Raw genomic sequence first — 144,179 nt, 5'->3', positions numbered from 1 at the left:
AGAGCTGCTCTATCTCGGATCTCCCCAAGTTTTGAAGAGATTGCCTATCTGATGTGGGAAACTTGGCATCAGCGAAACGATGCCATCTTCTGACAGAAGACCCTTGATCCTACTCGCGTCGTGGAAAATGCTCTCATCAACAGCCGCATATTCAAGTCCCTGCAACCCTGTCAAACTCGAGGAAAAGATGATAGAGTCAGTGTGGAACGTCAATGGAAACCTCCGACTCAGGGCACTATCAAATGTAATGTTGATGGATCTTTCATTCCTGGCGAACAGCACGACACGATCGCCTGTATTTACAGAAATCATGAAGGACATCTTACCAATATGTTTACGGCCACAGTCCCAGCCCTTTCGGCTTTTTAGGCGGAAATATTTGCCCTTATTCGAGCTCTCCAACATTTGATCAATCAGGGCTTTCATTGTCAGCGAGTTCAGATTGAATCGGACTGCCTCCAACTGGTGGAGATCCTTCGGAATCGTCAACCGCAACCCTGGAACAAGAGGCACCTCTTCCATGCCCTTCACGATCTTCTTTCGAGTTGCCCTAATTTTTCAATTCGATTCGCTTGTAGAGATGCCAACCTAGCTGCTGACTGGGCCGCTAAAGCTCACAGATCTATTGGCCCATCTAGACACTGGCTTATATTTCCCCCTCCCCCTTTTGTCGATATCATTCTCTCGGATGCTATATTAGCAGGATGTAAATCGTTTCCCATCTAATATATATTTCAGTTTCCGACCAAAAAAAAAAAAATTATGTTCAGTCAAAAATTATGAAATATAATGGGTCCCACGTAGGTTCTTTTTATGCATTAACCAATTACTAAACATAATATTTCATATACATTAGTTTCATCGAGCAATTGCCAGAATAAATCATCATGATGAATGTCATACCATTGAGAAGATCACATTTGCTCGTGCATCAAGTAATTTCTCGTCAGGAGCCCACATTGATTATTATTTCTTTTTTTTTAACTGATAAATTCCTGACTTACTTTTTGTAGTCTTCACTCGTGAGTCATGGACTCTCCTCGTGTTACTCATGGTGGGCCAGAATATTTACATAAATCATACTTTTATGATGGAGGAACTTTGGTGAAAATTTAGGTTGGATGCCTTAATCGGAGCACGGATCCCCTCTACCTTTACAATTCATCGAAAAAAGGTCGTAACTCATAATCAAACGAGTTTTACTGTAATGTTTATATATAACCGTAACCCATAAAGATGTGAAAAATATACGATTATCCAATGACAATCTCACATTTTTCTTATAAAATATTGGATGCAAAAGCAGAGACAATGATACTACATTAAAGAGAGGCTTCAAACGATAATAAATATATGATTAAAATTCTTCTTCCATGTACCATCAAATATAGGTTTTCATAGATGAAGACATTTAGTGAAGTCTCAAGTGTCAACACATCAAGCAATAAATTTCAGAATTGACCTATTTCGTATGAATTGGTCTGGATGATTACGGTTAATGACTTTCTTCTTTATCAATCTCTGTGGCCAATATATATATATATATATATATATATATATATATATATATATAGATATATATATATATATATATTATGTTGCTTGGAAAAAACTTCAAAAGATAGAAAAGATGATTGATGGCTTTCTTCTTGACCAATTTTTATTATTGTATTATTTACTGGAAAGCTGTGCATCCCTTCACCATTAGCTTGAAAAATGAAAATCGCGAAGTTCCTTATTAAGACCAGAAGAAACTTAAATCTATAATGTTGCAATGTGCCCATGTGCAAGAAAAATAGAAGACGTAATTTTCTTCATCCAATTTTGATCTTTTTACACAGTTCTCATTTCAAGAAATAGGAGAGTGATTGCTTCCTGGAAATACCTGAAGAATGTGTCAAATGAAAACCCACTACTCCGTGATTCGACTCCAGCTGAAACTGTCGCTGCTTCGTGAATTGGAAACCAAGGCTCCTTCAAGTTCCAAGCTTTCCATTGCGAAAGACGAATAAGAGGAGCATGCAAGAGAGGAACGAATCCCTGAAGCTACCCAAAAAAGAAAAAGAAAAAAAGCCAACGTGCATTCATCTCCACGGATGCTAGAAAACACGCGTGATTGCCAATGATTTATTTCTGCATCATCCATTATAAAATTTATGCAAACATAATGTCTAGAAGAATTTTTTTTTTTTTTTCCAAATTTGACTCCGGAAAGACCGACCATAGAAGCAGCGGCAACAGCGACAACAGCTGAGCCAGTTGAGTAAGATTGGGCATATGAATCATCTTTTGCGCCATTGCACTCAATTCTGTATCAAGTCAAAGAGCAATAAGACCACAAAATTTGACTCAAAGCCAAACCAACCAATACCATTGCTGGAGCTGGAAAAAGGATGAGATGATAAGTCTAAAACACTCATAACTTCCAAAATGTCACTTGTCAGATGTACAAGAATTCGTCAATTATTTTCATTCGAGCATTCTCACTTTATTTCTCCTCCAAAAAAAAGAAAAAAAAAGCATCCTCACCTTATATTGGAGGTGAAAATTCAATTTCAATCTAAAGGAAAAAAGAAATTATGCAAATTATATTTGGTGTTGGGAATATCAAACCTAGGTGCACAGTGCCAAAACACAAAGTCATAACTACAAATGGAGATCCCGATGTATGCTCATCATTAATGATGATGTGTGATTTGGTGATCAACTACCGATTCTTTTACTTAGATACAATCACAAATCTATTCTTGAAGGACAAGCATATGTTCACCTTTGGTAACCATTCTCTAACAATATACCTTAATTTCTAGATTATTTCTAGATTTTGGTTTGTTTTGCAACTCTGCGGGCTTGCTTTGTTAAGATGATTTCTGAGATTTCTTATGAATCTTTTTAGGTATCATTTTAGCAATAAATGTAAGTTTCCTATTGGGGGAAAAAACGGATGTTACTTAGACACTCGTGATAACCAATGGCTTATCGTTTCTCCATCATCCAGTGTCAATTCTTTCCTGTTACAGCATACAGGAATCATGTCTTCTGTCAACAATCCCATAGGAGGTTCCTGGGAACAAAAAGGTCGTATATGAATGGACCCCATACGAAGCATGACTTGTACCCAGCTATTCGACCCCCTTCCCGTTTGATGTTTTTGGACCTCTGAGCGTAGTCACCCGTCAAACATTCACAGCAAAAGAAAGACTAAAACTCATACACTGACACATTATTGAGCGGATATTATCAAAAAAAGGTTCTAAATCTATTACATCTATATCAATTTAATTTAAAATCTTTTAATATGGTTAATTTAATGTAAAAATCTTTTAATTTGGTCAATTTAATTTTAAATCTTTTTAATGAGATACCAATTTAATCATTCCAACTAATTTTGACTGAAAATTACTGAAGTGGACATCAACCGTTTACGTGACATGACCGGTGCCATTGTGGATAATTTTTACAATTTTTTTTTTCTATGGCAATCTCATATTATCCCTTTTCAGATAGTCTTCACCAAGCACAAATTTCAAGTGCAGATTAGATTAGCAGCCTTTTCAGGTCCTGCACATATATGTGCGGAACATAATGTCGAGAAGACAAATTGGATTATAATCTTTTCCAAATTTGACTCCAAAAAGATCAATCATAGGAACAGTAGCAGCAGCGACAATAACTAAGCCGGCTATGTAAGATTGGGCAAATGAGAATAATTTTTTACGCCATTGCACTCTATAAGTCAGAGCAATAAAACTACATAATTTAGAGCATAGCTACAGGTGACTCAAAGCCAAACCAACCAATCCCACTTCAGATGCACAACAAATGCCCAGTTCTTTGCAAATGCGGCCTTATTGAGAGATCAAATCTTTTCCTTTTTTAATCAGTTTGATTGGGAAATTTGGAGATTTAATTCAGACCATTTAGGAGGAAATTAGGGAAGCGTGGGACTCCCCGATTTCGCCTTATAGTGCAGAAAAGTCATGATTGAGACATAATAGAACTTTGATGTCAGTTTCTTCTCTATTATTGCAGCGACTCTGATTATCTTCACGGACAGAATAAATGAGTAGATAGTATTTCGTAAGCATTCAGATCTCCGAAAGTAACTCAGCACCAACGGAATCACTTAACCAACACCTTGAAGTTAAATACACGTGCAATTGTAATGTCCATACGAGTATCACGTAGTTTAATTAAAACCACATAAATAGACATTGACTTTTCATTCTTTACTTCATCTACATTTTGCGATGGACATACTTTTTTCTTTTTCTTAACCCAAAAAGTTGGAAATTTTCTCAATATACAAATAATGATATGCGAATTCACGTGCAATGTTTTCATAATTTTCAGTATATGGTTAATGGCACTCTTCTTCCGGTTCCTTCAAGCTCAAGTAGATGCTCCTTGCAAGTCTCACGTCTTCTGACTCAATGGAGCTTCCTCTTCCCACATAATTCCTTTTTTCTTTTCTGTGAAATTTTTAGTTTGAAATCATTTTAAAAGGGATCACATTTTGAAAGGAGTGCAACTCATCTTGTGTGGGTCTTCCTCTGTTTTTGCTCACCAAGTCTTCACCCCTAAAACACTCATGAAGGCATAAACATATGAAATCCTCGTAGAGAACAAAATCATTATCAGCTTTATCTTTGATTTGCCCTAGTTTTCTTTTTTCCAATTAATGTCTTAATCATGTGGAGGGTGTTGATTATGAAATCCTCTTCACATTTTCACATTTAGAACTCATCTTGTGTGGGTCTTCCTCTACTTTTGCTCACCAAGTCTTCAACCCCTAAAACACTCATGAAGGTATGAACACATGAAATCCTCATAAAGAACAAAATCAACCTTAGCTTTATCTTTGATTTGCCCCAATTTTCTTTTTTCCAATCAATTTGTCTTAATCATTGTGGAGGGCATTGATCATGAAGTCCTCATTTGGTTCAGTTTTCCCAAGGGGCTTTGGGTCTCCAAAGCCCATTCGAAAATATTTTGTGTTTGCAAACATTTTTGAAAGCTCATTGGCCAAATATTAGCATTCTCAATGCCGAAAGCCAAAAGCAGTCCGCACCGGTTTTGAGTATTGGGCATTTTGGAAATGCAAGTTCACTATTCATCACCATTATCGTTCATCTTCTTCCTCGTTCATCTTCGTCTTCACCGCCTAAGAGTTGGGCTTCTCTAGAACCCGCCCATCGCCGCCCGGGAGGTCGCGCGTCCCTGGTGACCATCGCCTAGGGTGGTGTGACTCGCGACCCAGGCGGCGTAGCCTGGGTCGCGCGAGCCAGGCGACACTGCCTGGGTTCGCGTGACCTCAGGCCGTCAGATCTGGCGGTCTGGAGGCTAGATTTGGTAGTCCGGCAATTAGCCGGCTGCTGGATTTCATTTTTAGACATTAAAAGAAATAGCAAAAGTAAATTACAGATGTGAGTTTTGCCAAATGATGTTTATGCTAAAGTTATTTTTCAATGCTATTTGAGATTGCAATTTATCAAATGGTGTAGCATTTCGAAAAACCCCTTTACCTCAAATATATTTGCGTTTTCTCAAAGTCATTTCCGCAAAGTTAAACCAAATGGACCCGAAGTCCTCTTAACTTTTTCACATTTTGAAAGGAGTGCGTCTCATTTTGTGTGGGGCTTCCTCTGCTTTTGCTCACCAAGTCTTCAACCCCTAAAACACTCAAGAAGGTATGAATTCATGAAATCCTCGTAAAGAACAAAATCAACGTCAACTTTACCTTTGATTTGCCCCAATTTTCTTTTTTCCAATCAATTTGTCTTAATCATGCGGAGGGCATTGATCATGAAATCCTCTTAACTTTTTCACCTACTTTTGAATCCCCCTCCTTTCTCGTTAAATGATCTAATTATATTATTGTTAGTCCAAAGCTATGGAAATTTTATAATTTGATTGGACTCAGTAATTAGAGTAATGACGATCGAGGATCCAATCGAAAGGAGTTACCATGCTATCATGTCCTTTTTTCTCTACTTTCGACCTATAGGTTTTTGACTTGCTTTTATGGTCTTCATGGGCTAGCTCTTCTCTGTGAGTCATGGTTTCTCACCATGTTACATGTGACTGGCCCCAAATAAAGTCCGGCCCCACTCGAAAAAACTCATACAAATCATTTAATGATGAAAGAACTTTCTTATCATGTTACACGTGATGGGTCGAATTAATATGCAGATCCTTCAACATTAGATTGAATGGTAAAAATCACAATCACATTTATTGAATGACTAAGATTTATTGCATTCGAATTCGATGGTGAAGGATTTATCTTTATTTTCTTTTGCCCCCATTTTCTTTATTCCAATGAATTTGTCTTAATCATGTGGAGGGCCTTGACCGTGAAGACCTTCACTTTTTCGTCTTCTTTTCAATTCTACCCTTCAAATGGTCTGATTATGTTATTGTTAGTGCAAAGCGATTCAATTTCGCAATCTTGGATCCAATTGAAAGGAATCGTCGTGCTTTAACGTCCTCCATTTTTAAGCAATCGTTTACTTTCCTCCCTTTTCTTTTTCAACCGGTAAGTTGTTTCTTTTTAGTCTTTATGGACTTAATTCCTCGGGTCATGGACTGTCTCCGTGCTACACGTGATGGACCAGAATAAAATCATGTCCCATTGGAAAATTTAAAATAGGTATGCTTTTATGATGAGGGACTTCAGTCAAAATTTAGGCCTAAAATCCAATTTGAGTTTACATCGCCTTTACTGCTATAATCCATTGAAAAAAAATTCTTAGCTCATAACCATACGTGTTTTATTGTAATGTCTATATAAAATACTGTAATCCATAAAGATTTAAAATTTTCAAGGTAATCCGGTCACTATCTCACACTTTTTCTCTTAAAATATTCCATGAAAAAACAGAGATTAGGATTTCGATAGACATGAATTGGTAATAAAAAATTATAAATATACAAATAATGATATGCGAATTCACTTGCAATGTTTTCATAATTTTCAGTATATGGTTAATGGCACTCTTCTTCCGGTTCTTTCAAGCTCAAGTAGATGCTCCTTGTAAGTCTCACGTCTTCTGGCTCAATGAAGCTTCCTCTTCCCACATAATTCCTTTCTCTTTTTCTGTGAAATTATTAGATTGAAATCATTTTAAAAGAGATCACATTTTGAAAGGAGTGCAACTCATCTTGTGTGGGTCTTCCTCTATTTTTTCTCACCAAGTCTTCACTCCTAAAACACTCGTGAAGGTATAAACACATGAAATCCTCGTAGAGAACAAAATCAACATCAGCTTTATCTTTGATTTGCCCCAGTTTTCTTTCTTCCAATTAATTTGTCTTAATCATGTGGAGGGCATTGATTATGAAGTCCTCTTCACATTTTCACATTTAGAAAGGAGTGCGACTCATCTTGTGTGGGTCTTCCTCTGCTTATGCTCACCAAGTCTTTAACCCCTAAAACACTCATGAAGGTATGAACACATGAAATCCTCAAAAAGAACAAAATCAACCTTAGCTTTATCTTTGATTTGCCCCAGTTTTCCTTTTTCCAATCAATTTGTCGTAATCATGTGAAGGGCATTGATCATGAAGTCCTCTTAACTTTTTCACATTTTGAAAGGAGTGCGTTTCATTTTGTGTGGGGCTTCCTCTGCTTTTTCTCACCAAGTCTTCAACCCCTTCAATCCTCGTGAAGGTATGAATGCATGAAATCCTTGTAAAGAACAAAATCAACGTCAACTTTACCTTTGATTTGCCCCAATTTTCTTTTTTCCAATCAATTTGTTTGAATCATGCGGAGGGCATTGATCATGAAATCCTCTTAGCTTTTTCACCTGCTTTTGAATCCCCCCCCCCCTCCTCTCTCCTTAAATGGTCTAATTATATTATTGTTAGTCCAAAGCTATGAAAATTTTATAATTTGATTGGACTCAATAATTAGAGTAATGACGATCAAGGATCCAATCGAAAGGAGTTACCATGCTATCATGTCCTTTTTTCTCTACTTTGGACCTATAGGTTCTTGACTTGCTTTTATGGTCTTCATGGGCTTGCTCTTCTCTATGAGTCATGGTTTCTCATCATGTTACATGTGACCGGCCCCAAATAAAGTCCGGCCCCACTCGAAAAATCACATACAAATCATTTAATGATGAAAGAACTTTCTTATCATGTTACACGTGATGGGTTGAATTAATATGCAGATCCTTCAACATTAGATCGAATGGTAAAAATCGCAGTCACATTTATTGAATGACTAAGATTTATTGAATTCGAATTCGATGGTGAAGGATTTATCTTTCTTTTCTTTTGCCCCAATTTTCTTTATTCCAATTAATTTGTCTTAATCATGTGGAGGGCCTTGACCGTGAAGACCTTCACTTTTTCGTCTTCTTTTCAATTCTTCCCTTCAAATGGTCTAATTATGTTATTGTTAGTGCAGAGTGATTCAATTTCGCAATCTTGGATCTAATTGAATGGAATCGTCGTGCTCTAACGTCCTCCATTTTTGAAGCAATCGTTTCCTTGTTTTCCCTTCTTTTTTTTTTCAACCGGTAAGTTGTTTCTTTTTTAGTCTTTATGGACTTAATTCCTCGAGTCATGGACTGTCTCCGTGCTACACGTGATGGACCACAATAAAATCCTGTCCCATTGGAAAATTTAAAATAGGTATGTTTTTATTATGAGGGACTTCTCAAAATTTAGGCCTAAAATCCAATTTAAGTCTACATCGCCTTTACTGCTATAATCCATTGAAAAAAATTCTTAGCTCATAATCATTCGTGTTTTATTGTAATGTCTATATAAAATACTGTAATCCATAAAGATTTAAAATTTTCAAGGTAATCCGGTCACTATTTCACACTTTTTCTCTTAAAATATTCCATGCAAAAGCAGAGATTATGATTTCGAGAGACATGAATTGGTAATAATGCGAAATCTATTCGAGCAAATTGTGGTTTGCTGTTTTGTAGTTCTCTCTCGCTTTGGAGAGTCGCTCTCTACCTCTTGGTAGTTTCCTGTTGCTCATAAGCCTTTCTTCAACCTAATCCCAGATTTCTGAAATCCCATTTTAAGCTTTCTATCTCGCATGGTGTTTGTCAACGGCATTTCCCATGTCTTTCTTTCCGAATTTCGTCTCAAGGGTCGCAATCCCCTATTTACAAGTACCGATTCCTTGTTTTTCTGGAGTCTCATCCATTTTCCTCTTAATTCTGTTCCCATCTGTTCCAGCGCTCTTCTTCATCCTGTTTTCGGTTGAATTTGGTCTTCCCTTCTCTAATTTCGCTCCTGGGTCGACCGATTCATCTGCATGTCTCATCCACAACCCAATTTCTACCGGTCTGGCATTCTGCATGTGATATTGTCATCTGTATAAACTCTGTTTCCGTCCTTTGCTGTTTCTACTCGTGATGGAGAATAGTAGTAAAGAAGAGGAAGCTCGACTTACTGCTTTATGCACTCGCCTTGGTCGACTGTGGTCTCCTCAACAAATTGAGGTCTGGGATGAAGCCCCTCCTGCAGAGAAGATTGAGGAATGTCAGTTAACACTGGTCGGCAAAATTATTGCAAATTCTCCTATAAATTTCCCAGCTTTTCAGAGTACGATGAAGAAGGTATGGCGTGTGGATAATGTGGATATTTCACAAAGAGAAGCAGGTCTTTATGTTTTTAAGTTTCCCTCTGAAGGGGCAAAGCAACGCATTTTAGACAGTGGCCCCTGGTCTTTTTCCAATAATCTGATTATTCTAAAGCCGTGGATACCGAATACTCCCTTGCATTGTTATGATTTCAATACATGTGCATTCTGGGTCCAAATTGTTGGCTTACCTTTAGAACGATGCACAGAACAGTTGATAAGTAGAGCAGTTTCTGATCTTGGCCCTGTTCTGGAAGTTAAACCTGAAGCAAAAGATGGCTCCAATCTTAATATAGGAAGAGCTCGAGTGGACCTACATATTCAAAAGCCTCTCAAATCGGGAAAGCTTATTCGACTGGAAGGCAAATCATTCTGGTTAGACTTTCGATATGAAAGATTACCGACCTTCTGTTTTTCTTGTGGTATCATCGGTCATTATGCTTCCTATTGCACAGATATCCCTTATGTGGAGGCAAACTTTGATGAGCGTGACAGGATGTATTATGGCCAATGGCTTAAGGCCGAAGCAAGGAACCCTAGCCCTTTCTGGCAGGCTTTCTATGAAACAAAACCTTTTATGGAAGATGGAGAGGAAACGGTACCTGAAACTCCTTCACAAGGCTTGTTCTTGCCACCACCGGGACCATCCGATTCCTGTTCTAAGCAAGTAGAAAGAGAATCCTTCAAGGCTCATCCCATTTCAGTCACTGGTAAGACAGCTCTCGATTCCACTTCGTTTTCCCCGGAGCGTCCAGGTTTACAAGGTTCCAATGCTGTCACAGAAGTTAAACAGTCAGTTACCAACTCCAAAAAAGTTAAAAAAACCTCTGTTGCTGACTACGACCTCTCCGGTCAAGAAAGCTAAGCGGTATTCTCCATATGGATCGCGTTCTGTTCTTCCAGAAGTTTCTGAAGATTGTCAACTGCTGGATACTCCCATCATAATGGCTGAAGATGTCAGAGATTGGGCTGAGGTGGCTTGCCCCAATAAGCCACCCAAGGATAAATGAAGATCATGAGTTGGAACTGTCAAGGATTGGGCAATTCCTTGACAGTTCAAGCACTTAGGGCCTTAGTGGCCCGAGAAAAGCCCGATGTCCTATTTTTGATGGAAACTCGTAATCAAGAATCTCTTATCCAGCGTGTCCAAGGTAAAATCAAGTTATCAAACTGTTTTGTTGTAAATCCTACAGGTTTGGCTGGAGGTATGGTTATTTTTTGGACGAATCAGATCTCTCTTCATATTAATAGCTCTACAGCGCACTATATAGATACTATTTGCTCAGAAATTGGTAAGGGCTCACCTATGGGTCTTACCTGTTTACATGCGCCATCGGTCTTTCAATATCGACAACAATTTTGGGCAGATTTACGGAGGCTCAGTAACTTGCATACCTTGCCTTGGGTGTGTATAGGGGACTTTAATGACATATTGCATCCATGGGAGAAGGTAGGTAAGAGACCAGCTCCTTCTTACCGTATGCATGCTTTTCGGGAAGTTCTCCATGATTGTGCTTTGCTGGATCTTGACACAAAGGGTTGTGCCTACACCTGGAGTAATAATAGAGAGGGTGAGGACATTGTTAAGGAAAGGCTCGATCGTGCATTATGTACATTTGAGTGGCGTTTAAAATATGCAGAGGCAGAGGTTCTTGCCCTTCCCGCCATAGGCTCTGACCATAGCCCGCTTTTGTTAACTACTAATGTAAGACCAGTGAAGAGAAGGAAAGGTTTTACCTTCGAAGCCTTTTGGCTTCAAGATACAGAATGTAGGGAGGTGATCTCCACATCTTGGTCTCATCATTCCACTGATAAGCTCCACATTTCGCGGCGGATTCAGAACACCACTACGGCTTTGACTAGGTGGAGCAGACATAAGTTTCAGGAAGCTCAGCAACAAATCTCATTTTTGCAACAGCAACTTCAACACTGTCTCAATGAGCCTACATGTAATTATGATAAAGATCTGGTCAATTCCTTGAGATCTCAAATCCAACAAAAATGGGCACAAGAAGAACAATATTGGGCCATGCGCTCTCGCATTAATTGGATGTGTTGGGGTGATCGGAATACGAAATTTTTCCATGCTACCACAATCCAAAGGCGTCAAAGGAATAAAATCAGCATTTTACAGAATGATAATGGGGACTGGATTCGTGATCCTGATCAGGTGAAGCATGAGACTCTCAACTTTTTTCAGCAATTGTACACTTCTGCAGGACAAAGAGACTATAACCCTATTCTCATGCAATGCTGTCCAATAGTCACAGCAGAAATGAATATTCATCTAACAGCAGATGTTACAAGAGAGGAAGTCAAGCAAGCCACTTTTCAATTAGGAGCAACTAAAGCGCCCGGACCGGATGGGTTAAATGGTTTATTCTACCGTCATTACTGGGACATTATACAGGAAGAAGTTTTCTCTACGGTTCAACAGTTCTTTGCAACAGCCCATATGCCATCGGAAATCAACCAAACTTCTTTAGTCCTTATTCCGAAAATCCAGCATCCCGAGAGGTTAGACCAATTCCGCCCCATCAGTTTATGTAACTTTATCTATAAAATCATATCAAAAGTTTTGGCGAACCGTCTCAAAACCTGGCTGCCAGTGCTAATTTCTAAAGAACAAAGTGCATTTGTCTCTGGTAGACAAATCCAGGACAATATTCTAATCGTTCAAGAGGTTCTACACCAGCTGAAATCTAGAAACAGAAAGGAAAAATTTCAGGGAATTCTCAAGCTAGACATGAAGAAAGCCTATGATAGGGTGGAGTGGGATTTCTTAAAAGATTACCTTCACAGACTTGGATTTCATGCTCAATGGGTGAAATGGATGTCGCAAAGGTGTTTCAACCACTTCTTTTAGTGTTAAACTGAATGGGGAATCTCTCCATTATTTTCGCCCATCCCGAGGTTTAAGACAAGGTGACCCTCTATCCCCCTATTTATTCATTCTTGTGGCACAGTTACTATCTACTCTTATCCAGAATGCTATTAGCATGGGTCATTTAAGAGGCATTAAACTCAACAGATGGTGTCCTACTCTATCACATTTATTCTTTGCCGATGATGCCATTCTGTTCATTGACGGTCGAATTCAAGAGAGCCAAAACTTATCAAATATCCTCAATCAGTATTGCCTAGCAACTGGACAAGAGATAAACAGAAACAAATCTGGTTTGTTTATGAGTAAAAACTGCCCTTATTCCCTTAAACTTAATCTGGCTTATGACTTTAGAGTTCCAATTTTGGACAAAACAGGGAAATATTTAGGCATTCCGTCTGATTGGGGATCCTCTAAACGTGATATGTTCGCATGGATTTTAAGTAGAGTTACTACTAAGCTGGAGGGGTGGAAGGAAAACCTGATATCTAAGGGAGGGAAGGAGGTTTTGTTGAAATCGGTGGTTCAGGCACTACCCCAGTATGCTATGACTGTTTTTAAGCTCCCTGTCTCCATATGTAAGGCGGTGGAACAACAAATAGCAAGGTTTTGGTGGAAAAATAGTAGTAACAAAGCGGGCGTCCATTGGAAAAACTGGGAAACTCTCAAAAAGAGCAAAGATCAAGGAGGTTTAGGTTTTCGCGACTTAATTTCCTTAAACAAAGCTCTTTTGGGCAAGCAAGCATGGAGACTTTTTACTAATCCTTCCTCTTTGTGGAGCACTGTTTTCAAAGCTTTATACTTCCCTCATTCTAGTTTCTGGTCTGCAAAGAAAGGGACGAGGTCTTCTTGGGGCTGGCAAAGTCTTGTTCTCGGTAGGGATTCTATTCTTGACAAACTCCAATGGTCAGTAGGGAATGGCACCCAGATTAGAGTTAGAGAAGATAAATGGCTGAAATTGGGAATTCTAGGTGGACCTTATAACAGGACAGAGCCGAAGAAAGTACAGGAACTTATTCTGGATAATCAGCATGTGTGGAATGAGGAACTGCTACGTCAACTATTTCAAGACCACATAGTTACCGAAATTTTATCTATTCCTCTAACATCAGCCTCCTCTGAGGACAAACTTGTGTGGACAGATACTGCAGATGGTTCTTATTCTGTTAAGAGTGGTTATCATTTCATTAAACAAATGGCATCTCTAAAGCTTCAATCTCAACCTTCATCTTCCTATCAGCCACCTACTACCTTATGGAGACGGATTTGGAAAGCTCAGATAGCTCCCAAGGTTCGAGTATTTCTTTGGGCTGTGTGTCAGAATGCTCTCCCTACAGCAGCCAATTTATATCGAAGGAAGATCACCCCAAACCCTTGTTGTCAACTCTGCTCATCCGACATACCCGAAACCCCAGAACACCTATTCCTACTATGTCCATGGACAAAGTACATCTGGAATCACCCCAGCGTGCAAATTAAAGTTACACCCCACAGCATACAACGTATCGAAACATGGCTTCATACACATATACACCAGAAGAAGGATCAACCGAGAGGTGTACCTGGTTTCGAGCAGATTGCGGCTCTGCTTTGGCATATTTGGAAAGCCCGTAACCTCTTTGTCTTTCGGCATCAGCGAACACACCCGGATCACCTGGTTCAAGCATCAGTTAATATGGTCCAGGCAGGCAGTCGAACCCCACAAATTGACATACCGACCCGCAAGACATGGTTGAACCCTAATTGGATTTGGGAACCTCCGCCACAGGGGATACTAAAGATCAATCTCGACGGGGCTTTTCCCAGTGGACACCATGAAGGCGTGATCGCTAGCATCGCTCGGGACTCTTCTGGTAGATTGATTGGGGGATTCGTCCGTACTGTGAGAGCGCGATCGGCCATAGAAACAGAAATCCAAGCTCTGTTACACACTTTTCGGGAGCTTTTACAGAAAGAACGGACGGAAGAACACCTCATCATAGAATCGGATAATCTCACCTTGGTTGAATCCATCAATGGAAGCTGCGAACCACCCTGGGAATGTCGAAATCTGATCGCTGAGTGTGTGTTCTTGAAGATGCTGTTCTCCAATCTGATCGTCTCGCACTGTCGAAGGGAAGCAAATGCCCTAGCCGACTGGGCCGCGAAGGCCCATGCCAGAGGCAACCTTCCACTCAATTGGGCTTTTTCTCCTCCTCAGCTTATGTTGGACTTACTCTGTATTGATGCCCTGTTTAAGGGTTGTATCTTTGCTCACAAGTGAATGAAAAGCCTTTATCTTTCGACTAAAAAAAAAAAAAAAAAAAAAAAAAAAAAAAAAAAGAATTGGTAATAAAAAAAATTATAAATAGATAGATGAAAATTTTCTTTCTTTGATCAAGTGCATTGAAGGGGACCACCACATTCGGGGATTAGGTTTAATTTGGCAATTTTGAAAATTGAATTTAGACCATTTCGAACAAAAATTAAGAAAGCGCGAGACTTTGATTTTGCCTCATGGGGAACAAATGCCATGATTAATAAAAAATGGAACTTTGATATGAATTTCTTTCTCTATTATATTCACAAGAAATTACACAAATAATTCTTGAACTTTGGTCAAATATGGAATGTCTTCTCTCATTTTTAATTTATTCAAGATTGTCCATAAATTTTAGCCCAATATGTAATGTGGAGTTTTAATCTAGTCCCCGAACTTTACAAAGATATCCAATGTTATCATTCCATTAACTTAAGTTCATGGATAATATTGAACATTCTCATATAGTTCAAGGACTAGATTATGTATTTACCAAAATTTCAAGGATTACATTAAATGTGTTAAAAGTTAAAAGTTCAGGATGTTGTTGTACATTAGACTAAAATTCAAGGACTATATTGAATAAATTAAAAGCTAAGAGATGATATTATATATTGGGCCAAACTTCATAAATTATTTGTGTCATTTTCCCTTATCATAAAACATTTACAACTCGTTGATTATCTTTATAAAACTAAATTAATGAATAGATAATGTTTCATTAGCACTTGCATATCCAAAATTTACTCAGCACCAACACAATCACTTAACCATCCCCTTGGATGTCAATCTACGTACAATTGTAATGCCCATACGAGGATCATGTAGTTTAATTAAAACCATGAATAGATATTTACTTTTTGTTCTTTACTTCCTCTAAATATTTTGATAGACGTACTTTTACCTTTTCTTAACCCGAAACATTCAAAATTTTTCACAATATACAAATACTGAATACATAAATTCACAAACAAACTTATCATATATTTTATTTTGAAATTTAAATGATTTTTAAAAATTTAACCGAAAAGCAAGAAATTGCTTTTTTTCACTTTTAAAAAGCTTAACTAAACAGCCTCTTAACTTAGATGCTTAAAAGATGCCATAAAACATTGTTTGAAGCTTTCTAATATCTAGTATAACATTCATTTTTCCATCCGACCTTCATACAACCAAAATGCTTTAAGCACTTTAGACACGTCACAAACAAATAAACAAGATCTTTCCCGACTTTACATTTGTCAATGTGAGGAATAGAGAAATAATTTGGTTCTCAAATTTATAGTATTTTCAGCATGTGAGCTCGAGCTTCGATTGAATTTGCTTTCTTATTGAGTTCAGTCGACATTGCTTTTGGACAAACGGGTCCAATTGAACTCAAAAATTAAAAGGAATGACAATCGTGAATCCAATGGTAATGGGTCTTTATACTGCAAATAATGTCCTCAAATCTAAGTGCTATCGTTTCCTATTTTCTTTTTGACCGACAAGTGCTTGGCTTACTCCTTTTGTTAGGCCTCGCAACAACACATTGCGCTGGGAACTTGAGTGCAATTAGAAGAAGATAGCACGGAAGGGATTACCTTGGGAGCAGCCATATATTAATCTGGAGTGATAACTGATAAGTGTGAGCACCGGGAGGCTTGGTCACTGAGGTATTGCTTGCCTCAGAACCCTTGACAACATGTTTCTGATTTATTTTGACAAGTAAATGAGTTCCATTACGATAAACTAGTATAAATTAGCTTCCTGGAACACCTAGCTCAACTGAGGGACCAAAACCTCCCCAACGCTGTTACGTGTTGTGTACACACCTTATCGTCCAGTGGTTCTCCATCAAAAACCAAGAAAAAGAAGGAGAGAGAGAGAGAGAAAAAGGAAGGAGGGGAGCGTGAGGCAGTATTGTGTGGCCACCATTCCCGGAGATGGCGTGGGAGGTTGGCGAATTCGTGGGGGATTAGTTAGGGTTTTTAAGTGCGCCGCGATGCTCAACAAAGAAACTGGGTATTTGACCAACCCACCCCCTCACCATGGCTAAGTCGTAATGGCTTTTATCTGACATTTGATTTGGTGATTTAAGAAGGATGGTTTGGGAATGCTGGGACGGGGATGAGGATGGCACGTCATGTCCCTCTCCCATCCAGATTTTGCTCCATTGCAATGTATTTTTTTTTTTTATACCATCATCATTTGTCTCGTAAATTTACTTGGAATATGTCATTATATATTATGACTTATTTTACGCATTTTACTTTGGGTAATGAGACCAATGATGCTCTTGTGAATATATTTTCCAAATCTAAAATTAGTTCATATAGGTCAACTTAAGCCTTCCCTAATGACCTACCATCTCATATTTTGGATGGGGAGGTACGGAGTTTGATTCCTATCTCTTCGGCTTGAAGAGTGGGATCCACCAGCAAAAGTTAGCATTGGCAAAATAAATAAATAAAATAGGTAATGTCACAATTGGTTTTTCTATTGGTTTTTCTATGTTTACTCGAAAATTACAGTCCTCATCTCAACATTTTTATAAAAAGCGTTCCTCTAACTTTTAAATGTAAAGCATTCTTTAGGTTATAATTTTTCTTTCAATGGTCAATTTTTGCTAATATTAGTTTGTTCGATTAATGACACAAACACAATTATATGCATGTTGTGCTATAACTCGCTCATTTTACACGAACACACTAAACTGGAGCCACATCAAGCAACATAAAATAAAATAAAATAACAGAGAGAGAGAAAGAGAGAGATGGGGTCCATTAGGATGGCCATAGAAGTTAAGCACTAAGTTTACGGCCACCAGAGACATTTAAGCTCAAGTTTTTTGATGCCATGGCTACTCAAGCTCATGACTGTGGTCGCTCCATGTGAGCCTGCGGCAGCCATGGCAAATTGACTTTCAGCTTAATGTCATGGCTGCAAGATCTCTTCGAGTCATGAAGTTTGAGGCCATGCCTCCTCGAGCTTCGAGCTCACCCTGGGTCAATTGATGGCGCTTCTTCTAAAGTAAGGCATGATTTTGTAGCAAAAAAGGTGGACTGACGATTTTGTTTTCGGGCAGAAGTACTCCCGTTATAGATCCACACGATTTGAATAATTTATCAAAGACTGCAACTAAACCACGAGCATTAAACCATCCACCTTCTCTGTGCCTTAGCCATAGCAAACGAAATCGTACGGACAACTACCACAAGATCGCCGTGGTCGCCGAAGTGACAGACGACCAACGAAGGAGCTCATGATACCGAAAACTATCAATTCAACCCTCTCTAAACCTGAACCCCAACAAGTTCGACCCGGTTCTTGAACTTCAACCAAATTCAACGGTTGCGGTTCCTGTTGGAGCACCTCATCAACATGGGACGGCCAATGTGAAGACGAAAATGAAGATGAAGAAGAAGAGGATGGTGACAATAACGAAGCAAGGAACTACGATCGGGAGATGGGCTTCCTCCTCTTCGCAGATCCAAAGTGGACGTGCACGGTCGGCACGAGCCTCGGCCTCGACGCGTTCCACAGCGTGGGGGCTCTGGCACGAGCGGCAGAGGAGATTTCCCCGAGTGCTTGGTCACAGGGATGTTCACGCCGTGGACTCTGGAACTGCAGTCCTAGCGCAGGCTCGCTTGGTCCGACTCTGCAGTACATGGTCGCGGGGCTGTTGCAGAGCTCGCATGGCTTCTTCTCCTTCGTATGTCTCTACGTGGCTCGCTCGCTCGTTTCGGTTTCAGTGAAGAAGAAGAAGATAGCCACGAGTTGCAACAGGGAGCCGAAGGAGTTAAGTCGATTGTGAACCCATTTGGCCTTTTCGTTTTGTAAACACGTCACGACTAGCCCACGAAATTTGATGGGGTCCATTTACAACCCATTTTAATAATTTTGAGTTACTAAATAGGTTTTGCACCCATTTGATGGGTGCACGGCTTGACCAAAACAATGAGCTATGAAACCTCTCTTCAACATATCTATGTAATTCTGAAACCCCCCCAAAAAAACATATAAATAAAATAGAGTCCAAGTCTCCCACCATGATAATTAGGATAGAAACTTTTTAGTTTTATTTTTTATCAAATTAATTTACGATATATGTATCATCTGTTGGTCGCATCAATGTGCTGTAGCCGAAGGTGAGTGCCATTCATCGGTTTGGACATGGTAAGTTGCTGCTTAACCTTGGTCCTCAAAATAGTTGACTTCGGAAGCTCTTTTGACTATGCTCCTTCTTTATAACTGAAAATCAATTACCAAGAGTTTTCTTTCCGTGCCTTCTTTCTTTATAGGCCTCTTGCTGCGCCTGGTCCATCCACATATTGGGTCTTCCAGGCAATGTACTTTAAGATCGTAACTTGCTCTATATTTTCATTTTAATGGTGAGATCATTTTTTTTTTCCTTTTGTAATTTGGATCATCTCTTATTTTAATCGTGTCTTGTATCTTAGTGTATTTGTATATAGCACCTTAGTATATAAATAACGTTTGAAATTTCTCTTGTCAATTTCATTTCAACTCATATGTTTTATGTGCCGTTCAATATGAAGGAGTGTTTTGACAAAAATATATATATATATATATATATATATATATATATGAAGGAGTGATTCTGGTCAACTTACCTTAACATTTTATGTTACTTTATAATTTTTGCACACAAAAACCTAAGATAATCAAGAGAGCCGAAGGATTGACTCGCACGTTAATAAAATCTAGCAATAAATGCGCTTTGACTTTTGTTAAATCCGAATTCCTAAAAATATTCACAATTTAACAATTATTGAATTTTAGAGTTAGAATCACATATAATTTTCTTATATTTTTAGAGTTAGAATAATAATTTAACCGTTGACGTGTTCTTTATTCTGGCTACTGAATTTTAAACAGATAAGCCTTTTATTAAGTAACTAAGGACGCGCATAAAAAAAAGCTATTTCTCTATTTCTTTATTTTCTGTTTTCGAAACATGTTTGGAATAGAAATTCATTTGGTAACGTAATTTTTTTTTTTTTTAAATAGATTTCTATTACAGAAATGGATTTGAAGCAGAAATCAGAAATTAAAATTTTTAACTTTTTTATTTTTGAAACAAAAATGAGAAATGAAAACTATTCTCATTGTTCACTCTTATCATCACTCGCCACCCACCGCCACTCGAGAGACGCTAGACACCCGCCGCCAACCGCCGAATGAATGTCGCCCGCCACCAATCACCACTCGTCGGCCACCGACCGCTCATCGCTGGACACCAGACACCCGCTGTCCACCACTAGACTAGACGCCCGTCGTTCACCGCTCACCACTGGACACCAAATGCTTGTTTTCGATCGCTAGACGCCGGTCACCGCCCCCCTAAAAATAGAAATTGTATTCTATTGTAATCAAATTTTTGTTCCAAAAATAGAAATTTTAAGTCGTTATTAAACGCATTTCTTTGCTCAAAACTCATCCAATAATAGAAATTGATTTATATTCCACTAAATTTTGTCATGCGCACCCTAGATGTAAAAATACTATAATATTTAAGAGAGCGACTAATCTTTCATAATGTGCATCGCGAGTATATTAGTAATTGAAAAAATTACTGATTAAAAATGCATAATAAAACGAAAAAGAACCGATTTTTTTAGATCGAAAACGGTGACGGAGGATAAGGAAGATGAGCGGTGCTGGGCCAATTGGAAGAGCAAGTGACCCTGAAAGCCGAAAACCACCACACGAGCCAACAAATCACGGCAGGAATGCGCTGGATCCCTTCTTTTTCCATGTTGGAATTGATTTATTCATCATTTATTTTCCGATGGAATACATATTCTTTTGCGCAAATATACAGGATCTCGTGAATTTATTAGGAATATGTGAAAATAGTTAGCTACTTTATATATTTTACTTGTCCAATGAAGTCGATGATACTTTGAATAAAAGAACTTCGATCTAAGATAAGCTCATATCAATCCATTCAGATTCGCCTGGTTGATTACCAGTTTGGTTAAAACGGTCCCCTGCCTCTTCTGTTTGATTTTGTTGGGGGGGGGGGGGCGGCTGGCGATGACCAAAAAGAAGAGGATGTTGTTATCGCTGGTTCTTTTACTTTTACTCGAAAATTAAAATTGTCCGTTTGCAGTTCTTTTCTTTTCAAAAGTTGAAAGAGGATCTTTTTTTAGGGCAAAAGTAGAGGAAGAACAGTGATTCACACATTTAGTTGGCACCTTTTCAGTCCGTTCTAATGCATGTAAACTAAACTTACCAGAAATGTACACAATTTAAAAGTAAAAAGAGGGGAATTGAAATTATGTAATTCAAAGTGTTGTCAAGTAGCTCACCTTGATGATCAAACGAAAAAAAAAAAATAGAAATGGTGTACCTTGCCTATGTGGGCCATGCAAAGCCCTTAGACCTTTAATTTGTCTAATTGGGTCGTTAAATTTATATAGCTTTCCTAATTAAATCTTTTCTGCTCTAAGTTTGATTAACTGGAGCTCATGTGTTCAATATGGGCAAGAGCCCAACACGAAAAAGAATTTTTGCCGTCGTAAACCATCAATTGATCAAAGACCGCTACTAGACCATGAGCAACGAAATGTTTTACTATGATCGTCATGCCCAAGCTCTCCACGTCAGACTCTTCCCCTCTTCAATGGACATATCGGCCCTGGTGATATTAATACTTGTAAGAACTTAAGTGTATTTCCCCTATCAAAGTTAACAGCATCACGTAGAAGGATGATTTCTTGGTCTAAAAGCTTAATTATACAATCCCCGTCATGGATAAAGCTAAGAGAGCTCTCCCATCCAAGCTTCTTCCCATTTTATCATTAAAAAAATTAAAACAAAACAAATAAAAGATGTACTTCGATAACAAGATAATAGCCCAATTGGCATACATTCCCCATCTGCGGAATACCCCCCATTAGCTTAATATCCTTTGAGTCTATCCATTGAATCGGCACCTTTTCCATCACATGTGAGGAAAATATGCTGAATTTTGTGTTTACACAATCAAAACGTAAATGTTCAATTTCGTTCCCCAACACCTCCTAAGATCTTGTCACATTAAAAATAATTTATAGTGATCCGAGCACCTACCATAACAAGCATAACAATCATGTAAGTAACTAATCATGCAAAGAAGTGAAAAGATTTTGACAAGTTTAAGAGTTATTAATTTTATCATAAAGCTTACTAGCGTTGTCATAAGAAATTCCTAATTGTTGATTGCTCACTAAGTCTCTTTACTGGCAAATGAAATTTGACTTGCAAAATGGAGCACCAGGTAAGTACTTCGTGCGAGGCATTGACAAAGAGTATTCTTTTTAGATCATTTACAAATACAGATGGAAAATGCAATTAAAGAATTTTAAGGACAGTCAAATTCGCCAATTGTCAAATAGAGTGGTTAGCGCGACAAGATGTTTCAAGAAGATTATTCCATTGAAATTTGTGCGGCACTCAAATGGAAGAAATAGCGAAGGTGAAGCACTAGAATACATAGCTTAAAGACCAACAATTTTTCCAAAAATGATTGTTTATATCCTTTGAAATAATCAATTAATAATATTAACAACAATTCATGTCTAAAAATTTTCGCAAACAATGAAAATATTTTTCATTCATTTATTCTTGTAAACGACATAAGCAATCATTTGTAAGAAAATATTTGTTATAAAACAAGTGAGTCTAAAGATTTTCTACACCTAAGTGATCCTATCGTGGAAATGATGTGTCCGATAATGTCATTTTAAGAGGACTTTGACTTGGACCTTCTATAGAAGACCCATGTTGATCACTACAGAATACAGAAGGGCTTTATGAGGGGAAGCAAGCCCTCCACCATCAACGAACCCACTCGCACGCCAAATTGCAAAATGGGGGTGGCATCAGATTCTCCGCCTCCTATGTTTTCGCTTTTTCTTCTACATTCCTCTCTTCCCTTCGCCGCACTGCCCTCCTCACTAAAGCAATGCCTTGCTCCAGTTTATTAGTAATTAAAAAATGATTGATTATAAATGCTTAATAAAACGAAAACGAACCGAGTTTTTTTAGATAGGAGACAATGATGGAGGGTGGATACGGAGGGGAAGGGTGGTGCTGGGCCAATCGAAGGGACAGGCCCCCAAAGCAAAGCCGCCAATCGAGGTGATAAATCACAGCAGAAATGCACTGGATCCTTTCTCTTCCCCACATTAGAACTGATTTATTTATCTTTTATTTTCCGATGAAACCCATTTCCTTTTGCGCCATTGTACTTGATCTTGCGAATTAATTTTGAATATGTGAACATGGTTAGCTTACTCTATATATTTCACCTGTCCAATGGAATTCTGGTGCTTTTATGAAATGGATTTCAATATTAAATAAGTTCATGTCAAGTCAATTAAGTTTGAACTTATCGATTACCCATTCGATTTGGATGGGGGAGGTAAGGAGTTCCATGCCTACCTCGGAGGTTTGAGGGTGAGGCCACTCTACATGGCAAAAAGAAACAAGAAAAGAAAAGGAGAATGTCACCATTGGTGCTTTTACTCGAAAACAGATATCTTCTCTCTACTTTTTTAAGGTTCAAGAGTAGATGGAGGGTTTGTTTTCCGGACAAAACTAGAGGGACTAATGGTATTTTACACATTTTAATGGCACTTTTTAGCCCGTTCTGATGCATGTAAATTAAGCCCGTCAGAAATTTACACAATTTGAAAAGTGAAAAGAGTCGATCAAGATTATATTCGATGTGTTATCAAATAACGCACATCGATGATCCAAAAAAAGAAATAGTGTGCTTTGCCTATAAGGACCATGCAAAGCCCTTGGACCTTTATTTTGTCTAATCAGGATATAAATTTATATGGCTTTTCTAATTATATCTTTCCAACTCTAAATTTGGTTAATTGGAGCTCGTGCATTCAATGAAGTGGGTAAGAGAATATTAAAATATTATAATACTCCCCATCATGCTTAATCCAGTTTTTTTGTCTAGTACCGAATGTGAAGATATTTCATTGGAGAAGCAAAAAATAGACGCCTGAAAAGAGTTGAACTTAAGAGTTCTTGCTCTGATATCATGTTAGGTTTCATGGAATTATTGCCAACTATTATAAAAACTTAAACTACCGGACAAATACATAGTTTAATATTTAAATATTGTAACAATAACTAATCCTATAAAAAATTAATATTTAAATATTGTAACAATAAGTGATCCTATTAGAAAACTTACTACCTTTGTCAAAAAAAAAAAAATTCCTAATTGTTGATAGCTCACTAAGTCTCTTCACTGGCAAATGAGATTTTATTGGCAACATGGAGCACTATCATCAAGTAAATGCTTTGTCGTGAGGCATCGGCAAAGCGTAATCTTTTTAGCTCATTTACAAATACCGACAAAAATGCAATTAAAGAATATACAACTATCATATTCGTCAATTGTAAAATAGAGTTGTGAGTGCCGTGATAAAGGAGTGTTGTGCACGTGATTAGGGATAGCACGCACGATACGTTTCAAAAAAAAAAAAAACTTTTTCCATGGAAACTTTTATGACACTAAGAATTTCCACACCTAAGTGACCCCACCACAATAATTTCATATTCCACTAATGTCATTTAAGATGACTTTGACTTTGACCTTCTATAGAAGACTCGTGTTGACCACTTCATAATACGGATGTGCTTTGTAAGTCGAAGCACCCTCCCCTGCCAGGACACTCACCCATATTCTAGAGGGACCATAGTATTTTACACGTTCTAATAGCACTTTTTTACCCCGTTTTAATGCGTATAAAGTAAATCCATTGGATCCAAAAATAAAAATAAAATGTGGGAGTTTGGTCCGTACCTCTTATGTTTGAGGGTGGGGCCAGCACCACCGGGGGAAAAACGAAAAGGAGAATGTCACCTATTGTTATTTTTAGGGCGCGTTTGGTAACATTTGTTTAAAAATTGTTAGGTGAATGTAAATAGAAAAAAGTGTTTTGCTCCTAGGGAAACAATTTTTGAATAAAAAAAATGCATTTAGTAAACTTGTTCCGGGAATAAAAAATGAACGAAACACGTTTGGTAAATTTGTGTTCTTTTTTGTTTCTTTTAATTTTTAATATTTTTATTTTCTTTTTCTTTTTCTTTCTTTTTTTCTTTTTCTTTTTTTTTCTTCTTTTGGCTAGTCGTTGGCCTCGGCCATGGCCGGCGACCGGTCGACAAGGGTCGGCGGCCTCGCCCGGCCACGCGAGGCTCGCGGCCCCGACGAGGCCGAGCCTCGCGTGGTTGGGCGAGGCTCGGCCTCGCCAGCCACCGCCAGGCCGGCAAGCCTCGCCGGTGGCCGGGCTAGCTCGGGCTCACCAGATCGGGAGGCCGCCGGCCTCCCGGTGGCTAGGCGAGCTCGGGCTCGCCTGGCTAAGGCGACGCCGAGCCTCGCCAGGGGCGACGCTCGGCCTCGCCGGGGGCCGGCGACACTCCAGCAAGGTCGCCGACCCTTGACAGCGTCTCTAACCCTCGATGGCCAGTCGCCGGCCATGGCCGAGGCCGACGACCGGCCAAAGAAAAAAGAAAAAGAAAAGAAGAAAAAAAAGAGAAGAAAAATAGAAGAGAGAGAAAATTTGTTCTTAAAAATTGTTCAGAGTAAACAAGAAACACATTTTTCTTGTTTCTTGTTTCTGTTCCAAATGTGTTCCTAGAAACAAAAAAAAAAAAGATTTGGAACAAAAACACAAACAAACGCGTTTCGGTCTTTTTTTGTTCCCCTGGAACAAAAAAACAAAAATTTTGTTCATAAACAGAAACAAAGAACATTAACAAACAGGCCCTTACTCGAAATTCAATAAATTCTCTCTACTTTTTTTAAGGTTCGAAAGTAGATGGAGGGTTTTGTTTTTCGGGCAAACCTAGAGAGACTAATGGTGCTTTACATGTCATAATGGCACTTTTTCAGTCCGTTTTGATGCATGTAAAGTAAATCCATTAAAAAAATTGTTGGTCGATACCCATTAAAAATTTACACAGTTTGAAAAGTGAAAAGAGTAGAATTGAGAGTTTGCAATTCGATGTGTTGTCAATATCGCACCTTAATGACCCAAGAATAAAAAAATAGAAATAGTATGCCTTGCCTACAAGTGCCATGCAACGCCCTTGGACCTTCAATTCTTCTAATCAGGTCATTAATTTATATGCCTTTTCTAATTAAATCTTTTGGACTCTAAATTTGGTTATTTGGAGCTCCTGGGTTCAACGAAGTGGGCAAGAATCCGACATGAAAAAGATCTTTTGCCATCGTGCCTCTCACTTAATCAAAGACCTCATGCCTCTCACTTAATCAAAGACCGCAATTAGACCAAGCAACAAAATTTTTCAATCAATCGTTACGCCTAAGCCTTCCACGTCACTCTTGCTTACTTCAATGGACAAATCAGCTCCGGTGAAATTAATACTTGTGAGAACTTCTCACACAGACGATCGTTACTACGTTGTCTTCTTTTAGCGTGAAATTAGAGCATTGAGTATTTTTCCCCTATTAAAGTCAACAACATCACGTAAAATGATTATTTCTTGGTCTAAAAGCATCGTCAGAGCAAAATGATCGAGCACAGAACTTACTTATAGAGTCCCGGTCATGGAGAAAGCTAAACGATAATTATATTTGTAGTCAAAGTCTCTTAAATGATATTTTGGATAGAACCGTCTTTAATTTTATGTTTCATTAAAATAACTTACGACGTATTCACATCAATGTGTGAAGTTATATTTGTAGTCGAAGGTGAGTACAATTCACAGTTGTCGAAAGAACTTCCACAACATACAAATTATTGACATGTGGGTTTATATATAATCTATTAATATTTTTTAAAGTTAGAATAATATTTTTACTTTTGACATTTTGATTTTTGCCATTGAATTTTAAATGGACTAACCTTTTATTAAGTAACTAGATGTGGAAATACTCTCTGTCGCGACCTAATTTTCGGGTGTGGACCACGCTAATGGATTGTTAAGCATAAACCTAACTCGGGCTCTCCAAGCCCCATACCAATTCGCGACTTAGGTTTAAATTCTTAACATGCAGATAGATTTTATCTAGGAGTTGCCACTAATCTATTTTTTGGTGGGTCGATTAGAAACCCAAGTAAAGTAATGGGAGATTTACTTTACTCCTATGAACCAGAGATTGTGAGTTCGGGGACTTGGTTACGCTAGATTTCTCTAACGCCCTTTCGGTACCTTTCCTTTTTATTTTGAAAAAATATCTTGCAGGCAGCTTGAATTGATTTTAATTTATCTTTCTAACATGCAAGGTTATCATGCGGGTGCGCAATCCACCAATTTAACACCCAGATAAACAATAAATAAATTGCAAAAACTTACCTCAAAGCAACGAAAGCATCTGCAATGTTAAGTTAAAATCCACATCAACAACCTTAGATATGGTTTCTAATTAATACGCAATTTCTTTTTCTTTTTTTTTATTTTCACTTAATTAATGAAAATCATGCAATATGCAATGCAATATTAACTAAATGACCTAATTCTAATGACATGTAATTTCTAATTAAATGAGCCTAGCAAAAATACTAAATAACATGCATTTCAATGAATCTAACCCTAATGACATGCATATGACATTTTTCTTCTTCCTAAAAGAATGCATTTTAAAACTAATTTAGCCTATGACATTTTTTGTATTTTTCATGAAATTCGAAATTTGATGAAATCTGAAAATTACCTAATTAGATTAAGATCCTATTTAATTTATATTAGAATTAGGTTGAGCCAAATCCTAATTTAAGCTAAAATATTATCTTAACCTAAATAATCCTAAAATGCAATATATCTAAAAAAATACTTAAGATTATAATAAATTAAGAAAGAATATTATCTAAAATTAAACTAAGTGTAATTTAACCCTAATATGCAATGACGTACAAAAATATGCCCTAATTCTACATGACATATGCATGATGATTTTTTGTTGTGTTTTTTTTTTTATTAATTTCGAAAAGACAAAGATTTAAGCTAATGAAACAAAAATCTAACATCCTAAATTCATTTTTTTATTTTTATTTTCAAAAATTGATGATAAATAAAATGTCTAGTCTAAATATGCAAATGGCCCTAAAGCACGCAATATTCTAACTCAAACATATTTCAAGATAATTAAAACAATTAAGATAAAACAGATCATCTAAAATCATCGAAAATATCACACATCATTCAGATCATAAGGTAATATTCCGCTAAATACACTTGGGATAAAACATGTTCCTCTGTAGGTCAGTCTTATGCTATTTGTTTTATCACAACCGCAATTTTTCGATACAGCATCCGGTACACTATACAAATTGGTAGAATCACATTATTTAATTGGACTTGTACCAAAGTTGATGCATTCTCTACATGGTAATCTACATCCGGTGTTCCAGAAGGAATCAACCACCTAATTTACTAGTTCAGTAACTGACAAAAAAAACTTGGAGCTATATAACTCTCTTGCTTTCCCCTCATCACACAAATCCACACCCACACACACATAATTACACCCACAACAATGAACATTTTAATCACTCTTCTTCTCTTTCTTCTACCAGTTCTCTTTCTATTAGGCTGGAGAAGAAGAGGAGCCATGAGGACAAACTCGAGAGAAGAATGGACTCCGAGAAAGAGTGAGGAAGTATGGACCAATCTCAAAGCTCACTCTCTTTGGCAAACCAACGGTGTTCATTCATGGACCAGCAGCAAACAAGTTTATATTCTATGGAGACAGCAACATGCTTGCCAACAAATAGCCATCATCCATTTGCATGATTCTGGGAGACCGCAGTCTGTTCGAACTCAGTGGTCAAGATAACAGACGTGTGAGAGAGTCTCTCATGTCGCTTGAGACCAGAATCACTAAAGCAGTACATGGGAAAAATAGTTGAATAAGTCTGGAAGCATATTATTCGCTTGATTAATTACTTCATCTAAAGCTTTATAGATGAAATAAAAATCCAGGCGCGGTTTCGAATCAGATGATATGTTGGAATTTCCAATCATATATTAAAGACTAATTATACTATAAAAAACTAAAATAAAATAAAATAAAATAAAAAGAAAAAAACTACCTAATGTGTTTTCTTTTTTTTCTTTTTTTCTTTTTTTCCAAGCAAAGATGATGGTTGCTCCGGTAAAGGATTCGCCGGCAACGAACTCCGGCGAGAGCAGCAAGGGTAGCTGCCGGTGAGGGACTCCGGCGAAGCAGGGTGACGGCGAGGGGCGTCGCAGGCGAGGCTGCGGCGTCGGAGCAGAGAAGGGTCGCGGGCAACGAGCGCTGGTGCAGACGCGGGTGAGGTTTGTAGCGGCGGCGTGAGCGCAAGGCTGGCTGTCGGGCGCCGGGCGAAGGCGAGCAACGGCGGTGCAGGCTCCGGTGGCGTCGGGTCGCGGCAGGGACAGCAGCGCGGCAACGACTGAGCGTTGGGCGGAGGCGAGCAGAGGGGCTTCGTCGCGGCGTCTGGGCTCCGGTGCAGATGCGGATGAGGCGAGCAGCAGAGGCGTGGGCGCGAGGCTGGTTGTCGGGCATCGGGCGGAGGCGAACCGCGACAGTGCGGGCTCCAGTGGCGTTGGGTCGCGGGCAGCACAGTGAGATCGGCGGGCGGCGATGCGGGCTCCGGTGGTGTTAGGTTGCAGGCAACACAGCGAGATCGGCAGGCGGCGGTGCGGGCTCCGGTGGTGTTGGGTCGCGGGTAGCATAGCGAGATTGGCAGGCGGCGTCGCGGGAGGAACAGGGGGCAACGGCTCGACACAGGCTCGCGGGTGGAGGCTCGGAGCGGCAGTCTGGTGTCGAGCTTTCAGCACGAGCTGAGGTGCGACCGTGGAGGTGGGCTGAGCGGTGGCCGGCGCAGAGGACAGCAGGCGGTTGCTGCGGGCGTCGAGCGGCAGTGGACACCGGCTGAGGAGTCTTCACAAAGGAGATGAACAGTGCTTCATCTTTTTCCTTTTTCTTTTTCTTTCTTTCTTTTTTTTCTTTTTACTGCTGCAGCACGTCCCCTCACACGAGCTCTCTCTGCTACTATCCCCTTTCTGCAGATGTAGCTTTTCACCTAAAAAAGAAAAGAATTTTCCCTTCACTTCTTTTGTATTTTTTTAGAACTCTCTCACGCACGAATTTTTTTCTCAACGAATTCGCTCTCCATTTTTTCGAAAAATCCCCCTATAGTTACAAAAAATGAAGCTCTCTTTTATATTAATTCCGAGCGGCTGCTTTGTTATGGCATTTTTCGAGTTTCCATCTTCTCACATTAAATCGAAAGCTCGCAAATCGAAGCATGATTTCGCAATTAGCTCGATTTTGATCCGATTTATTCCGTTTTGTGAAAATTTTTGCCCCTTATTCACTTGATTTTAAATTGCTTCTGCATTTAACAAAATCTGAATATCCATCAGAATTCCAATTTTCCATGCATAATCAATCAAATCAATTTTCCCCATTTTTTCATTTTTTCCTTTTATTTGTTCCAATGCAATTTTATTTTCTTTATTTTCCTAGATTTGCTAAAATTAGGTGTCAATAACTGCCTTTCTTTGAAGGTGAGCTCAGAGGTTGCCTTCAAAGACGAGTTGAGACCTAAATGTTAATCATGCACATGTACTTGAGTGACTTTTTTTTTTTTTTTTGGAAAATGAATCCCATTTGAAAATGAAATTTAAATGATGCATGGAAATGTTAATGCAAATAATAAAGGAACTTACCTGGAATTACTTACCTTCGAGGATGGTAGAGTAACTCAAGATAGATTGGTGTTACATGCCCGAGACTCGTACCATTCTACGGTTGCCCAAAATAGTAACATAACTTCGCAAAGTGATTGCTTTCCCAAGACCCGTACCATTCTACGGTCGCCTAAATGAAAATAAAAAAAGATTTTCCAAGACCCGCACCATTCTACGGTTGCCTCGAGTGTTGTCTAGGACTCGTACCATTCTATGGTAGCCTAAATAGGAATCTGTTTTCCAGACCCGTACCATTCTACGGTCGCCCGAACTAAGGTTGTCTAGGACCCGTACCATTCTGATCACCTAAACTGGGATTCATTTCTAGGACCCGTACCATTCTACAGTTGCCTGAATAACTGTCGTCTAGGACCCGTACCATTCTACGGTCACCTTGATGAAAAAATGATTTTTCAGGACCCGTACCATTCTACGGTCGCCTAAGTAAGTGTCGTCTAGGACCCGTACCATTCTACGGTCGCCTAAGTAAGTGTCGTCTAGGACCCGTACCATTTTACGGTCGCCAAACTGGGATTCATTTCCGGGACTGTACCATTCTACAGTCGCCTGAATAGGTGTCGTCTAGGACCCGTACCATTATACGGTCGCTCGAATAGGTGTCGTCTAGGACCCGTACCATTCTACGGTCGCCTGGCGGGATTCATTTCTAGGACCCGTACCATTTTACGTTGCCTAAACTGGGATTCATTTTTATGACCCGTACCATTCTATGGTCGCCTAAATTGGGATTCATTTTCAGGACCCGTACCATTCTACGGTCGCCTGATGAATCTGGGAAAAATCTTTGGGGGGTGACTCCATCGAGCGCCAGTGCTTGAAAAGGAATACCTATACAATGACAAGTATTTAAGGTATGGATAGAGATAGACTTACCTGGTGACAACTTTGTTCCTCGGGGATACGTTTCCTGCAAAACACAATTATAGGAAAAGCAATATGCATTCATAGACATGCATTAATTCAAATGAGGCTCATGCGTGATGATTTCTATCAATCTTGCATCGCCTAATTTTCATTGGGAAATATCTCAAAAGAATATTCCAATCTAAACACATGAGTGTCATGGATGTGTCAAATGAGGGATCTTTTGGTCTGAAAGGACTTTTCTCTCATCCTTATCAAAATGGTTGTTTCATCCTGACCTTTGACGCAGGATTTTGGCAATCACTCTTATCTCACTGTCGTCATGTCAAACAAGGTTTTGTGCAATCTCGCAAGTGATACGACCTTACCAATCTGAGAGGTCTTGAACAAGGACCGTAATGTGGGCCTGGTCAACGGCTTAACAAACGGGACTCTTTGAGTCAAGGCTTTTGAAAGAAATAGTGATATTCTATAATCATCTCTGGGTTTACAAGTCAAGAACCCTGCAAAATGAGAAAGAACTAATCTTGCTCACACTTTTTTGAGCGATGCTTAAAACATGTGAACCCCTAGGTTAATTCAAGTGCCCTAATCTGAAGAGACTTTTGCAAGGGACGTAACGTAGGCTTGGCTCATGGGTTGATAAATGAAATGATTATTAGGCTCAAAAAAGTGTTTGGGGGGTTAAAGTTGGTGATCATCCTGACATTTTCACCACTTTCCTTCTCCATTATCGAAGATTTTTTTATCACAACTCCATTCATTGCAACAGCTTTTAAGAGTTTTTTTTTTTTTTTTTTGGGGTACGATCTTGTTAGGGATACGACACCAGTGTTTGATTTTTCTTTTTGGGCATTGGTCTTGCTTTTACCAGGCACACTACTTTTTCATGCCTCTATTTTGCACTTCTCTTTGGACTTACACAGTTTTCTTTTATGAGCATTTTAGACCATGCTACTTGAATGATTGTCTTTCATCTTGCCCCAGTGTGGGGGATGATCACCAACTGGGTTTAACATGAAATGAATTTATAGGCTCAAGTGGGCTATGCAATAGTCAAAAGTGTGTAGGATAAAGAAAGAACTGCTCTTCGTCATCCTAAGGCACTTGAATTACCGCGTAAGTTGCACTGCAAAAGCGATGCTCGAAGATTGATGCAAGTGTGAGCAAAAAGATTCCTACCATTTACTTTAAATTTGCCCCAGTATGGGATGATCCTTGATAGGGGTAATTTTAAAAGAATCTCCATAAGTGTATGGGGCTCAAAGGGGTTGAGCAATGGATCACCTGTAGTGTTTGGGATAGAGAAAAGAATGCCTCTCATCACCTTGGTTGACGTACCCTTTGCGAGATAGCCCTCTTCCTTGCGGGCATGGAATTTTTCACACGACTCACTTGGGGTTAGTGTATAAAACAATGTATGGAACAAGGCTTGCCTTTTGTCATCCCAAAGTATCCCACTTGATACATTCAATTTATCTCACGCAATTCATCAGGGAAAGCATGCAAGAATTGCAACCAATTTGAACAATTCAACTCATTGAGGCAATTTATTCATCATAGAAATGCTTGCAGTTTGAAACATGACATGGCAAATTCTATCATGGATAATACTTCTTGATAGCATTAGAGTTAATAGGATTAGAAAACTCACGACCATCCATTTCTGCCATAATCAAAACACCTCCAGGGAGCACTTTCTTCACCACATATGGGTCACTGTAATTTGGTGCGAACTTGCGCCCAGGATCTTTGGGGAGATTTGCCCCAATTTCAACTTGCCCCCAAGATCGTTGGGGAGATTTGCCCCAATTTTCATTTCCTTGGCTTCTTTAGTGTCACTTAAATTAATAGTGACAATCTGCTCGGATGTAAAAGCCTTGGCTTTTTATATTGTTCCCAGCTATACTACACTTCAATGGAGTCTTTGATCGAGTCTTCGGGACCATCATTATCAGCACTTGTTGCATTGGATTGGACCATTTCCACACCTTTGCTTGTTACAAGATTGTCTCTGAAAACATGAAGTAGATGAATCAAAAGACAAACGTGGTAAACTGTATATTTTTTTTTTTTTTGAAAGGCTTTTTTTTTTAAATCTTTGAAAAGTCTTTGCAAAAGCATTTTTAAACATTTGGACATAAAAAAAAACATGATGAAGCCCAAGCCTCAGAGTTCTCCTTGGATTTTCCTTTTGTTTTATCGGCTGGATATCATTACCGGGCTGGTTTGATATACCTCATCATGCCCTCAAAATAAAATTTGTAATTTCAATGAAATTCATCAATCAATTACATTTATTGAATGGAAAAAAAAAAATGCAACACTCAATTACTAAAAGAAAGAAGAAACTGAAAACATCATTCAGAAAATAATAAAAATTCCCACGCTGGGAAATGTGCAAAAGCAAGATAAAAGAGTTATTCTTGTGGGCCAAGGTCCATCTCTTCAGGGGTCCTTCATCAATGACTTCTATGATGAGGTCGTCAAATAAGCTTGCAACTCCTTCCAGCTCATCATCAGGGTTCTCAGTCTCCGGAGGTGTCGGATCATCCATGCCACCCCATCCATTAGGGACTATCTTGCAAGGATAAATAAAAAAGCTTGAGGGGCCGAATATTTCAACAAGTAATCGAATTTCCCACTAGGCTGCCCCAAAGTGTCTATCACTTCCGCTTCATCCTGTATTATTCTTAAAGGACCGAGGAATGTCTCGTGAATGTTTGGGGGTAGTGGATTTTGCCTTCCTCGCCCTTGGTCAGGTGACAAGTTCCGCCTTTCCTATCTTTGTCCTCTAGAATTTTCTTCACCTCTTCCATGATGTCTTGATCCAGCAGAATGGGACCTCTGAGGGGCTTCAGTGGGATTTCGAATGCCTTGACCCATTCTTCCGAGACCATACGACATCATCTTAAACCTCAAAAGTGAACAGTACGCCGGTTTTCCCTAAGGAATAAAACAAGACTAATGCGAAACCTTGTCAGGGACCGACGAAAATTGCGATGAAGTAAGCAAAATTGTGAAGTGAAAATTCGGACAACTTACTTTTACCGAGAAGGGATGACAATCACATAGACACACGCATGAAGTGTGAGGCTCGATTTCTATATAGACAGCTTAGCAAAATGGAGTTAAAAGGGTGGGATGACTTAGTTGCAGCCTCGCAGGCTAAGTCAAGTCCTCCTAACTCCAGCTCAGTCAAGAATGATACCCCAATACGACGCAGCCTCGCGAGCAGAGGTAAACATTCTTGACACCAAGAAAAACTTTCGGGATTGAGTTGGGCAACCTCTACTATGCGGCCTCGCGGTCGAAGTCGTATCCAACTCAATACCATCCTAAGTGTCCTAGTGCGGCCCAGGTCCGGTGGTAGGTTGTGTGCAAAAGTGTAGTTTAAATGCAAGACATGCACAACAGTTTAAATCAAGCAACACTTCAATAACTTGAATTTAAAACATTCATCCCTAACTCCAACCTACAAGACAAGGGTTAGTAAAGACTACTCCCCTTATATCTCCCCATCTGCAAAAACATTTAACACCTTAAATCTCAGGGACGTACCCGGAATCTTTGCTGCCAAACAAAAACATTTTCATAAAGAAGAAATTGGCCTAAGCCCATTAAGTGTTTTAACACAAGTCCCCAGCGGAGTCGCCAAGCTGTCGCGACCAAATTTTCGGGTGTGGACCACCTAGGGTTTGACAAATAGATTGTTAAGCCTAGACCTAACTCGAGCTCTCCCAAGCCCATACCAATTCGCAACAGGTTTAAATTCTTAACATGCAGATAGATTTTATCTAGAAGTCGCCACTAATCTATATTTTGGTGGGTCGATTAGAGACCCAAGTAAAGTAATAGGAGATTTACTTTAATCCTACGAACTAGAGATTGTGAGTTCGGGGACTTGGTTACGCTAGATTTTTCTAACGCCTTTTGGTACCTTTCCTTTTTATTTTGAAAAAATATCTTGCAGACAGCTTGAATTAATTTTAATTTATCTTCCTAACATGCGAGGTTATCATGCAGGTGCACAATCCACCAATTTAACACCCAGATAAACAATAATTAAATTGCAAAAACTTACCTCAAAGTAACGAAAGCATCTGCAATGTTAAGTTAAAATCCACATCAACAACCCTAGATATGGTTTCTAATTAATACGCAATTTCTTTTTCTTTTTTTTATTTTCACTTAATTAATGAAAATTATGCAATATGCAATGCAATATTAACTAAATGACCTAATTCTAATGACATATAATTTCTAATTAAATGAGCCTAGCAAAAATACTAAATGACATGCATTTCAATGAATCTAACCCTAATGACATGCATATGACATTTTTTTTTTCTTCTTCCTAAAAGAATGCATTTTAAAACTAATTTAGCCTATGACATTTTTTGTATTTTTCATGAAATTCGAAATTTGATGAAATCTGAAAATTACCTAATTAGATTAAGATCCTATCTAATTTATATTAGGAATTAGGTTGAGCCAAATCCTAATTTAAACTAAAATATTATCTTAACCTAAATAATCCTAAAATGCAATATATCTAAAAAAAATACTTAAAATTATAATAAATTAAGAAAGAATATTATCTAAAATTAAACTAAGTGCAATTTAACCTAATATGCAATGACGTACAAAATATGTCCTAATTCTACATGACATATGCATGATGAGTTTTTTTTGTGTTTTTGTTTTATTAATTTCGAAAAAAAAAAGTCAAATAATTAAACATGCAATTTAAGCTAATGAAACAAAAATCTAACATCCTAAATTCATTTTTTTTTATTTTCAAAAATTGATGATAAATAAAATGTCTAGTCTAAATATGCAAATGATCCTAAAGCACGCAATATTCTAACTCAAACATATTTCAAGATAATTAAAACAATTAGGATAAAACAGATCATCTAAAATCATCAAAAATATCACACATCATTCCGCTAGTAAAATCGATAAATTGATCTTAAGCCTTAAAGATTAAAATATCAATTTTATTCCCGCTTGATTAATTACTTCATCTAAAGCCTTATAGATGAAATAAAAAACACCCAGGCGCGGTTGCGAATCGGGTGATATGTTAGAATTTCCAATCATATATTAAAGACTAATTATACTAAAAAAAGATAAAGTAAAATAAAATAAAATAAACTAAAAGAAAAAAACTACTTAATGTGTTTTCTTTTTTTTTTTTTCTTTTTTTCCAAGCAAAGATGATGGTTGCTCCGGTAAGGGGATTCGCCGGCAACGGACTCCGGCGAGAGCAGCAAGGGTAGCTGCCGGCGAGGGACTCCGGCGAAGCAGGGCGACGGCGAGGGGCGTCACGGGGGAGGCTGCGGCGTCGGAGCAGAGGAGGGTCGCGGGCGACAGGCGCTGGTGCAGACGCGGGTGAGGTTTGCAGCGGCGGCGTGGGCGCGAGGCTGGCTGTCGGGCGCCGAGCGAAGGCGAGCAGCGGCGGTGCAGGCTCCGGTGGCGTCGGGTCATGGCAGGGACAGCAGCGCGGCGACGGCTGAGCGTTGGGCGGAGGCGAGCAGAGGGGCTTCGTCGCAGCGTCTGGGCTCCGGTGCATATGCGGATGAGGCGAGCAGCAGCGGCGTGGGCGCGGGGCTGGTTGTCAGGCACTGAGCGGAGGCGAACGGCGACGGTGCGGGCTCTAGTGGCGTTGCGTCGCGGGCAGCACAGCGAGATCGACGGGCGGCGGTGCGGGCTCCAGTGGTGTTGGGTCGCGGGCAGCACAGCGAGATCGGCGGGCGGCGGTGCGGGCTCCGGTGGTGTTGGGTCGCGGGTAGCACAGCGAGATCGGCGGGCGGCGGTGCGGGCTCCGGTGGTGTTGGGTCGCGGGTAGCACAGCGAGATCGGCGGGCGGCGTCGCGGGCGGAACAGGGGGCGACGACTCGACACGGGCTCGCGGGTGGAGGCTCGAAGCGGCAGTCTGGTGTCGAGTTTTTGGCACGAGCTGAGGTGCGACCGTGGAGGTGGGATGAGCGGTGGCCGGCGCAGAGGACAGCAGGCGGTTGCTATGGGCGTCGAGCGGCAGTGGACACCGGCTGAGGAGTCTTCACGAATGAGATGAACAGTGCTTCATCTTTTTCCTTTTCTTTTTCTTTCTTTCTTTTTTTTTTTTTTTACTGCTGCAGCACGTCCCCTCACACGAGCTCTCTCTGCTGCTATTCCCTTTCTGCAGATGTAGCTTTTCACCTAAAAAGAAAAGAATTTTCCCTTCCTTTCTTTTGTAATTTTTTAGAACTCTCTTACGCACGAATTTTTTTCTGCTCAACGGATTCGCTCTCCATTTTCGAAAAATCCCCTCTAGTTACAAAAATGAAGCTCTCTTTTATACTAATTCGAACGGCTGCTTTGTTATGGCATTTTTCGAGTTTCCATCTTCTGTCGCATTAAATCAAAGCTGCAAATCAAAGCATGATTTCACAATTAACTCGATTTTACTCCGATTTATTCCGTTTTGTGAAAATTCTTGCCTCTTATTCACTTAATTTTAAATTGCTTCTGCATTTAACAAAATCTGAATATCCATCAGAATTCCAATTTTCCATGCATAATCAATCAAATCAATTTTCCCCATTTTTTCATTTTTTTTCCTTTTATTTGTTCCAATGCAATTTTTATTTTCTTTATTTTCCTAGATTTGCTAAAATTAGGTGTCTACACTCTCATATTTAAGAGAGAGACTAATTTTTCATAATGTGCATCGTGAGTTTATTAGTATTTTAAACATTATTGATTAAAAATGCCTAAAAAACGAAAATGAACCAACTTTTTTAGATCGGAGACTATGATGGAGGGAGGATAAGGAAGGCGAGGGCGCTGCTGTGCCCATTGGAGGAGGACGCTGCCGTGCCAATGGGAGGAACAGCTGGCCCTCAAAACTAAAACTACCACTCGATGAGACAAATCACGGTAGAACATCCCTTCCTTTTCCCATATTGGAATTGATTTATTTGTCATTTATTTTTTGATCGAATACATTTTTGTTTATGCAATTGTACTTGATCTCATGAATTTGTTTGGAATTTGCAAAGGTAGTTAGCTTACTTTACACATTTCATTCGTCGAACAAGATCAATGGTGCTTTTACGAAATGAATTTCAATCTAAGATAAGTTCATATTAGGTTGATTTACCCATTCGATCTGGACAGAGAAAGTATGGAGCTTGGTCCGTACCTTGAAGGATTGAGGATGGGGCCGGCTCGCATGGGGAAAAAATAAAAGAAAATTGTTGCCGTTGGAGCTTTTATTCAAAAATTATTATCTTCCTCTACGTTTTTAAGGTTCAAAAGTAGATGGAGGGTTTTGTTGTTGGGGCAAATCTGAAGGGATTGTTGGTATTTTACACGTTCTAATGGCACATTTTCAACCTGTTTTGATACATGCAAAATAAACACATTGGAAATTTACACGTTTTGAAAAGTGAATAGAGTGGAATTGAGATAATGTAATTCAATATATTGTCAAGTAGTGCACCTCAATCATCCAAAATAAAAATAAATAAATAAAATAGAAGTAGTGTGCCTTGCCTATAAGGGCCAGGCAAAGCCCCTAGGACCTTTAAATTGTCTAATCAAGTCATTAAATTTATAGAGCTTTTTTAACAAATGTTTTCAACTCTAAATTTGAGTAACCGGCGCTCATATATTCAACGAAGTGGGCAAGAGTCCGATGTGAAAAACATCTTTTGCCATCATGAGCTATACGAACATACTTAGCAGGCAATCATCGTGCCTTTAGCCTTTAAAATGAGTAAGGATCACGCCTATTTCCAAGTCAATGAGGGTCGGAGAATATCGCCAAATTCCTCATTCATGATTGACAACAAAATCGGCATCAAACAACTTCCCTGCAAATTTTTATTGAAGAGAGCTCTTGGATCAAAGCTTCTTCCCATTTTATCATTTTTAAAAGAAAGCAAAATAAATGAAAGATGTACTTCAATAACGAGATAGACCAATTTACATAAATTCCTTATCTACTAAATATGCCCCATTCGTTTAATTGTCCTTTGAGTTGATCCATTGTTTTGGGACCTTTTCCATCACATACGAGGAAAATATGCCGAATTTTGCGTTTACATAATCAAAACGTAAATGTTCAGTTGGGTGCCCAAACACCCTCTAAGATCTTATTATATACATATTTACACAATTTACAAGAATTCAAACACCTAGTATAATTGGCATATTAGGTTATGTAAGTAACTAATAATGTGAAGACGTGAAAAGATTTTGACTGGTTTTGAAAATTATAATTTCCTTATAATGAAGATTTTTTCTTAGTAATCCTATAAAAAGCTTACTAGCTTTGTCATAAGAAGGAATTACTAATTATTGACTACAAACCTTCCTAAGTCTTTTTTGCTGACAAATGAGAATTCAACTTATAAAATGGAGCATTGTCATCAGATGATACTTTCTCCACAAAGCGTATTATTTTTAATTCATTTACAAATATAGACAAAAAATGCAATTAAAGAATTTAAAACGATCAAATTTGTCAATTGTGAAGTAGAATTGTGAGTGCCGAGAAATTGGGTGTCATACACATGTGAAGACATTGCGTGCATGAGACGCTTCAAGAAGATTTTTCCATGGAAAGTCTCCATGGCACTAAAATTTTCCATGCAAGAGACCATCATCATGGAAATTATGTGTCCCAATAATGCCATTTTAAGAAGACTTTGACTTTGACCTCATAGAGGAGACTCGTGTTGATTACTTCACGATACAAAAGAGGCTTTATCATAAGTGTAAATACTGAATTGCAAAATGGAAAGGCATTAGTTCCTCCACCACCTTTATTTCCACTTGTTTTTTCATTCCTCCTCTCGCTTTCCTTCGCCCCTTCTTCCTGACCAAACGCCACGTCTTGCTCCATTTTAAAAAATTCCATCATGCTTGTTAGCATGGCGTCAAACTCTTGTTATCAGAGTGGCCATGTCATGTTTTATCCATTGTTTCGGGACGTTTTCCATCACATATGAGGAAAATATGCCGAATTTTGTGTTAACATAATCCATACATAAATGTTCAATTAGGTGCCCCAACACCCTCTAAAATCTTATTATATACATGTTTAAACAATTTATAGGAATTCGAACGCCTAGTATAATTGTCACATTAGATCATGTAAGTAACTAATCATGCGAAGACGTGAAAAGATTTCTGACGGGTTTAGAAAGTTATAATTTTATTGTAATGAAGATTTCCTTTGCAATCCTATAAAAAGGTTACTGGCTTTATCAACATAAGGAATTACTAATTATTAATTAGAAACCTTCCTAAGTCTCTTTACTGGCAAATAAGATTCGACTTGCAAAATGGAGCACTGTCATCAGGAAAAATACTTTCTTGACAAACCGTATTATTTTTAGTTCATTTACAAATACCGACAAAAACCGCAATTAAAGAATTTAAAATAGTCAAATTCGTCAATTGTCAAGTAGAGTTGTGAGTGTCATGACATTGGGTGATGTACATGTGTCAAGATATCACGCGCACAAGACGCTTCAAGAAGATTTTTCCATGGAAAATCTCCATTGCACTAAAATTTTCCACACGCAAGGGACCACCACCATGGAAATTCTATGTCCCAATAATGCCATTTTAAGAAGACTTTGACTTTGACCTCATAGAGAAGACCTGTGTCGATTACTTCACAATACAAAAGGGGCTTTATCATAAGTGGAAATGCTAAATTGCAATATGGAAGGGCATTAGTTCCTCCGCCTCCTTTGTTTCCACTCGTTCTTTCATTCATGCCTTCGCTTTCCTTCGCCCCTTTGCCCTCGTGACCAACGCGATGTCTTGCTCCATCTTAATAATTTCTTCATGCTTGATAGCATGGCATCATGGCATCGGACTCTTGTGATTAGAATGACCATGTCGTGTCATATCCAAAGACAAGCATCTTTTTCATCACTTACGGGGAAAATGTGCCAAATCTTATGTTTACATAACCAAAAAGCAAATGTTGAATATAGTGCCTTGACATTCTTGAGACCTTTTATTACACGTTAAAAACAATTTACAATAATCCAACCACCTAGTATAACAAGCATATTAAGCGTGGGCTTGGTTGGACTTGAAAAATAGGTTTTGGGTGCAACGCAAATACTGAAAGCCAATGTTCCTAAGAAAAGGCAGTCGCACGACCTCGGGTAGCCATCTCGTGGATCACACAACCTTGCCGGCTGCCCTGGCTAAGAAAATGGTCAATAACAATGAGGGGCAAATTGGAAAACTAAAGAATTGATGAGGATAACTTTGGGAAAAAGATTATTTAACCAAAATTTCAGCATTCCGCAAATGTTACTTCGAAAGGGTTGCCAAACACCCCAGCATTTCCTCAAAAGGCTTTGAAAGCTGAAAACCCCTTGAAAAAGCTTAACCAAATGCACCATAAATCATGTAGGAAACTAGTCATGTGAAGAAGTGAAAATATTTCGACGGGATTGAAACTTATTATTTTGTCATAATGAAAGTTTCCTAATAATTCTATGAAAAGCTCAAGAGCTTTGTCATAGAGTTATTAATTTTTTATAGCCAAGTTACGAATTTTTATCTATGTTTTTCAATGGTCAAATTGTTACAATTACCCTAATTCTCTCTACTAGCAAATGAAATATAAAGACTATGTTTCCTAGTTCTTTAGCTTATTTACAAATACCAACAAAAATTACAATCAACGAATATAGGAAACTCAAATTCATAACTTGTCCAATCGAGTTGTTAGTGCTATGACATGGAATTCGTACATGTGGCATGACATCGCGGCACAAGAGGACCTTTCAAGAAGACATTTTCTTGGAAATTTTATGGCACAAAAAGTTTTTTCACGCACAGCTAACCTGGCCAAGACACTAAAAAGAGAAAAGGAAAAAGAATTCCATATATGTAACCCCAATAATGTCGTTTCATGAAGACTTTGATTTCTACCAAACCACGTCTTTTCTTCCCCTTTTCAATTGTTGTAGTAAAATACTTGACAATCATTTCTTTTAAATTAATAATCGCCAAGTAATGGAGAGATCAATTTCCAAGAAGAGTTTTCCATTAAAATTTCTACGGCACTAATAATTTTCCACACCCAACTAATCCCATCAAGGCTCTTTCCCATGGAGATTTGATGATTCCAATTATTTTATTTTAAGAAGACTTTGACTTTGACCTTTAAGAGAAGGCCCGCGTGATCACTTCACACTACAGAGGGGCTATATAAGTGGAAGCACTCTCCTCCACCACCAATAAACTCACTCACATGCTAAATTGTAGAATGGGGCGGCATCAAATCCTCTGCCCCTTTGCCCTCCTGACCAACGTGATGCCTTGCTCCATTTTAAGAATTCATTCATGCTTGATAGTAAGGCATCAAACCCTTGTTATTGGTATTCCACTAGCTCCTATTATCAAAAGATATACCTTGTCGAGTCTTATCCAAAAACAAATTCATGGTACAAGGGCATGGATTGTTGCTCATGGGACGGTGCCACTAGTAACGTCATCGGTCTCGATCTCACTTGCAGTTGGCTTTGTGGCACTCTCCATTCCAATAGCTCCCTCTTTCTCCTTCGCCATCTTCGAAACCTCAACCTTTCTCGTAATGACTAGTCTGGCTCTCAAATTTCGTTTAATCTGAGTGCATTTGCAACATTGACTCATCTAAATCTCTCTGGTTCATCCTTTTTCGGGTTCTATTCCCAATGAAATCTCTTGCCTCTCCAAGTTGGTGTCGCTTGATCTCTCTAACAAACATTTTTTCGATGGACTCTCCTTGGAAAATTCAATTTTCACAATGCTTGTTCAAAATCTAACAACATTGAGAAAGCTTGTTCTTGAAGAAGTAGACATGTCCATGGTTTCACCAAAGTCCTTTGCAAATTTGTCTTCTTCTTTGACATATCTAAGCGTCGGTTCTTGTTCCTTAGGGGGATATTTCCAGATGCCGTTTTTCGATTACCGAGCCTCACCACTCTCTATTTATTTTACAATCATAACCTATCTGGGATTCTTCCCAAATCCAATTGGACTAGTCCTCTTGAGTCTTTGTCTCTCTGGAGTACGAGCTTTTCAGGAGAAATTCCCGATTCAATTGGTAACATGAAGAATTTAACTATTTTAGATCTTGAGATTTGCAAATTCACCGGACATATCCCTCCGTCAATGTGGAATCTCAACCAACTCCAAGTTTTGTGGATTGACAGGAATAGCTTTTGTGGGGTTGTAGAGTTTGAGTTATTTACAAAGCTTAAAAATCTCCAAATTCTTTCTGTTTCTCAAGAACTAAATCTAATCTACGATAAACTCGAGTATACATTCCCAAAGCTTGAAAGGTTGAGGTTGCGTTCTTGCAACTTGACCAAGCTTCCCTATTTCTTGAATTCATTGAAAAGATTAACATGCTTAGACCTCTCTTCAAATAGGATTGGTGGGGAGATCCCGATGTGGTTTTGGGGAGTAAGCCATGATACATTGGAATGGTTGGATCTTTCTAGTAACCTTTTTGAGGGAGGTATACAACTATTGAATGATTTCACCAATGAGATCCCCTCCTCGATTTGCCAGTTTAGCTCACTACAAGATTTAAAATTGTCTTAAAATAATTTCTCTGGGAATATGCCATTATGTTTAGGTAATATAACTAATCTCATGTTTATGAACTTGAGTAATAATAGATTTCAAGGACCATTACCACGCTCCCTCGTCAAATGCGTGAACTTATCACAACTAGTTCTCAGTCATAACGAGTTTAGTGATATCTTCCCACATTGGCTAGAAGCATCACAACTACAGACCCTTGATTTGCAATCAAACAAATTTCATGGTAGGATCAACCTCACTACCTTTGGACTCTCCTTCCCTACTCTTGAAAATTTATTTATTTCCAACAACAATTTCATTGGACAGTGGCCCACAAAGTTCTTCTCAAGCACCTCACTAGATATTATAGATTTGTCTGACAACAAGTTTGAAGGGCCAATTCCGCTTCCATCTCCTTTCACTTATTATTATTCTATTGCAAGTAATAACATGACTGGAAAGATCCCCTCTTTGATGTGCAATGCCACCCAGCTTGGGATCATTGACTTGTCCAACAATAGCTTAATGGGTAGCTTGCCTCGGTGCTTAACAAATTTTAGCACCAATCTGTTAGTTTTGAACTTGCGAATGAATCACCTCGAGGGCATAATTCCTCAATATTTTTCTTCAAGAAGTGGCTTGATGACTCTTGACTTGAGTCGAAATCAGTTTGAAGGCACATTGTTCCACTTGCTTGTCAAATGTAGATATCTGGAAGTTTTGGATCTTAGTCACAATCAGATAGAGGACACATTTCCAAGATGGTTGGGAACACTCCCAGAACTAAAAGTTCTTGTTTTGAGGTCCAACAATTTGAAGGATCTTTTGGATATTCCCAGGGGAGCTCACCTCTTTCCCAAGTTACACATTTTGGACCTCTCCAACAACAGCTTTAGCGGTTCTTTGCCAGCCAACTTGATAATGAACCTTAAAGGCATGATGAATGGCCAAAACATGTAAGACACATCATTGTATATGACACGATCTATTCAATCGTGGACATACGAAAATTCGATGGCCATGATGATGAAAGGGCTAGAGGTTGAGCTAGTGAGGATCTTGACCTTCCTCACAATTATTGACTTGTCGTGCAACTCTTTCCAAGGGAACATCCCCAAAGTTATTGGACATCTTCACTTTCTTGTAGGGCTCAACCTTTCTCATAACCATCTTACGGGTTCCATCCCATTGACTCTAGGGAACTTGACTAATCTTGAATGGCTTGATCTTTCTTCAAACAAGTTTAGTGGGTTGATTCCTCGAAAATTGGGAGATTTGGCATCTCTTGGGTACTTAAACCTCTCGAAGAACCAACTCACCGGTTGAATTCCACAAGACAAGCAATTGAGCACATTTTCAAGCAACTTGTTTAGTGGGAATTCAGGTTTATGTGGAACTCCATTGCCAAAAGCATGCCCTGGCGATGCTCAACCTCCTCCACCATCGTCCTTATTAACTTTCGACCGTGAAGGGCATGAGAGGTGGTTGAAACAGAAAATAGTGTGGATTGGCTATGCATCGGGAATCGTAATTGGGATTTCAATAGCATACATAGCATTTGAAACAAGAAGGCCTAAATGGCTCATGCAAGGTGTGGGGATGCTGGAGAGTAGAGCAGTCAAGTGGATAGAGAAGTCAAAGCGAAAGGCCATCAAATTTCATGGACAATGAAATTGTTTGAGGAATCTATCTTTGTATACTAGCAATGTAAATTTAGTTCATAGAGATGTCACCTAGACAGCTTGAAATGTCATTTCCCTTATGAAGGCTTATTTCTAATATCCTTTCTCCTTATCTCTTGGTGCAATTTTATATCGTTGAATTGAGAAGATGAATAATATGACATGTCAAGCACGCGGTTTTAGATAAAGAAGAAGTAAAATACAAAAGAAGAAAATAAAGGCATTAATTTAAAGATATGTTTTCCATCTTCATTTAACTTTATATGTCCATGAAGAATTAGAAGTGAAGACTCCTTTTCACTCTTTCAGTCAAAATCAGTTAATTAATTAGTATGCCGAAGAATTATGTCTTGAAAGATCCACCTCGAAATCTATGTATAGGATCAACTATTTTATCTATCCAAAGAGTAAATCTTTGGGCGAAACGTTCTTAATGTCTTGTTTGATTAACTCAACTTGAGACAGTTGTACGAGTTGTGGGTCTCGTCAACATACAAAGTTATATGAATAGTTGAAGGTTAGCAGAATTCATCGATTTCCATGGCATGGGTTTATGCTAAACCGTGGTCTTCAAAACAATAAACTTTTATAAACATCTTCGGCCATGCTCTTTATGAGTGAAAACCAATTACCATGAATTTTATTTCTTCTCATGCCTTCTTTGAACATAGGACTATTGCTAAGCCCGGTCCATCCCAAGTCGGGCCTTCCACCCAGTTCGCTCTGCAGCATTACTTCGCTCTCGGGGTTTTTTCTTTATTTTACCGTGCGACCAAATTTTTTCCTTTTTTAATATGGGAAGTCTCTTATTTTACTCACATCTTTTATCTTAATATATAGTATCTTAGTATATAAGTAGTGTTGGAATTTCTCTTGCAAATTTCATTTCGGGCCACTAGTTTTGATGTACGTGTTCGATCCAATGGAGTGAGCTGTGGTCAGTTTAGTTTTATATTTTGAGGCTGAATGTTCACATCACGATTTTTTGAAAACTTAGGATAATCAAGACAACCGAAATTATAATTTACAGCAACTACTCCCACACAAGAACTTTCGATGCAATCTCCGATTCGAAAATACTTTAGCATTTAATGGAGAGATTAATTTTTACGATGCGTAGCGCAAGTGTATTAGTAATTAAAAATTTTGTTTATTAAATTTGCTCAAATAAATATAAATGAATACGAACCGTTTTTTGTAGTGATGGGAGACAAATACAATGATGGAGGGGAACGGATAAGGTGAGGAAGGGGAGGGTGGTGGTGTTGGCAGATAGATAGGGGGAGGAACAGCTGCCCCCACTAAAAGTGAAAAACACACCACCACTCGATGCGACAAATCATGGCTGAATTGAACTAGTGGATCCTCTTCATTTTTCCCATATTGGAAATCGTTTCTCTTCATCTTTTTAATTTCTGGAAAAAAAAAATAGAAAAGGATTAAAGAATTAAAAGATCCGACCGACCCCAACCTCCCCAACGCTGTTATGTGCTGTGTACGCTCCTTATCGTCCCGCGGTTCTCCATCAAAAGCCAAGAAAAGGAAAGAAAAAGAGGGAGAGAAAGGAAGGGTGGGCCGGTATTGTGTGGCTACGATTCCCGGAGATGGCGTGGGAGGTTGGCGAATTCGTGGGGGACTTGTTAGGGTTTTTAAGTGCGCCGCAATGCTCAATAAACAAAGTGGGTATTCGACCAACCCACCCCCTCGCCATGGCTTAAGTCGTAATGGCTTTTATCTGACTTTCGGATTTGATGAATTAGTAAGGATGGTTTGGGAATGCTGGGATGGGATGAGGATGGCACGTCATGTCCCTCTCTCATACAGATTCTGCTCCATTACAATGTATTTTTTTTATACCATCATTGTTTGTCTCGTAAATTTACTTGGAATATATCATGATATATTATAGCTTATTTTACGCATTTTACCAATGATGCTCTTGTGAAAAAAATTTCCCTAATCTAAAATTAGTTCATATTGGTCAATTTAAGCCTTGCCTAATGACCTACCATCTCATATTTTGGATTGGAGAGGTACGGAGTTCAATTCCTACCTCTTCGGCTTGAAGAGTGGGATCCACCAGCAAAAGCTAGCAATAGCAAAATAAATAAATAAAATAGATAATGTCACGATTGGTTTTTCTATGTTTGCCCGAAAATTACAATCATCATCCCAACATTTTTTTAAAAAGCGTTACTTTTTAAATGTAAAGCATTCTTTAGGTTATAATTTTTCTTTCAATGGTCAATTTTTGCTAACATAAGTTTGTTCGATTAATGACACAAACACAATTATATGCATGTTGTGCTATAACTCGCTCAATTTACACGAACACACTAAATTGGAGCCACGTCAAGCAACATAAGATAAAATAAAATAAAAACAGAGAGAGAGAGAGAGAGAGAGAGAGAGAGAGAGAGAGAGATGGGGTCAAATAGGATGGCCATAGAAGTTAAGCACTAAGTTTACGGCCACCAAAGACATTTAAGCTCAAGCTTTTTGATGCCATGGCTACTCAAGCTCATGACTTCGGTCGCTCCATGTGAGCCTGCGGCAGCCATGGCAAATTGACTTTCAGCTTAATGTCATGGCCGCAAGATCTCTTCGAGTCATGAAGTTTTGAGGCCATGCCTACTTGAGCTTCGAGCTCACCCTAGGTCAATTGATGGCACTTTTCAAAAGTAAGGCATGATTTTGTAGCAAAAAATGGGAGTGCCAAACACCTAAAGTGCCAAAACTTGACACGAAGGGATACTTAAATGCCAAAAGTTAGAAAAATGACACTTAAGTGCCAAAATCAGAGCAAAATGTATCACTTAAGTATCAATCCGGCAAATATCCGGCAAAATGTTGACATTGCAATTTTCCGGCGAAATAAATGCAAAACGGCGTTTTTTGATGCTAACGTGATAAAAAATTAATATAAAAATTAATTAAATTAAATTTAAAACTAAATTTATTTAAAACATTTAAAAATAAAAATAAATAAATAATTAAAATAAATAAATAAGGAAAGGGGTGGCGAGGGCTGAGCCCTCCCCCTCCTCGCCGGCCCTTTCCGCGATGGCGGCGAGGGCTCGGAAGCCTTCTTCCTTTTTTTAATATTTATATTTTTTTAAAATGTTTTAAATAAATTTAGTTTTTAATATAATTTAATTAATTTTTATATTATTTATTACCATGTCAACACTAAAAGGGTCGTTTTTGTATTGTCTAGCCACGCGGTGTACGTAACGGTCGTTTTGCACTTATTTGCCAAAAAAATTAGCATTTTGCCGGATGGCATTTAAGGGCGCAAATGATAACTTTTGCTAGAAATTGAAAATTTCTAGATCCAAAAATAACTATTTAATAACAATATAAAATTTCTACCTAAAAATAGAAATTCGTTTGATAACGACACAAAATTTCTTCCTTTGCCGGCGGCGGCGGCATTCGGCGGCAACGGATAAAGAACCGGTTGATGAATGATGAGAAAAATTTATTTCTCATTTCTGTTCAGAAAAAGAGAAGTAGAAAATTTTTACTTATTTTATTCCGATTTCTAGAAAAAAAATCTATTTCATAAATAGAAAAATAGAATAAGTTTATCAAACGGATTTCTATTTCAAAAACAAGTCTGAAATAGAAAAACTTTTGGAACAAAAACAGGTGATTGTTATGCACCCCTAAGTGATCCATTTTGCTCCAATTTTGGTACTTAAGTGTTATTTTCCTAACTTTTGGCACTTAAGTGTCCTTCCATGCCAAGTTTTGATGCTTTTACTCGAAAAAGATATCTTCTCTCTACTTTTTTTAGGTTCAAGAGTAGATGGAGGGTTTTGTTTTCCGAACAAAACTAGAGGGACTAATGGTGTTTTACACATTTTAATGGCACTTTTTAGCCTGTTCTGATGCATGTAAATTAAGCCCATTAGAAATTTACACAATTTGAAAAGTGAAAAGAGTCGATTTAGATTATATTCGACGTGTTATCAAACAATGTACCTCGATGATCCAAAAAAAGAAATAGTGTGTTTTGCCTATAAGGACCATGCAAAGCCCTTGGACTTTCATTTTGTCTAATTAGGACATAAATTTATATGGCTTTTCTAATTATATCTTTCTGACTCTAAATTTGGTTAATTGGAGCTTGTGCGTTCAATGAAGTGGGTAAGAGAATATTAAAATATTATAATACTCCCCATCATGCTTAATCCAATTTTTTTGTCTAGTACCGAATGTAAAGATATTTCATTAGAGAAGCAAAAAATAGATGCCTGAAAAGAGTTGAACTCAAGAGTTATTACTCTAATATCATGTTAAGTTTCATGGGATTACTGCCAACTATTGTTAAAACTTAAACTACTAGACAAATACTTAGTTTAATATTTAAAATTATAACAATAAGTAATCCTATAAAAAAAAAATTAATATTTAAAATAAGTAATTCTATAAGAAAACTTACTAGCTTTGTCCAAAAAAAAAATCCTAATTGTTGATAGCTCACTAAGTCTCTTTACTGGCAAAATGGAGCACTATCATTAGGTAAACACTTTGTCGTGAGGCATCAGCAAAGTGTAATCTTTTTAGCTCATTTATAAATACTGACAAAAATGCAATTAAAGAATATACAACCATCATATTTGTCAATTGTAAAATAGAGTTGTGAGTGCTATGACAAAGGAGTGTTGTGCACGTGATTAGGCATAGCACGCAGGATACGTTTCAAGAAAAATTTTCCATGGAAACTTTTATGGCACTAAGAATTTCCAAACCTAAGTGACCCCACCACAATAATTCCGTATTCCACTAATGTCATTTAAGATGACTTTGACTTTGACCTTCTATAGAAGACTCGTGTTGACCACTTCATAATACGGATGTCCTACACTCACCCATATACTAGAGGGACCGTAGTATTTTACACGTTCTAATAGCACTTTTTTACCCCGTTTTAATACGTATAAAGTAAATCCATTAGATCCAAAAAATAAAAATAAAAAAATGTGGGGAGTTCGGTCCCTACCTCTTATGTTTGAGGGTGGGGCCAGCACCGCCTGGGAAAAAAACGAAAAGGAGAATAGTCACCTATTGTTACTTTTACTTGAAAATCAATATATTCTCTCTACTTTTTTTAAGGTTCGAAAGTAGATGGAGGGTTTTGTTTTTGGGGCAAACCTAGAGAGACTAATGGTGTTTACATGTTATAATGACACTTTTTCAGCCCGTTTTGATGCATGTAAAGTAAACCCATTAAAAAATTTGTTGATCGGTACTCATTAAAAATTTACACGCTTTGAAAGGTTAAAAGAGTGGAATTGAGATTTTGCAATTCGATGTATTGTCAATATCACACCTCATGATGACCCAAAAATAAAATAATAGAAATAGTGTGCCTTGCCTACAAGTACCATGCAAAGCCCTTGGACCTTCAATTCGTCTAATCAGGTCATTAATTTATATGCCTTTTCTAATTAAATCTTTTGGACTCTAAATTTGGTTATATGGAGCTCTTGGGTTCAACAAAGTGGGCAAGAATCCGACATGAAAAAGATCTTTTGCCATCGTGCCTCTCAATTAGTCAAACACCGCAATTAGACCGCAAGCAACAAAATTTTACAATCAATCGTTACGCCTAAGCCTTCCACGTCAGACTCTTGCCGACTTTCGTTGGACAAATCAGCTCCGGTGAAATTAATACTTGTGAGAACTTCTCACACAAAGCATTGAGTATTTTTTCCCTATTAAAGTCAACAACATCATGTAGAATGATTATTTCTTGGTCTAAAAGCATCGTCAGAGCAAAATGAAAGAGCACAGAGCTTACTTATAGAGTCCCGGTCATGGAGAAAGCTAAACGATAGTAATATTTATAGTCAAAGTCTCTTAAAATGATATTTCAGATAGAATTAAAATAACTTATAACGTATGTACGATCAGCTAGTCGCATCAATGTGCGAAGTTATATTTGTAGTTGAAGGTGAGTACAATTCACTGATGTCGACAGAACTTCCACAACATACAGATTATTGACATGTGGGTTTATATATAATCTATTAATATTTTTAAAGTTAGAACAATATTTTAACTTTTGACATTTTGATTTTTTCCATTCAATTTTAAAGGGACTAGCCTTTTATTAAGTAACTAGATGTGAAAATACTCTAATATTTAAGAGAGCGACTAATTTTTCATAATGTGCATCGTGAGTTTATTAGTATTTTAAAAATTATTGATTAAAAATGCCTAATAAAACGAAAATGAGCCGACTTTTTTAGATCGGAGACTATGATGGAGGGAGGATAAGGAAAGCGAGGGCGCTGCTGAGCCCATTGGAGGAGGGCGCTGCTGTGCCAATCGGAGGAACAGCTGGCCCTCAAAACTAAAACCACCACTCGAGGAGACAAATCACGGTAGAACATCCCTTCTTTTTCCCATATTGGAATTGATTTATTTGTAATTTATTTTTTGATCGAATACATTTTTGTTTATGCAATTGTACTTGATCTCATGAATTTGTCTGGAATTTGCAAAGGTAGTTAGCTTACTTTACACATTTCATTCGTCGAACAAGATCAATGGTGCTTTTACGAAATGAATTTCAATCTAAGATAAAGTTCATATTAGGTTGATTTACCCATTCGATTTGGACAGAGAAAGTATGGAGCTTGGTCCGTACCTCGAAGGATTGAGGATGGGGCCGGCTCGCATGGGGAAAAAATAAAAGAAAAATGTTGCCGTTGGAGCTTTTATTCAAAAATTATTATCTTCCTCTACGTTTTTAAGGTTCAAAAGTAGATGGAGGGTTTTTTGTTGGGGCAAATCTAAAGGGATTGTTGGTATTTTACATGTTCTAATGGCACATTTTCAACCTGTTTTGATACATGCAAAATAAACACATTGAAAATTTAGGGCGCGTTTGATAATGTTTCTATTCAAAAATTGTTCTAGGAAACAAAAATAGAAAAAACAATTTATGTTCCGGGGAACAATTTTTGAACATAATAACGTGTTTGGTAAACTTGTTCCTGGAATAGAAAAAAAAAAAACAAAAACATATTTGGTAAACTTGTATAATTTTTTTGTTTCTTTTAATTTTTTAATATTTTTATTTTCTTTTTTATTTTTTTTCTTTTTTTCTTCCTTTTGGCCGGTCACCGGCCTCGGCCATGGCCGGCGACCGCCGACGAGGGCTAGCGGCCTCGCCCGCCACGGTGAGGCTCGGCCTTGCCGGGGGCCGGTGACCCTCCCGGCGAGGTCGCCGGCCCTCGACGGTCAATCGCCGGCCATGGCCAAGGCAAGAACCGCCAAAGAAAAACAAGAAATAAAGAAATAAATAAAGGAAGAAAAAATAGGAAAGAGAAAAATTGTTTCTCGGAAGTGTTCCAGAAACAAGAAACAAGTTTTTTTCTTGTTTCTTGTTTTTGTTCCAAATTTGTTCCGGGAACAAAAACGCAAACAAACGCGTTTCTGTTCTTTTTTTTTTGTTCCCCAAAAAAAAAAAATAGGAATTGTGTTCATAAACAAAAGAAAAGAACACAAACATACAGGGCCTTACATTTTGAAAAGTGAATAGATTGGAATTGAGATAATGTAATTCGATATATTGTCAAGTAGCGCACCTCAATCATCCAAAATAAAAATAAATAAATAAAATAGAAGTAGTGTGCCTTGCCTATAAGGGCCAAGCAAAGCCCCTGGGACCTTTAAATTGTCTAATCAAGTCATTAAACTTATACAGCTTTCCTAACAAATGTTTTCAACTCTAAATTTGAGTAACCAACGCTCATATATTCAACGAAGTGGGCAAGAGTCCAACGTGAAAAGTATCTTTTACCATCATGAGCTATACGAACATAGTTAGCGAGCAATCATCGTGCCTTCAGCCTTTAAAATGAGTAAGGATCACGCCTATTTCCAAGTCAATGAGGGTCGGAGAATATCACCAAATACCTCATTCATGATTGACAACAAAATCGGCACCAAACAACTCCCCTGCAAATTTTTATCAAAGAGAGCTCTCAGATCAAAGCTTCTTCCCATTTTATCATTTTAAAAAGAAAGAAAAATAAATAAAAGATGTACTTCAATAACGAGATAGACCAATTTACATAAATTTCTGATCAACTAAATATGCCCCCATTTGTTTAATTGTCCTTTGAGTTGATCCATCAATTGTCCTTTGAGTTGATCCATTGTTTTGGGACCTTTTCCATCACATACGAGGAAAATATGCCGAATTTTGCGTTTACATAATCAAAACATAAATGTTCAGTTGGGTGCCCCAACACCCTCTAAGATCTTATTATATCCATATTTACACAATTTACAAGAATTCAAACACCTAGTATAATTGGCATATTAGGTTATGTAAGTAACTAATAATGTGAAGACGTGAAAAGATTTTGATTGGTTATGAAAATTATAATTCATTATAATGAAGATTTTTCTTAGTAATCCTATAAAAAGCTTACTAGCTTTGTCATAAGAAGGAATTACTAATTATTGACTAGAAACCTTCCTAAGTCTTTTTTTGACAAATGACAAATGACAAATTCAACTTATAAAATGGAGCACTGTCATCAGATGATACTTTCTCGACAAAGCTTATTATTTTTAACTCATTTACAAATACGGGCAAAAAATGCAGTTAAAGAATTTAAAATTATCAAATTTGTCAATTGTGAAGTAGAATTGTGAGTCCCGAGACATTGGGTGTCATACACATGTGAAGTCATTGCGTGCATGAGATGCTTCAAGAAGATTTTTCCATGGAAAGTCTCCATGGCACTAAAATTTTCCATGCAAGAGACCATCATCATGGAAATTTTTTGTCCCAATAATGTCATTTTAAGAAGACTTTGACTTTGACCTCATAGAGGAGACCCGTGTTGATTACTTTACAATACAAAAGGGGCTTTATCATAAGTGAAAATATTGAATTGCAAAATGGAAAGGCATTAGTTCCTCCACCACCTTTATTTCCACTTGTTTTTTCATTCCTCCTCTCGCTTTCCTTCGCCCCTTCTTCCTGACCAAACGCATTGTCTTGCTCCATTTTAAAAGATTCCATCATGCTTGTTAGCATGGCGTCAGACTCTTGTTATCAAAGTGGCCATGTCATGTTTTATCCATTGTTTCGGGACATCTTCCATCACATATGAGGAAAATATGCCAAATTTTGTGTTAACATAATCCATATTAGGTGCCCCAACACCCTCTAAAATCTTATTATATACACGTTTAAACAATTTATAGGAATTTGAGCACCTAGTATAATTGTTACATTAGATCATGTAAGTAACTAATCATGCAAAGACGTGAAAAGATTTTGACAGGTTTAGAAAGTTATAATTTCATTGTAATGAAGATTTCCTTTGTAATCCTATAAAAAGGTTACTGGCTTTATCAATAGAAGGAATTACTAATTATTGATTAGAAACCTTCCAAAGTCTCTTTACTGGCAAATAAGATTCAACTTGCAAAATGGAGCACTATCATCAGGTAATACTTTCTCGACAAAACATATTATTTTTAGCTCATTTACAAATACCGACAAAAACCACAATTAAAGAATTTAAAATAGTCAAATTCGTCAATTGTCAAGCAGAGTTGTGAGTGTCATGACATTGGGTGACATACATGTGTCAAGACATCATGCGCACAAGACGAAGATTTTTCCATGGAAAATCTCCATTGCACTAAAATTCTCCACACGCAAGGGACCACCACCATGGAAATTCTATGTCCTAATAATGCCATTTTAAGAAGACTTTGACTTTGACCTTATAGAGAAGACCCGTGTCAATTACTTCACAATACAAAAGGGGCTTTATGATAAGTGGAAATGCTAAATTGCAATATGGAAAGGCATTAGTTCCTCCACCTCCTTTGTTTCCACTCATTCTTTCGTTCGTCCCTTCGCTTTCCTTCGCCCATTTGCCCTCGTGACCAACGCGATGTCTTGCTCCATCTTAATAATTTCTTCATGCTTGATAGCATGGCATCATGGCATCGGACTCTTGTGATTAGAATGACCATGTTGTGTCATATCCAAAGACAAGCATCTTTTCCATTACTAATGGGGAAAATGTGCGAAATCTTATGTTTGCATAACCAAAAAGCAAATGTTGAATTTAGTGCCCTGACATTCTTGAGACCTTTTATTACACGTTAAAAAAAATTTACAATAATCCAACCACCTAGTATAACGAGCATATTAAGCGTGGGCTTGGTTGGACTTTAAAAATAGGTTTTGGGTACAATGCATATACTGAAAGCCAAAGTTCCTAAGTAAAGGGCGGTCACACAACCTCGGGTAGCCATCTCGTGGATCACACAACCTTGCCGGCCACCCTGGCTAAGAAAATGGTCAATAACAATGAGGGGCAAATTGGGAAACTAAAGAATTGGTGAGGATAACTTTGGGAAAAAGATTATTTATCCATAATTTCAGCATTCCGCAAATGTTACTTTGAAAGGGTTACCAAACACCCCAGCATTTCCTCAATAAGCCTTGAAGGCTTAAAACCCCTTGAAAAAGCTTAACCAAATGCACCATAAATCATGTAGGCATAAATCATGTAGGAAACCAATCGTGTGAAGAAGTGAAAAGATTTCGACAGGATTGAAACTTATTATTCTATCATAATAAAAGTTTCCTAATAATTCTACGAAAAGCTCAAGAGCTTAGTCATAGAGTTATTAATTTTTGATAGCCAAGTTACAAATTTGTATCTGTTTTTTTTAATGGTCAAATTGTTATAATTACCCTAATTCTCTCCACTAGCAAATGAAATATAAAGACTACGTTTCCTAGTTCTTTAGCTTATTTACAAATACCAAAAAAATTACAATCAAAGAACGTATGAAACTCAAATTCGTAACTTGTCAAATCGAGTTGTTAGTGCTTTGACATGGAATTAGTACATGTGGCATGACATCGCAGCACAAGAGGACCTTTCAAGAAGACTTTTTCTTGGAAATTTTATGGCACTAAAATTTTTTTCACGCCCAGCTAACCTGGCCAAGACAATAAAAAAAGAAAAAGAAAAAGAATACCATATATGTAACCCCAGTAATGTTGTTTCATGAAAACTTTGACTTTTACCAAACCGTGTCTTTCCTTTCCCTTTTCAATTGTAGTATTAAAATACTTGACAAGCATTTCTTTTAAATTAATCATCGCCAAGTAATGGAGAGATCAATTTCCAAGAAGAGTTTTCCATTGAAATTTATAAGGCACTAATAATTTTCCATGCCCAACTAGTCCCATCAAGGCTCTTTCCAATGGAGATTCGGTGATTCCAATTATTTTATTTTAAAAGGACTTTGACTTTGACTTTGACCTTTAAGAGAAGGCCCGCGTGATCACTTCACACTACAGAGGGACTATATAAGTGGAAGCACTCTCCTCCACCATCAATAAACTCACTCACATGCTAAATTGTAGAATAGGGAGGCATCAGATCCTCTACCTCCTTTATTTTTACTTTTGCTTACTTTCCTCCCTTCGATTTGCTTTGCCCCTTTGCCCTCCTGACCAACATGATGCCTTGCTCCATTTTAAGAATTCCTTTGTGCTTGATAGCAAGGCATCATACCCTTGTTGGTGGCAATCCGGTGACTTCCTTTATCAAAACATACACCATGTCAAGTCTTATCCAAAGACAAATTCATGGTACAAGGGCATGGATTGCTGCTTATGGGACGGTGTTGCTTGTGATGGTGCCATTGATAATGTCATCGATCTCGATCTTACTTGCAGTTGGCTTCGTGGCACTCTCCATTCCAATAGCTCCCTCTTTCTTCTTCGCCATCTTCGGAACCTCAATCTTTCTGGTAATAACTTTTCTGGCTCTCACATTTCGTCTAATCTGAGTGCATTTGCAACATTGACTCATCTAAATCTCTCTAGTTCATTCTTTTCGGTTTCTATTCCCAGTGAAATCTCTCGCCTCTCCAAGTTGGCGTCGCTTGATCTCTAACAATTTTAATCATCTCTCGTTGGAAAATTCAATTTTCACAATGCTTGTTCAAAATCTAACAACATTGAGAAAGCTTGCTCTTCATGTAGTAGACATGTCCATGGTTTCACCAAAGTCCTTTACAAATTTGTCTTCTTCTTTGACATATCTAAGCGTCAGTTTTTGTTCCTTAGGAGGGATATTTCCAGAGGCCGTTTTTCGATTACCGAGCCTCACTTCTCTCTCTATATATATGAATAATAACTTATCTGGGATTCTTCCCAAATCCAATTGGACTAGTCCTCTTGAGTCTTTGTCTCTCTGTCAGACGAGCTTTTCAAGAGAAATACCCGATTCAATTGGTAACATGAAGAATTGAACTATTTTAGATCTTGAGTTTTGTAAATTTACGGGACATATCCCCTCATCAATGTGGAATCTCAACCAACTCCAAGTTTTGTGGATTGATGAGAATAGCTTTAGTGGGGTTGTAAAGTTTAAATTATTTACAAAGCTTAAAAATCTCCGACAGCTTGGTGTTTCTCAAGAACTAAATCTAATCTACGATACACTCGAGTATACATTCCCGAAGCTTGAAATGTTGGGGTTGTGTTCTTGCAACTTGACTAAGCTTCCCTATTTCTTGAATTCATTGAAAAGATTAATATACTTAGACCTCTCTTCAAATAGGATTGGTGGGGAGATCCCGATGTGGTTTTAGGGAATAAGCCATCATACATTGGAAACATTAATTCTTTTTCTGAATAACCAATGAGATTTGGATTTGCCAGTTTAGCTCACTAAAATATTTAGAATTGTCTAATAATAATTTCTTTGGGAATGTGCCATTATGTTTTGGTAATATAACTAATCTCATGTTTATGAACTTGAGTAATAATAGATTGCAAGGACCATTACCACGCTCCCTAGTCAAATGCGTGAACTTATCAACACTAGATCTCAGTCATAACGAGTTTAGTGATATCTTCCCACATTGGCTAAAAGCATCACAACTGTATACCCTCGATTTGCAATCGAACAAATTTCATGGTAGGATCAACCTCACTGCCTTTGGACTCTCCTTCCCTGCTCTTCAAAATTTATTTATTTCCAACAACAATTTCATTGGACAATGGCCCATAGAGTTCTTCTCAAACACCTCACTAGGTATTATAGATTTGTCCAACAACAAGTTTGGATGGCCAATTCCACTTCCATCTCCTGTCACATATTATTATTCTATTGCAAGTAATAACATAACTGGAAAGATCCCCTCTTTGATATGCAATGCCACCAATCTCGAGATCATTGACTTGTCCAACAATAGCTTAATGGGTAGCTTGCCTCGATGCTTAACAAATTTTAGCACCAATCTGATAGTTTTGAATTTGCGAATGAATCACCTCGAGGGCACAATTCCTCAATATTTTTCATCAAGAAGTGGCTTGATGACTCTTGACTTGAGTCGAAATCGGTTTGAAGGCACATTGCCCCGGTTTCTTGTCAAATGTAGATATCTGGAAGTTCTGGATCTTAGTCACAATCAGATAGAGGACACATTTCCAAGATGGTTGGGAACACTCCCAGAACTAAAAGTTCTTGTTTTGAGGTCCAACAATTTGAAATATCTTTTGGATATTCCCAGGGGAGCTCACCTCTTTCCCAAGTTACACATTTTGGACCTCTCCAACAACAACTTTAGTGGTCCTTTGCCAGCCAACTTGATAATGAACCTTAAAGGCATGATGAATGGAAAACATGCAAGACACATCATTGTATATGACACGATCTTTTGCATCGGGGACATACGAAAATTCGGTGGCCGTGGTGATGAAAGGGCTAGAGGTTGAGCTAGTGAGGATCTTGACCTTCCTCACAATTATTGACTTGTCGTGCAACTCTTTCCAAGGGAGCATCCCCAAAGTTATTGGACATCTTCAATTTCTCGTAGGGCTCAACCTTTCTCATAACCATCTTACGGGTTCCATCCCATCGACTCTAGGGAACTTGACTAATCTTGAATGGTTTGATCTTTCTTCGAACAAGTTTAGTGGGTTGATTCCTTGAATATTAGGAGATTTGGCATCTCTTGGGTACTTAAAGCTCTCAAAGAACCAACTCACCGGTCAAATTCCACAAGATAAGCAATTGAGCACATTTTCAAGCGACTCGTTTAGTGGGAATCCAGGCTTATGTGGAACTCCATTGTCAAAAGCATGCCCTAGTGATGCTCAACCTCCTCCACCATCGTCCTTATTAACTTTCAACCACGAAGGGCATGAGAGGCGGTTGAAACAAAAAATAGTGTGGATGGGCTATGTATCGGGAATTGTAATTGGGATTTCAATAGCATACATAGCATTTGAAATGAGAAGGCCCAAATGGCTCATGCAAGGTGTGAGGATGCTGGAGGGTAGAGCAGCCGAGTGGATAGAGAAGTCAAAGCGAAAGGCCATCAAATTTCATGGACAATGAAATTGTTTGAGGAATCTATCTTTGTAAACTAGCAATGTAAATTTAGTTCATAGAGATGTCATCGGGACAACTTGAAATGTCATTTCCCTTATAAAGGCTTGTTTCGGATGTCCTTTCTCCATATTTCTTGGTGCAATTTTATACCATTGAATTGAGAAGATGAATAATATGATCTATCAAGCATGCAGGTTTAGATAAAGAAGAAATAAAATACAAAAGAAGAAAATGAACTTAGTGCCATTAATCTCTAAAGATATGTTTTCCATCTACCCATGTGCATAACTTTATATGTTTATGAAGAATTAGAAGTGAAGACTACCTTTCACTCTTTCGATCAAAATCAATTAATTAATTAATATGCCGAAGAATTATGTCTTGAATGATCCACCTTGAAATATGTGTATATGATCATATTTTATCTATTCAAAGAGTAAATCTTTGGGCAGAAATGTACTTAATGTTATGTTTCATTAAATCAACTTGAGACAATTGTACGAGTGGTGGGTCTTGTCAACATACAAAGTTGTATGAATAGTTGAAGGTTAGCAGAATTCATCAATTTCCATAGCGTGGGTTTATGCTAAACCGTGGTCTTCAAAACAATAAACTTTTAGAAACATCTTCGGCCATGCTCTTTATGAGTGAAAACCAATTATCATGAATTTTGTTTCTTCTCATGCCTTCTTTGAACATAGGACTATTGCTCAGCCTGGTCCATCCACAAGTTGGGCCTTCCACCTAGTTCGCTCTGTGGCATTACTTCGCTCTCGAGGTTTTTTACTTTTTTTTACGGTGCGACCAAATTTTTTCCTTTTTTTAATTTGGGAAGTCTCTTATTTTACTCGCATCTTTTATCTTAATATATAGTATCTTAGTATATAAGCAATGTTGGAATTTCTCTTGCAAATTTCATTTCAGGCCGGTAGTTTTGACATGCATGTTCGATCCAATAGAGTGAGTTGTGGTCAGCTTAGTTTTATATTCAAGGCCGAATGTTCACATCATGATTTTTGCCCACGAAAACTTAGGATAATCAAGACAACCGAAATTATAATTTACAGCAACTACTCCTGCACGAGAACTTTCGATGCAATCCCCAATTCGAAAATACTTTAGCATTTAATGGAGAGATTAATCTTTACGATGTGTAGCGCGAGTGTAAAAAAAATTATTAAATTAATAAATATAAATGAATATGAACCGTTTTTTGTAATGATGGGAGACAAATACAATGATGGAGGGGAAGGGATAAGGTGAGGAAGGGGAGGGTGGTGGTGCTGGGCCGATAGATAGGGGAAGGAACAGCTGCCCCCCTAAAAGTGAAAAACACACCACCACTCGATGCGACAAATCATGGCTGAATTGAACTAGTGGATCCTCTTCATTTTTCCCATATTGAAAATCGTTTCTCTTCATCTTCTTGATTTCTGGAAAAACAAAATAGAAATGGATTAAAGAATTAAAAGATCCAACCGACCCGAACCTCCCCAACGCTGTTACGTGCTGTGTACACACCTTATCGTCCCGCGGTTCTCCATCAAAAGCCAAGAAAAGGAAGGAAAAAGAGGGAGAGAAAGGAAGGGAGGGGAGAGTGGGGCGGTATTGTGTGGCTACGATTCCCGGAGATGGCGTGGGAGGTTGGCGAATTTGCGGGGGACTTGTTAGGGTTTTTAAGTGAGCCGCGATGCTCAAGAAACAAATTGGGTATTCGACCAGCCCACCCCCTCGCCATGGCTAAGTCGTAATGGCTTTTATCTGACTTTCGGATTTGGTGAATTAGCAAGGATGGTTTGGGAATGCTGGGACGGGGATGAGGATGGCACGTCATGCCCCCTCTCTCATACGGATTTTGCTCCATTGCATTGTATTTTTTTTATACCATCATTGTTTGTCTCGTAAATTTGGAATATGTCATGAATATAGCTTATTTTACGCATTTTATTTTGGGTAATGAGACCAATGATGCTTTTGTGAAAAAAATTTCCCAAATCTAAAATTAGTTCATATCGGTCAACTTAAGCCTTGTCTAATGACCTACCGTCTCATTTTTCGAATGGAGAGGTACGGAGTTCGATTCCTAACTCTTCAGCTTGAAGAGTGGGATCCACCAGCAAAAGCTAGCAATAGCAAAATAAATAAACAAACTAGATAATGTCACGATTGGTTTTTCTATGTTTGCCCGAAAATTACAATCATCATCCCAACATTTTTTAAAAAAGTGTTCCTCTTCTTTTTCAATGTAAAGCATTCTTTAGGTTATAATTTTTCTTTCAATGGTCAATTTTTGCTAACATAAGTTTGTTCGACTAATGACACAAACACAATTATATGCATGTCGTGCTGTCACTCGCTCAATTTACGCGAACACACAAAATTGGAGCCACGTCAAGCAACATAAGATAAAATAAAATAAAAACAGAGAGAGAGAGAGAGAGAGATGGGGTCGATTAGGATGGCCATAGAAGTTAAGCACTAAGTTTACGGCCACCAGAGACATTTAAGTTCATGCTTTTTGATGCCATGCCTACTCAAGCAGCCAAGCCTACCTCTCTAACTGTGGTTGCTCCATGTTAGCCTGCGGCAGCCATGGCAAATTGACTTTCAGCTTAATGTCATGGCTGCAAGATCTTTTCAAGTCATGAAATTTGAGGCCATGCCTACTCGAGCTTCGAGCTCACCCTGGGTCAATTGATGGCACTTCTTCTAAAGTAAGGCATGATTTTGTAGCAAAAAAGGTGGACTAACGATTTTGTTTTCGGGCAGAAGTACTCCATTATAGATCCACACGATTTGAATAATTTATCAAAGACTGCATCTAGACCACAAGCATTAAACCATCCACCTTCTCTATGCCTTAGCCATAGCAAACGAAATCGTACAGACAACTACCACAGCATCGCCGCGGTCGCCGAAGTGACAGACGACCAACGAAGGAGCTCATGATACCGAAAACTATCAATTCAACCCTCTCTAAACCTGAATGCCAACAAGTTCGACCCGGTTCTTGAACTACAACCAAATTCAGCTGTTGCGGTTCCTGTTGGAGCACCTCATCAACATGGGACGGCGAATGTGAAGACGAAAATGAAGAAGAAGAAGAGAGGATGGTGACAATAACGAAGCAAGGAACTACGATCGGGAGATGGGCTTCCTCCTCTTCGCAGGTCCAAAGTGGACGTGCACGGTCGGCACGAGCCTCGGCCTCGACGCGTTCCACGGCGTGGGGGCTCTGGCACGAGCGGCAGAGGAGATTTCCCCGAGTGCTTATTCACAGGGATGTTCACGCCGTGGACTCTGGAACTGCAGTCCTAGCGCAGGCTCGCTTGGTCCGACTCTGCAGTACATGGTCGCGGGGCTGTTGCAGAGCTCGCATGGCTTCTCCTCCTTCGTATGTCTCTACGTGGCTCGCTTGCTCGTTTCGGTTTCAGTGAAAGAAGAAGATAGCCACGAGTTGCAACAGGGAGCCGAAGGAGTTATTGTCCATTTATAACCCATTTGGCCTTTTCGTTTTGTAAACACGTCATGACTAGCCCACGAAATTTGATGGGGTCCATTTACAACCCATTAGAATAATTTTGAGTTACTAAATAGGTTTTGGACCCATTTTGATGGGTGCACGGCTTGACTAAAACAATGAGCTATGAAACCCCTCCTCAACATATCTATGTACTTCAAAAAAAAAAAACATATCTATGTAATTCTGAAAAACCCCCCAAAAAAAAAAAAAAAAACATATATATAAAATAGAGTCCAAGTCTCTCACCATGATAATTAGGATAGAAACTTCTTTAGTTTTATTTTTTATCAAATTAATTTACGATGTATGTACCTTATGTTGGTCGCATCAATGTGCTGTAGTCGAAGGTGAGTATCATTCATCGGTTTGGACATGGTTAGTTGCTGCTTAACCTTGGTCCTCAAAATAGTTGACTTCGGAACCTCTTTTGACTATGCTCTTTCTTTATGACTGAAAATCAATTACCAAGAGTTTTCTTTCCATGCCTTCTTTCTCCATAGGCCTCTTGCTGCGCCTGGTCCATCCACATATTGGGTCTTCCAGCCAGTGTACTTTAAGACCGTACCTTGCTCTATATTTTCATTTTAATGGTGCGATCATTTTTTTTCCTTTTGTAATTTGGATCATCTCTTATTTTAATCATGTCTTGTATCTTAGTGTATTTGTATATAGCATCTTAGTATATAAATAACGTTTGAAATTTCTCTTGCGAATTTCATTTCAACTCATATGTTTGATGTGCCATTCAATTTGAAGGAGTGATTCTGGTCAACTTAACTTAACATTTTATGTTACTTAATGATTTTTGCACACTAAAACCTAGGATAATCAAGAGAGCCGAAGGATTGACTCGCACGTTATTCAAATCTTGCAATAAATGCGCTTCGACTTTTGTTAAATCCGAATTCCTAAAAATATTCACAATTTAACAATTATTGACACATGAGTTACATATAATTTGCTTATATTTTTTAGAGTTAAAATAATAATTTAACCGTTGACATATTCTTTTTCTGGTTGTTGAATTTTAAACAAAAAAGCCTTTTATTAAGTAACTAAGGATGCACATAACAAAATTTTTATTTTTCTATTTCTCAGAACAGGTTTGGAATAGAAATCCATTTGATAACGTAATTTCATTTTTTTTTATTTTTGGAATAGATTTTTATTTCATTAATGTATTTCGAGCAGAAATCAAAAACTAAAATTTTTAGTTTTTTTTTTTCTATTTCTAAAACAAAAATGAAAAATGAAAACTCTTCTCATTGTTCACTCTTATCATCACCTGCCACCCACCGCCCTCTTGACCAACGCAATGCCTTGCTACATTTTAAAAATTCCTTGTGCTTGATAGGGATGCATTGGACGCTTGTGATTGGCATTGCCCCATCACATCTTATCCAAAGACAAACTCATGGAACAAAAGCATGGATTGATGATCGTGGGACAGTGTCATTTGAGACAATGTCACCGGTAACGTCATCGGTTAGCTTCGTGGCATTCTCCATTCCAATAGCTCCCTGTTTCTTCTTCACCATCTTTGGAGTCTCAACCTTTTTGGTAATAACTTTATTGGCTCTCACATTTCGTCTAATCTAAGTGCATTTGCAAAATCGACTCATTTGAATCTCTCATGTTTATATTTTTTGAGTTCCATTCCCAGTGAAATCTCTCACCTTTCCAAGGTGGTGTCACTTGATATGTCTCGCAATTATATTTCTATCATATATCCATTCTCTTCTCTCATACTAGAAAATTTAATCTTCGCAATGCTTGTTCATAATCTAACAACTTTGAGAAAGCTTGTTTTTTATGAAGTAAATATGTCCATGGTTTCACCAAAGTCCTTTGCGAACTTGTCTTCTTCTGTGACATATCTAAGCATTGGTTCTTGTTCCATAGGGGGGATATTTCCAAGTATTCTTTTTCGATTACTGAATCTCACTACTCTCGATATAAGTGAAAGTAATAACTTGTCCAGGATTCTTCCCAAATCCAATTGGACTAATCCTCTTGACTCTTTGTCTCTCTAGGATACAAGCCTTTCGAGAGAGATACCCAATTCAATTGGTACCTTGATGAGTTTAGCATTTTTAGCTTTCAAAGTGTGATTCAACAAGGCACATCCCATCATCATTCGCAAATCTCAAGGAACTTGAGTTTACATATATATATATATATATATATATATATATATATATATATATATGTGAAGGATCTCCTACAAAGTGTTGTGAAATGGAATAGATAAGGGTATTGACCGCATCTTGGATGAGATGACCTTGATCATCATCCATGCGTTGACCAAAATCGTCTACCTTATAAGCAGTTAAAATTTGTGTCTTTTGTTCATCTGTCAAGTAGTTATCCCACCAACCTTTTAGCTGTCCAGTAAATCCAGCTACTAAAAGATTAGCAACAGCATGGTCAGAAACATCTTGCTGTGTTTTGTAGGCATTAGCAAGCATCACCATGTTGTTAAGAATGTTCATAACATTGGTTTCTGCAACACCATCAATGTTCCATTCATAGATGGCGTCAGGAGAGTATTTATTTTGTATTTTTTGCGATGATTCTTCTTGGGCAATGTCTGGTGGGGTAGCTCTACTATAATAAAGCTTTTGAGGTTGTCTCCAATTGAGTCTGTTAATGTCATTGACTGACTCATTATCAGGATTATCAGAGGGTTTGGTCAGGGTATTAATGGTGGGTTGGTCTGGAGTGTCTCTAATGATAAGATTCTGGAATTTAGGAGTGTCTAGTATAGGATCAGGTTCCAACTTTGATTTTCCTAAGAGTTTTTTCTTTTGTTCTATAGCTTTGGCAAACTCGGGCTAAGATTTTTGGAAATTCAAAGGCTTTAAAAATGGGTTTTTTGAGAGTGTCAACTTGTGGTGTAATAAGCTGAGTGGGATTCTGGAAGGTGGATTCTATCCTATTTAACTGTTTTCCTATGGTTACTAAATGTTGATTAGTGAAATTGTTTTGTTCAATAACTTTGTGGGTGTAGAAAGAGTCTCCTTTGTCTGGAAGTCTAAAAGGAGTAGCTGTAACCTCGCTATCTCCATGCTGTATTTTTATTCTCCTAAGGGGTGGATGATTAGACTCTATGGTTTCACCATTATCAAGTTTCCACTTATAATGATGATCTAAAACAAATATTTCTTTTGGTTCGAGGAATTGTTCTTCTAACCAATCAAAGAAAAATATATGGACTTCATATTCATATATGTAGTCGTAATATTTTGTTTGATGTCTTTTGCTTTATCGGCAAAGGTTTTGAAGAACCATTCTCTCGATTTGTTTGTTGTTTTCAGAATTAAATTCTTTATTAAGAAAAGTTTTGTTTGGCTCAAAACGTTTTTCTAAAACGTTAAGCTCGGCATCTATCATTTGTGAATAAGTAGGAGAATGATGAGGAGAATCTGTATTATCTAGGGCTGGTTCGGCTGGTTCAGGCTGATTTTGTTGATAAATAGGCCTGGAGATTCCTGATCTATTATCTAAACCACTAATTTCTGGTTCAAGAGGTGTCTCAGGATTACTTCTACTGGTGGAAGGAGGTAAAGGTGTTGTACCTCTAGTGGGAGTGTCTTTACGTATACTAGGAGGAGGAGTGTTCCTATGTGTACTAGGGGGAATGGTGATTATAGGAGGAAGATTAGGATTAAGATCTATGGACCTTGTATAAGAATTATGAAAAGAAGGACTAGATCTTGAATCAAAAGATCTTCTAGGAAATCTAATGGTCACTCTTCCTTCTGGGTGTTGAATGACATTAGTAGGGTCTGTATTTTGAACAACTTGTTGGGGAATTTGGTTTTCTAATTCCCATTGTTCTGGTAGAGTAACTTGATTCCAATTAATAGACCTAGGAATTGTCGTATTTGCTCTAGAAATGTCAGTCTGGAGAAGAAGTGTTTCTCCTCGTGGACTATGTTTGAAAGCATTTTCTCCAAAAGCAGAGGACATGGCTTTATAATGGATTCTATAGACAAGGGCTAAGGGAATAGATCCATCTGCTACTTTATAATTATGGGTTTTGATTTGGAGTGTTAGAGCTCTAAGAATGTTCTTGTCTTTAAGGGAAACTGAGAAATTGGGATAACAGTCAAAATGTATAGGTCCTTTGCAGAGACTTGTCTCTACAGTGCCAAGAATAGATTCATCATAATTTAAAAGACGTGAATCACGTAAGACTAAGAGAATGGAAGTATTAAGGCCTTCTTTAGTAAGAGGTTTGACTCCTACTTGGACTAGTCCTATATGAATGTAGTTGTATTTTTGTTTGTGCTTTAGAATGGACTCTTTGTTCAAAAGATGTATTTTTCATAAGAATTAGAAAGAGGAACATCTCTTTCTTCAGTAGTTATGACATAGTCTGATTTTTGAAAAACTTCAATTTTGATTGCTTGTATATTTCCTGCTGTATTTTAGAATTTCCCAATTTTCTATAGATTTGTTGAAATCTTCTATTCTTACTTCTTCTCTATGTATAGGACTCGGATCGAGTCCATTTGTGATAGAGAACTAGAGGAAGATGTAGATCTTCTATGTAAACTCATACTTAAGATCGGAACTATTCCTTCTTCGTAATTCTGAGAGCTAAACCATCGGTCTAACAGCCACTCAGGGACTTACAGCCTGGACCACTCTGTAGAAACAAGAAGGATGCCAACGAATGGCTCTCGATCTAAGAGTATGTTTTTACAAAGACTATCTATACCTTCCCACTGGCTCTGATACCATGAAGGGGTTATGATCGGAGTACTATGTGAGAGAACAAGGAAGTATAAGAGATTAACAGATCTATATGAAAGCAAGGAAATGATGTATATAAACAAGAAAGTAAATGACTTAAATAAAATCACGAGAATTAAAAATAATGTAAAGACCGAAAGCAATATATAAAATATAAAGTAAGAGAATGCATAAGCAAAAACCAACCATGAAGGTGGTATGAACTTGTATTATATAAAGCTGAAAAGCTGAAATTACATGTATTGAAGGATGCAGAAACTAAAGCATCAAGTCATCCACTAGGGCGGTAATCCGCACTCCAGGGAGTATTGATGTGTGTATTACAGGAAATGGTTAACCAACTATCATGTAAGTTGGTGTATAAAACTATATATATGAAAAACTAACTTACTTTGGAACCAGGGGATACAAGGTAAGAGAGCTTGAAGAAGGAAGAGATGAGGATGGAGGTGGAAGGGATGATGGGTTACAAGTGAGAGGGAGAAGGAGAAGAGAGAAATCTGGAAAATTTCGAGCCCCTTCTTCTATGTCGAGTGGGTGTATTTATAGCGGGTGCTACAGTGAATTGCTACAGTGCTGAACAGTGTAAAGTGAACAGTACTGAGTGAACAATGTATGAACAGTGTATGTCTACTACGCTTCGGTGTGTAGCCTTTTGCGCCGTTTGTAATAGTAACTGCATGTGATGTCTTTTAATCTCTGTCCAGATTGATCCCGTAGCAGTCGTCTTTATTAGTGTTTCCACTATGATATGACTGGGAAGATCCGTCTTGACTGTTTTGAGATTTGGAAGATCCACATTGTGATTCTTCCGCTTCTGAGAGCATTGTCCTGAGGATGTTGCAGTATTCGTCTCGTTTTGGACTGCTGCAAGTGCTGCACTTGCCATGGATTTTTCCTGTAAAACGATGTATTTGATGGAGATGCGATTATTTGGGTTTTCTGGCTATTTAGCCATGTTTTAACCGCAGCTTCGGATCCTTGATCAAAGAACCTGAATCCATCCCACCATTTGGTTTTGTATTTTCGGACAAGTGTTGGTATACCTGGTTTTTTGGATGTATTGTATTCAAATTCCCATGCTGTTATCCAAGAGATTATGAATATTATAAAGAAATGCATAAGGCATGGGAACCTTATATCATGAGGTGTTGGTATGAATTGTTCACTGAAAATCTTGTATCCTTGTTTGACGGTGGGGTGTAATATTATGTCCAAAGGACCAAAGAGATCCCACCAGGAGTCAAACCAGTTTGGCAAGTTTTGTCTTGGGAAGTTGTCTTTGAAGAATAATAACCAACTGTGTTGGAAATTTGTATTCTGTCTGAAAAAGACGTTCCACCAAGCTTGTTGGTAGTCCCAGTATGTATATGAAGAGGAGTATGGTAGACTTTGGGTAAGTCTTGTTTGGAACTTTCTGGGTGTATGGAGTGAGGCTCCCCAGTGTGAGGGGTGTATGACTTTACTGATGGATATAGTGGAATAAAGGATATTTTCTGTATTGTTTTTATCAGCAAAGTGAGTGAACCTTGCCGATTCTGTTTCCACTAAAATTTGCTCATAATAAGCAAGGGTTTTGTTTGTATTGTGAGGTTTGAAAAGACAATTTTTTGGAAATATGTTTTCTGCAAATTTGATTGGATTTTTATCGAAGAATCCATCTTCCACAGTCAATATGTTTTGAAAAGATGTTTTGGGAAAGAATTTTGATCTTTGAGAAAGAGGGGTTGCCTGGGGCTTAATAACCACCTCATTCGAAATTCTTTTGTATTCCGCTTGTTTTTGTGTAGCAAGCGGGGAAGGATTGTTACTTACCTCGATGGCACTGGATGGCTCTTTCTTTACGTTTTGTAAAGATTGGGCAAGTAACAATATTGTTTCTTTTGGAAGTATGTTGGCTAACTGATTGAGAGCTAGCATGGGTTCGATGATATGGGTTTCGTTGTCAAAGGTGTTTGCTTTGTAAGAATGTTTGGTTGTTTTTGCCATTTGGAGCCATGTCTTGACAGAAGTTAAGCCTTTCGGCTTTGGTGGTGTATTGGAGGGTTCGGCAGTGGCTTTGCCTTTGCCTTTGTCTTTGTCTTTTTTGGGTCTTGGCATATTGGTATCCCCTGTAAAAATTCTCTTGTATATATATATATGGTAATAACTTTAGCGAGATTGTAGAATTTGAGATCTTTACAAAGCTTAAAAATCTCCATGTGCTTATGGCTTCTCAAGAGCTAAATCTAATCTACAATACATTGAAGTATACAATCTCGAAGCCTGAAAGGTTGAGTTTGTCTTCTTGCAACTTGACCAAGTTTCCCTATTTCTTGAATTCGTTGAAAGGATTAATAGAGTTAGACCTCTCTTTAAATAGGATTAGTGGGGAAATCCCGATGTGGATTTGGAGAATAAGCCATGATACATTGGAAACATTATACCTTTCTTTTAACCTTCTGGAGGGAGGTATACAGTAATTGCCCTAGAAGCAATTGTTGGATATTCACCTTGAGAACAACTCATTCCATGGACCACTCCCCATTCCTTTGCCTTATACTTCTTACTTTTTAGCCTCCAACAATGGTTTCACCAGTGAGATCCCCTCCTTGATTTGCCAATGTAGCTCACTCCAACATTTAGATATGTTTGATAATAATTTCTCTGGGAATATGCGATCATGTTTTGGTAATATAACCAATCTCAAGTATCTAAACTTGAGCAACAATAAATTAGAATGATTATCACCGTGCTCCCTAGTCAAATGCGTGAACATATCCAAACTAGAACTTGGTCACAACAATTTCAGTGATATCTTCCCACATCAGCTAGAAGCACAATTGTATAATCTTGATTTGCAATCGAAACAAATTTCATGGTTCAATCAACCTCACTGTGTTTGTGTCACGCCCCGTACCTCGAGCACACGCACATCCCACTACAGTCGATAGAAATGCGACTTCCCAGGACACGTCACCAACCCATTCATTTTATTACGCATGTGGAAGCGAAACAAATCCCCTGACAACATTTAACTTGGGATAGAAAAGCAGGCAATCAATCACAACCAAACAAGCTTTCTTATAAACACATAGGTTTATATACAACACTAGATTGTCTACAAAATAGACAGACTCAACAACTAGGGAACTGTCTTATGACCAACTTGTCAGACACGTTCACTGATTCTTTGGTCTTCACCTCCACAAATGTCCATGGCTTCGAGTCCTCCACAACCACCATCTAAGGACCTGAAAATATAATCCCACAACCGGGATGAGATAATGTCTCAGCAAGTCCTACCCTCTAAGACCCGATTAGGAAGAAAATACACCTCAGGGCGTTCTAGCCACACAAAGAGGACAGAGGACTTACCTCGCCTCAGTCCTTTCCTGCACGTCAGTACATTTCATAATTCAACCAATCGAATCAGTCATAACGATTCAATTCAATCATACTATCTATCTTTCCATTTCAATCCGTTCTATCTATCAATCATTACTATCTATCATTCAATACCGTCTATCAAACCAGTCGTTAATACGACACATGCTCTCCAAAGCTGAAATATATAGACGGTAGCTCGCTTAAGCTATATAAATAGATAGTATAATAGCTCGCCAAAGCTGTAATTGATAGATAATATAATAGCTCGCCAGAAGTTGTAATTGATAGATAATATAATAGCTCACCAGAAGTTGTACCGTATATAATAGCTCACCAGAAGCTGCCGCAATATACATAGTATACTATAGCTCACCAGAAGTTGCTGCATATATATATATATATATATATATATATATATATCATAATTGCTCGCCCAAGTGGATAGATATATATAAACCAATGCTCGCCAAAGCTAATCATTCAATAATAAACCATAGAACTGGATATACAATCCAATAACATCCAACGATTCAAACTAGTCATACAAACCAATTACGATGCTAAAAGCCAACACCGAGTATTTTCAAGTTAAATACCACAACTTCATCAATATCACTTAATTCCACACTTTGGAATAATTAACCATAATCATCATTTCTTTTCAATTTCTCAATTTAACATACAATTAGCACAAACCGATCGCACTGCTTTACGATCGCACGAAATTCTAACGACCGGCCATCCCGACATAATTTTCGAAAATAATAAATAATTAAATTTAATTCCGAAAATTAAACAATTAAATATTACATTATAATAATATAATTTAATAAAATAATATTTATAATTTTGAAATAATTAATTAATTAATTAGGGCTTAAACAAGATTACACTAATTTAAACATACAATTAGCCCTAATTAAATATCCATTAAACTAATCATACAACTAATCTAATTTATATTAAAATAATCTAATTTAACCACATAAACCTAATTAGACTAATCTAAATATCACTTAAGCATAATTAACTCACTAAGCAAGGATTAGAGGATAAACTCACCGGATTAACGTTCCAACGAGTCCACGGCGAAAGCGACGCCAAGGCGGGCGATAAACCTCAAGGCGGCGACACCAACCAAGGCCGGGAAGACACCTAAAATGGGCCTCGAAGTTTCCAAAACCTTGCTGGTTGCTGCTTCTGTTCCAAGGACCGAACCAGAGAAGAAGAAGGGCTGAACGGCGAGGAAACGGGCCAATCGGAGCTCCGGCAAGCGGGTGGTTGGCAACCGTTGGCTCCCGGGGCTCTTGGGGGTCTTCCTGGAGGTTGGGATGGGCGGAGGAAGGACTGGAATGGGAGAAAAATGGCCGAAAACGCGAAACAGTGCAGGCTGCAGGCGGACCGACGGACCGGCGACTGGTTTCTTCCCGGCGGCGCCCAGGCCGGCCGACGGATCCGTTCAGCGTGAAACCAAGACCATTTGGACGGTTTGGATGTGCTGAAGATAATGGTGGGTGTTTCGTGAGCTGATTCGCACGGGAAGACCACTTTTGACTCGATTCTTCACTGAAGGGTCAGCTGGAGCAGAAACTGGAACGAGGAGAAAATAGGGGAGGAAAACGGCTGACGATGGCCTTCCGGGCGTGCGACGATGGAGGGGCTGGTGAGCTCGGTTCCCTCTGGTTCTCTTGAGATTTTCCTAAGCCTCAACCATGGAGAAAGCCATGAATGAAGGAAGAAGATGGCCTGCTGAAGAGGGGGCCCTTTAGTGAGTCTTCAAGCCTTCTACACTTGTCAAAATTTCATTTGCTTTGCCCCCACATGACCTCACATGACATCAGCCCATTCTCTCTCCTCAAGCTTCCTGTACAAGCTTGTTAATAGGTGCAATTTGTCCCTTGACCCTTGGCATACGAATTTTGAGTATTTGTACATCAAATTCAATCAATTCTCACTCAATTCCATCCAATGAAGCTCAATTAAATCAACCCATGTGTCCTCAACCTTCTTATGACTTTTCCCCATCAAGTGATCCAACTTGCATCCTAAAGATTCGATTAAAAACAGCCATCCGACAATCTCGAACAAAACGGCCTTACTTTGCTTTTACGCAAAAATCTCGATTTGTAGAAAAATTTTCTAGAAATAATTCAACATTCCGAAAATGAATTGTGACATGCCAGAACCTTCAATTTCTGTAATCGGATTCAATTTCACAGTTAATTTCAATCTGACGCGACTTTAGCATGTCCTAATCTACCGGGTAGCTTTTAGAAATTTTCAATGCAATTGACCTGTGGTTGATTATTTTCAAGCCACAAAATGCATCTTCGACACATTGGCAACTCTCGTTGTCGTAGAAATCTCAAGATTTCAAATACGGACACGGGGCACCCGAACGACGAGAAATCGAGTCTAGTACCGATCGACAAGATCTGTGAAATCAGGTGGAATCACCCACACTTAATCACATGCCTTTGTCGAGTCGACCTATCTTCGGTCTCTAATCAATCTGTGCCGCAATTACCCTTGCAGATTAGCACGGTCGAGCAGTCGATTCCTGGTCGAATTCTCAAGTCTATTGCGTTTAGATTCCTTAACGGCTTCACCCGATAAACTAGTTATCTCATGAGTAGCCAACTCAGAGAAGAGAGCTATAGGCGCAAAGATGAAATGTCCGACTTATTCAATTGAAACCAGAATTGGAAAATCGGGATGTCACACTTTGGACTCTCCTTCCCTACTCTTGAAGTTTTAGTTATTCCCAACAACAATTTTACTAGATGATGGCTCATGGAGTATTTTTCCCATGGAGTATTTTTCAAACGCCTCATTAACTGTCATAGATTTGTCCAACAATAAGTTTGAGGGCCAATTCCAATTCCATCTCCTATCACATATTATTATTCCATTGCAAGTAAAAAGATAACTGGAAAGATCCCCTCTTTGATATGCAATGCCACCGAGCTCAAGATCATTGACTTGTCCAACAACAGCTTAACGAGTAACTTGCCTCGATGCTTAACAAATTTTAGCATTGATCTATTAGTTTTGAACTTGCAAATGAATTACCTTGAGAGTACAATTCCTCAACTTTTTCCTTCAAGAAGTGGCTTGATGACTCTTGACTTGAGTCGAAATCGGTTTGAAGGCATATTGCCCTGATCACTTGTCAAATGTAGATATCTAGAAGTTTTGGATCTCAGTCATAACTAGATTGAGGATACATTTCCAAGATGGTTGGGAACATTTCCAGAACTAAAAGTTCTCATTTCAAGGTCCAATAGTTTGAAGGTTCTTTTGGAGATTCCCGAGAGAGCTCACCTCATTCCCAAGCTACACATTTTGGACCTCTCCAACAACAACTTTAGCAGTCCTTTGCCAACCAACTTGATGATGAACCTTAAAGGCATGATGAATGGTGAAAATGTGCAAGATACATCATCGTGTATGACACGATCTTTTGGACTAGGGACATACGAAAATTCGATGGCCGTAATGATGAAAAAGCTAGAGATTAAGCTAGTTAGGATCTTGACCATGCTCACAACCATTGACTTGCCGCACAACTCTTTCCAATGTAATATCCCTAAAGTTATTGGACATCTTCACTCTCTCATAGGGCTCAACCTCTCTCATGAACACCTTATAGGTCCATCCCTTCGACTCTAGGAAACTTGACCAATCTTGAATGGCTTGATCTATCTTCAAACGAGCTTGGTGGGGTAATTCCCAAAAAATTTGGAGATTTGGCATCCCTTGGGTACCTAAAACCTCTCGAAGAACGAATTTATCGGTCAAATTCCGCAAGATAAGCAATTGAGCACATTTTCAAGTGACTCATTTAGTGGGAATTCAGGCATATGTGGAACTCCACGGTGAAAAGCATGCCCTAGCAATGTTGAGTTTTCCATTGTACTCATCGACTTTCAATGGTGAAAGGCATGATAGTTGGTTCAAACAGAAAACAATGTGGATAGGCTATGTATCAGGAATCATAATTGGGATTTCAATAGCATAAATTGCATTTGAAATGGGAAGGCCCAAATGGCTCACGGGAGGCGTGAAGATACTTGAGAGAAGAGCATTCAAGTGGATGGAGAAGCTAAAGGGGAAGGCCATCAAATTTCATGGACAATGAAATTGTTTGGAGAGTTATCTTAGTAAACTAGCATTGTCACCAAAATAGCTCGAAATGTCATTTTCCTTACGAAGGCTTGTTTCTAATGTCTTCTCTCCATATTTTTAGTGCAATTTTATATCATTTGTATTGAGAAGATGAATAATTTGATCAGTCAAGCACTCAACTTTAAATAAAGAAGAAACAAAAAACAAAAGAAGAAATTGAAGCAAGTGTTGTTATCCTCTACATATATTTTTTCCAATCTTCCCATGTGCATATTAATATGTCCATGAAGAATTAGAAGTGAAGACTAGTTTTCACTCATTCAGTCAAAGTCGTTAATTGATTAATATGCCAAAAAATTAAGTCTTGAAGGATCAACCTCGAAATATGCATATAGGATCAACTATTGTTTTCTATTCAAAGAGTAAATCATTGGACGGAACATACTTAATGTTATGAACTTGGGACATTCGCACGAGTGGTGGGTCTTGTCAATATACGAAGTTATATGAATAGCCGAAGGTTAGCAAAATTCACCGATCTCCATAGCATAAGTTCTAAGCCTTGGCCTTCAAAACAATAGACTTTTAGAAACATCTTCATGGACAATGAAATTGTTTGAAACAAGAAGGCCCAAATGGCTCATGCGAGGTGTGAAGATGCTGGAAAGAAGAGCAGTCGAGTGAATAGAGAAGCCAAAGCGAAAGGCCATCAAAATTCATGGACAACGAAATTGTTTAAGGAGTTGTCTTAGTAAACTAGCATTGCGAATTAAGTTAATAGAAATGTCACTAGGACAGCTTGAAATGTCATTTCCCTTATGAAGACTTGTTTCTAATGTCTTCTCTTTTCGTTTCTAGGTGCAATTTTATATCAGTTAGAATGAAGAAGATGAATAATATGATCTGTCAAGCACACGATTTTAAATAAAGTAGAAGCAAAAAACAGAAGAAGAAAATGAAGCAAGTGTCATTAACCTCTCTACATATCTCTTTTCTATCTTCCTGGTTGCGTAACTTTTATTTGTCCATGAAGAATTAGAAGTGAAGACTTGCCTCAACTCATTCAATCAAAGCCGTTAATATATTAATATGCCTAAGAATTATGTCTTGAAGAATCAACACTGAAATATGTGTACAGGATCTAGCTTCTTCTTTTTTCCTATTCAAAGAGTAAATATTTGGGTGGAACGTGCTTAATTTTATGTTTCATTAAATCAACTTGGGACATTTGTACCAGTGGTGAGTGTCAATATACGAAGTTATATGAATGGTCAAAGTTAGGAGAATTCACCGATCTCCTAGGTGTAAGTTTCGGCTAAACCTTGGTTTTCAAAACAATTAATATCATGACCATATTTGGGCTATGCTCTTTCTTGTCATGCTTTTTTGAACACAGGCCTTTTGGCGAGCCCAGTCCATCCACAAGTTGGGCCTTCCACCCAATTCGCCGTTCGCTCTATGGCATTATTTCACTCTCGGGGTTTTTTCTTTATTTTATGGCGGGACCATATTTTTTTTCTTTTCTTTTATGTTTTAATTTGTGAAGTATCTTAGTTTGCTCACGTTTTTTGTCCTACCATATAGCATCTTATTATATAAGCGGTGTTGGAATTTCTGTTTCAAATTTCGTTATAGGCTCATAGCCTTGAGGCACACGTTCAGTCCGATGGAGGGACTTATGATCAGCTTAGCATACATTTTGAGGCCAAATGTTCACTTAATGATTTTTGCACGCGAAAATTAAAGACAATCAAGAAAAACGAAATTATAATTTTCAACAACTACTCCCACACAAGAACTTTTAATGTGATTCCCGATTCGAAAATATCATAATGTTTAATGGAGAGATTAGTTTTTACGATAAGCACCGCAAGTGTATTAGTAATTTTCAAAATTGTTTATTAAATTTAATTAAATAAATCTAAATAAATACGAAGCGTTTTTCGGAGTGATGGGAGACAAATACAATGATGGAGGGGGTATGGAAGGGGAGGGGAGGGTGGTGGTGCTGGGCCAGATAGATAGGGGGAGGAACGGCTGGCCCCCAAAAGGCCAAAAACCCACCACCACTCGATGCGACAAATCATGGCCGAAATGCACTGGTGTCGATCCTCCTCTTCTTCCTCTAACTTTTTTCCATATTGAAAATCGTCTCTCTTCTATCTTTTTTAATTTCTGTAATAATAAAGAATTAAAGAACTGAAAGATCTAACCGACCCGAACCTCCCCAACGCTGTTGCGTGCTGTGTACACCTTGTCGTCCCGCGGTTCTCCATCAAAAGCCAAGAAAAAGAAGAAGAAAAAGAAAGAGAGAGAGGGGGAGGGGGCGGTATCGTGTGGCTGCGATTCGTGGAGATGGCAGGGGAGGTTCGCGAATTCGTGGGGGATTTGTTAGGGTTTTTAGTGCGCCGCGATGCTCAAGACAGAAACTGGTATTTCAACCTACCCACCCCCCTCACCGTGGCTAAGTCCTAATGGCTTTTATATCTATCTTGATTTGGTGGATATGTGGGCTGGTTTGGGTGCTGCTGGGACGGGGATGAGGATGGCACGTCACGTCCCTTTCTCGTCCAGATTTCGCTCCATTTGTAATGAATTCTCTTTTATACCTTCACCTTCACTGTTTATCTCATGAACTTACCCGAAATATGTCTAAGATGTAGAGCTTACTTCACATAATTTATTCTTATGTAACGTGATTTGAGATGCTCTCATAAAAAGAATATTTCCACAGCAAAAGTGGATTGAAGATGAGTTCACATCGATGGGCTTAAGCTTCACCTAATTAGCTACCATCCCATTTGGACGGGGAGGTGCAATGTTCGATCCCTATCCTGTAGGCTTGAAGGAAGTGGCCGGCGAGCAAAAGCCAGCATTTGCAAATAAAAAAATTAATAAATGGGTAATGTTACAATCGGTCATTATTATTTTGCTCAAAAATCAAAATCATTCTAATGCTGTTTTTTTTCTTGTTTTCACAAAACGTTGCTCTACTTTTTTTAAAAAACATCAAGCATTCCTTGAGTTATACTTTTCCTTTTGAAGGTCAATCTTTGCAGACATAGACTATTGACACAAACACAATTATACACCTGTCGTGCCATGACTTGCTCAATTTATGTTGCACCAAATTGGCACAAGATCCAACAATATAAGAAAAAATACAAATTGAGAGAGAAATGGGAGTCCATTGCAACGCCCATAGCTGCCAACTCAAGCTCTAAGCTCACGGCCATTAGAGCCACTCATGCTCAATTTTGTGGATGCATTGGCCACTCAAGCTCGTGACCATGGCTGCTTGATCTAAGCTAACGGCAGCCATGGCAATTGAACTTTGAGCTCGATGCAATCAAGTTTGCAATATCTTTTTGAGTCATGAAATTCAAAACCATGGTCACTTGAGCTTCGAGCTTGTGCCCATACCCACTTATTTGGTGGTCATGAGGGGGTACAAATTATAATTTTTTTCATTGTTGTGGTTGGAAAATCTTGTGAGCTTTTGGTTTAGTAGGATTTAAGGAAGAAGAAGAACAATATGTAGGGGAGAGAGAAAGCAAGATAGACATTTGAAAAAAGAAAAAGAAAACCACATCGGCAAATCAAAGGAAATTAAATCCATGCCAAGAAAGAGTTAATGGCGTTAAGGCCATGTCCGTAAGTTCCATACAAGAAAAAGAAAACCCACTCTAATGCACCTATGGTACGCCAGTCAAAGATCTACGTAATTTGAATTGAGCAAAGATTGCAATTAGACCACGAGTAACAGATATTTCATTATAGTCATTGGTCCCAAGCTTTCCACGTTAGACTCCAAGTGAAATTAATACTTATAAGAACTTTGCACACAAAGATGATGATTGCAGGCAATTTCTTTCTCTTATCGTGAAATTAGAGCATTCGATGTATTTCCCCTATTGAAGTCAAATAGCATCACGTACAAGGATTATTTCTTGGTCCAAAAGCATCACCAAAGCAAAACCATCAAACACGATGCTTAATCATCCAGGTCCCGGTCATGGATAAAAGCTACACGAGCAATCATCATGTCTCCAGCCTTTAAAATGATTAAGGATCACGCCTAATCCTCCAACTCAAGAAAGGGGTTGCAGAATAATATCGTGAAGTCCCCAAATGATGACTGACAACAAAAATCGGCACCAAACACCTTCCCTGCAAAACTCAATCAAAGGGTGGTTTCAGATCTAGGCTTCTTCCCTTTTTCAATTAGGAAAAGAACCAAAGCAAATAAAAAGATTTACTTTGATAATGAGATAATTCGCTTTACGCATTTTCTCGACCTACGAAATACCCATTGACTTAATTAATTTTTGGTCAACCCAAATTTTCGGCATTTTTCCTATACGGGAAAATGGCACAAATGACCCATAAATTTTGAATTAATGTACAATTTGATTTTTAAACTTTTAATTTATTCGATTTGGTCTATAAACTTTATCTTAATGTGTAATGTAATCCCTGAATTTTGATCCATAAACTTTTGACACGTGTTCCATTTAGTCCCTAAACTATATGAAAATATTCAATATTGTCATGATCTTCAATTAATAAATGATAATATCGAATATTTTCATAAAGTTGAACTACATTGAATATGTACCAAAAAGTCCAAAGACTACATTAAACAAATCAAAAATATAAGTACCGCATTATACATTAGAATAAATTTAGGGGCCACATTAAATAAATTACAAATTCAATGACCAAATTATCCATTGGGACTCATCTGTGGGTAGCGCAGTTGGTTGAGAATTTCTTCCTAGGGCGAGAGTTTGAAACCCTGCATTTCTAGCGATTTAAGTGGAGGGCCATGGCGGTGGGTTGTTATCTTTAGTATTCCCCGAGGTATATGGGTCTAGTCTTTAGGAGCCTTTCAGGCACGGGGTAATGTGGCGGAGTCCTCGGTCACCCAAAAGAAAAAATTAGCCATTGGGCCAAAAATTCATGAATTATTTATGTTTTTATCTTTACCTATGACATATGTGAATAATTATGCCGAACTGCACGTTTGCATAATCACAAAGGAAATGTTCGATTTGGCGCGTTCACATCCTAGAAGACCTTACTGTATACACCTCGAAAACAAGTAAAAAGAAAAGGAAGGGGACCAAGAAAGCAGCTTTGTCGCTTTCCTCTACCGTTTCTATTTTAACTACGACCTAATAAATTACGAGCTCATTAAAATAAAAATAAAAAAAAAAGAGGAAGAAAAGGACACGAAATGCACCAAACAAGTGTCCCGTGAAGCGAAAAAGTCTAATACACGACCTCCCAAACCGCGCAAGGATTCTGACACGTGTATTTTAAAATTGACCGGCCTTCGATTGCTGGCTTTAATCGCCAACCAGCTACCCCATCCTGAATGTGGCCCATTACCATATCGAGAATAAATTATCTTTTTTATATACCGCGAGAAATATCGAAAAATAGTGTTTTTTTATTTAATTCGTTTGCTCAAGACGTGTTCTGGGGCAGCGTAGGCAGGCTTCCGTCGCGATATAACGAAGGGAAAAAAGACGAAATCGTCTGCCAACCGGTGTCTCCCCGGTCAAGAAAACAGCGGAGCCAGCAGCTTTCGGGACGGGGAGATCGGACACGTGTCGGTTGGCTGGGAATTAAGGTGGGGGGTCGGGGGGCCTCTTGTGTTTGGAAAGAAAATGATTCTTGGGTGGCGAGTCGTTTGAGTCAGGGGGACGGCCCATAGATCCCGCGCTTTGTCCCCGGTAATGCGTGACCTGATTCTCCGCGGGATTGCCGGTGACCCGGTTCTATTTGAAAAAAAAAATAAGTAAATAATATATATATATATATATTAAGTGAGAGATGTGAACGCCAGTCCCCCTTTATTTCTAAAGGAAATCTCCTATTCCGACAAAGTAATGAGAATATCACAAAGAAGGGTAACTACCTATGTGAACATATTAAAGTAAAGAATACTCAACTAACGTTGCATTTATTTCTTTTTTCTTTTTTACTTTAGATGGGAGATTATTATAAAGAAAAGGAGATGTAGTTCTTCTATGATAAAATGCCTATTTTGTAAGCTCGTGAACAATGCTATTTTGAGGTCCACAGGCCCATGAAATACTCCATCTCGAGTTGCATATAGTGAGCAAGTATGCGAGATGAAAGGACGAATGCTGTAGTGGCAAATACCCTTTTTATCAAATGGTATCACTTAATGCCTTGTAATCATTTAAAAAAAAAAAATCACATTGTGGATGTTGAGGGAGTGGACATATTCGCGAGACAAGGAGAAAAGCTGAATCTTCCACTCCCACTTGTGAATTTCAACTTATGCACGTTGTCTATGCTTGAACCTAGCGAATCGTGCAACAATAACAATGACCCATTTATTATTATTTTAAAGTACTTGTCTACATGAAACTTTGGCTTTTGATATAACAAGGGTGGTCAAGTGCCATGTGAAATTCATGTAATTGATAGGTATATTATAATTCTCTCATGGAGACGGCAATGAATCTTAAAAAAAAAAAAGCAATAATGCTACATTTGATCGTCTAGACATTTTAATCAAATAAGATATAGATGAGATAAGATATCCGATAACCTATATATAGCTTAGTAAATGTTCCAATATGACATGAATGTGCACATATATTACTCGAATTAGTGGTGTAAATAGATATAATTGATTGAATATAGAATATAATTTTCCTTTTGAGATTTCAACAAGAAAAGAAAAGGTAAGGCGTGGGTTCTAATAGTGTTCACATCACTCCCCAAGCTTGGTGTGATCCCCTTCTGCTCACATGACACCCGTGTGGTTGCCACTGTTGGTTTCAAGACTAGATCTCATGTCTAAAGTAATTGAGCACGAGAAATAGTTTAAAGGTCGCCTCAATGACCAAACCTCAAATCTTAGGTTGGCTGGGCATTGTGGTGGTCGTCACATGACTAGCCTTGACATGGTCGAGTAACAATTGTGCAAGGTCGTTGACCCAGGTAAGGTGGTCACACAAGTAACATTGATGCACAACCGGCGCCAATAAATCACAAACAATAAGAGGGAGATAGAACAAGTGAAATGATTGAGTTGTTTACACATCTCCTGGCCCAGTGGAATCCCCGATCTTGTCAAATAGCAATAACCACCGTCGCCATGGTGCTCTCGAGATAGCAACCGCCATCCTTGTGGTCATCTTTCACAATAGCGGCCACCATTCCCTCTCCTCCACCGTCTTTCTTCCATGATTTGGCTTGATTTTTCTTGTGTTTTTCTTTATTTATTCTTTTTTCTAGATAGTATATTTCCACGATGAGTGTATCTCTATATAGCATTATATTCAATTCACCAAACAAAGTCTAACTAACTCGCAAAGGGGATTATGCCAGAATAAGTTTAAGAGAATATATAACTTGTCTTTTAAAACTTAACAAGACTTATAGTTTGAAATGCTTTTTTTAGATTGAGTTGCGAGACTATTTGAATACTAATTATAAATTCCCATAAGTTCAAAATGAGTCGAGATTTTTTGGGAATAACTCGATAAATTCAAACATGAAAGACATTTTGCCATAATATTTTATACTAGAAGAGGAGGTTTCATCTGATTCGTCCGCTTTGACAGGTTTCATCGTATACTGCGGTCAATATGAATTTTGTTGCACGCGTCATGCTCCTCAAAGTAATAATCATCACGACAGAGGAGAGAGAGAGAGAGAGGCGGGAAGGAGGCGTTATGTAATTTGTAATGGTGGGCCCACGTGGGGTCTGTGGGTTGGCAAGTCAGGGATCTGTGGGGCCTACCTTTTGGTGTCATTTAGGAATTTGTTTTTCCTTTTCCCTTTCCTTTCACCGTCTTCTCCGAATCGAAAACATAAGTGAACCTTAGGGATGTTTAATTCCCTAAATCCATCTCAAACACCACTAATCCGTCTTCCCTAATTCGTTTGAACTAAAAAGATTAAGTCTGATCTTTTAAAGGAGGAAAATGGAGTCGGTCAAAGCTAGTTAACTTCACTAGAAAAAATCATAAACAAAAAAAGAAAGAACATGATCGGTATAAATTTCTTTTCAAAAAAATCGAATTAAACACATAATCTTTCTTTCCACTAATAGAGATCTAGGCTCCAAAGAGTTGACTGAATAAATAGGACGAATGGGAGATATCAAATTATGGAGAACATTAAAATTCTTAGATCATGAAAAACGAAGAGAAATTACTTGCTTTAGTTATCGAATTGAAAATAAATGGTTATGTTCACAATCTTTAGACCACCCGAAATTGTAAAGTGAATTATTGCACTTTTATATTTGTTTTTTCTATTTTTGTTTAGAGGCATTAAGGCCACAATTAAACTATGGTCCTTGGCTTTACTTGGATTTATATGGATCAGCCTTGTTATCCTGCTCATGAGACCTATCTATTTTGTAGCAACTTTGCTATAGATACTTGATATATTGATGTATGTTTAATGCCAAAATGAAGGGTGTTCTAAGACTATTAGAATTTTGTTAGTGCATCTGTGTCCTGTTCAAAAGCAGAGAGAAAAGTTTTACGTTTTTGTCAAATACTTCAAATATCATATGAAGGTTATAAAACAAATAATTGTACAAGCAAATATATGTTAAATAAGAAATCAAAAATTACTTGCTCCCGCAATATGTGGGAAAAAAGCAGAATGTTAAAAACACCCATTCGAACAAATCATAACATAGTAATCCTACAAATAGTATCTATTGATTTATTGAGACACGCATTTGGAAATATTATCATAACGCTTTGTTCAGGAGAGAGGGAGAGGCGAAGAAATGAGGAAAACTTTTTAGAGATCTCCATAAAAGGAAAAGGAGCGAGAATTCGAAATAATTTCTTTTTGCAGGTCCATTTTTCGGTCATTGTTAACCTAAAAAGAGATTCCGCTACATTATCATCCAAAAAGAAATTCAGAAGCTCTGTTCGGCGTCGTCCAAAAAGGAGCGATAGGAACGAAAAGAAAAAGGAAACACAAAAATAAAATAAAAACCAACTTCACGAATTTCTTTTTAAAGAAAAGGAAGAAACGAAGAAAGGAAAAGGAAGGCGGTCGGAGGAGTAGGTTGGTGGGGACAAGCGAGGGAGGAGCTAAGGACGACGGTAGAGAAAAGAGAACCGAGCCATGAAGGAGACCGGTTCCATTACAACGAAAGGAGGGGGGCCAAATTTCGACGAAAAGGAAAAAAAGGAAGAAGGGGGCCAATTTCTCAACCAGAGAAACCCCTCCCCAAAAAAAAAAAATCGAAAATTATAATATATATTTTTTAAATAAAGAAAAGAAAGAAGAACCCTCCACCTAAAGAAAACAAATTTAAGCCACCCCCTCTCCCCCAAAAAAGAAATCGAAAATTATAATATATGTTTTTTTTAAATAAAGAAAAGAAAGAAGAACTCTCCACCTAAAGAAAACAAATTTAAGCCATCTCCCTCTCTCTCTCTCTCTCTCCACCACCACCCCCCACCCACGAAACCAGAGAAAAGGCCAAAAGAAACGAAAAACACGTAAAGCCCAGAACGCGAAAGAAATCAACATAAATTCCATTCCCATCTCTTCACCGAGATGAAGAAGCGGTAACAGGGAGCTTCCGCAACGAGGCGATAGCATCTCCGGCCCGCGTCTTGCTCTTCCCTCTCCAATCCCATCCATCCATCCGCCCGAACCTCCCTTTCTCTCTCCATCTCTCTCGCGCAGCATGATTCCGAGCCGAGCCGCCGCGGCGCCCGACGACGTCCCGGAAGCCGCCGGATCGGCACCGAAGGGGCACGTACAGCAGCAGCAGCAGCCGCAGCAACAGGTCGGCGCCGGCGAGCCCAAGTACAGGGGCGTGCGGAGGCGGCGGTGGGGCAAGTACACCGCCGAGATCAGCGACCCCGTCAAGAAGGCCCGCGTCTGGCTCGGCACCTTCGCCTCCGCCGAGGAGGCCGCCCGCGCCTACGACCTCGCCGCCGTCCGGTTCCGGGGCTCCAAGGCCAAGACCAACTTCCCCGCCTCCCTCTACGACCGCGACGACGCCCAGGCCCAGGCCCCGGCCCGGATCCGCCGCCACGCCGCGGCGCGGGAGGACCCCCAGCAGGGCCGGCGCGCGTTCCCGCAGCGGCCGACCTGCAGCAGCCTGAGCAGCACCGTGGAGTCGTTCAGCGGGCCCCGGCCCCCGCCGTCCGCCGCCGCCGCGGCGCCGCAGCAGCAGCCGGAGAAGAGGTACCGGAGGTCGCCGCCGGTGGAGCCGGAGGACTGCCAGAGCGACTGCGATTCGTCGTCGTCCGTGGTGGACGATTGCGGAGGGGGCGTCGAGGAGGGGTCCTCGTCGACGTCGTGGTTCAGGAGGAGGGGTCCTTTGCCTTTCGATCTGAATCTGCCGCCGTCGTCGGGCGGGGTCGACCTCGACGGCGAAGATCTGCGGTTGTGCCTGTGAGTGGTTGGGCGGCCCGTAAAGAGATATTAAAAGCCATGTCTTGAATTATTTTTTATTTTTTTTCCTCTCTCCCGATATTCTGCTTGTATTCTCATTGCGGAAATGGAATGAAAAAGATGAGATGAAAGAAGAAAAAGTCTTTAACTTGATGCGCATTACTGGGCGATTTTTTCTTGAAAATCAACTGAGATTCCTGTGGTATGAATATGGTGGATATGCTGTTACATCTTCTTGCCGATGCCTGAAGGCATCTCTGCATATAGATCTGCAGAGGTGATGTTGATGTTGCAGTGGTCTGTCCTTGGATCAGCAGGTTTCCAACTTTTTCTGCGAAATTTCGTTTGCTAGGTGAAATAGATTCGAGGTTCGCGTTGTTGGGCATTCGATGCCAAATGGGTTCTTGTTGCTCGCCATGGATCGAGGGTCTTAATGCGTTTTCCGATCTGGAAATGCGACCAGACGGGATCGATTCTTAGCATGTCCTTATGCCATAAACAAGAAATGGTGATGTTTTTTGGTGTCTGGAAGCGTTTGAATTCGCTTGCGCTGCCTTGCCTTGCACGAGTTGCTCTCTGCTGATATGCCTGAAAATGGGCGGGGCTTGATGCGCGTGATCTTTGTTCTGAGACATGAATTCAGGAATCGAGATTCGGTCGGAAAGCAGAGTTGGGGAATTCGGACCGAACGTGGTTGGGAAGTCGGTCAAGTTCATCGAGCACGGTCACATTATGCATTTGGTTAGACAAATCATTCCGGAACACGGGGGATTGGCCATTAGTAAGTTCATCGTGAGCTGGAGTTAGATTTTTGGGAGGCTGTCTCCGGCCTATTTTCGACTGAATTTCTATTTTGATTGGGGACGGATGCTCTTGCCGACCCGCAAATTTTTGATTTATTCATGGAATGCGCTCAAACGTAACCTAAACCCTCAACAGCAGTTTCCAATCCAAACTACGAAAAGATCCCTTAAGACATCAAGAGTTGACCACCTGGATGCAATTGCTGTTTCAGGTAAAATGCAGTGTCTGCACAAAATTGCTGGGCGGAAAAAGGTGAATCGCTGATTTGAGAATTAGCAATCTTTCTATAGCCCTTACGAAACTTAGCACACAACTTCAAGATACTCGTTCTTAGTCGTCCTTCCGAAGTGCCCCCCTAGAGTCTTATTATTTTTCTTCCTGTTTCATAACTCGGGCGCTTAATAAGTTTTATGATCCGGGCGCTAAAACCATGAATTGGGTCGCGTTGAGAGGTTTCACAACGCGCATCGGTTCGCATACGCGTCAGATAGGCAGGCCGGGGGTGCCATATGAACGAAGGAGGAATAAGTGGTGGTGGGTGTTAGTGCCAGCTCGCATGTCATATCAATTCGCTCACTCGGTTGCCATCTTTGAATTGTGGACGAGGGAAGCCGCTCGGAAACCGGCTGAACGGGTCGTATTCGGCATGGGGGATCGACTTTTGCCTTATTTTTTTCGTGTGGGGTGGGGAGAGGGGGTGGGGGTGGGAGGGAAGGTGCCTCCGGGTATTCTGTTCTGCTTGTATTATTGTATTCGTTGCTTCCACTTTTGTTCGAGTGGGACAAGACCCCTCTCTCTTTCTCTTCTTTTGCGAGGAGGGGGTGGGGGTGGCTGAAGATTCGAGTTTTGATGGGGGGCGTGAGTTGGGGTTTTCGAGCCTCGAGCTGATCGAAGGCGTCGGCGTAGTGGGTTTGAATGGGTGATATGATGTGGCATCTGGTTGGGAGAGGGAAAGGTCATCCGGCGTGGGGGTAGGGGAGAGAAGGTGGGCGGCACGTTTTGACCACCCATTTGAGTCCCGGCAAGACTTTGGGAAATGCATCATGTATTAGGCGATTGTGATGTCGACTGGAGCTGGTCGTCTAGCTGGATCGGATGGGGCCGGGCCGGGCTAGAGCTAGAGTCGGGCGGGTCGGGTTTTCTCGTGTGAGAGCATTGCTCAAACCCCTTCATTTTACCCCCTCGAGATTGGGCGGTCGTTCACCCTCCGACGTCCATCCTAATATCTATTAGAGGGACTATGAATAATAATGCCCCTTTTTTCGTACAACGGTGAAAGAGAAGAAAAAAGAACTTTGTCAATTAACCCTCACGCTTAGAATTATTGGTTTGCCAACAAAGACATGTAAAATTATGGCCCAAGTGAATGATATCAGTTTTACGGACTGTTTTTTGAAATCGTTTGTTCTTTTGTATCAACGGGTGTATGAGACTTTCGAGGTCGTCCTCCAGAGAATGTATAAGTGTGGTAATTCCGAATCCGTACTCAAGTCTTGAGGAGAGGAATAAACACACTTACCGCTTTAAGTAATCCATTGATCATGGTTCCTATGTTCTTATCAAGGCCAGCTTATTAGACGACTATCTCTTCCGAGCGGCCGAAAAAATTAAGCCAACATTGGCAATTACTCGTGCATTTGATTTGTTTAAGGGGAAAAAAAGGAGGAGGTAAAAGTAGCCTTTTTTTCTTGCTAAAATTGATAATATACGGGAAAATTTCAAGTAAGAACTTGAAATACCCTCATTTTTTTTCAAATAAGAATTTCAAGTATATTTGTATTAAATAAGAATCTGAAATAATCATGTCAGTTACAAATAAAGATTTGGAGCGGTTATAACAATTTTGAATGAGGGTTTGATTTTATTGGTTCGGTTGACTAATTTTTTTCAATTGATTGAGGGCACTTTTGTCAAAAGAAAATTTTATTTTTAAATTATTTCAATTTTTATTTTCTCTTTTATCTTTCTTTTTTCCTCGTCAGTCGCTGCCTATGGTCACCTCCATTGTGGCACTTGTTGGCCACGAGCGAGGCGACCCTCACCTATATCTGGTGGGGCTAGCCTCGCCCAACCCTCCAAGCATCGTCGGTGGCTAGTAGTCGACCACCGGCGAAAAGGAAAGGATAACCAGAAAAAAAAAAAAAGAAGGACAAAAAGGTAAATGACGAAAATGTCCTAATCAACTAAAAAGTCAGGTTATTTTAGAAAATAATAAGACTTCAAACTTTTATTTAGAACAAAATCTACCTCAGGTTTTTTATTTAGAATTTTCCAAATATATCCAACTATTGTGGAATAAAATTATACCTGAACGTATGCAAATCTTTTAAAGGTTTCAAAAAAGTTTCCTTTTTTTTTCTTTACCTTTCGCATTGGGGGAGTAAAAGGAACAAGTTTTACCTGATGCTACTTGATAGTGACATATGCATAAAAATAATTTCATTTTCCCTTGGTAGGCTTGTTCCCCGGCGACGCAGAATAGTTCGGGCGGTCGATGAAAATGGAGGGCTTTCGGCCCGTCGTGAAGAGGCAAATGGAGGGACGCTCTTGGACCGCAACGAATGTCGCGTTTCGTACTTCGCAGGTTGTATCTGCTGGCCCAATATGAAGCCACAGTCTTCTAGTCAACGCACTTCATATTCGTCATCCATCATCCATCACGTCTCTCTCTCTCTCTCTCTCTCTCTCTCTCTCTCATTATGCTGAAGCTTCGGTTTCACCGCGCTGAACATCATCTAAACTTTAATTGTTCGAGCGTGCTACTCATTCGCCCTTCGCATCGAGTACAAATGTGCGGGGATTGAGTAATTTGTAGCTTCATTGACGGGGCATTTCGTTTTACGAAACCTGTACTATAATCTCTTGATCCCACCGCGAGATGGGTGTTTGATTAGAGAGCAATCTTTTCTAGCGACACAAACCCATCCGCAGGTAAACTTGGGAAGACGATTTGGTTAACTTTGAACGATAGATCTCCCCATTTATTTTAATCTTTCCCCCCTCAATCAAAGCCCATACGAATCATTTTCTCGTGGACAACTCACATGCATCGGAGCCAAGCAGAATCCAATCTTTCCATATGCAAGACCCACCTAATCGACCTCGTCCCGCGATTCACAGGCGGCCACCTGCACCTGCGAAGATCACCCAGCACACGTTGACTTGTTTATGCGGTGTCCTCCTTTTTGTCTTAATCGGTCCCGGCTGTTTCCATCGCCCTCGTGTCCTCCTACGTTTCGTTCGATCCCCGCCACGAGCGGAGCAACGTGGGGGCGCCACGCGTGGCGTTCTCATTGGGGGGCGGCGGCCGAGATTGGCGGCCGAAGCGTACACGTTGCATGCGCGGGCCCACCTCCAGCTGGATTGCTGCATACGGCGATGATGCTTGGGGTCCTCTTTAACTTTAATTTTGAGTGTCAATTCCGAAACGCATCCTAGAATAATCGGAAATCTTATTTATCTATTTATTTTTCTACTTTCGGATTTTTTTTTCTCTCTCTCTCTGTAAATGGATGGGTTAATCGAAAACGTAAAGTTACGAGAGAATCCGGCGGATTCAAGCCTTGCGAAGCGGGAGGTAGACAGACATGCCGAATGTCTCCCCCTCTCATTGGCTGAGCTTATCGACAAATTACTATGCCCACAATGACGAAAAGGATAGATGTCCTCAAGGTTTAAAAAAAAAAAAAAAAAAAATCTATTTTTCTTTTAAAAAAAAAAGGGTTAGACCGGTCATATATTCATTGAGGTCGCTTATTAATCAAGGAGAGTGTAAAAAGCAGCTAACGCAATTCAATTGTGGTCGTTTTGATAATGGTGCCATTCGAACTACAAAATGTCCAATTCAAATAAATGTTGCTTGATGCACATGGTACTCAAAAAACATACCAAAAGCAGAAGATTTTTCCATGCCTTGCGATATATAAGTCGTGATTCTATGAGTTTGTCTAGTTCGAAATTTTATCATAGGTTTGTTTTACTAGACCTCGATTAGCATAAGATATAAGGTAAAAGGCACCAAATATCTTAAAACTGTGCCTCATGACAATAATCCCAAACTTATACTTATGTGACACATTTATTTTTTGTCAATATTTCATCGATCGGCATCATTAAAAATTTACCTATATGGACACTGAAAAGTAAACATTACTGATATGACGCCCGCACTATTTGTGGATGCTGAAAAGTAAATGATGCTAACATAGCATTGCATGACTTAAGTAAAATAAAATGAAGATATGTGGAATCTTAATAGGGGTTAAACGTGTCATTTAAAAATAAGTTTGTGATTGTTTTGTATGGAAAGAAAAGATTTAGATTAAATATGTCATAATGGGCATAATTTGAAGTTTTTAGTGATTTTTTTCCTTAAACTACTTATTAAATTTGACAATATTTGCATCCGCAAAAATTAGAAAAAAATCCCGACACTTTTGCCCCACCGCACATAACAAGTTAACAACCCGATGGAAGTTTAGAAACAGGAAACTCAGGATTTTGCACTTTGTCCGTCGCGCCCCCGCTTCCTCGGAGGATCTCCCCTCTTCCCCCGTGCCGTCACCATCCGCCATGGAAGCCGGCGGCGGCGAGGAACCTCTGATCGGCGACCGCCGCCGGAGCGTCACGTTCGCGCGGTGCGTGTCGCACGCGCAGGACGAGCTGCAGAGCTTCCGGTCCTACCTCCGGTGGATGTGCGTGGACCAGTCGAACGCCTGGACCGCCTGCCTCTCCTGGTCCATGTTCCTCATCTTCGCGATCGCCGTCCCCGCCGCCTCCCACTTCCTGCTCGCCTGCTCGAGCTGCGACGCCAAGCACGCCAGGCCCTTCGACGGCGTCGTCCAGCTGTCGCTCAGCAGCCTCGCCACGCTCTCCTTCGTCTGCCTGTCGCGGTTCGTGCGGAAGTACGGCCTCCGGAGGTTCCTCTTCTTCGACAAGCTCTGGGACGAGAGCGAGACGGTGAGGGATGGCTACACCGACCAGCTCAATGTACGTTCTCTCCATCTCTCTCTTTCTCTCTCGATGATTTCTGTGCCCGTGACGGTCATGACGATCTTCCGGATTGTGTTGCATTAAAGTCGCGATTTTTACCTTGATTAGTTGCATGCTGCATTCGTGACATGTGATCAATCTTCCAAATTCAATCTTCCTTGATTTGCCATTGGAAATGTTAGTTAATAATCGACAGAGGATCCGCTCTCATTTTTTTAACGAGGGTAGTCGTTGATTTTCAACGGTTTTCCGATCCGCGTGGCTTCTGGAATGCGTGGCTAGCTAATGAACAGGTAAAGAGCAATAAGAAGGTTCTGGGTCCGAGTCCTGACGTGGAAGTTATGCTTTTAGCGTTTCTGCCTTTTCATGATTCTAATCGACGACCTTCGATGCGTGGCTGTAAAGTTGTGTAGTGTGAACCTGGACTAGTGTAGGACCACAGAATTGATGGGGACAGGGATCCACCACACAGAGAGAGAGAGAGAGAGGTGATGATCGACGATAGGCAAAGAGATCCCGTTATCTCCTGGAAAAATGAGTAGATCAAGCTGATCACATGTCGAGAAAGCAGGCCGACACCACTCCCCTTGATATGGTATGATTAAGCTGGTTCTGTCCATCACAGTATCGAGATAATGAGTATACATTCAATACCATGTTGGAGCATAGGGACTTTCTGGTGTGGTGTCATCTGATCTGATTCTTGCATGAGCCTGGCTCAATTGAGCTGGCACCTAAATCATTAGATCAGGGAATCCACATGAAGCCCACACCGTCCGACGGTCCAGATTCTTGGATGAACGGTTGACCAAATAAGTAATTGTATAATACGGGGATCTTACACTTCTCATACATGATTGGAGATGAACAAAATATCCATGGCAGCTTTCCAGCAAGAAGGTTAAAACTCTTCCCGTCCCTGGCAATCAGCGGAGCATGCGCTCATAACACCACCATTTTTTTACGTCTCAGATTCATATCAGAAGCATGTGGCGCCACCAATTAAAGAGCTATAATAGATCTGCGGATCTTATTTGACTCTTCAAGAGGAAATTCATGGATGTCAAGTCATCTGAACAAGCAGGGACGAATGAAGAGCATACTTATAGTTGGTTCAAGTTACAAAAACTGCAGTCTTCTATGCATGGAGTTCAAAAAATGAATGGAACAGCAATTTGGGGTTGGATACCATAAAATGTGATAGAAGAGAGAATATGATAAATGATGGCTTGCAGGATCATCAAATTTACAAGTATAATTGGCTGGACTTGATTGAATGTCTATTTTCTGTGATTTGTAAGCTCAACTATTGATGCTTTGCTACAACCTGATGATTGTGTCATGAGTATGAGCATTAAGTTGACCTCTCATCATCATAGAAACTTGGACCATCGCTTGCACGAATTGTCGTGATGACTAGAGTAAGGATCATACTTTTAGGTGTTTTCTCTTTTCTTATTTTTTTTTTTAAAAAAAAAAAAGAGGAAAGGGGTCTAAGAAAGATTGCTATTTGTCATATGGTAGGTTTTTGCTAGCTATACTGTTATGACATGCTAGATTTTTACTAGCTATAGTGTTTTACCTTACATGCTGTACAAACATGTCATCGTTCATGCAGAGATCATTGAAAATCCTCTCCATATTCGTCCTCCCCTGCTTTGCAGCTGAGAGTGCTTATAAAATATGGTGGTATGCCTCAGGAGCCTCTCAAATACCATTTTTGGGGAACGTTTACCTGAGTGACACCGTTGCTTGCATCATGGAGCTCTGTTCATGGCTCTACCGCACAATGGTCATTTTCTTGGTGTGTGTACTCTTCCGTCTGATCTGCTCTCTCCAGATCTTGCGACTGCAAGACTTTGCAAAGTTGTTTGAAGTGGACTCAGATGTGGCTTCGGTCCTATCTGAGCATCTTAGGATCAGGAGACACCTTCGGATCATAAGCCATAGGTACCGTGCGTTCATATTGTGGGCTCTGGTTTTGGTCACTGGAAGCCAGTTTGCTGCTCTGCTTGTCACTACCAAGTCCACCGCAGATGTTAACATTTATCGTGCAGGAGAATTGGCTGTAAGTTCTTTACTCTAAACATTCAGAAAGGGCTTCACAAACTTATTTGCATCTTTCTTGCCCATGAGGAACTCTAATTCTGAGATCAATTTGCAGATTTTCATTACAATTCAGAAATTATTAATTTGTGACATAATGAAATATGTTTGTGCACGAGCACCTCTCTTTTAGTACTTTCCAGCTTTAACAGCATACTAAGTGGGGGTAACATTTGTAATTGCACAGCTTTGCTCGATGGCTCTGGTTGCCGCACTCCTCATCTTGTTGCGCAGTGCGACCAAGATTACACATAAAGCACAGTCCGTGACATGCCTTGCGGCAAAGTGGCATATATGTGCAACACTCGATGGTTCTTTCGAGGCAAATGATGGTGAGACACCAGTGGCTCAGGCTGCCGATGGCCAGGTCTTTGCTGTTAGAAGTACAGAATCAGAGAGTGATGCTGGGGATGAGGAAGATGACTTGGACAATAGCAAGTTAATCCCAGAGTATACCTATAGTACCATCTCATACCAGAAAAGACAAGCCCTTGGTAAGTCCTTTCAACCCTTTACCTTAATTTGAAGAATAATTTGCTTAACCTTAACTTGAACGGAAGCATGTCCTAGTAATAATTTTGACAAATAGTACCAAAACGACTCACCTTCCACTCGTGTTGATGTTGAACTGTATGTTTTTGCACATTTACATAGTTGGCAGCAACATAAGTGATGGTACCAAGGGACCATAATGTCCCCATTGCATATCTCATCTCGCATTGGAATTCATGCTTCTGACGTAGATCACAGGATAGTTGTTTTGCTGACCGAGTTCCTTGGCTAATAATGGCAGTGACATACTTTGAGAATAACCGGGCGGGGATAACAGTGTACGGATTCACGTTAGACAGGACTACTCTGCACACCATATTTGGCATTGAGCTCTCCCTTGTGCTTTGGCTGCTTGGAAAGACCATCGGCATATCTTGAGAAATTGAGCATTTGGGTTTGAGACTAACTTATGCCGCACCAGTTGCAGCACAGAGGAAGACCATCGGCATATCTTGAGAAATTGAGCATAAGGGGTTTGCCAGAGAGAGAGAGAGAGATAAAGAGTTGTGCATGTAAAGGCGTTCTGTTCATTTTTTTCCTTCTTATTTCCGACCTGTAATATCCACCTATGTAGAATATGATCATCTGATCACATTCATTTTGTAATCCATATTGGGTTTCTGATTACTGCGTGAGTTCAGCTCAATTGGGTGACGATTGTCCCCTGGTAACTCAAATTTCATGCTGCCGGAGACTGTCCAATGTTAAATTTCTGGAATTCCAACTCTGGGTTTCTGAGCGTTTGTTATTCTTGATTGACAAATCCATTCAGGTGAACCCCATGTCGGATGGGTGTTCGATGGAAGCTCTTGTACTTGCTTGGGACTCAAGTTAGGTGTAAAACTGATCGACAAACTGACAGAGTTAGGCCTTCATGAATAACCCGAGCCTCCAGGTTAGATGGACTGCCCGCACGTGTCGTATTGAACGACATGTTTGTGTTCGACTGTCCCCTGTTATGCGACGGGGACATTTTCCCAGCGATCTCATTTTTAGGCCTAGCTTGTAACCATCCGTCACAATCAGTATCATTGCGGCAAACATGCTGTGGCGGCTGTGTCGTGGAAAAGTTCAAGGCCGTTGTCCAGGCTATCGCTTTATCTGAATAAACGGATATGAGACTAATACAGTAAGGGGCGAGCAAAACAGTCTGACCAAATCCGCCGGTTTTGGGTGATCTGAACTGGTTCAATTCTTGATTCTTAAAATTTGAAATTGATGAATATCGATCTGGTTTCCGATTCCAGGCGTGAACCGAACTATGACCGGACTAATATATATAACAAGACAATCGGGCCTTTGGTCGAGAGAGCCCTACTCTTATCAATTCTCAATCGCCCTCTCTTCGGAGACAAACAAGCTTTTATATATGTATTAACAAACATGCTCCCAACCCAAGTGCCTTTCACTATTAAGCTAAGCATCTGGGGTACGATTCTGATTTCTATTGGACATAGCTCAAAAGTGACTAACCCTCTCGCCTTCCTAGCCGCCGCCTAGAGTGCAGCCTGCCTGTTGAAGACCGAGGTCACCCTATATCTATCCAGGTGTGAAGTGGGAGAGGAGAGAGGTGATGAGGGCTCCTTTCGCATTTTTTGCAAGTTTACAAGTAGTGATTGAGATTGCATTGGATCGGACAGCTTTTAGTTATTCTTCTGCTTGCAAGCTCTCAACACGTGTGAACTCAGAAAGCGAATTAAAAAGACTAGCTACAAGAGATTATCTTTTCATAGCCTTTAACTTAACTAGTAATATAACTAGATTACGCTATTCGATCCCAAAAGAAATGTAAGTTCATTGGCTTTATTGCTCTTTTGCAGTGCTATTCTAGCCAAGCAATTATATATATATAAAAATTTTTATTGTTCCGAAATCCTTATTCCCTGCTTGTTGCTCACACGTCTCACTTCTCTCCCTCAACCCACGCCTCCCTCGCGATTCGACGCATCCCTTAACTCTCACCCAAGTCGTGTCCTTCGTGCCTCAATGCCTCCCTCTCGCGGTCTCATCTCGAGACTTGACTCGACTCTCGGCTCCTCTCTCTCTCGCCGCTTTTCACTAGTTCAACTACCGATCGTGACCACAATCACATCTAATCAAGGTAAATACTCAGTGCTCTGTTTTCTGCCCGTTCCTGTACAAAGTATTGGCTACGAATTACAGTTGAGATTTATGTAAACTACTCTTTAATTTAGGATTTGTTAATGAACACCACTCGTTTTGATGCTGTTGTCATAAGCTTGGATGCTTTGATTTTGCGTTTAGATCTCTTCTTCAAACCGATCATTGTGTGTTTGTTAAAATGCCAAGATGAAATGCGTGAACTAGCATGAGAAGTATCCTTGTTCTTATTGTCTGGATTGATTGTTGTTCGGTACAGACGTTTAGGGCGCGAATGTATGGTTTTCCACATTTACACAGTTGGCAGCAACATAAGTGATGTTATCAAGGGACCATAATGTCCCCATTTCATATCTCATCTCCCATTAGAATTCATGCTTCTGATAGATCACAGGATAGTTGTTTTGCCGACTAGTGTAACTTATGCCACACCAGTTACAGCACAGAGGAAGACCATCAACATTTCTCGAGAAATTGAGCATTTGCGGTTTGCGAGTGAGAGAAAGATAGAGAGTTGTGCATGTAAAGGCATTCTGATCATTTTCTTCCTCCCTTCTTATTTCCATCCTGTAATATCCACCTATGTAGAATATGATCATCTGATCACATTCATTTTGTAATCCATATCGGGTTTCTGATTACTACGTGAGTTCAGCTCAATTGGGTGACGACTGTCCCCTGGTACCTCAAATTTTATCCTGCCAGAGATCGTCCGATGTTAAATTTCTGGAATTCCAACTCTGGGTGTCTGAGCGTTTGTCATTCATGATCGATGATCCGTTCAGGTGAACCCCATGTTGAATGGGTATTCGATGGAAGCTCTTGTACTTGCTTGGAACTCAAGTTAGCTGTAAAAATTGATTGACGAACCGAGATGGTTAGGCCACCAGGTTAGCTGGACTGCCTGCACGTGTTGTATCGAGTGACAAGTTTGTGTTTGGCTGGCTCCTATTATGCGACATGGACATTTTCCAAGGGATCTCATTTTCCGGCCTAACTAGGTCTATCATGGTCGATGTCATCGCAGCAAACATTGCTGTTGCTACTGTGTCGTGGAAAAGTTCAAGGCTGCAGTACTGGCTTTTGCTTTATTTGTATAAAACGTACACGACAATGTCTTACTCTCTAATATTGACTAGGGAGCAAAAGAACCGAATCCAATCGGCCGTTTTTGAGTGACTTCCGCAGGAATCGGTCTGTTTCCATTCCTAAAATTTGGAACCAGCGAATATTGGTCTGGTCATGGACAAAATTACCAGAATCGGATTGATATATAATATTAATATCCATTACTCTGAAATCTTAATTCCCTACTCGGTCATGCTTCCTGCTCATGCCTCTCACTCTCGCTGCCCTCGGTCACACATCACTCACGCTTCCCGTGGCTTGACGCCTCTCGCTCAAGCCTCCCTCATGCCCGCCTCCCTGGTGGCTCGACGCATCCCTCGGCTCTCACCTGAGTCACGTCCCTTGCTGCTTGATGCCTCCCTCTCGCTGTCTCATCTCGAGACTTGACTCTTGCCTCCCTCTCTTTCTCTTGCCTCTTTTCACTAGGTCAACTACCGATCGTGACCGTGCTTGCATTTCATTAATGTAAATACTCAATGCTCTGTTTATGGCCGTTCTTTGTACAAGTATAGGCTAAGAATTACAGTTGAGATTCATGTGAAATACTCCTTAACTTAGGATTTGTTAATGGACTCAACCTGTTTTGATGCTGTAGTGATGAGCTTGGATCGTAACAATTGCTTCAATGTTGCGTTTAGATCTCTTTTCCGAACTGATTCTTGTGTGTTTGTTAAAATGCCAGAATGAAATGCGTGAACTAATCTGAGAAGTATTCTTATGCTTATTGTTTGGATTGATTGTTGTTCAGTAGTCGTCCTCATTGGAACACCGAATTGTGACACTACAATCTACAGTCAAGACCTTACTGGATTCACGTTAAATTGCTTGTGTATGTGTTACCTTTCATGTATATTATCTCATATAAAAAGCATATAAAAATCTGCCATGAGAAATGTCAGGTGTTCCGTAAAGTCATTGAGATTTGTTTCTTTGACTGTGCTTGCTGGCTTTGGAAGGAACTGAGAGATTTATCATTGAAATGTCACCGGTTCCTAGTTGGTTCTATTCCCAAGGATCAATAGGTCGATTCTCACTTCCAAGATGAAAATTGACTCATTTTGAAACTGATCGCCCTTAGTTCAAGGGGTGGAGTGTCCGCTATTGCTCTCTTTGTATAGATAAAAATGAAACTCTTATTTATAAGGAATTCATTATTCTTCTTACAAAGAGGGTCTTCTATTACTTTCCACTCATTTTGCTACCTTATACACTACCCTTGTTCCTTCCCTCTTTTTACTATTTCTTTGTTCTAATTGTAAGCCTTGTGTATCGGAGAAGTCCCTTATGTTTTGGCACGATATTTTTGCGGTTTTTTCCCAAGTGCCCCAACTTTTATTGAGAAAAAAAATGGAGAGAAAAAGACAAGGAATACCAAACCTTTCGTACGACACTTAAGTGTCAAAACTTTTTTTTTCTTTCACTTAAGTGCCACAAATTTGAAAAATCACTTACTTAAATACCAATTCCAATTTGTCTTGTCGAAAAATCCTTGATTGAGAAGGCCCTAGGTGAGGCCACAAGGGCCCTTGCCAGTTCTAGGCCACCATAGGCGACGCCACTTTGCTTAGGGTTAGTGAGGTCACGATGCCTTTGCCCATGGCCTGCACGACCAGATCTAGGTCAGGGCTGCCTCACCCTCGTCATGAAGGCCAAAGCGTTGCAACACCTCACTGACCGTGGGTGATGACGCCTAGTGCGGGCGAGTAGATGCACACGTGGTGTCTGCTACATCTAATGGCCTTCCTACTCTATTTCGTGGCACGCTTATATGAAAGCCACAAAAAACTATACCTTGCTTCTAATAATTATTTTCTCTTTAATATTTGAAAATGAGAGATTTTAATCCTAAGTTCAGAATCACGCGAAATATGAAAGATGCTTTAGGTATTCTCGGTGAATTTAAAGTAGAATTTTGAGAAATTTAAATGCTATAACAGACCCGGTCCGCGAGCCGACTCAATTTCACTGCTCGCGCCGCCTCTCTGCGTGGGACTGGAGCGAGGGAGACCGACCGAAACAGGCTCTGCTCTGAAGAAACGCCGTCGCAGAGAAAGGGGGAAAATGTTGCCGCAGAGGATGAAGAAGGCCGTGGCCGACAACCCAAAGAAGCTGGCCAACCTGATCGACCTCGTGAACCTGCCCTCGACCGTGCGCGACTTCATGGGGCAGTCCCAAACCTCCCGCCTCGGCTGCTTCATGCGCGTCTGGTCCTACATCAAGTCCAACAACCTCCAGGTCAGTCGAGCCCCGTAGGTTGCGGTCCCTGTTAGCCGAACCGCATGCTAGTGTTGATTCGGTGTTTCGGTACGAGACCCTCAGGTTTATCATGCGATTCGTGCGGTGAATCATCAGTTCGGAATTGGGTTCGGTCTGTTCGTTTAGGGTTTGTGGAGTAGTGAACTCGCTATCTTGGGCACCTGGTTGACGAACGTTGAAGTATTTGGAAATGAGTGTTCCGCGTTGGGAGTAATTTTGGTTAGGGCAGTGGTGTCCATAAATTGATCTTAATGAAGTTTGGATATGCTTTATAGTTTTACCTCCCTTGGGCGAAACTATTTGCTTGTGAGCAAATGGGGATTGGTGTCCGGCTGCGGGCAAGCGAATGTTTTTCTGGGGTCGAGCAATTTGCGCATGACCAATCGGGTGCGCAGCTTCTTGGCACTGCTTGAATGTGTAGAGAAACTTCATAACCTGTTAATTGTTCTGCTGAAATTGCTGCCAGTTTGTGCTGCTGAGTGAAATTTCATCGAGTTATGCGGTCGTTTTATCTGTTTTTGGGGTCCTGCTCTAATTGAGCGAACAGTTGACTTTGTCTTGCATGAGTTGTGCTGTATCGCTTATCTGAAATGTGCGTCGTTTGTTTCTGTGAGCAGGATCCTAACAACAAGAACGTGCTGAACTGTTGATAGCTCACCAAGTCTCTTTACTGGCAAATGAGATTTGACTTGCAAAATGGAGCAGTAAATACTTTGTCATAAGGCATCGAAAGCGTAATATTTTTAGCTCATTTACAAATACCAACCGAAATGCAATTAAAGAATGTACAATTGTCATATTCATCAATTGTAAAATAGAGTCGTGAGTGCTATGATAAAGGGGTGTTGTGCACGTGATAAGACATAGCACGCATAATACCTTTCAAGAAAACTTTTCTATGGAAATTTTTATGACACTAATATTTTTCCACACTCAAGTGACCCCACCACAATAATTTTGTGTCCCACTATTTAAGATGACTTTGACTTTGACCTTCTACTGGACCGTGTTGACCACTTCACAATACAAATGTGCTTTATCAGTGGAAGCACCCTCCCCCACCGGTACACTCACCTGCATTCTAGAGGGACAAGTAGTATTTTACACGTTTTAATAGCACTTTTTTAGCCTATTTTAACGCATATAAAGTAAATTCATTAGATATTTACACAATCTGAAAAGTGAAAAAAGTAAAATTAAGATATCGCAATTCGATGTATTGTCAAGTAGTGTACCTTGATGAGCCAACAAATAAAAATAAAATTTAAGGAGTTCGGTCCCTATCTCGATGTTTGAGGGTGCATCCGGCACCACCTGGGAAAAAAACAAAAAGAAAATGTCACATGTTGGTACTTTTACTCGAAAATCAATATCTTCTCTCTACTTTTTTTAAGGTTCAAAAGTTAAAATATTGTTCTAACTTAAAAAAGAAGAAGGGATAAGTGTATTATAAATCTTAAAACTTATAATGAAAATGCAATTGAGTCCTAAAACTTTCAAAAAGTGCAATTAAATCCTAAAACTTGTCACGAAAGTTCAATCAGTCCTAAAACTTTCAAAATATTCAATAAAGTCCTAAAAATTGTCTCGAAAGTGCAACCGAGTCTTAAAACTTTCAAAAAATGCAATCAATGGAAGGACTTAAATTGAACCACTTTGATAAGTTTTAGGACTTGATTGCACTTTTTGAAAGTTTTAGAACTTAATTGTACTTTTTGACAAATTTTAGAACTTAATTGCACTTTTTAAAAGTTTGAGGACTTAATTGAATTTCATGACAAATTTTAGAATTTCCAATGCACTTATCCCAAAGAAGAATGTCACTGTTGGTTTTAAAGGTTCATAAGTAAATGGAGGATTGTATTTGGAGCAAAACTAGAGGGACCAATGGTATTTTACACATCCTAATGGCACTTTTTGAGCCCATTCTGATGGTGTAAAGTAAACCCATTAGAAATTTACATGATTTGAAAAGTGAAAAGAGTGGAATTGAGATAATGTAATTCGATGTGTTATCAAGTAACACATATCAATCATCCAAGAAAAAAAAAAATAGTGTGCCTTGCCTATAAGGGCCATGCAAAGCCCTTGGACCTTTAAATTGTCTAATCAGGTCATTAAATTTAGGGTTAATACAAAGAAAAACCATAAATCGATACACCTATGACAAATTTATCCCAAACTAATTTTTGACTACCGAAAATCTCAAACTAGTATACTTTTGTCAAATTTACCCAAAACTGATACACTTATGACAAATTTATCATCTATTAGTCTTCATTAAATTTTACTATCAAATTACTAAGTTTGATGACAAGTGATAGTTGACTAGTGTATCGGTTTGAGATTTTACTCTCCATTTGTCATAGTTATACAAATTTTGTGTTTTTTGTGGTATTAACCAAATTTAACGAATGATATTTTTGTCAGAATTATACCAGTTTGAGGTTTTTGGCAGTTAAAAAAATTATTTTTAGGTAAATTTATCACAAGTGTATCGGTTTAGTGTTTTTTGTAGTCATTTGGGGTAAATTTGTTAGAGGGTATCAGTTTAGGATTTTTTGTGATATTAACTCTTAAATTTATATAGCTTTTTAAAGAAATGTTTTCAACTCTAAATTTAATTAACGGGAGCTTATTTGTTCATCAAAGTGAGCAAGAGTCCGACGTGAAAAGTATCTTTTGCCATAGTGAGCCATACTAACGTAGTTCGCAAGCAATCATCATGTCTCCAAAATGACTAAGGATCACACCTATTTCCAAGTCAACGAGAGTCGGAGATTATCGTAAAATCCATAAATCATAATTGATAGCAAAATCGACACCAAACAACTTCCCTACAAATTTTTATCAAAGAAAGCTCTTGGATCCGAGCTTCTTCCCATTTTATTATCTAAAAAAAAAATGCAAACAAAGAAAAGATGTACTTTCATAACAGGATATACCAATTTACATAAATTCCCAATCTACGAAGTACGCCCCATTCATTTAATTGTTCTTTGAGTCGATCCATTGTTTTGGCACCTTTTCCATTTGCATATGAGGAAAATATGCCGAATTTTGTGTTTACATAATTGATATGTAAATGTTCAATTAGGTGCCCCAACACCCTCTAAGATCTTATTTTATACACATTTAAACAATTTACAGGAATTGTAACACTTAGTATAATTGGCATATTATATCAAGTCACTAATCACATGAAGACAAGAGAAGATTTCTATCGGTTTTGAAAGTTATAATTTCATTGTAATGAAGATTTCCTTCATAATCCTGTAAAAAGCTTATTGGCTTTATCATTAGAAGGAATTACTAATTATTGATTATAAACCTTCCTATGTCTCTTTACTAGCAAATGAGATTTGACTTACAAAATGGAGTATTATCATCAAGTAATACTTTCTCGACAAAGCATATTATTTCTAGCTCATTTACAAATACCGATAAAAATTGCAATTAAAAAATTTAAAACGAAGGGCATGAGAGTTGGTTTAAACAAAAAACAGTATGGATAGGCTATGCATCGGGAATTGTAATTGGGATTTCGATAGCATACATTACATTTGAAATGGGAAGGCCCAAATGGCTCACGAGAGGTATGAAAATGCTAGAGAGAATGGTAGCCGAGTGGATGGAGAAGCCAAAGGGGAAGGCCATCAAATTTCATGGATAATTAAATTGTCTGAGGAGATGTCTTTGTAAACTAGCATTGTAAATTCAATTAATAAAGATATTACCAAGACAGCTTGAAATGTCATTTCCCTTACAAAGGCTTGTTCCTAATGTCTTCTCTCCATATTTCTTGGTACAATTGTATATTATTTGATTGAGAAGATGACTAATATGATCTCTCAAGTACACAACTTAAAGAAAAGAAGAAGCAAAAAATAGTAAAAAAAAATGAAGCAAGTGCCATCAACCTTTACGGAAACCTTTTCCATCTTCCTATTTGCATAACTTTGTATGTCCATGAAGAACTATGCCTTGAAGGATCAACCCTGAAATCTGTGTATAGGATCAACCATTTTTTCTATTCAAAGAGTAAATCTTTGGGTGGAACGTCCTTAAAATTATGTTTCATTAAATCAACGTGGGACATTTGTATGAGCAATGGGTCCTATCAATATAAAAAGTTATATGAATAGTTGAAGGTTAACTGAATTCACCAATCTCTATAGCGTAAAGTTTATGCTAAAACTTGGTCTTCGAAACAATAAACTTATAGAAACATCTTTGGCCATGCTCTTTATGAGTGAAAACTAATTACCATAAATATCCTTGTTTTGAACATAGTCCTCTTGCTGAGCCCAGTCCATGCACAAGTTGGGCCTGCCATCCCGTTCACTATTCACTCTAAGGCATTATTTCGCTCTCGGGGTTTTTTCCTTATTTTATGGTGAGACCATATATATATATTTTTCTTTTTATAATTTGGAAGACTCTTATTTTGCTCCCGTCTCATCTTAGTATAGAGTATCTTAGTATATAAGTGGTGTTGGAATTTCTCATGCAAATTTCATTTCAGGCTAGTAATTTTATATGCGCATTCGATCCAATGAAGTGATTTGTAGTTAGCTTAGCTTATATTTTGAGGCTAAACGTTCACATAATGATTTTTGCCCACGAAAACTTAGGATAATCAAGACAATGGAAATTATAATTTATAGCAACTACTCTGCACAAGAAGTAATCCCTGATTCGAAAATACCGTAATGTTTAACAGAGAGATCAATTTTTATGATGTGTACAGCTAGTGTATTAGTAATTTAAAATTTTTTTATTAAATTTTCTCAATTAATATAAATGAATACGAACCATTTTTTGTAGTGATGGTGTCGGGAGACAACTACAATGATGGAGGATAAGGTGAGGAAGGGGAGGGTGGTGGTGCTGGGCCCGATTGGGGGAGGAACAGCTGGGCCCCCTAAAGGCAAAAAACCCACCACCAAATCATGGCCGAATTGGTGTGGATCCTCCTCCTCTTTCCCCCTTTTCCCATATTGGAAAATCGTTTCTCTCTTATCTTTTCAATTTTTGGAAAAACAAAATAGAAAAAGATTAAAGAATTGAAAGATTTGACCGATTGCTGAATCGATCTTCACCCCATCAGCCCTAATTGCGGAAACCCTAGCACTACGTCTGGCTCTAAGATGGATAAAGGAGAAGCGAACCCTAGCCGCACAAATTGAAGTCTCTCTCGACTTTAACTTCCTTGATCTGCCCATTCACGTATCAACTGATTGCTTATCCTTAGTTGAGGGTGTTCTGGGCCGAGAAGACCCCCCTTGGCAAGCCCAACCGTTCATTCTGGACTGCAAACTCCTCCTAGCCCAAATGGAAGACATAACTATTATCTATGAGCCCAGGCAGACTAACATGGCAGCGGACTGGGTAGCACGTGCGCATCGAGAAAATTCACTTCCATGTAATTGGGTTAATTACCCTCCTATGCCTCTTCTTTCTATATTATGTCTAGATGTACCTGCTTATGGTGCCTATGTTATGGCCTAGTAATGAATATCATCTCCTTTCGACAAAAAAAAAAAAAAAAAAAAAAAAAAAAAAAAAACCTCCCCAACGCTGCTGCGTGCTGCGTACACCTTATCATCCCGCGCTTCTTCATCAAAAGCCGAGAAAAACAAGAAGGAAAAAAGAAGGAAAAAGAGAGAGAGAAAGGAAGGAAAGGGAGGGGGCAGTACTTGTGTGGCTGCGATTCGCGGTGATGGCATGGGAGTATGGCGAATTCGTGGGGGATTTGTTAGGGTTTTTCAAGTGCGCCGCGATGCTCAAGAAATAAAGTTCAACCCTTAATTTTATGTTGATCATTTATAATTCCATTGGAAACAGAGCATAACCTTTCTATTGAACAAGAAATTTAACGGATGCATGATACTTTATCACCACATCACGTTATACAATTTCGATGACACCCTCCAAAGCCAGTTGATTATGTGAGGTTTTTGCACCTCGAATTTCATAAGATTAATGAAAAAAATAATGAATCTTGCAAAGCATCCCATTTAGATTTTTTACCAGATGGAAGATAAATATGAATATAAGGCTAATTGTTACTCTATACCTATAACACCACGATATAATGAATTGAAAGGAGTCTGGAAAAAATTGAATCGGGATTTTGACAGAATACTAAAGAAGCCCCAAAGAACATGCATACAACACTCCTTTTTGTACAATGTGAACTCATTAACAAATGTCAAATAATTTGATCGATTTTCACTCCCTTAATGCATCTAGTTCTTGATGATTTAAAATTTGAATGATGGCGCAAAATCTGCCTGAGTTTTGGTCCTGTCGCATATTAGCTCTCCGATTTTTGCAATATTACATTTTATGTCCTAAAGTTTGAATTTTTGTCTCAAATCGCTAGTTTATATAGCCATTAAGAACTATTTGTGTAGCTCATTCCTTTGATCAAAACAATCTCTCTATCTTTATCACAGTTCTACAACAATCAATGAAATATTCAATTGATGGGTGCCTAACATTTGTTTCGTCCGCAAAATCTCACGATCATTTCTTAATTCGTAGCGGTCATAATGGGGGGATTTAAATAACGGAAAATCCCTCCCTTAATTTCAGAGACATTACTAACAATACCAGCGGAGATACATGCAAGACCGACATATTTCCAAGTTATTTTTTGCCCCACCCTTTGTACCAGTAACAACCCGTACAACTTCTTAATATAAATTAAAGTAACCAATCAACGCATGCTCGAGTCTTGGTCAAGTTACCCTAATGCGATGCATTGGAGGCATTTTACGCAAGCACAGAGTCTCGATTTGGTATTTCTTTTCAAAAGCAACTGAAGATTAAGATAAAAGCACTAATATCAACTCCCAAAAACAAAAATTGAAAATATCCCAAGTATATACCGCACACGACACATGTCTCATCCTCGGGGTAATTAATTAATATAAAAAGCATATGAAAATCTGTCATGAGAAATTTCGTTTGTTCCAGAAAGTCATTGAGATGTCTTTCATGGATTGTGCTTGATGGCCGTGGAAGGGATAGAGAGAATTCTCATTGAAGTGTCGCTAGTTGGTCCAATTTCCAGTTGAGTCCGGAATCAAATGAGTCAATTCTTGCTTCTAGGATGAGAATCGGCCTATCCAGGAATTGATAACTATAGTTTTTTTTTTTTTATCGAAATTGATAACTATAGTTTAAGGAGTGAAGAATTGACTATCGCATTCTTTGTATAAATAGATATAACAATGTCTTCCTTCATAAAGATTGATGATTGAAACTCTAATTTGCAAAGAATTGATCATTCTTCTACACAGAGGGCCTTTTCTCTTGCACGCTCAACTCATTTTGCTGCCTTATTGACCATCCTTGTTTCTTCCCTCTCTTTCCTATTTCTTTCTTCTAATCGTAAGCCCTTTGTACCGGAGAAGTCCCATCTGTTTTGGCACGATATTTTTGCGGTTTTCCTAAAGTCCCTCAGCTTTTATCTTCAAGAAAAAAATATCTCCTCAACTTCCGAGAGCATCATACGAACAGCTCCCAAATTTCATCCTTAAAAAGAACTAATTTGTCATTAGTTAGTTTCGCGTGAGCATATACACATTTGGTGTCCGAGAACTATTGTATTTAATGGCTTTCCCATTCTAATTCAGAGCAAGCCTATATGAAAGCCATAAAAAAAAAACTATTTCCTACTTCTACCAATTATTTTCTCTTTAAAATTTGAAAACAAGAGTATCTTAATCCTAAGTTTAGTATTACGAGGAAAAAAAAGATTTTTAGGTATTTTTGGTGAATTAAAAGTAGAATCTTGAGAATTTACAATGCTAAAACAGACCCGGTCCGCGAGCCGACTCAATTTTACAACTCGCGCCGCCTCTCGCTCGCTGGGTGGGAGGGACTGGGAGCGAGGGAGACCGACTGAAAACAGCCTCCGCTCTGAAGAAACGCCGTAGCAGAGGAAGGAGGAAAATGTTGCCGCAGAGGATGAAGAGGGCCGTCGCCGACAACCCCAAGAAGCTGGCCAACCTGATCGACCTCGTGAACCTGCCCTCGACCGTGCGCGACTTCGTGGGTCAGTCCCAGACCTCCCGCCTCGGCTGCTTCATGCGCGTCTGGTCCTACATCAAGTCCAACAACCTCCAGGTCAGTCACCCCCCGAAGGTTGCGGTCCCTGTCAGCCGAACCGCATGCTCGTGTTGATTCGGTGTGTGGGTGGCTGTCGGGAACGAGTCCCTCGGGTTTATCGTGCTATTCGTGCAGTGAATTGTCAGTTCGGAATTGGCTTCGGGTCTGTTCGTCTAGGGTTTGTCTAGTAGTGAATTCGCTATCTTGGGCACCTGGTGATAAACGTTGAAGTATTTGGAAATGAGTGTTCCGCGTTGGGAGTAGTTTTGGTTAGGGCAGTATTGTCCATGAATTGATCTTAATGAAGTTTGGCCATGCTTGGTAGTTTTTCCTCTCTTGGCGAAACTATTTGCTTCTGAGCAAATGGGGTTTGGTGTCCGGCTGCGGGCAAGAGAATGTTTTTCTGGGGTCGAGCAATTTGCATGTGGCCAATCGGATGTATAGCTTCTTGGCACTGCTTGAATGTTTTGAGAAACTTCATAACGTGTTAATTATTCTTCTGAAATTGCCACTAGTATGTGCTGCTGAGGGAAATTTCATCGAGTTAGATGGTCGTTTTATCTGTTTCTGAAGTCCTGCATGAGTTGATTATGTCTTCACTTGCAGGAGTTGTGCTGTATCGCTTATCTGAAATATGTGTCGTTTGTTTCTGTGAGCAGGATCCTAACAACAAGAACCTGGTGAACTGTGACGAGAAGTTGAAAAGTATATTGTTAGGCAAGCCACAAGTTGAACTCGCTGAGCTTCCAGCCTTGATCCAACTGCACTTTCCGAAAGAGCCCAAATGAGTTAATGAGGTTTATTGTAAAGATCCAAATTGATCACCTGTGTAATTGCCTCCTCTGTGGGCATTTGCCATTTCATTCTGTCAGTGATATTTATGTATGCATGATGAAGTGGCTATATCGGCTTGATTTTGATCATCTGGAAACTGAAGTTCCCTCAATTGGGGGAACTCTTGTTTTCATAGCTAGCCTGACTGAATATGATGACCCCGTTAAGAAACATGCTTTTTGAAGAGGAAATTTTTGTGTTTCTACAAAGACTCCTTGTATTTGTTATCGACTTCCTTGTTAAGTCTCTGCTACTTGTAACTTGAGATTTTCGAGAAAAGATAAATATGAAGCTGAGATGTGCACAGGGTTCAAATCTTTGTTATGCTAGGATCCTGCTATGTGAGTCAATTATGATAGCAACGGCTAAAAGCAAAGCAATTAGTCAGAAACTTCTCTAGTCTAGTTGTGGGGAAATATCTAGGGCTTTATGGATGATAAAACAAATAAAAGTTGAGTTTAATAGATGAAAAGCGGGAATGCATTACAGAATCAACTCTTAAAATGTGCCCAGAATTTACTGATATGATGAATTGCATATGCACCATCTGGGTTCTAGGGATTTAGTGATGTCATTCGATCTTTAATGTGCTTGTAGATGCATTGATATATCTGAGCAATTTTCTTTTTTAGTGGAAGCGATGACTTTGGTGTATTCAATCTCATTGTGATGGCTCACTTGCTGCAAATTGCTTGTTTGTGATAGCAACATGGACCCTTCATGTGTGAAGCAGAGTGAATCCATCTTGTTTCCATGGGCTGCGGTGACAATCTGAGTTGATTTAAAAGCAGATAGTTTCGTTAATAGGTTGATTGGGTGATGTAACTGATCATTGTTGGCATCAGGAGGAAGTCAACTGGCTCACCTTTCTGTTTGTAGATAATCTTGATGGATGTCCAAAGACTCAGCTTACTTGGCAATAAAGGTTGAGGATCTCCCATGAACTTTTCTATGGATGGCCGGTTTTGTGCAGACAAGATTTATGTCTGTATTGACTTGATGCATTCTATTCCGGCGACGTGCAGTGTTTTGCTCATTCGGCCATGTCTGATCAACTTCAGTATGATTAGCTTTTCTCCTGAAGCATTGCAGTAAAGCTGAGACCAATATTAACATGAAGCTCTGCCATGTTTGTGATTCTTGTGGTTATTCTGATTCACAATCTGTTTGAGGTTCGCTAGATCAGCAGGGTAAAAGTTGAAACTTCGTGACTTTGCTTAGCTTCCAGTCTTGAATGGAAAAAGGAGAAGCTGCTTGACCATAGGCAATTACTATTGTGACCAAAGGGGAAGACGAGTTTTATACAAGAAATTTGGTAAAGTTAATTAAATCCATAAGCAGGCCGAAGGCCTATCCATAAGCAGTGGAAGCCTCTGTAGAATGTTTTCCTCAGGTGGAATGTAGAGGTCTGGGGATTAGCAGATCCGTTCATTTCTTCCTCTTTCCCGGGTCCTAAGTCTAGTCCATGATATCGAGATTCCAAACCTAAACAGTTCGTGCCATCGACCACTCATGTCACGTTGACATACCATGTGGGACGGATAGACACCACACTTGGATGATTGATCATCAACTCAATCCTCGATCGTGCAATTAGCATTGAATTCATGCAAGAAATGGATTGGAAAAAGCGGGGGAAACCTTCTAAGGATTGAAGTTTTGTCTGAATGAGTTTGGTGTCTCCCATTCTACATTTGGGTTCATTATCAGGTCCAATTAGAAAAGCGAAATCGAACCAAGTATATGTATGTTCCGAAATTCCAAGTGTCTTGGTCCACTTTGCGGTTGCAACCGAATCTCTTATTTGGTTTTAGTATCTTGTCTGGTTAATTTCACTAGCCAAGCCAAACCAGAACTCAGTTCTTTCTCATTGTAATGAACATCAACAGTCACGGGCCATCTAATCAAATTCGAAAAGTATTCTCGTTGGCCCTTGTCCAGCCAATGAATAGACACAAAAAAAATTATCAATTTGGAATTCTTTTTAGTATTAACTCATGTTAGCCAAGTAAAATAATTAAAGACCGTCATTTTTACATACATTGGCAAATTCTATCTTTCCTTGTTAATTTAATTTAACAGGTTCGACATCATCTCCACCGAAATCTGTCACTTATCCTGCCTATTTCTTTTTTCCGCTTTTTTGAAAAAGTTTATCACTCGCGTTGATTTATTTATTGAGGAGGGAAACCTTAAAAATTTCCAGAAGATATAGTATTTGACATAATGATATTGTATTTTCATAAATTCTCAAAAATACGAATATAATTCGAGTTCTGATGGATAAAGTCCTTTTGTTATACTAATGCATGCAAAATTGACAAAAAGGTTCTGGAGCCTTCTAGCGGAAGCACAGCTAAGAGTCTTGACTCTTGCGTTAGGCTTAGGATATCCAGGTGGCCCATTCGATCTAATACTTTTCTTTGTCCTTCCACGACGCACATTAGAACGACAACGTTTCGCATGAAGAACAAACTCGAACGATGTCCGGTTGGTTTTATTTTCCTTAAACCCTCGAAATTTTCTTGTCGTCCAAGCACCTTCGCTCCCCTCAAAACCCCCCACCGTCTCTTCCCAGAAAGCTCGCAGCTTTGTCCTTCGATCGGAGCCGGCGAAATGCTGCTGTCGAGGATCCTGTCCCGCGCTTCCCGGAGCGCGAGCCGGGCCGCCTCCTTCCTGTCATCTCCTCCGGCCCAGGCGCATCCCCCGCCGCTCGTCTCCGAACGGCGCCGCGCGCTTGCGTGCGGTTCTCCGAGCAAGGTACTCGACAAGAACTCGTCCGCGTCTGCGCTCTTCAACGGTCTTCGAATATTCGGTTCTTCGTGTGGCGTCCTTCAATTTCATTCTATCGTGAGTTTGTTGCGCCTTAGGATTGCAGTCTCCCTCGTGGATTGATTGATTGATTGATTGATTGGAATTGATTTGGAGTTGCGGTTTATGAAGTGGCTAGAGTGCAAACTTGTTGGTTATTGCCTTATTGGGTTTGCGCATTATGATATGGGACTCCGTTGGCTCGCGAGGTTAAACGAATGAACGACTTCTTGTGTGCTTTATGTTAATCGAGCTCTGTTCAGTTGAGCTCAAGCGGTGCCTTATCAACAGAGCTCGAGGCTGTCGCGGTTGAGTTGAGCATTGGGCATTTGATTTTGTTAGTTGGGGTCGAGCGCTGTAGTAATTGTCTCGGCTGAGGTTCGTTTATTGTCCTTGTGTCGATTAGTTGGTGAAAGATCGTACCTTTAGATGGATGGCATATCCAGCATCTGTTTCAACAACTGGTTTGTGACCTCATGCGATCATTCGATGTCCTCTATATTGTTCTATCAGAGGAGGAAAAAAAAAGAAAAAGAAAAGAAAGAATGGGTCTTCTAGGATTCCCTCGAAATAGTTTGATTTCTCCTTCGGTGACATTAATCTTCAGCTACCTGACATTTTTTTCAAGTTCGTTTCACATCTAATCTTGGCTCCGTCAGGTGGTGCCCTCAAATCAGTTCGCCTTCTCTGCTACTCCATTTCAGCGGTATGGAATCTCATCATCTACTTCTCCCGAGCATACAGAGACGGTATCAAATTCCGAGGCCACAAAAGCAAGTGGAAATGCTGAAGATTCGAATCAGTCAGAAGATAGGATTTACATGAATTGAAAAGTGAAAAGAGTGGAATTGAAATAATGTAATTCGATGCTTTATCAAAGTAGCACATATCAATCATCCAAAAAGAAAGAAAAAGAAATAGTGTGCCTTGCCTATAAGGGCCGTGCAAAGCCCTTGGACCTTTAAATTGTCTAATCATGTCATTAAATTTAGGGTTAATACAAAGAAAAACTATAAACTGGTACACCTATGATAAATTTATCTCAAATTAATTTTTTGACAACCGAAAATCTCAAACTGGTATACTTTTGACAAATTTACTCCAAATCGGTATACTTGTAATAAATTTACCATCTATTAGTTTTCATTAAATTTTACTATCAAATTACTAAGTAGGATGATAGGTGATAGTTGACTAGTATACTAGTTTGAGATTTTACTCTCCATTTGTCATAGTTATACAAATTTTGTGTTTTTGTGGTATTAATCCAATTTAACGGATGGTATTTTTGTCAAAATTATACCGGTTTGAGCTTTTTGGCGGTCAAAAATTAATTTTGGATTAATTTATCACAAATATATCGGTTTAGTGTTTTTTGTGGTCATTTGGGATAAATTTGTTACAGGTGTATCAGTTTAGGATTTTTCGTGATATTAACCCTTAAATTTATATAGCTTTTCCAAGAAATGTTTTCAACTCTAAATTTAATTAACGGGAGCTCATTTGTTCATCGAAGTGAGCAAGACTCCGACTTGAAAAGTATCTTTTGCCGTAGTGAGCTATACGAACATAGTTCGCAGGCAATCATCATGTCTCCGGCCTTTAAAATGACTAAGGATCACAGCTATTTCCAAGTCAACGAGGGTCGTAGATTATCGTAAAATCCCTAAATCATAATTGACAGCAAAATCGACACCAAACAACTTCCCTGCAAATTTTTATCAAAGAAAGCTCTTGGATCCGAGCTTCCTCCCATTTTATTATCTAAAAAAAAAATGTGCAAAACAAATAAAGATGTACTTTCGTACGGGATATACCAATTTACATAAATTCACAATCTACGAAGTACGCCCCATTCATTTAATTATTCTTTGAGTCGATCCATTGTTTTGGCACCTTTTCCATCATATATGAGGAAAATATGCCAAATTTTGTGTTTACATAATCGATATGTAAATGTTCAATTAGGTGCCCCAACACCCTCTAAGATCTTATTATATACACATTTAAACAATTTACAGGAATTGGAACGCTTAGTATAATTGACATATTATATCAAGTCACTAATCACGTGAAGATGAGAGAAGATTTCAATAGGTTTTGAAAGTTTTAATTTCATGGTAATGAAGATTTCCTTCATAATCCAATAAAAAGCTTCTTGGCTTCATCATCAGAAGGAATTACTAATTATTGATTAGAAACCTTCCTATGTCTCTTTATTGGCAAATGAGATTTGACTTGCAAAATGGAGCATTATCATCAAGTAATACTTTCTCAACAAAGCGTATTATTTCTAGCTCATTTACAAATACCGATAAAAATTGCAATTAAAAAATTAAAACAGTCAAATTTGTTAATTCTTAAGTAAAGTTGTGAGTGCCTGTGACATTGGGTGTTGTACACGTCTCAAGACATCGCGTGCACAAGACGCTTCAAAAAGATTTTTCCATGGAAAATCTCCATTGCACTAAAATTTTCCACACACAAGAGAGCACCCACATGGAAATTCTGTGTCCCAATAATGCCATTTTAAGAAGACTTTGCTTTGATCTTATAGAGAAGACCCGTGCTTCATGATACAAAAGGAGCTTTATCATTAGTGGAAATGCTAAATTGCAAAATGGAAAGGCATTAGTTCCTCCACCTCCTCTGTTTCCACTTGTTCTTTCATTCCTCCCTTCGCTTTCCTTCACCCCTTTGCCCTCCTAACTAACGCGATGTCATGCTCCATCTTGAAAATGCAATCAAAGCATTTTTAAGATAGTCAAACTCTATCAAATAGACTAGTTATGAGTGCCGTGATAATGGGGTGTCATACACATGGCAAGACATAGCACGCATGAGACGTTTCAAGAAGATTTTTCCATGGAAATTTCTTTGGTACTTTGGTACTAAGAATTTTCCACACCCAAGTGACCCCACCATGGAAATTTTGTGTCTTAATAATGTCATTCTGAGAAGACTTTGACTTTGACCTTCTAGAAAAGACTTGTATTGATCACTTAACAATATTGATAGGCTTTATAAGTGGAAGCACCCCTCCACTACCAATAAACTCACTCGCATTCTAGAGTGACCAATGGCGTTTTACACATTCGAATGGCGCTTTTTCATCCCATTCCAATGCATGTAAAGTAAACCCATTAAAAATTTACACGATTTGAAAAGTGAAAAGGAATTGAGATAATGTAATTATATGTGCTGTCATGTAAAAGACCTCGATGAACTAAAAACAAAAAAAACAAAAGAAGAAGAAGAAGAAGAAATAGTGTACCTTGCCTATATGGGCCATACAAAGTCTTTGGCCCTTCAATTTTGTCTAATCAAGTCATCAAATTTATAAGGCTTTCTAATTCAATCTTTTCGACTCCAAATTTGGTTACTTGCAGCTCGTGTTCAACAAAGTGGGCAAGAATCCAACATGAGAAATATTTTTTGCCGTCATGAACTATCAATTGATCAAAGACTGTAATTTGACCACAAGCAACAAATTTTTTTAGTACGATCGTTTCGCATAAGCTTTCCACGTCGGACTCTTGCCCCCTTCGGTGGACATATTGGCTCCGGTGAAATTAATACTTGTAAGAACTTAGTGTATTTACCCTATTAAAGTAAGCAGCATCACATAGAAGGATGATTTCTTGGACTTAAAGCATCGACACAACCATCAAACACAATGCTCAATCCCTGAATTAAGCTAGACGAACATTCATCATGTCTCAAACCTTAAAAATAATATGGCTCACACTTAAATCCCCAAATCGTGGTTGACAGCCAAATTGACACCAAACACCTTCCCTAGAAAATTTTATCGAAGAGAGGTCTCAGATGCCGACTTCTCCCCATTTTATCGATAATAAAAGACAAAGCAAGGAAAAGATATACATTAATAGCAAGATAGCCCACTTTACGTAAATTCCCGATCTATAAAATGCCCCCATTAACTTAATTATTTTTTGAGTTGATCCATTACTTTGGCACTTTTTCTATCACATACGAGGAAAATATGCCCTATTTTGTGTTTACATAATCAAAACGTAAATGCCCAATTTGGTTCCCCCAAACCCCTTTGTGACCTTACTATATACACGTTTAAACAAATTTACTTGAATTCGGCAAATAAGATTTGACTTGCAAAAGGGAGAACTCTCATTAGGTAATGCTTTCTTGTGAGGCATCGGCAAAGGGTACGACTTTTAGCTTATTTGCAAAAACCGACAAAAACTGCAATTAAAGAATGGTAAACAATCAAATTCGTCAATTCTCAAGTAGAGAGAGCCGTGACTGCCGTGATATGGGGTGTTGTACATGTGGCAAGATATCGGGCACACAAGACGTTCCAAGAAGATTTTTCCATAGAAATTTCTGTGGCACTAAGAATTTTCCGCACACGCAAGAAACCACCACCATAGAAATTATGTGTCTAATTTTCCACACGCAGTAGACCACCATCATGGAAATTTTGTGTCCCAATAACGCCATTTTAAGAAGACTTTGACTTAGAACTTCTAGAGAAGACCCGTGTTGATCACTTCACGATACAAAATGGCTTTATCGTAAGTTGAAGCACCTTCCCATGTCAATAAACTCACTCACATGCTAAATTGCAAAATGGAAATTCATCAATTCCTCAACTTCCTTTGTTTCCACTCATTCTTTCATTCCTCCCTTCGCTTTCCTCCGCCCCCTTTGCCCTCCTGACCAACGCCAAGTCTTGCTCCATTTTAAAAATTCCTTCATTCTTGATAGCATGGCATTGGACTCTTATGATTAGAATGACCATGTCGTGTCTTATCCAAAGACAAGCATCCTTTCCATCACTTATGGGGAAAATGTGCCAAATCTTATGTTTACATAACCAAAAAGTAAATGTTCAATTTAGTGCCCTAACATCTTCTGAGACCTTTTATTACACATTAAAAACAATTTACAATAATCCAACCACCTAGTACAACGAGCACATTAAGGGTGGGTTTGGTTCGACTTTAAAAATGGGTTTTGGATACAATGCAAAGGTCAAAAGCCAAAGCCCTTTGGGAAATACAAATTGTGTTTGGTAAAAACTCATTTGAAAAACAACTTTGGGTGAAGTATTATCTGGTAAAAAAAAAAATTCTCAGAGAGTTTTGACAGTAATTTTTTTTATTAAAAAGAAATCAAACTTTGCGTTGGCCCTGACGAAGGGTTCCAGCCGCCAACAAGCTAGATCTAGTGTCAATAGTTGAGGACACATGACCTCAAGTGACCCCTGGTGAGGGTTGCATGACCCAAGCTAGGGCCACCTGGATCACAAGAGGCCTAGGGTCACACGACCTCGACCCCAGGCAACGAGGTTTGAGTTCTCGCAACCCTAGCCAACCGTTGCTCGAGCAATCGCGCCACCTCAGGCGGCCATCTTGTGGGCCATACGACCTCGCCGGCCGTCCTCACAAAGAAGATGAACAATAACAACGAGGAGTAAAATCAAAAAATTTAAGAATTGGTGCGGATAGTTTTGAAAAAAAAAATTATTTAACCCTATTTAAGTATTCTTTAAATGTTATTTGCAAAGGCTTGCATTTCCTCTAAGGGCTATAGAGGCCAAAAACCTTATGAAAGCTTAACCAAATAAACCATAAGTCATGTAAGAAACCAATCATGTGAAGAATTGACAAGATTTCGGCAGGATTAAAAGTTATAATTTTTTATAGCCAAGTTACGAATTTTTATCATAGAGAATTATTAATTGTTGATAGCCAAGTTACGAATTTTTATCCGTGTTTTTAATGGACGAATCGACATTACAATCACCCTAATTCTCTCTACTAGCAAATGAAATATAAAGAATACGCTCTTGTCGTTCTTTACCTCATTTACAAATACAAAAGAAAAATTGCGATTAAAGAATATAGGAAACTCAAATTCGTAAGTTCTCAAATTGAGTTGCTAGTGCCGTGACATGGAATTTATACTCGTGGCACGACATCGCTTGCAAAGGACGTTTCAAGAAAACTTTTCCTTGGAAATTTTATGGCACTAATTTTTTCAAGCCCAACAAACCTGACCAAGACAATAAATAAATAAAAAATACCAAATATGTAACCTCAGTAATGTCGTTTCATGAAGACTTTGATTTCTACCAAACCGCATATTTTCTTTCCCTTTTCTCGTAATTGTAGTGGTAAAATACTTGACAAGCATTTCTTTTAAATTAAACATCAGCAAGTAATGGAGAGATTAATTTCCAAGAAGAGTTTTCCATTGAAAATTCCATGGCACTAATAATTTTCCACACTCAACTGACCCCACCAAGGCTATTTACCATGGAGATTCTATGACCCTAATCTTTTCATTTTGAGAAGACTTTAACTTTGACCTTTAAGAGAAGGCTCGTGTGATCACTCCACACTACAAAAAGGCTATATAAGTGGAAGCACTCTCCTCCATCACCAATAATCTCAACAGCATGCTAAATTGCAAAATGAAGCAGCATCAGATCCTCCATATCCTCTGTTTCAACTTTTTCTTACATTCCTCCCTTCGATTTGCTTCGTCCCTTTGCCCTCCTAACCAACGTGATGCCTTGCTACATTTTAAGAATTCCTTTGTGCTTGATAAGGAGGCAACAGACTATTGTGATTGGGATGACCATGTCCTATCTTATCCAAAGACAAACTCATGGAACAAGAGCGTGGATTGCTGCTCGTGGGACGGTGTCGCTTGTGACAGTGTCAACGGCAATGTCATCGGTCTCGATCTTACTTGCAGTTGGCTTCATGGCACTCTCCAGTCCTAACAGCTCCCTTCTTCTCCTTCGTCATCTTGAAGCCTCAACCTTTCTGGTAATAACTTTGTTGGCTCACGAATTTCACCAAATCTGAGTGTTTTTGCAACATTGACTCATCTAAATCTCTCTAATTCATACTTTTCGGGTATTGTTCCCCACAAAATCTCTCACCTTTCCAAGTTGGTGTCACTTGATCTCTCTCATAATATATTCGACACATACTCGTCCATTCCACTCAGGTTAGAAAATTTGGTCTTCACATTACTTGTTAAGAATCTAACAGTATTAAGAAAGCTTGTTCTTGATGAAGCAGACATGTCCGCGGTTTCACCGAAGTCCTTTGTGAATTTGTCTTCTTCTTTGATATATCTAAGTGCTGAGTCGTGTTCCTTAAGGGGTATATTTCCAGTTGCTGTTTTTCGATTACCATGTCTCACCACTCTCGATATAGGTTCCAATTATGATTTGTCGGGGATTCTTCCCAAATTCAATTGGACCAGTCCTCTTGAGTCTTTATCTATCCCAGCCACAAAATTTTCAGGAGAAATATCCAATTCAATTGGTAACATGAAGAATTTAATAGATTTAGATCTTAGCAATTGCAAATTCACAGGACACATTCCCTCGTCAATGGGGAATCTCAACCAACTCCAAGTTTTACAGATTGATGGGAATAGCTTTAGCGGGGTGGTAGAGTTTGAAGTATTTACAAAGCTTAAAAATCTCCGAGTGCTTTTTGTTTCTCAAGAACTAAATCTAACCTACAATACATCGGAGTACATATTCCCGAAGCTTGAAATGTTGTGGTTGTTTTCTTGCAACTTGACCGAGTTTCCCTATTTCTTGAATTCATTGAAAAGATTAACATACTTAGACCTCTCTTATAATAGGATTAGTGGGGAGATCCCGATGTGGTTTTGGGGAATAAGCCATGATACATTAGAAATATTAGATCTTTCTTTTAACCTTTTTGGAGGGAGGTATACAACAATTGCCCTGGAAGCGATTGTTGTACATTGACCTTATGAACAACTCATTCCATGGACCACTCCCCAATCCTCCACCTTCTACTTTTTACTTTTCAGCCTCCAACAATGGTTTCAGCGGTGAGATCCCCTCCTCATTTTGCCAATGTAGCTCACTCCAATATTTACATCTATCTAATAGTAATTTTTCTGGGAATATGCCATCATGTTTTGGCAATATAACTAATCTCGAGACTCTAGATTTGAGCAATAATAAATTGCAAGGACCATTACCACGCTCCCTAGTTAAATGCGTGAACTTATCAACATTATATCTCGATCACAACAAGTTCAGTGATATCTTCCCACATTGGCTGGAAGCATCGCAATTGTATGCCCTTGATTTGCGATCGAACAAATTTTATGGTAGGATCAACCTCACTATCTTTGGACTCTCCTTCCCTACTCTTCAAATTTTAGTTATTTCCAACAACAATTTCACTGGAAGGTGGCCCATAGAGTTTTTTTCAAACACATCATTAGCTATCATAGATTTGTCCAACAACAAGTTTGGAGGGCGAATTCCACTTCCATCTCCTATCACATCTTATTATTCCCTTGCAAGTAATAAGATAACCGAAAAGATCCCCTCTTTGATATGCAATGCCACCGAGCTCGAGATCATTGACTTTTCCAACAATGGCTTAACAGGTAGCTTGCCTTGGTGCTTAACAAATTTTAGCACTAATCTATTGGTTTTGAACTTGCGAATGAATTACCTCAATGGCACAATTCCTCAATTTTTTTCCTTTGAGAAGTGGGTTGATGACTCTTGACTTGAGTCGAAATCGATTTGAAGGCACATTGCCCCGATCGCTTGTTGAATGTAGAAATCTAGAAGTTCTGGATCTCAGTCACAATCAGATAAAGGATACATTTCCAAGATGGTTGGGAACACTCCCAGAACTGAAAATTCTCATTTTAAGGTCCAACAATATGAAGGGTCTTTTGGAGATTCCCAGGGGGGCTCACCTCTTTCTCAAGTTACACATTTTGGACCTCTCCAACAACAACTTTAGCGGTCCTTTGCCAATCAACTTGATAATGAACCTCGAAGACATGATGAATGGTGAAAATGTGCAAGACACATCATTGTATATGACACGATCAAGTAGTTCGAGGACATATGAAAATTCGGTGGCCGTGATGATGAAAGGGCTAGAGGTTGAGCTAGTGAGGATCTTGACTTTCCTCACAGTTATTGACCTGTCATGCAACTCTTTCCTAGGGAATATTCCCGAAGTTATTGGACATCTTCACTCTCTCATAGGGCTCAACCTTTCTCATAACCATATTACGGATTCCATCCCACTGACTCTAGGAAATTTGACTAATCTTGAATGGCTTGATCTTTCTTCGAACAAGCTAAGTGGGGTGATTCCTAGAAAATTGGGAGATTTGACTTTCCTTGGATACTTAAACCTGTCGAAGAACCAACTTACCGGTCGAATTCCGCAAGATAAGCAATTGAGCACATTTTCAAGCAACTCGTTTAGTGGGAATTTAGGTTTATGTGGAAGTCCATTGCGAAAAGCATGCCCTGATGATGCTCAGTCTCCTCCACCATCGTCCTCATCAACTTTCAACCTCAAAGGGCATGAGAGTTGGCTCAAACAAAAAACAGTATGGATAGGCTATGCATCGGGAATCGTAATTGGGATTTCGATAGCATACATTGCATTTGAAACGGGAAGGCCCAAATGGCTCACAGGAGGTGTGAGAATGCTAGAGAGAATAGCGGCCGAGTGGATGGAGAAGCCAAAGGGGAAGGCCATCAAATTTCATGGATAATGAAATTGTCTGAGGAGTTGCCTTTGTAAACTAGCATTGTAAATTGAGTTAATAAAGATATTACCAGGATAGCTTGAAATGTCATTTCCCTTACGAAGGCTTGTTTCTAATGTCTTCTCTCCATATTTCTTGGTATAATTGTATATCATTTGAATTGAGAAGATGACTAATATGATCTATCAAGTACACGACTTAAAGAAAAGAAGAAGCAAAGAATAGAAAAAAAAAATGAAGCAAGTGCCATCAACCTTTGCGGAAACCTTTTCCATCTTTTCATGTGCGTAACTTTATATGTCCATGAAGAATTAAAAGTGAAGACTGGCTTTCACTCATTCAGTCAAAGTCGTTAATTGATTAATATGCTGAAGATATGCCTTGAAGGATCAACCCTGAAATCTATGTATAGGATCAACTATTTTTTCTATTCAAAGAGTAAGTCTTTGGGTGGAACGTCCTTAATAATATGTTTCATTATCAACGTGGGACATTTGTGTGAGCAGTGGGTCCTGTCAATTTAAAAAGTTATATGAATAGTCGAAGGTCAACTGAATTCCCCGATCTCTATAGCGTAAAGTTTATGCTAAAACTTGGTCTTCAAAACAATAAACTTATAGAAACATCTTCGGCCATGCTCTTTATGAGTGAAAACTAATTACCATAAATTTCCTTTCTTCCCATGCTTTCTTTGAACATAGGCCTCTTGCTGAGCCCAGTCCATGCGCAAGTTGGGCCCGCCATCCCGTTCACTATTCACTCTAAGGCATTATTTCACTCTCGGGGTTTTTTCCTTATTTTATGGTTGGGCCGTATATTTTTTCCTTTTCTTTCTTTTAATAATTGGGAAGTCTCTTATTTTGCTCCCATCTCATCTTAGTATAGTATAGCGTATCTTAGTATATAAGTGGTGTTGGAATTTCTCTTGCAAATTTCATTTCAAGCTAGTAGTTTTGACATGCGCGTTTGATCCGATGGAGTGGTTTGTGGTCAGCTTAGCTTATATTTTGAGGCTAAATGTTCACATAATGGTTTTTGCCCACAAAAACTTAGGATAATCAAGACAACCGAAATTATAATTTATAGCAACTACTCCTGCACAAGAAGTAATCCCGATTCGAAAATACCATAATGTTTAACAGAGAGATCAATTTTTATGATGTGTACAACTAGTGTATTAGTAATTTAAAATTTGTTTATTAAATTTTCTCAATAAATATAAATGAATACGAATCATTTTTTGTAGTGATGGTGTCGGGAGACAACTACAATGATGGAGGATAAGGTGAGGAAGGGGAGGGTGGTGGTGCTGGGCCCGATTGGGGGAGGAACAGCTGGCCCCGCTAAAGGCAAAAAACCCACCACCAAATCATGGCCGAATTGGTGTGGATCCTCCACCTCTTTCCCCTTTTCCCATATTGGAAAATCGTTTCTCTCTTATCTTTTCAATTTCTGGAAAAACAAAATAGAAAAAGATTAAAGAATTGAAAGATTTGACCGACCCGAACCTCCCCAACGCTGCTGCGTGCTGCGTACACCTTATCATCCCGCGCTTCTTCATCAAAAGCCGAGAAAACAAGAAGAAAAAAAGAAGGAAAAAGAGAGAGAGAAAGGAAGGAAAGGGAGGGGCAGTACTTGTGTGGCTGCGATTCGCGGTGATGGCATGGGAGTATGGCGAATTCGTGGGGGATTTGTTAGGGTTTTTCAAGTGCGCCGCGATGCTCAAGAAATAAAGTTCAACCCTTAATTTTATGTTGATCATTTATAATTCCATTGGAAACAGAGCATAACCTTTCTATTGAACAAGAAATTTAACGGATGCATGATACTTTATCACCACATCACGTTATACAATTTCGATGACACCCTCCAAAGCCAGTTGATTATGTGAGGTTTTGCACCTCGAATTTCATAAGATTAATGAAAAAAATAATGAATCTTGCAAAGCATCCCATTTAGATTTTTTTACCAGATGGAAGATAAATATGAATATAAGGCTAATTGTTACTCTATACCTATAACACCACGATATAATGAATTGAAAGGAGTCTGGAAAAAAATTGAATCGGGATTTTGACAGAATACTAAAGAAGCCCCAAAGAACATGCATACAACACTCCTTTTTGTACAATGTGAACTCATTAACAAATGTCAAATAATTTGATCGATTTTCACTCCCTTAATGCATCTAGTTCTTGATGATTTAAAATTTGAATGATGGCGCAAAATCTGCCTGAGTTTTGGTCCTGTCGCATATTAGCTCTCCGATTTTTGCAATATTACATTTTATGTCCTAAAGTTTGAATTTTTGTCTCAAATCGCTAGTTTATATAGCCATTAAGAACTATTTGTGTAGCTCATTCCTTTGATCAAAACAATCTCTCTATCTTTATCACAGTTCTACAACAATCAATGAAATATTCAATTGATGGGTGCCTAACATTTGTTTCGTCCGCAAAATCTCACGATCATTTCTTAATTCGTAGCGGTCATAATGGGGGGATTTAAATAACGGAAAATCCCTCCCTTAATTTCAGAGACATTACTAACAATACCAGCGGAGATACATGCAAGACCGACATATTTCCAAGTTATTTTTGCCCCACCCTTTGTACCAGTAACAACCCGTACAACTTCTTAATATAAATTAAAGTAACCAATCAACGCATGCTCGAGTCTTGGTCAAGTTACCCTAATGCGATGCATTGGAGGCATTTTACGCAAGCACAGAGTCTCGATTTGGTATTTCTTTTCAAAAGCAACTGAAGATTAAGATAAAAGCACTAATATCAACTCCCAAAAACAAAAATTGAAAATATCCCAAGTATATACCACACGACACATGTCTCATCCTCGGGGTAATTAATTAATATAAAAAGCATATGAAAATCTGTCATGAGAAATTTCGTTTGTTCCAGAAAGTCATTGAGATGTCTTTCATGGATTGTGCTTGATGGCCGTGGAAGGGATAGAGAGAATTCTCATTGAAGTGTCGCTAGTTGGTCCAATTTCCAGTTGAGTCCGGAATCAAATGAGTCAATTCTTGCTTCTAGGATGAGAATCGGCCTATCCAGGAATTGATAACTATAGTTTTTTTTTTTTTTTTATCGAAATTGATAACTATAGTTTAAGGAGTGAAGAATTGACTATCGCATTCTTTGTATAAATAGATATAACAATGTCTTCCTTCATAAAGATTGATGATTGAAACTCTAATTTGCAAAGAATTGATCATTCTTCTTACACAGAGGGCCTTTTCTCTTGCACGCTCAACTCATTTTGCTGCCTTATTGACCATCCTTGTTTCTTCCCTCTCTTTCCTATTTCTTTCTTCTAATCGTAAGCCCTTTGTACCGGAGAAGTCCCATCTGTTTTGGCACGATATTTTTGCGGTTTTCCTTAAGTCCCTCAGCTCTTATCTCCGAGAAAAAAATATCTCCTCAACTTCCGAGAGCGTCGTACGAACAGCTCCCAAATTTCATCCTTAAAAGGAACTAATTTGTCGTTAGTTAGTTTCGCATGAGCATATACACATTTGGTGTCCGAGAACTGTTGTATTTAATGGCTTTCCCATTCTAATTCAGGGCAAGCCTATATGAAAGCCATAAAAAAACTATTTCCTACTTCTACCAATTATTTTCTTTAAAATTTGAAAACGAGAATATCTTAATCCTAAGTTCAGTATTACGAGGAAAAAAAAGATTTTTAGGTATTTTTGGTGAATTAAAAGTAGAATCTTGAGAATTTACAATGCTAAAACAGACCCAGAGCCGGCTCAATTTTACAACTCGCGCCGCCTCTCGCTCGCTGCGTGGGAGGGACTGGGAGCGAGGGAGACCGACTGAAAACAGCCTCCGCTCTGAAGAAACGCCGTCGCAGAGGAAGGAGGAAAATGTTGCCGCAGAGGATGAAGAGGGCCGTCGCCGACAACCCCAAGAAGCTGGCCAACCTGATCGACCTTGTGAACCTGCCCTCGACCGTGCGCGACTTCGTGGGTCAGTCCCAGACCTCCCGCCTCGGCTGCTTCATGCGCGTCTGGTCCTACATCAAGTCCAACAACCTCCAGGTCAGCCGCTCCACGTAGGTCGCGGTCTCTGTTAGCCGAACCGCATGGTAGTGTTAATTCGGTGTTTCGGTACGAGTTCCTCGGGTTTGTCGTGCGATTCGTGCAGTGAATTGTAAGTTAGGAAATGGGTTCGGGTCTGTTCGTCTAGGGTTTGTGGAGTGGTGAATTCGCTATCTTGGGCACCTGGTTGATGAACATTGAAGTGTTTGGAAACGAGTGTTCCGGGTTGCGAGTAGTTTTGGTTAGGGCAGTAGTGTCCATAAATTGATCTTAATGAAGTTTGGCTATGCTTGATAGTTTTTCCTCTCTTGGGCGAAACTATTTGCTTGTGAGCAAGTGGGGTTTGGTGTCCGGCTGCGGGCAAGTGAATGTTTTTCTGGGGTCGAGCAATTTGCATGTGGCCAATCGGATGTGTAGCTTCTTGGCACTGCTTGAATGTTTTGAGAAACTTCATAACGTGTTAATTATTCTGCTGAAATTGCTGCTAGTATGTGCTGCTGAGTGAAATTTCATCGAGTTAGATGGTCGTTTTATCTGTTTCTGAAGTCCTGCATGAGTTGATTATGTCTTCACTTGCAGGAGTTGTGCTGTATCGCTTATCTGAAATATGTGTCGTTTGTTTCTGTGAGCAGGATCCTAGCAATAAAAACCTGGGGAACTGTGATGAGAAGTTGAAAAGTATATTGTTAGGCAAGCCACAAGTCGAACTCGCTGAGCTTCCAGCCTTGATCAAACTGCACTTTCCGAAAGAGCCCAAATGAGTTAATGAGGTTTATTGTAAAGATCCATAATGATCACCTGTGTAATCGCCTCCTCTGGGGGCATTTGCCATTTCATTCTGTCAGTGATATTTATGAAGTGGCTATATCTTCCAATTGGCTTGATTTTGATCATCTGGAAACTGAAGTTCCCTTAATTGGGGGAACTCTTGTTTTCATAGCTAGCTTGACTGAATATGATGGCCCTGTTAAGAAACATGCTTTTTGAAGAGGAAATTTTTGTGTTTCTATGAAGACTCCTTGTATTTGTTATTGACTTCCTTGTTAAGTCTCTGCTACTTATAACTTGAGATTTTCGAGAAAAGATAAATATGAAGCTGAGATGTGCACAGGGTTCAAATCTTTGTTATGCTAGGATCCTGCTATGTGAGTCAATTATGATAGCAATGGCTAAAAGCAAAGCAATTAGTCAGAAACTTCTCTAGTCTAGTTGTGGGGAAATATCTAGGGCTTTATGGATGATAAAACAAATAAAAGTTGAGTTTAATAGCTGAAAAGTGGGAATGCATTACAGAATCAACTCTTAAAATGTGCCCAGAATTGACTGATATGATGAATTGCATATGCACCATCTGGGTTCTAGGGATTTAGTGATGTCATTCGATCTTTAATGTGCTTGTAGATGCATTGATATATCTGAGCAATTTTCTTTTTTAGTGGAAGCAATGACTTTGGTGTATTCAATCTCCTCATGATGGCTCACTGCAAATTGCTTGTTTGTGATAGCAACATGGACCCTTCATGTGTGAAGCAGAGTGAATCCATCTCATTTCCATGGGCTGCGGTGGCAATCTGAGTTGATTTAAAAGCAGATAGTTTCATTAATAGGTTGATTGGGTGATGTAACTGAGCATTGTTGGCATCAGGACGAAGTCAACTGGCTCACCTTTCTGTTTGTAGATAATCTTGATGGATGTCCAAAGACTCAGCTTACTTGGCAATAAAGGTTGAGGATCTCTCATGAATTTTTCTATGGATGGCCGGTTTGTGCAGACAAGATTTATGTCTGTATTGACTTGACGCATGCCATGCAGTGTTTGGCTCATTCAGCCATGTCTGATCAATTTCAGTATGATTAGCTTTTCTCCTGAAGCATTGCAGTAAAGCTGAGACCAATATTAACATGAAGCTCTGCCATGTTTGTGATTCTTGTGGTTATTCTGATTCACAATCTGTTCGAGGTTCACTAGATCAGCAGGGTAAAAGTTGAAACTTCGTGACTTTGCTTAGCTTCCAGTCTTGAATGGAAAAAGGAGAAGCTGCTTGACCATAGGCAATTACTATTGTGACCAAAGGGGAAGAAGAGTTTTATACAACAAAGTAGTAAAGTCAATTAAATCCATAAGCAGGCCGAAGGCCTATCCATAAGCAGTGGAAGCCTCTGTTGAATCGTTTCCTCAAGTGGAATATAGAGGTCTGGGGATTAGCAGATCCATTCATTTCTTCCTCTTTCCCGGGTCCTAAGTCTAGTCCATGATATCGAGATTCCAAACCTAAACAGTTCGTGCCATTGACCACTCATGTCACGTTGACATACCATGTGGGACGGATCGACACCTTACTTGGATATGATTGATCATCAACTCAATCCTCGATCGTGCAATTACAATTGAATTCATGCAAGAAATGGATTGGAAAAAGCGGGGGAAACCGTCTAAGGATTGAAGTTTTGTCCGAATGAGTTTGGTGTCTCCCATTCTACATTTGGGTTCATTATCAGGTCCAATTAGAAAGCGAAATCGAACCAAGTATATGTATGTTCCGAAATTCCAAGTGTCTTGGTCCACTTTGCGGGTGCAACCGAATCCCTTATTTGGTTTTAGTATTTTGTCTGGTTAATTTCACTAGCCAAGCCAAACCAAAACTCAGTTCTTTGTCATTGTAATGAACATCAACAGTCACGGGCCATCTAATCAAATTCGAAGAGTATTCTCGTTGGCCCTTGTTCAGCCAATGAATAGACACCAAAAAAAAAAAAAAATTATCAGTTTGGAATTTTTTTTTTAGTATCAACCCATGTTAACAAAATAAATAGTTAAAGACCGTCATTTCCAATACATTGGCAAATTCTATCTTTCCTTGTTAATTCAATTTAACGGGTTTAACATGACCTCCACAGAAATCTGTCACTTATCGTGCATTTTTCTGTTTTCGCTTTTCTAAAAAATCTTGTTTCGTGTTGATTTATTTATTTATTGAGGTGGGAAACGTAAAAAAAATTCAAAAGATATGGTATCCGACATAATGACGTGAATATTGTAATTTCATAAATTCTCGAAAATACGAATAATCATTTGAGTTCTCATGGAAAAAGTCATTTTGCTATATTAATGCATGCAAAATTGACAAAAAGGTTCTGGCGCCTTCTAGCGGAAGCACAGCTAACAGTCTTGCGTTAGAACGACAACGTTTCGCATGAAGAACAGGCTCCAAGTGGCTATTCGATCTAATACTTTTCTTTGTCCTTCCACAACGCAAATTAGAACGACAACGTTTCGCATGAAGAACAAGCTCGAACGATGTCCAGTTGGTTTTATTTTCCTTAAACCCTCCAAATTTTCTTGTCGTCCAAGCACGTTCGCTCCCCTCAAAAACCCCCCACCGTCTCTTCCGATTCCGACACCGCCCGTTCCCCAGAAAGCTCGCAGCTTTGTACTTCAATCGGAGCCGGCGAAATGCTGCTGTCGAGGATTCTGTCCCGCGCTTCCCGGAGCGCGAGCCGGGCCGCCTCCCTCCTGTCATCTCCTCCGGCCCAGGCGCATCCCCCGCCGCTCGTCTCCGAACGGCGCCGGGCGCTTGCGTGCGGTTCTCCGAGCAAGGTACTCGACAAGAACTCGTCCGCGTCTGCGGTCTTCAACGGTCTTCGAATATTCGGTTCTTCGTGTGGCGTCCTTCAATTTCATTCTATCGTGAGTTTGTTGCGCCTTAGGATTTCAGTCTCCCTCGTGGATTGATTGATTGATTGATTGATTGATTGGAATTGATTTGGAGTTGCGGTTTATGAAGTGGCTAGAGTGCAAACTTGTTGGTTATTGCCTTATTGGGTCTGCGCATTTATGATATGGGACTCGCATTATGTTGGGCTCGTTGGCTCGAGGTTAAACGAATGAACGACTTCTTGTGTGCTTTATGTTAATCGAGCTCTGTTCAGTTGAGCTCAAGCGGTGCCTTATCAACAGAGCTCGATGCTGTCGCGGTTGAGTTGAGCATTGGGCATTTGATTTTGTTAGTTGGGGTCGAGCGCTGTAGTAATTGTCTCGGCTGAGGTTTGGTTATTGTCCTTGTGTCGATTAGTTGGTGAAAGATCGTACCTTTAGATGGATGGCATTCCCAGCATCTGTTTCAACAACTGGTTTGTGACCTCATGCGATCATTCGATGTCCTCTATATTGTTCTATCGGAGAAGAAAAAAAAAAAAAAGAATGGGTCTTCTAGGATTCCCTCGAAATAGTTTGATTTCTCCTTCGGTGATATTAATCTTCAGCTACCTGACATTTTTTTCAAGTTCGTTTCACATCTAATCTTGGCTCCATCAGGTGGTGCCCTCAAATCAGTTCGCCTTCCATGCTACTCCATTTCAGCGGTATGGAATCTCATCATCTGCTTCTCCTGAGCATATAGAGACGGTATCAAATTCCGAGGCCACAAAAGCAAGTGGAAATGCTGAAGATTCGAATCAGTCAGGAGATAGGAGTGCTGGAGAGTTGGCCCCTGAAGCTAATAAGACGAGGAGAAAAGCTCCAAAAAGGACAGCCTTTTCAGATTCAGAATCGGAGGGTGAGAAGGAACTATCTATGGATGACTTGGCAAAACTTGTGGCAGAGAAGGAAGAACTTCTGAAGTCGAAGCACAAAGAGATTGAAAAAATGCAAGATAAAGTCCTTCGAAGTTATGCTGAGATGGAGAATGTGATGGACAGAACCAGGCGGCAAGCTGAGAATTCCAAGAAATACGCTGTACAGGTATGGTATACATGGTCATTGTTATAGACTTCATGTTTCACTATTTTATCATAAAAAGTACTCAGTAAGTTTCATTTCAAATTGTCTGCAGAATTTCGCTAAAAGTTTATTGGACGTTGCAGACAATTTGGGGAGAGCATCCTCGGTTGTCAAAGAAAGCTTCTCTAAGATTGATTCAAAGGATAGTGACGGAGCAGCGCCTCTCCTAAAAACACTTCTAGAAGGGGTTGACATGACGGAGAAGCAGCTTGTTGAGGTAGGCTTTTCGTTCTTTTGCGAGGGGTTTCATCACAAAGCACCCCAACTGCACATCGTCCAGGCTTCTGTGTGATTTATCTGAAATGGCAACTTCACTACCCAACATGACCTGTACTACTTCCACAGCAATCTCAGGTTTATATGTGTATCTGAGGTTTATATATCTTTTCTTCCAGGTATTTAAGAAACATGGCATAGAAAAATATGATCCTACAAATGAGCCGTTTGATCCACATAGGCATAATGCAGTATTCCAGATGCCAGACAGTTCTAAGCCCCCAGGCACTGTTGCTGTTGTGCTAAAGGTATATTTTTAATTGCATATCGCTCTTTATATGTAGTGTTACTTCTAATTGATAAACTATTTCCAGATTTTTTCCTGGATTTTGCATTTCTTTCTGCTCTTCTTCCTGCCCCAAATCCACCCAATGCATGTCATCTCACATACATACATACAGGCTGAAACAGGGAAAGAAGAGAGGTAGAAGTTTCATAGAAGGGACTGAAAAGCCAAATAAAAGATGACCTTTTCCCATCTGTTTGTTTCGAATGAAAGAAAAAGTCTGATGTCTCTTGAACTATAATTTTACTGCATTATATGACTGGTTTCAGTTATTTCGCCCAAAGGAGCAGCAAATAAGGTGTCATTTCTTAGCTTTCCTAATCTTATGAGATGCCCTACTCCATACTCACTATAATTCTGGAATAATGAGCAAAAACCTGGAATTTGTCATGAAAGGTTTCAGAGTTGACCTAGAAACACCCTCAACCTAAAAACCCACTGAAAACTCACTGGACTATGTCAAGTTTAATTTGCAATGCGTTAAGCCTCTGTGTTCGTAAACTGTGAGTTACAAGCCTAAATTGGTCAATGCTGAAGTAATAATCACTGCATTTTCTCACTGGCATCTTTGGTGGACTGTAGTTTGGCCCTATGTAGCCTAAGATGTATGGATTCTCTCTGAATTTACAATACAAAGCTAAACCGTGGTTTTGTGCAAGGATTATGCAATCATCATAGCAAATGCAGAATTATGTCTGACTACATATATGGTGCTATTATTTAAATTCCTCCCTGTTGTTGTTTCAACCGTCTCAAGGGGCATAGTTTTGGCCAGACCTAGCTTATTATCTTTAATGTGTCCATATCTGACACCTAGGTAGCTTCGTTCTAGGTATAGACTCTCCTGTTCTTGGTTGGGGCTGAATTGGTTTCTCCTCATGTTTTGCAGCAGTAAACTGTTTTCTAGTTTAGGATTATGCAGGAGACACTTGCCATTGCCTTGAGCCTTGTATTTGTTGTATAATGGCTCTTTTCTATCGTATCTGGTTAGGTTGCCTAAGTAGTTATTCAGATTTTCTTTCATGTTGGGAAGGTTTGGTTTTAAAGAGGGAGATAAAGCTGAAGTGAGACTCAGCTCTGTCAAGTTGCTGTTTTAATTTTGAAATATTTTCTTGCACTGTGCTGCAGGCTGGTTACATGCTCTACGACCGAGTTCTTCGTCCTGCAGAGGTCGGTGTGACTCAAGCGGTGGAAAATGATGCAACCGAGGCCAATACAGCTGAGAAAGGCTCTTAAGCTGCTGCAATTGGGGTTTGTAGTTTAACAGGGAGCCCTTATCAATGTGGAGACACTTAATTACATCATATCTGGAGCTTTCTCCTGATCGTTAGAGGAGAACTAACTTATAGGATGATCTTGAATACAGCGCAGAGGACGTCGATTCATCTTTTCCGGTTTACTTGTGGGATTACATATTTCACTTTGGATATGTACAAGGATATGATGGCACTTTCATGCCTTAAAGTTTTGATCCTTGTTCGGTCAATAATCAAATTACGATGTGTTCCAAGTGTGCTTGTGATGTATCGTCTTGAAGGTTAATAGGAAAAGAATCGTCTATGGACCCAAACGGAGAAGAAGGAAACCGTAAAATGTAGCTTTGCTTTACTGGGTGGTCGGTCATCGATCTGTAGGTAACAGATAATGACTCGTCCTCCTCTCTCATTTATATCGGATCAGAAGCTTGTGTGATTGAATCACACAAAGCGCAACTTACTCGTGCAATGCACTAGTTCACCTGCGTCGATTTCGTGTGAAACTTGTGAAATAAACTCTTCGTGATTCTATGGTTCATGGTCGGGTACATAATTTCCATCATTTCTTCAATACTCTTCTGATCTGGCTTCAACTTTTGTCAGAATAGAAAATTCATGTGTTAGGGCCAACGGACAGCATTGGTACTCGTTCTGCCACCGGCTTCCCTAGCAGCAAAATGGCTGTCGCATACACAAAGCATGTTCTCAATTCTGCCTACACATCGCCTCGATTAATTCTTCCGGTGAAGATCACCTTAGCATGGAAGCATAACTAATAGATCATCGATACCCCCTCATGACAAATATCACACCTAGAGAGAGAGAGAGACAGAGACAGAGACAGAGCAGCACATATTTGCCCAGCAAAATATTTACAGGAGCAACTCGAGTATCACCTCGGTGGATTTATACATACTGACTACGCTACATCTACTAGATACATGATGCCCTAAATGTCAAACTCAAGTCATTCTCTAGACGGGAATTCATTTGCCAGTCTTACCCCAATACAACACAGCACAACCGTTTCTCAGTTGCTGTTTTCTGGCTCCCATTGAGTGGCCTCATCCCCTTGACCAGAAGCCGCCTTGTGGTTGTTTTCAGCATGGTTGCGCTCTTGTCATCGACGTCATCATGACCATTCTCAGGTTCGTCTGGAGACACACCCAGGTCTAAACCGCCCTTGCTCAAATTCTGCAGAGCAGATCCATTGTTATTCATATTAACAACCTCGCACCTTTAAGAATGTCACTATTTGGAGGCGAGAGCAAAGTTCTGCTAATCCTATATTCTATGGTGGATGCTGGCAAGCAGTTCCTGGCTTCATAGTTAAGAAAGTATAGCTGGATTTTTCCCTCTAAATCATCTCATAGGCAGGCATCAACACTTTAAAGAAACCTTGTTCTACACATATAGCTAAAACTTCAACATGCAGGAGTCAGCAGGAAAACAAAATGTGTTATTCAAGTATTTCTTCTACACTTTTCAAGTTACTGGTGGCCTTCTGATCCAAATTCCCTTCTCAGCCTTCATTCACTGGAAATAACTTCACTTTATTTTTTGGTAAAATGGGTATGTATGCAAATAGAGTTGCTTATTTAACTCCCAAAACTTATGCGACTGATCATTGTCGCAAATGAGCCTACTTCCATGTGAATGAAATATGATTTGCTTGTCATTTCACCTTTTCTCCCTAAACAAGTGGATAACTTCCCAGCACATCCCCAGAGCAACATTCAAAATGATACTAAAACAACAGTTTACCGTACATTCATTAATGGGCATCACCTGAATTTCTTTCTCCTCGTCCTCGGCATGATCACTTTTCCCATACATATCATCATTCTCGACCATAGGCCCACCAGTGCTTGGGTAGTTTTCACTTATTTTGCCTTCTTCTGCTTTTCTTGCTGCTGCCTTAGTATGATCTTCGAGCACAGCAATCTGTAAAGAAAAGGCAAATTAAGCAAACTATGGAATTGAAGATAGAAAAGATGCTGAATCAACATGCACAAGAACTACGCCTCACTAAGAACAGTGAATCTAAACATTGACATTAACAAGTGATGCCCAATATCATAAAGGACGTCTTTATATCCTGACCTCAACTTGATGTGTAAGAAACCTTCAAGCCTATACAAGCACCATAAGATTAAATACCCACATCACGACTACATTAAATCATAAACAAGAAGCCATCGAAACCTTTCAAGACAAAAGCGAAATTCCATTCCACAGATAAGACTGCGAGACCACACTCCAGTACACAAATTTTAACCCGAAAATCATTGCTCAAATATCAACTAAAACAGGGTCAGAGCAGAACTCGTGTTCAATTGATTTAACACCTAAGTTTTTGCAAATCAAAGACGAATTATTCCAAATTTCCTCCTGTAATATACTAAAATCTAACGAAACCATGATTGAAAGCAGGGCGAGTAGCAACAAACTCGAATCTTTCCACACAGTCCAAAATTATAGTCGCTAAGTAATTTGAAGTCGACAAAGCTTGTGCCCAGATAACGCCCGACTCGAAACAGTGGCTGCTACGAAGCCACGACTGGAAGCAGGAGTTGAGCTCACATGAAGCACCACTTAAACCCTAGTTCTCAAACAAGATAAACCCTACCAAGTCAACCATAACCCATCAAAAGGAAAACCAAAACCTCACTTTCTTTCATTTTTCCCCAAGAAGGGGACAAATTTCCACAGTATAGAACACTAAAACCCCAGCTTCCATACATACACAGGCATGTACAAACGACAGAGAGACGCCAAGAGGGAGAGAGAGGGAAAAACCTACTGGAGTGTAGCGATACTTGCGCCTGGGGGCCTCCTCCGCCGAGCCGGAGCCGCCGCCGCCGCCGTCGCCGCCGTCGGGGGCCGCGGAGGCGCCGGAGGAGACGGGGGTCCAGCGGCAGAGGAAGAGGTTGGAGGCCGGGTGGTTGGGCTGGAAGTGGTTCCTGTGGTGGCTGGCGGGGGCGGCGGCGGCCGACGGCGGCGGCACGTGGACCCACCGCTTCTTCCACTTGCGGACGGGGCCGTTGAAGACGGTGGCGGTCGGGCCGTACCGGGACGAGGCGCGGCTCAGTCTCGACCCGGCTCCTTCCATTTGCCCTTTTTTCCGGCCCCCCGGGAGCTCGGGACGATATATAAATAATAAAAAAAAAAAAGAAGAAGAAGAGAGGAATCTCTTTGCCCGTGCGTGCGGTGTGGTCGCTCGCTCAATCTAAGTGGCGAGAAGTGATGATTATAAAGCGTCGTTAGTTTGTGACGGGCATTTAATCAGTTGGTTGATGCTGACGGTCCTAGCTTTTTTGGTCCCCGGGTGGTGCGAATACGGATTTTGTTAGTGGGTGCTTTCGGAACACTAATTAAATATATTTCATATAAAATATTTCGATATCTAAAATATTTATCACATATAAGGGTTATCAATTTCAGGGTGAATCGGTTTTTTATTTTGAAATTGAGAACCGAACTGGACAAGTCGGCTCTCAACATATGAAGCCAAATCGACTTTGCCTACCGTGAAACTAAATTGAATCTAGCTATCCAATCTTGGGAAATGATAATGTTAATTGTTTTTTTTTTCATTTCCAAAGTTCTTAAACTTCTAGTGTGGAAGATGAAATTACTAATCATAGGGAAGTTATTAGTTAAAAAAAAAAAAAAAAGATATTACTCCTACAAATAATATATATTTTATACACTTGTTGGATAAATAGAATGAAAATCTAATACATTTTGAGCCCATTTAGTCAAATTCCTCTTCGGAACCAAGAACTAGAGCAATTCCCTCGAGAGACACCCAAAACCTGATGGGAGAACGATAATAATTCGAACAATATCGAATCATCGCAACGAAATAAAATAATCTCTCATCTTGTGTAAACCTAATAGGAATCGATATAGAATAGTAAAATAAATACCAAGCACGCGAACACAAGACGATTTTTTATATGGAAAAACCTCCTCGATGTGAGGAGATCAAAAACCTTTATATGGAAAAACCTCTCGATGTGAGGAGATCAAAAACCACGGGACCAGAGTCCACCCGAAAATCTTCACTATCAACAAAATTGTTCTTCTCTAGCAAATACTAGAGGTACATAGTAGCAAAGACCTCAGGAACATAATTTTTGGTAATAGACATATATTTCACAAAAGATCAAGGATAAATCTGACCAAAAACGCAGGTTTTGATCAATCCACAAAAAACCTGATGTATGGAGCTTGAAACGAAAATCAAACCGTTCAGATTCGATAAAATTGCGCCACGAACATGCTGACAAAATTTCACTTAATCGAACCACGAATCGACCTCCGACGCCAGCTTGATGTAAATCAGATATTGCCTCAAAGCCCAGATTTTTTGCTTTCTCTTTTTCTCTTGTTACCGTTTCCTTTTTTTGCGGCTACCTCTTTAGATAGTGAGAAACCCTATTTCCTCATATAACTTATTATAGGGGCTCAAGCCCTTTTTGAACTTGCAACTCATTGGGTCTCCTTCACATATGAGTGAATCCAGCTAACAAATCTCCCCCTCATGACAATATGGAGGGATTCACCATCCCTGCTATCAAACGGTAATGTTCAAGCTTCTCTCTTGGTAGAGTCTTCGTCATCATATCGGAGCCATTATGATCCGTATGAATTTTCTCGAGTTCCAACAACTTTTCATCTAGAACATCCCTTATCCAATAATATCTAACATCAATATGTTTCGATCTAGAATGAAAAGATGAATTCTTACCAAGATGAATTGCGCTTTGATTATCACAAACTAGCACATACCTCTTTTGCTTGAACCCAAGTTCTTCTAAGAACTTCTTCATCCATAGTATCTCTCTACTAGCTTAGTCACTGCAATAAATTCAGCTTCGGTTGTAGAAAGTACAACACACTTTTGCAATCTTGACTTCGATAAAATTGCGCCACGAACATGCTGATAAAATTTCAGCTCAATCGAACCACGAATCGACCTCCGACGCCAGCTTAATGTAAATTAGATATTGCCCCAAACCCCAGATTTTCTACTTTCTCTTTTTCTCTTGTTACTATTTCCTTTTTTTGCGGCTACCTCCTTATATAGATAGTGAGAAACTTATTTTCTCATATAACTTGTTATATGGGCTCAAGTCCTTTTTGAGCTTGTAACTCATTGGGTCTTCTCCACATAGGAGTGAACCCAGCTAACAAAACCAGCATACATTTAATTACACATAAAGCAAGAAAAATAGTGTAGGGAAAATTACAAACTTAACTCCATTTGTTTCAAGGAAAATGTTAATATTTTTTCAATATTTAACCGAAACCTAAAAATGAACTAAAAAAAAACATTTTCACCGTCTAACGTGGTGATTTTCATAAGGAAAATTACCAAAATATTAAAAAAAAAATTATTTTCTTACCTTTTCTTTTTTCATCTTCCTCAGTCGGTCATTGGGCATGACAACACCTGGCAACCGATCACAGGGAAGTGACGAGCTCACCCAAGGCCCACAAGCCAAGCCGAGCCAAATCCAACTAGGTCGAGGTCAAGAACCCGATCGGCGCTAGATCCGAACACACCTCAAGACCAACAATGAGGAGGAGAGAAGCACTCTCAATTCTACTCCGACGCATAACAATGGTTCCTCACTTCGTCTTCCCTCCGAATCTACAGGATCTCGAAGAGGAACAAGAAGAAAACCGGCTCTACACTTTGAAACCCCGTCAACATAGCTTAGCTTAGCTTCCATCCTTCAAAGTCAAAACTTTGACAAGGCTCGAGCTCGACTCACTGAATTTAGTGAGATGGAGCCTCACTCGAGGCTAGCGAGCTTGTCTCTCGCTTGTGGCCAATTGCTGGTGGTGACTAGTCAAAGAAGAAGGAAAAAACTAAAAAAATTAAAAATTCGATTTTATTTGGAATAATTATATGAACAGAGGTTTCAATAGCTAAGGACTCAAACACAAGTGCTAAGGACCCACGCATCATGTTTGTGGACCTTGACTTGATTGCCAAGGAATAGAGCTTGAGTGTTAGAAACTCGAGCTTGAATGCCATGACATTAGGGTTTCAGGCTCGACATGACTTAGTGTGGGTGTTTGGGGTTTGGGCATCGAAAACTTGGTCCTAAATGTCAAGGACTTGGGAACCAACGTTGGAATTTTGATGTCCAAGCATAGAATTTTAGATCAAAGCACCAATATCTAGTCATATTTTAGAAATGTGATCCGGTTTTTCGAAGGGGAAATAATATTCCTAAATTAAAAATATCAGTTTTCCTTTGAATAGGAAACCCGGAAAATAAAACAAATATGCTCCTAGAAAACATTTTTTCCTTTTTGTGAAACAAATGAAGCTTAAATGACTCATTTACAAATGTCGCCATACTATCTTTTTTTTTTCTTTTCTTTTTTTGCATTCTTTTTGTTCGATGATAATTCAATCTCTCCAGGAATTCACAAGAAGTAGAGCGAAGAACTAGTTGGTGTTGGATTCCATGACATGCAAATGATAAAGTTCTTGTTCATCCGTGGGCTTATCATGAATTGCTCTAAAAGTTTAAACATTTAATTATAACGCGGTTTAATACCCAACTATCCATATTCTTTTTTATGAGACGGGTTGTATTATTTCACTTGAAATTTTCAATAAAGGAAAGTATTTTTCATGAAAATTATTTTTAAATTTTCATTTGTTCGGTGGGTTAGAGAAAATGATTTTCTTCCTATCAGAAGTCGTTTTCTCTAATCTAAACTTGTTCTTTTTATTTTATGGAAAATATTTTTCATAACAAGTTTTTTGTCATCCAAACATCAAAAATTTGAAAAATAATTTTCTGAAAATAGATTTCCTTCAAACGATAGACCCGTAGACACAGCCCCCGGAAGGAATGTAAAGCTGTGGGTTTTGACCCATGTGATTTGGGTTCAACACATTTATGAACAGTGAAACACTGATTGGGCCCACGCTTCAGTAAATGGGCATGGAGGTTCTGGTTCCTCGTCGGGCTTGGCCCTCCATTGTCTCAATCTACAAGGAAGCGAGAACAAATCGACCGGGCATGAGCTAACTTGTGTTCAACCATGCAAGTAGCAGCTAATTAGCATAGTCCAGACTTACGATCTAATTAGACTGAGCCAATCCCATGTTAATAAGTGATGAGGCGTGCATGTAAATATAAGTTTCCATGTTCTACGTCGTAGTGTCGTTAATTGCATTTTAATAGATTTCATTCGATATTTGAAATTCGTTGTAATTGCTGGATATTCCGTATCACATAAATATTATGCGTCAATGGGTTATGCATGGTATCGAGATTTCTTTTTATCGAGTCGGTAAGTATAAATTGACATAGAACTCTACTTTGATACAGTCAAAGTTGTTTAATCGACTCCTCACTTCGCTTGACTTGTTCCTTCCTTTGTGATCGACTTAGGCATCGGAGGAACCCAATCGAGTCCCATTCCAGGGACTTCTTTGCTTTGCAGTGCGCAGATTCAGGGCGTTTGAGGCGCATGGTTGACCGGATTCTCTCATCGACGACGCTCTGAGGTTGGTCTTGTGGCGATGTACTTGCGGGCCTTGTTCGTCCGAACGAAAGAAGCCCCGACAATGGCAATTGCTGAGGTTCTTCAGTGAACTGTCTGGACTCCATTCTGGCGGTAGAAGCTGCAATAATTGCTTCCGTTGAAGTACATGTCCATTGTCCCCCCAGGGTGAAAAAGTCGGAAAAGACAATGGATGGTAAAACGTGTATGTACCATGCATCTAGCTAAATTGAGCTGACGAATTGGAGACCGAAGTGAGAGTTCAAGCACTTCAATCGCTACCTCGGAATCGAGAATTTCTTGTTGCTAACTCATGGCGGATCTCCACGATATACATGTGAATGGTTGTGTTTAGGAATTACGGCTAAAGAATACAATTGGCAATTTTGGAAAACACAATGTTGAGAATTTATTGAGTTCTATTCCTAAATCAAGATCTCACGAAATTGTCTCATCACACATTTTGAAGGTTGGTCAAATATTGTTTAGTCTCCAAATCGAGCTCGACTTCAACCTAGGCGTGGCCTTCTCTTCGCATGTAGGTTTCGTAACTTAAATTTATTTAAAATAAAGCCATCGAGATATCTCACCTGGCATAATTAGATAAGCACACAGCCTTTTCTCAAATGATTGCACAGCCTTATTACGTTTCAATAGCGCCTAGGCGACCAAAAAAAAATAATTATTATATGACCCACCAGCCAACCAACCAACCGGCGTCTTAAAATCAATAAATCCTTATCGTTCTCTTCCTGGAATTCACGCATTTTCTTTAAAAATAACTTTTAAAATGATGGACGTGGACTAGGAAATTTCAAATCGCAAGCTAGAAAGAAAATCAAGAATCGTTAGCCAATCATTAGCGGCGGGGCACGCGGGGCATGGGGCTCGTCGATTTTTCAAAATCGAAACTGCTCCAGCGGAATTTTTTGAAATCCGCTTGAATTTCAGAACGAATGTGGCCTTGGCGTTCGAACTTCGAACGAATTAAGAGACGGGAGTGGAGACCCATGTGGAGCATGATAGCACCTTCAGGCTTCAGCAATGATCGCGACCTTTTCCCGGTAGCGTCGGGGAAGGGAGGAGAGAAAAGACGGCCTGATGATGATGACGATCCCATTCCTCGTTCGGCACACCATCGATGTCGACGCGCACGTGACCCTCCTCCCCCGAGCCGAAAGTACGTAATTGTCCCCCTTTTCGAGGAGGGGAATTTAAGGAACATGAAAGGTGTCATTAGCATGTCTCTTTCTCGCACGGTCACGCAAAGTCGAGGGGGCTCCCCTTGCCCGTCGAGATTCCTCGATCGTGGTCACATGCGCTTTACTGTAATTTCCTTGCGACAGTGTCTTAACCCGTGAATTACTTAAAATTCCTTACATCCACTCATGAGCATTATTTGGGTTAAACATTATGAAAATTTCTAAATTACTATATCGATAGTAAATTTATCTCAAACTAATACATATGACAAATTTACTTAGCATTGAATTGAATGACATGCGATAATTGATTAGTGTATCAATTTAAAATTTTACTCTCGATTTGTCACAAATGTACTAACTTATTAATTTTGATAGAAACCATTGTATGGTTTTTTTGTTTTCAAAAAATTAATTTGGAGTAGATTTGTCACAAAATATATAAATTTAAAGTTTTTAATGGTAAAAAAATTAAGTTTTGGAGTAAGTTTGTCACAAATAATCTAATTTGGGGTTTTTTGTGATAATAAATCTAATTATTCATACATGATCCTAGTGATTATCAAGTTTTGGATGAATGATTATGCAAGAAATTGTAGAAGCTATTCAAGTTTGAGACGATATGATGAAGAAATTACCCCTAAGAGCAAATTTCATTGCAATATGTTAAAATATTTAAATAATAAATTATGCATTCATCTAATAACTTAAACTTTAAGAACAATCAACAGTGACCTTACAAAACCTCACATGATATCGGTAGTAGAGATCCCGAGTTCGAATCTTGCTAAGCCCTATTTGCTTCCCTAATTAAATTTTCATGCTTAGTACTAAGCAAAAAGACCGGACTAAGCGTGATAGAGTGTTAGAATATTTTAATAATAAATCGTGCATTCATTTAACAGTTTTAGTTTTTAGAACAATCAATAGTGACCTCACAAAATCTCACACGAAGAGATAAGCAAGAAGACCTAACTAAGCATGAGAGAGACAAAATCTCACACAAGGAGATAGGCAACAAGACCAAACTAAGCGTGAGGAGGAGTGCTGGATTATTTAAATGATATCTCATATAAGAGATAGGGAAAATGATCAGACTATACGTGAGAATGAGTGTTGGAATATTTAAATAGTAAACCACGCATTCATTTAATACCTCAAAGGCTAAGTGTGAGAATGAGTATTAGAATACTTAAATAATATCTCGCACAATGAGATAAGCAAAAAAATCAAACTAGACCAAACTAAGCATAATAGAAAGTATTAGAATATTTTAATAATAAACCATGCATTCATAGTTTAAGTTTTTAGAACAAATGGTAGTGACCTCACAAAATCTCACACAAAGAGATGAGCAAAAAGACCTAATTAAGCGTGAGAGAGACAAAACCTCACACGAGGAGATAGGCAAAAAGACCAAACTAAACGTGAGGAGGAGTGCTGGAATATTTAAATAATATCTCACATAAAGAGATAGACAAAAAAGATCAAATTAAGCGTGAGAGAGTGTTGGAATATTTAACTATTAAATCATGCATTCATTTGATGGCTTAAAGATTAAGCGTGAGGATGAGTATTGGAATATTTAAATAGTAACTTGCACAAGGAGATATGCAAAAAAATCAGACCAGACCAGACTAAGTGTAATAAAGAGTTTTATAATATTTTAATAATAAATAAACATTTATCTAATTATTTAAACTTTTAGAATAATTAGTGATGATCTCACAAAATCTCACACAAATATATATGCAAAAAGACTTAACTAAGCGTGAGAGAAACAAAAACTCACACGAAGAGATAGACAAAAAGACCAAATTAAGCGTGAGGGGGAGTGTTGGAATATTTAAATAATATCTCACATAAAGAGATAAACAAAAAAAATCAAACTAAACGTGAGAGGGAGTGTTGGAATATTTAAATAGTAAATCACATATTCATTTAACAGCTTAAAAACTAAGAGTGAGGGTGAGTGTTGGAATATTTAAATAGTATCTTGCACAATGAGATAGACAAAAAGATCAAATTAAACGTGAAAGGGTGTTAGAATATTTAAATAGTAACCACGCATTTATTGAATTGTTTAAATTTTTTGGCCCCACAAAATCTCATATAAGAAAATAGACAAATGACCATATTAAGTGTAACGGGGATAAAATCTTGCACAAGGAAATAGGCAAAAAGACTAGATTAAGAGTGAGGGGAGTGTTAAAATATTTAAATAATAAGCTACGTCTTCATCTAACAGTTTAATAACGAAATATGACAGTGAGTATTAAAATATTAAAATAGTATCTCACATAAGGCAAAAAGAACAAACTAAATGTGAGGTGGAGTATTAAAATATTTAAATAGTAAATTATGCATTCATCTAACAACTCAAGGACTAAGCGTGAGAATGAGTGTTAGAATATCTAAATAGTATCCCTTAGTTGAAAAGATAGACAAAAAGGCTATATTAAGCATGAAGATGAATGTTAGAATATTTAAATAGTAAATAACGTATTTATCTAATAGTTTAAGTTTTTAAAATAATTGGCGATGGCCTTGCAAAATCTCAAAATAAGGAAATAGTCAAAAGGACCATATTAAGTGTAAAGGGGATAAAATCTCACACAAGGAGATAAGCACATAGACTAAACTAAGAATGAGAGGGGAGTGTTACAATTTTTAAATAGTAAACCACACATTCATTTAATAGTTTACTGATTAAGTGTGCAGAGGAGTGTTGGAATATTTGAATAGTATGTCACACAAGGAGAAAGACAGAAAAAACTAAATTAAGCGTGAGGAAGTATTATAATATTTAAAAAGTAAACAATGCATTCATCTAATAATTTAAGTTTTTAGAATAATTAACAATGGCTCCACAGAATCTCACATAAAGAAATAGGCAAAAAGACTGTATTAAGCGTAAGAGGAATAGGCAAAAAGACTAGATTAAGAGCGATGAAGAGTATTATAATATTTAAATAATAAACCACGTTTTTATCTAACGGTTTAAAATTTTTAGAATAATTAGTAGTTGCTCTACAAATTTCACGTAGTGAGAGATCAAGAGGTTGGCAAAAGTTGTGGTGCCTTACGACTTGGTATTCAGTATAAGTTTTAGCAAACATATATTACTATTTGTAAGATTTACGCAACTCATCTCTTAACTA

General features: G+C 39.1%; 6 protein-coding genes and 1 long non-coding RNA gene across 9 annotated transcripts; 6 read left to right on the top strand and 1 right to left on the bottom strand.

Annotated features, from left to right (window-relative positions):
- The first annotated feature begins 85,304 nt into the window (after nucleotides 1-85,304).
- On the top strand, nucleotides 85,305-86,465 carry LOC104448187 (ethylene-responsive transcription factor 3). The gene has a single exon (XM_010061980.3). It carries the CDS (start codon nucleotides 85,594-85,596, stop codon nucleotides 86,311-86,313), a length of 720 nt encoding a protein of 239 aa, XP_010060282.2. The 5' UTR covers nucleotides 85,305-85,593; the 3' UTR covers nucleotides 86,314-86,465.
- Nucleotides 86,466-91,574: 5,109 nt separating this feature from the next.
- LOC104448186 lies at nucleotides 91,575-95,487 on the top strand. Its single transcript, XM_010061979.3, has 4 exons — nucleotides 91,575-92,102; nucleotides 93,724-94,173; nucleotides 94,399-94,705; nucleotides 95,005-95,487. Exons 1-4 carry the CDS (start codon nucleotides 91,686-91,688, stop codon nucleotides 95,139-95,141), a joined length of 1,311 nt encoding a protein of 436 aa, XP_010060281.2. The 5' UTR covers nucleotides 91,575-91,685; the 3' UTR covers nucleotides 95,142-95,487.
- On the top strand, nucleotides 92,109-93,562 carry LOC120294590. Its single transcript, XR_005551802.1, has 2 exons — nucleotides 92,109-93,005; nucleotides 93,078-93,562. It is a non-coding gene; the product is annotated as an uncharacterized LOC120294590 (long non-coding RNA).
- A 12,629-nt stretch (nucleotides 95,488-108,116) lies between the features above and the next one.
- On the top strand, nucleotides 108,117-126,795 carry LOC104448185 (upstream activation factor subunit UAF30). Of its 2 annotated transcripts, XR_005552123.1 has the most exons (3): nucleotides 108,117-108,407; nucleotides 109,049-109,285; nucleotides 126,535-126,795. XR_005552123.1 is itself a non-coding variant. In XM_010061978.3 (2 exons), exons 1-2 carry the CDS (start codon nucleotides 108,234-108,236, stop codon nucleotides 109,175-109,177), a joined length of 303 nt encoding a protein of 100 aa, XP_010060280.2. In that variant the 5' UTR covers nucleotides 108,117-108,233; the 3' UTR covers nucleotides 109,178-109,540. The 2 variants fall into 2 exon arrangements, 1 of the variants encoding a protein (XP_010060280.2); XM_010061978.3 differs by lacking the exon at nucleotides 126,535-126,795 and having other exon boundaries at nucleotides 109,049-109,540.
- Nucleotides 111,747-132,687, top strand: LOC104448183 (grpE protein homolog 2, mitochondrial). Of its 2 annotated transcripts, none has more exons than XM_039315400.1 (5): nucleotides 111,747-111,983; nucleotides 129,992-130,417; nucleotides 130,509-130,673; nucleotides 130,852-130,980; nucleotides 132,147-132,374. In XM_039315400.1, the coding sequence occupies exons 1-5, from the start codon at nucleotides 111,840-111,842 to the stop codon at nucleotides 132,252-132,254; spliced, it is 972 nt and encodes a 323-aa protein (XP_039171334.1). In that variant the 5' UTR covers nucleotides 111,747-111,839; the 3' UTR covers nucleotides 132,255-132,374. The 2 variants fall into 2 exon arrangements, with proteins under 2 accessions (XP_039171334.1, XP_010060278.2); XM_010061976.3 differs by lacking the exon at nucleotides 111,747-111,983 and adding an exon at nucleotides 128,987-129,274 and having other exon boundaries at nucleotides 132,147-132,687.
- LOC120294807 (upstream activation factor subunit UAF30-like) lies at nucleotides 125,395-126,526 on the top strand. The gene is made up of 2 exons (XM_039315401.1): nucleotides 125,395-125,676; nucleotides 126,309-126,526. Exons 1-2 carry the CDS (start codon nucleotides 125,503-125,505, stop codon nucleotides 126,435-126,437), a joined length of 303 nt encoding a protein of 100 aa, XP_039171335.1. The 5' UTR covers nucleotides 125,395-125,502; the 3' UTR covers nucleotides 126,438-126,526.
- A 418-nt stretch (nucleotides 132,688-133,105) lies between the features above and the next one.
- On the bottom strand, nucleotides 133,106-135,489 carry LOC104448182. The gene is made up of 3 exons (XM_010061973.3): nucleotides 135,078-135,489; nucleotides 134,063-134,218; nucleotides 133,106-133,468 (listed from the first exon to the last, which is right to left on the bottom strand). The coding sequence occupies exons 1-3, from the start codon at nucleotides 135,384-135,386 to the stop codon at nucleotides 133,274-133,276; spliced, it is 660 nt and encodes a 219-aa protein (XP_010060275.2). The 5' UTR covers nucleotides 135,387-135,489; the 3' UTR covers nucleotides 133,106-133,273.
- Between the last annotated feature and the right edge of the window lie 8,690 nt (nucleotides 135,490-144,179).

This window comes from Eucalyptus grandis, chromosome 6 (assembly GCF_016545825.1).
Source record: "Eucalyptus grandis isolate ANBG69807.140 chromosome 6, ASM1654582v1, whole genome shotgun sequence".
NCBI classification, from domain to species: Eukaryota; Viridiplantae; Streptophyta; class Magnoliopsida; order Myrtales; family Myrtaceae; genus Eucalyptus; species Eucalyptus grandis.
Note: the sequence above shows the minus strand (reverse complement) of the source record. Positions and strands in the feature narration are given on the sequence as shown.

Coding starts and splice junctions, on each gene's coding strand:
- LOC104448187 (XM_010061980.3), top strand. CDS start 85,594: ATGATTCCGAGCCGAGCCGCCGCGGCGCCCGACGACGTCCCGGAAGCC.
- LOC104448186 (XM_010061979.3), top strand. CDS start 91,686: ATGGAAGCCGGCGGCGGCGAGGAACCTCTGATCGGCGACCGCCGCCGG. Junction 92,103..93,723: donor GCTACACCGACCAGCTCAAT/GTACGTTCTCTC, acceptor TCGTTCATGCAG/AGATCATTGAAAATCCTCTC. Junction 94,706..95,004: donor CCAGAAAAGACAAGCCCTTG/GTAAGTCCTTTC, acceptor TAATAATGGCAG/TGACATACTTTGAGAATAAC.
- LOC104448185 (XM_010061978.3), top strand. CDS start 108,234: ATGTTGCCGCAGAGGATGAAGAGGGCCGTCGCCGACAACCCCAAGAAG. Junction 108,408..109,048: donor TCAAGTCCAACAACCTCCAG/GTCAGTCACCCC, acceptor TTCTGTGAGCAG/GATCCTAACAACAAGAACCT.
- LOC120294807 (XM_039315401.1), top strand. CDS start 125,503: ATGTTGCCGCAGAGGATGAAGAGGGCCGTCGCCGACAACCCCAAGAAG. Junction 125,677..126,308: donor TCAAGTCCAACAACCTCCAG/GTCAGCCGCTCC, acceptor TTCTGTGAGCAG/GATCCTAGCAATAAAAACCT.
- LOC104448183 (XM_010061976.3), top strand. CDS start 129,131: ATGCTGCTGTCGAGGATTCTGTCCCGCGCTTCCCGGAGCGCGAGCCGG. Junction 130,418..130,508: donor CCAAGAAATACGCTGTACAG/GTATGGTATACA, acceptor AATTGTCTGCAG/AATTTCGCTAAAAGTTTATT. Junction 130,674..130,851: donor CGGAGAAGCAGCTTGTTGAG/GTAGGCTTTTCG, acceptor CTTTTCTTCCAG/GTATTTAAGAAACATGGCAT.
- LOC104448182 (XM_010061973.3), bottom strand. CDS start 135,386: ATGGAAGGAGCCGGGTCGAGACTGAGCCGCGCCTCGTCCCGGTACGGC. Junction 134,219..135,077: donor GCAAGTATCGCTACACTCCA/GTAGGTTTTTCC, acceptor TTTTCTTTACAG/ATTGCTGTGCTCGAAGATCA. Junction 133,469..134,062: donor ACGAGGAGAAAGAAATTCAG/GTGATGCCCATT, acceptor TCTGCTCTGCAG/AATTTGAGCAAGGGCGGTTT.